The sequence below is a fragment of the Phyllostomus discolor genome, chromosome 4 (genome assembly GCF_004126475.2).
Source record: "Phyllostomus discolor isolate MPI-MPIP mPhyDis1 chromosome 4, mPhyDis1.pri.v3, whole genome shotgun sequence".
In the NCBI taxonomy this organism is placed as follows: domain Eukaryota; kingdom Metazoa; phylum Chordata; class Mammalia; order Chiroptera; family Phyllostomidae; genus Phyllostomus; species Phyllostomus discolor.
Genome location: NC_040906.2, coordinates 204,399,759 through 204,541,707, shown reverse-complemented (window position 1 = coordinate 204,541,707; position 141,949 = coordinate 204,399,759). Strand labels below are relative to the sequence as shown.

The window sequence follows — 141,949 nt, the reverse complement described above, 5'->3', positions numbered from 1 at the left end:
ACATATAAGTTCTGTGGCTTCTCCATTTCCTCCACTATTCTTTACCTCCCCCTGTCTAGTTTGTACCTACCATTTATTGATCTTATTCCCTGTGCCTTTTCTTCCATTCTCCTCCCTCCCCTTCCCCACTGATAACCCTTACTGTGATCTCCATTTCTGTGGTTCTGTTCCTGTTCTAGTTGTCTGCTTAGTTTGTTTTTGTTTTTGCTTTGTTTTGTTATGTTTTTAGGTTCGGTTATTAATAGTTGTGAGTTTGTTGTCATTTGCTGTTCATGTCTTTTACCTTTTTCTTAGGTAAGTCCCTTTAACATTTCATATAATAAGGGCTTGGTGATGATGAACTCCTTTAACTTGAACTTATCTTGGAAGCACTTTATCTGCCCTTCCATTCTAAATGATTGCTTTGCTGGATAGAGTCATCTTGGATGTGGGTCCTTGTCTTTTATGACTTGGAATACTTCTTTCCAGCCCCTTCTTGCCTATAGTTTCCTTTAGAGAAATCAGCTGATAGTCTAATGGGAACTCCTTTGTAGGTAACTGTCTCCTTTTCTCTTGCTGCTTTTAAGATTCTCTCCTTATCTTTAATCTTGGATAATGTGATTATGATGTGCCTTGGTGTGTTCCTCCTTGGGCCCAACTTCTTTGGGACTCTCTGAGCTTCCTGGACTCCCTGGAAGTCTATTTCCTTTGCCAGATTGGGGAAGTTCTCCTTCATTATGTTTTCAAATAAATTTTCAATTTCTTGCTCTTCTTTTCCTTCCAGCACCCCTATGATTTGGATGTTGAAACATTTGAAGTTGTCCCAGAGGTTCCTAAGCCTCTCCTCATATTTTTGAATTCTTATTTCTTCATACTGTTCTGGCTGAATGTTTCTTTTTTCCTGCTCCAAACCGTTGATTTGAGTCTCGGTTTCCTTCCCATCACTGTTGGTTCCCTATATATTTTCCTTTATTTCACTTTTCATAGCCTTCATTTTTTCCTCTATTTTGTGACCATATTCAGCCATTTCTGTGAGCATCCTGACTACTAGTGTTTTGAACACTGAATGTGATAGGTTGGCTGTTTCTTCATTGCTTAGTTGTATTTTTTCCGGAGCTTTGATCTGTTCTTTCATTTTTTTGTCTTAGCGCATCTGTTACATAGTAAGTGGCAGAGCCTTGGGTGTTCACTAGGGTGGGGCAATCCATGTTGCTGCATTGTGGCGCTGTGTGTTGGGGAGGGTCTGAGAGGGAACAGTGCTACTTGTTTAGCTCTCTGCTGGCTTTGAGTCACTTCCCCCACTTCCCACAAGCAAATTGGACCCTTCTGGTGCTGATTCCTGCGTGGGTGGGTTTGTGTACGTTCTAGGACCCTGTGGGTCTCTCCAATGAACTCTTCTGTGAGGCTGGGAGTCTCTCCCGCTGCTGCTGCAACCCCCACAGGTGTTTTCAGTCAGAGGCTTTGGGGTTTTATTTCCCCGTGCTGGAACCCTGGGTTGCATGCGTGGTCTGTCTCGCTCCCCAGTTTTTCCTCTCAGTTTATCCTCATGCGAATGTCGGACTGCCTGCTCTGCCAGCCGCCACCTCGCCTGGTCCTCCAGCCACTGCAGTGCCATGAGCCCTCTCTGCCCCGGCTGCCCGTCTCCGACCCTCCTACCGGTCTGTACAAATGTTTCTTCTTTAACTCTTTGGGGTCGGACTTCCATACAGTTCTATTTTCTGTCAGTTCTCGTTGGTTTTTGTTTTTAAATTTGTCGTTGTCCTTCTTTTAGTTGTGCGAGGAGGCACAGTGTGTCTGCCTACGCCTCCATCTTGGCTGGAAGTCCTCAAATATTTTATTAATAAGATGGACATTTTGTACGATGCAGCATCGGTGGCCTTTAATGCCTCTGCTTCAGTGGTTAAACCTGGGCTCTCCTGGGACAGCCTCATGAGCCAGCAACAGTTCAAGCTGGAACCTAATTAATGCAGTGACATCTTAAATGAGTCCAAGTGTAAAGAGCTCATAAGAAAGGTCCCATAAAGGATACGTGTTCATGCCACCAAGCGTATGTAAGCAAGGCTGCATCCCTAAGATACGTGGAAGGGAATGCCAGCTCTCTGTGGGTCATTCAGTTCATGCAGCAGGTGATTTTTCAGTGTCCAGTGTCCAGTACACTATTGTCGTCTGTTAAAATCAGCCAAGACTTTCAGCTCAGGCAGGATGTTCTAGACCACCTGCCCCTGAGGGGTATTTTGTCCCTGGGCCAAGGCAGAGCCCCTTCTGGGTGCTGGAGACTTGCTAGGGTAAGCCTGAGGCCGGGGTTCGGGGGGAGGGGTGTGTGTGTGGCCGACAAAGACCCTTCAAGGTGTGAGCTGGTGGGTAAGCTTGAGCTTTGGGGTCGGACCCACCTGGCTTACCGTCCGGACTCCGACTTCAGGCAGATTAACTCGGCCTCCCCAAAAGTAGTTTCCGCAGCTGCGGAATGTTGATCCTAATTGCATGGGCTTCTCAGAACCCGTGGGATGCCTCGAGGAGGTTATGCTGTTTGTAAGGTCCTGAGCTCAGGCCTTGAAGATGACAATGCCCAGTCACTGGGAGGTGGTGGTGTGCAGCTTGCACGTCCCGTGACTTCGTTGTAAGTCTGCACGTTGTTCCCAAATAAAGCCGAAGCGTGATGGTTTCTGCAGCGGAAGATGCCGGTGGCTCATAGGTTAGGTGTGCACAAGTCTCTCTCTCTCTCCCCCTCCCTCTCTCTCCCCCTCTCTCCCTCTCTCCCCCCCCCTTCTCCCTCTCTCTCCCTCTCTTTCTTTCTCTCTCTCTCTCCCCCCCTCCCCCCCATGCCTTCAGAAGATTCCTGCTCTCTGCAGCACCTGGGCTGCCTCACCTTCCTCCAGTGACTGGTTCGGTAGGATCTGTCAGTGTCATTTCATTGCAAAATGCTTGTGTTGTGGCATTAATCAGACATTACCACATGCTGTTTGGATAAAAGGAAGCACAGTTAATCCACGCTGGAGTTTGTGCTGGGTGGGCAAAGCTGTGTTAGGCTGTGAAGGAGGCATGCTCTCCACTGGGAAGCCCCCCGAGGCAGGAGCTGTCACTGAGAAGACCGTCCTGCTTAGCTGTTTCCATGGTGACTGGCCAGAGGATGCTCTCTGGAAGGTGGGATGCTGGGAAAGGCTGACTGTAACATTCAGAACTATTTTGCGTGCACGAACATAAAATCCAGGGACACTGACTTTTATTTTCAATTAACTGTTTAATTCATGAATTTAGTTTATGTAAAAACAACAAAAGTAGTTATATCTGCTGTCCAGCTTTGTAGCGCTGTGAAAATGGGGGAGGGGACTTCAGGGAGGTTGATTCTAAGGTCACAAAAAGTGACCCAGAGGAAGTGACGCGGTTTTACCTTTTGTCGGTTTTCCCAGTGGGTCTGAGCTGGATGCAGGGGAGAGTGGGGGGGGGGGGGTCATTGCCCTGGGGTCCCTCCTTTGCCCAGACATTCCCTGCTTCTCCCTTGTGCTGCCTTCCTCCAGGCGATAGTAGCCTCACTACCCTGGAAACACTCCCCCCACCAAATGGACTGTCCCTCTTTACTCCCCTTTCCCAAGCGTTGTCTGCCCTGTGGCCCGTTCCAGGCGTTTGGTTAGGTACCTGACCAGCTCATCCCTGACACGAGAAGCGTAGCGTGCCCTGTCCTGAAAACGCATCTGCATCTCAAGGGGGCTCGGAGAGAACCTTCCTCCACAGTAAAGACTACCCTTCCTTTGAAGGGGGGCACAGTGGTTTTTAGTGGGAGCACGGGTGGTGGCGGTAGCTCCGGGGTCCCTCTGATGGCACTGCGTGTTCAGCCATGTGCAGGGGTGACAGGGCAGCAGTGGGCATCCTGGTCCTAGGTCGGGAATCGGAACCGTCCCCCGCCACCTGAGCTTCAGCCGTGTGGCGGCCTCCGTGAGGGCTGCAGCCGCAGGGGCTGGGAGCCAGGAAGAAGAGTCCATGGCCTGGAGCGCTGGAGCAGGAGGAGTCCCGAGAGAGATGCTGTCCCTCCCCGTCTCCCTTGGGCTCAGCCCCATGGTGGCCCCGGCTCCAGCCTCGTGGCTGTGGGGGAGGCAGCCTGGTGTCCCTGAGTGTGCCGCTCCCCGGAGGAATGCTGGGTTGGGGACAGAAACTGCTGGAATGGCTCCCCGGCAGCCGCCTGGACGACTCCCTGCTACACAGCCCTCGGGGCTGCGTTTTCAGCGGCACCTTGGGGAGAGGCAGAGCGGGCCCGCCCCGCTCCCCGGCCTGCGGGCCTCAGTGGTGTGTGAGCGCGGCCAGTGGCTGGTCCTCAGAGCGTCCGCCCCGAGGTTTCCAGCCCTGAGCACCCAGGGGGGACCCACGGGGAGCGGGAAGGGTTCGAGGGGCCGGGTGCAGCTGCACGTAGCTGTCCAGGCCTGGGAGAGCCAGGTCCCTCCGCCTCGGTCACTCCTGGGAAAATAAGATACCGAGGCACCACATAGAAGCCGGCAGGGTTTTATTTCCAAACCGAGTGTTTCTGTGAAAGAGCAGCACCGCGGGCGGTTACTCTTGGGTAGAAGGGCCGCTAAAGCCGGGTCCGTTCCAGACGCCCTGTGCCATCTCTCCCTTAGGCACCTGTCACTTCCTCGGGTCGGGTCCTCAGGCCACCAGGTGTGCTTCCAGCCCCGCGCCGCCCTTCCCTGGGCAAGAGGACGCATTTCACTCCATGATGCCCTCTGACCTTGCTCTCTGCAACTGCTCTGCAGTCGCCTGCTGCCACCAAGAGTCACCGACTGTCCCTTTGCTCTCTCTGCTGAGGGCCTCTGATCCATCAGCACCCACACCCTGAGCCCCACCTGCAAGGTGAGAAAACCTTAAGCTGTCAGGTAGTGTGAGAGGTACAACATGATGCTCTTCGTAGAGTATTGTAGAAACTAGAGGAGGGCAATTTCAAAACTACTTTTTCTCACTCCTCCCCATGCGCCTGGGGATCAGGGGCAGGGCAGTGTGGCGGCAACAACACCTGGTAAATTACCACTCCGGTCGTGACGGGCTCCAAATGCTTGCGTCCCTTCTTAGGGGGACAGGCACTTGAGCCTGAAGCTGTGGTGAGAGCCGTCACCCCGTGGAAGAAAGGCTCTGACCTGGAGACTGGAGGGAAGCCAGGGCGGACCGCCCCCTCCAGCGTTCGCCTGCCTCCACGGCCCGCGCCCTGGAGCCCCCAAACCAGAGTGGTTTCGTGCAGACACGCTGGCACGTCTGAGGTGGCTTTTTAAGAGGACAAGCCATAGATGGCTCGGCAGTGTCTCACCTTCCCAAAGTGAAGGAGCTCTCTGAAGTGTGTCGATCAGAAGAAGTTTTTGTCGGGTCCAGAGACACGAACGAGAAGGCACAAGCAGCCCCTCCTGGGCTCTGCTGCCAGCCCGAACTGACTTGCGGGAGCCAAGAGGCCGACAGTGACCTCAGCCCCACGCCCCGACTCCCAGTGTCAGTCACGGGGCCTCGGGGCCTTGACCGCCACCAGACGCCGAGCCTCCCCCAAACCCAGGCCCCCAAACCACGAGGCTCCCACCCCAGCCTCTGAGGAGGTCAGAGGTGGAAAGTCTAGGACTGACTCACTGTGGGACTTTCCAGCTGGGGAGCCAGGGTCGTCTTCCTGTGCGTGTAGCACAGTCACGAAGAACAGTTACCCCTGCTGCCGTTGGGTTCCTGTACCAACCCCAGGCCCAGACATCTGCATTCACCTAAACTGCAGGGCCTTCCACGGAGGTTTTTCCACGGCTGCAAAGCTCTGCAAGAACCAGAGAACGGCCAGCAGCTGTTGCCCCCACGAAAACACGACAAGAATGAAAACGTTTCACATCTAAGCGGATTGGCTGATGGTGCGTATCCACACGGCCGACACGGAGAGCGGTTGTTTTTGGCTAATGCTGCAGAAATGAGTAATGAGCCACTATCTGGAGTGATGAAGATACGACGGCCTTTCATTCATCACACAGGGACTCGGAGGGAGGGGGAGAAAGTTTGGTCCTGGGCTGGACTGAGGAGATTGTATTCAAACTGAGAGGTGGCCTGGAAAGTGTGGAGCAGATGAGCAGCCCGGGTTCGGTTGGAGAGGACGTGTCACCGTCAAGAGTCTTGGAAAGGATCATGCTGTTGTTGAGCACCCCGTTTAGTGCTATGGAAAGTCAGCAGCTTTATCATTTCCTAATACTTGTTGTTGCAAGAAGTAGACGTGGCGGTCCTATCTTGGAGTAGAGCGCTTCATTAAAGGGGAAGTCAGTGGCCCTTTTGAGGAAGAGCACAGACTCGTGGCCTTGGAGGAAGGGTCTCTCTGCCTCTCTCACTCTGTGCACTTGGGCGTCCGCCGGCCGGTGTGTCCTGGGCAGAAGAGGTCTCTTAGCTGGTTCAGCCACCCCTCCCCTACCTCGGGCTTCTTCTATCTTTCCAGTTATCCTTTTCCTTCGTCCTTCGAGATTATTTAAGGGGCCACAAGAAAAGGGTTCTCTGGAGAGACAGAACCAGTGGGAGAACCACCTGCACCCAAGAGAGACACTTTCAGGGACGGCCTCCCATGATGACGCGGCTGGCAAGTCCGGAATAGGCAGGGTAGACCAGCAGGCTGGAAATCCAGGCAGAGCGTGTATGTTGCGGTCTGGAGGGAGAATTCCTTCATTTTCAGGAAGCCTCCGTGTTGGCCCTAGGACCTTCGACTGGTTACATGAAGCCCACCTGCCTTCTGGAGGGTAGGTACTCTTGAGTCACAGTCCACCAGTCAGAGGTGTGGACCACCTCCATTATGTGCCACCTCGGCTGGTCTGTGGCACCCAGTACTTTGGTCAAACGCTGGTCTCGAGGTCACGTGGCAGGCAGGTGTGTTGTGGCTGTAACTTTTCTTCACGCAGCGCCCCTCCTGGGGCGGGACACAGTCGAACTGACCAAGTGTGTCACACCGACAGGGACGTGAGAGGTAGAAAAAGCCATTCCCATCTCAGCCACTGATTTGTCCATGACAAGGTGACATATGGACGCAGAGAGAGGATGCGGACGGGCCTGAGGGAGGGAGCAGGACAGACATTCTGGAAGTTACTGAGATGTGCCTGCTGCAGTCTCTCGCCCTCTCCCTCCCTCCCTCCCTCTAACAACAAAAACTTCTATTTGGTAGAACCCTTAAAGGTATACTGTACATATGAGGAATGTAGGATTTATGTTTTCCCTCTAACCATGGACCGCTAAAGTCGTAAAATGGGATGCAGACTAGACCTTCGCTGAGCCAGGCTGTCGAAGAGTCGGCCCGCCCTGATGCTGCCCACACGGGCCCCAGAAACTCCAACCCCCAGCTGCCACGACCAGTGGTCAGGTCACCCCCAGCCCTCTGTTCTCCGAGCTCTGCCCCCAAACCTGTCCATTCTGTCCCTGATCGGCCAAGGTGTCGCAGGTGAGCCTCACCTGGCCGTTAGGGAAACTGAAGCGGTCTGAGGGTTGTGTCACTGAAGGAAAAGTGTGGCTCCAGACCGTCAGCATGTCCAGGTTGTCCCTAGCATGTCCCGTTTGTGGCATCAAAAGTGCTGTGTGCAGGGGAGGCATCTCTCTGCCGGGGCAAACTGGGACAGTTGGTCCCCGTGTGCCATCGACACTGGCCTGTGGAGCAGTCCCGCCACCACAGCTATGAGACCACATCTTTAACTGGCATGGATTCAACATTGGACGCTGTAATTTCTCCGATGAAAGTATGAGCGTAAAGCTTTTTAGGAGTTGCTACTTTTAGTCTTAAAAACTTTCCATTGTTTAAGTCTTTGGATACGTGTGAAATCTAAGTTCCTCAGAAGTCAGAGAGCATTTTTTTTTTTTTAGTGGGGAAAATGAGGTCTCAAGAGATTACGTCTCTCCAGCTAAAATCCCCACTTCTTGACCCTCACACCATGTTTCTCAAATCAGTGGCTCCACCCGTGCGCTTCTCTGACCCTGCCCGTTAGTGTTGCTCTCACAGCCGAGGGTGCGGCTGAAGAACGTGGGACCCGAGCTCTGCTCTTGCCACTGTCAGGCGTGGTCAGTCTAAATCTCTGTGAACTTCGACACCCGGAGGGAAAGCAGGGCGCACGGGGCAAGGAGGAAGTGGGCAGGAGAAAGCAAGTTCCCTAACTCTGGGCCATGAGCCAGAGGAACCTTGGAGCGGTGGGGAGCTGCTGGTGTGATGGGCCCCGGGTGCAGGGAGCTCGGGCATCCGGCCGCCACCGACCCGCAGTGTGCAGGGTGTTACTGCCCACGGACGCCATGGACGGTGTGGTCTGGCTGCCTCTGGTTTTTATTTTGTGTTTGGATGCTCCGGTAATTGGTACTTATTTCGAATTTGTCCTCTCAATACATGGCGGTGGCAGAGTAAAAAAGGTCGCAGCTTCACTGTGCCAGGGTGAGGCCAAATCCTAGCCGTGGCTAGTGCTCCCCAAGGCGTGCTGCCCGTCCACCTCCGATGTCATCACCCAACCTGTAGAGTTCAACGGCAGAATGAGGGCTTCCCCCACCTGTGAGAGTCACTCCACCCACCTGTCACCAAGCTAACTCAGTCATGTCTTCTTGTCTGTGTCGTATCTATGTGTGCATATGTACATGACATATACATACCTGTATATATAGATATAAATGACATAAAATATTTCTGGAACACAAGAGGTCTCAAAATGTTTGCTGGATTCAACTCTGTATCTTGGTTAATCAGAAATGCATAGCTGCTGTAACACTGTTCTTAGGAAAGTTTGGAAAAGAACGTGGCCAGCCGTTTCCTGGTCCACTGGACAGGTCCCGTTCTTCCCCCGTTGGCAGCGGTTTTGCAGAATTTCATTTTCTGAGCGGAGGAGAAAGGCTTTTGCTTCCAAAGTTAGTGATCGGATTAAACTCAGGTGAAAGGCAATGCCGGGCTATCAGAGTGAGCTATTTCCTGCTTTGCTGTCTGTAATATCCGTGTTTAGCTAAATCTCCTGGGTTTTTATAATACAGGCTACGACCCCAATCCAAATAGAGATGGAGTGGTGTCTTTAGAGAAAATGCAGAGCCCACTGCTCCCTTGCAGAGAGAGAAGTCCAGCGCGCACGGTCACGATGTAGTGCGTCATCCGGACAAACAACGGGGCGGTCTCCCCCAGCCCTAAACTCACCCCGTTCCCCTCGTTAGGGCTCCAAACTTTTCCTCTTCATTCCTAAACTTTGAGAGCAGTTTGTGGATTTCCAGGAACAAGGGCACATTTTCAAACATCCCCTAGGAAGGGTGTAGCCCTGCGTTCCTCATTTCTCCCCCACCCTCACATCAGAGACGTTTGCAAACCCAGGCTTTTTTTTTTTTTTTAAACCTCAGTTCATTCAAGGGTGAACCAGAGACAACAGCCCTCCCGGGCGATGGACGGGGAGCTGCAGGGAAGCAAGGGCCAGGCCAGGCGGCCTCACGGAAGAATGCGCGTGCTTAACAGGACGCTACTCCCCTATTTCTGTCCCTTCTCCAACACTATTTTATTTCTAATCCCTTTTTTTTTAAAGATTAGATTATGCATTTTTAGAGAGAGGGGAAGGGAGGGAGAAAGAGAGGGAGAGTAAACATCAATGTGAGAGAGAAACATCCATCGGTTTCCTCTTGCACTCACCTGGACCTGGGGCAGAACCCACAACCCGGGCATATGCCTGGACTGGGAATGGAACCAGCGACCTTTCGCTTTGTGGGATGACAGCCAACCCACTGAGCCACTCTGGTCAAGGCCGAATCCGTTTTCTTACACATTCGACTCCTCCGAAGCAGTCTTGCTTCTTCCCCAAGAACAGTCTGCAGGGGAGCAAGCTCCCCCAGCCCCGGCTGGCCGTGTGTTGTGCCGCGTGTGGGAGGCCACGGGCTGGCAGAAAGAGTGAACATACGGATTGGGCCTCCCCAGGCCCCGCGCCCCCACAGTGGCTTCCCCAGCTCGGAGACTCGCAGGCGGCTAAGGGACACGCTTGCTGGAAGCCGCTTCTCCCTGGGCCCCCGGGCTGCTCTGAAGTCATTCGTGCTCCTCTGGTTTCCGTCCAGACGCATGACATGAGCGTGCAGCGCTGGAGGCCATGACGGCGCTGGGCTCCAACACGGGCTGCTTGTCTTGGCTGCTCAGAGGGCTGGGGCGGCCGACTGGGAAACGGCCCCACTCCTAGCATTTACACAGCCGGAGGTCCAGGGTGCGGGCGGTGGGGGAGGGCACGGGGCAGGTCTGCCTGTGTTCACCGGGGACCCTGGTGACGTGGTGGGCCTGGGGATGTATCTAGTTGTCAAGGCAGTACCTCATTTCACTACAGTTACAGGTAGAAAGAAGTGCTTTACATCACCTTCACAACGTTACGGGAGGCCTAGGAAACACACTCGGAGGAACAGCGGTGTTAAATGGCAGAGGTGTCTGCACAGTGACACCAGGTAGTAGGATCTCCACCGTGTCCTGCCTCCAGTCCGCCCACGTGAAAATCGTGTGCTCAGGATGCACAGCTCCGGCATGGATCCCCTGGACCCTCTTCCAACCAGGGGCCCACCCCGGCCCTGGTATTCCCTATACCAAGAGTCCTCAGTGCTGCGAGCGGCGAGACAGTGGCCTTCAGGAATCTGTGTGTTAGTATCTGTAGCTGCGTAACAAGTGACCCCAGAACTCAGTGGCCAAAATGATGGTCACCCCTTGTTATTCCCCACAGTTTCTGGGCATCAGGATCAGCTTGGGCACAGCAGGGGTGGCCTGTCTCTGCAGCGTGACCCTGGCTCACAGGCTGGGGCTGGGGTCACGTGAAGGCTTATCACTGTCCTATCTGGTAGCTGCTGGTGGCTGTTAGCTGGGGTCCCAGTTGGGGCTGTGGTCCAGACAGCCACATGTGACATCTCTGAGTGTCTCAGGCTACTCACAATGTGGTGACTGGCTCCTCAGGATGGTCATTTGGGGACAGAGAGAGGGCCAAGCAGAGCCGTGCGCCTGCTGTGACCTAAATGTTAGGCATGCGGAGTCCCCCCGCCCTGTTCTACTGGCCCCCGGGGGAGGGAGCGGAGACTCCACCTCTCAGTACTCGCCCTGTGAGCAGGTAGGGGTGGGAAGCACATCGGCTCAGCCACCTCTGCCCAGTACCACCTACCGTCCAGTCCACGTGCACCGGATTGCCTGCGGGGGGCGTGGATTCACCACCGACATCCAATGGCAGAGGCACCTCCCGCACAGATACAGCGACGCCCGTCTCCCGTGGGACCTGCGGTGACCCCAGTCTCCTCCCGTGGGATGCAGCAGCGCTTCAGCACAGTGACAGCTCAGGAGAACTTGCCGGCCGGGAAGAGCCACCGAGAGCAGCCCCTCCGAGCTCCTGAGTGCGGTGTTTTCGTAAATACGACCCCTCCGACTTGCATGGTGACAGCTGGAGCCCTGGAGTTCATGTTCCAGTTGGAGGAGATGGACCGTGAACCACACAAAGTGACAAATGAGTAGGACAATACGAGCTGCCCTGACCGGCGTGGCTCAGTGGGTCGGGTGCTGTCCCACAAAGCAAAGGTCACCAGTTCAGTTCCTGGTCAGGGCACAGGGCTCACGCCTGGGTTGGGGGTTCCATCCCCGGTCAGGGTGTGTGCGAGAGGCAGCTGAGACGACCGAGTTAAAACTTATCTTTCTTTACAGAGTGAATGTGGTCATGGAAAGCTGGGTGTCAATACAATTCCTGTGGGTTACACTGCATTTTGAAGGCTCTCCGACATCAGGATGGGCAGAAGGTCGCTCGTCGCTGGATTGAGGGAAGGGTGCCTGGAGGCTCCCACCTGGTCCCTCTGTTTGGCGGTCGGCTGCCTCGGCCTGTCCCGCCTGGAGCGCCGTCCCTGCCCTCCCCTCCCCTCCCCTGCAGGAGCCGGAGAGCTGGGGACTCACAGATCCTGTTTACACATCTCTCCCCCGCATTTCCCAGGGGCTCTCTGAGTGTATACCATTGGTGCTCATTTAATGCCCGTAGAGGGAATGAATTTCACACTTAAGAAGTCCCTGTGCCGTGGGTGGAGGGCATTGAATGCGTGCGTTTGTTTCCTGCACCAGTGCCTGACCCGTGGGGGGGCTGCTCCAGGCCCGGGGCCCCGTGGGGGGCTGCCTGCCTGGAGCCGGGGGTATCCAGATTCTGGCCACCGTCCTGTGGGCTGACAGACGAGGCCAAGCACCTAGGAAGTGCTTGCCTTTCCTCTTCCCCTCGTCAACTCCAGATTCCCTGTGAGGCTGAATCCTGCTTCTCTGCCATTTCTCCAGAGCCCCGCCGGCCCTGAGGCCAAAGAGTCGCAGAGTGTCACCCTTCAGGAATGCGAAATGACTCTCGTCCCAACGCAGCTTTGCTTAATGATACACTCTCCAAATTCAGGGAGCTCCTTTGGGCAAAATACAGTTTTTGCTTTTCACGCATTTGCTGCTTTGTCCAAACAAACCCTGGGAAAGACTGCGGCGTCAGCAGTTGGACAGTTTGGAGCCGTCCGAGGGAGCCTCGAGTCTGGAAACTCCTGTCTGTTCTGATTGAAAAAAATGAAGGCCTTTGAAGTGAATAAATCTGGGCTTGGCAGGGCTCTCGCCTGGCATGGGCTCACGCTTCACAGACCGAGCTGGAGCGGGAAACGTTACCCCTCCGCCCTTCACTCCTGAGACTCCCTGCCCGCTCGCCCTGCCCACACCGCACGGGGCCCTCCCCCCACCGCCGACCACAGGCGTGAGTGCCCCAACCGGCCCCTCTCCCACTGCCTCACCCACAGTGGCGCGCACAGAACGCCACCCCCAGCCCCGGGCCGTCGGTGAAATACCTCCTGAAGCGTCGGAGGCTGAAAGACGGGGCCAGGAAGCCTCCTCTCTCTCTCCCTGGTGGCTCCGGCGTGGACCTGGGGTTGTCTGACGTTTCGGGGGAGAGGGCTGCTCCGGTCCCTGGGCGTGCCCCGTTCCCTCCACGGACCCTGCCCTCACGTCATGGGACGATGGCCGGTTGACGCGTCAGCTCCCCGTGGGACAGGTGCATGGTGACGGCTGTCCCAGAACGGCCAGGGACAGTGCCCCTTGAAGTGTGGGCTCACTCCGCTGGGGGTGCCGGAGGGCTGCTTTTTTGTGTAGAAAATGAGCTCGCTGCACCTGTGTCCCCCAGAGATGAACACGGCCAGGCCTCCTGAGTGTCCCCTCACCTGACACCCTGGGGACCTGTGAGAGGACCTGGGGGCGTCTGGACTTTGCGTTATTTTGAAGGTGGAAAGACTTTGGGTGCCAAAAAGGTGCACTGCCTTCCGAGGTAGAGGTTAGACTGTCTCCTAACTCGGCCTTTGGTCCTGGAAGAAGTACCCCACGGCCCAGGGGAAGCCCTGAACGCAGTGAAAGCGGCCCACATGGAACCGCTCTGGGCTGGGCTGCTGGGGCCAGTGATGTCGGCCGGGTATGCCCCTGGCCCTGTCCTCCTTGGGGCTGGGCTGTCCTGGGCCTTGCATGATCAGGGGTGTGCTTGGGAGTCTGGAAGCTAAAGACAAAGGCAGCAAGGACATCTGGCTGGCCTGCTCTTCTCCCGACCTTGGAGGGCAGAGGACAGAAAGGGACAGGAATGGCGTGGCTCACACTTGGGCTGGGCGCTGCTGTCCCCTGGCTGGAATAAGACGGAGTAGGTGGGACCGGCAGGCCTACGATGGGTGGCTTTGGAGTGTTTGATGGACTGGGGTCAGGACAAGGAGTCAAACCCGATGCTCTGGGTGGGAGGGGCTCATTTCAGTTGTGGGAGGAAAGGCGGGTGCTGGGGTAGGACAGCTGGGAAAGGAAGGCAACGGTGGGCAATGGAGAGCTGCAGCTTCTCTGGGCATGGGGGTGGGGGTGGTCCACGTGGCTGGGAGCTCTCTGGAAGGCTGCCCCTGCGGTCCGTGTGGGGACCTAGGAGCAGACCCCTCAGGAGCAGCTATGGGGTTCTCTGGACTGTGCTTCCCTGGTCCCACAGGCTCTTGGCAAAGTGTCATTTGGAGCAGAGCTATGACATCAGCACGGCGACCTCCCTAGCGCTCCTGGCAGCCACGGCAGCAGTGACAGCAGCAGCAGGGGCCGCCGGGGAGCCTTAGCAACTGATCCTGGGCAGTGAGGTGTAGAGGGCAGTTCCACCACGGCCGGGGACCCCGCGCTGGCAGTCACACTCCTCGAAACCCATCCCTTTGAGTGTGGGCACAAACCGTCACCTGCTTCTAACCCAGAGGGTGGGGCAAGGGTGATGGGACATCGCCTCTCTGGTAGGTTACATAGGGTCATGGCTTGGTCCTACTGTCAGACTCGATTGCTTTCTTTAAAAAAAATTTATTTTTCAATTAGAGTTGGCATAAACTATATTAGTTTCGGGTGTACACCAGTGACTAGACATTTATACGTCTTACGAAGTGATCACCCTGAGAAATGTAGCACCCAGGGGACACACGGTAGTTACTACAGTATCGCTGACTGCACGCCCTGCGCTGCACCGCACCTCCCCTCGGCTGTTTTCATAACCGGCAGTCAGTGCTTCTTAATCCATCCTTTCTCGCCCCGCCCCCCGCCCCGCCCATCTGGCAGCCATCCCTCTGTTCTCTGCGTCTGTGAGCTTGTTTCTGTTTTATTCATTTATTTTTGTTTCTTAGATTCCACATATAAATGAAGTGATATGGTATTTGTCTTTCTCTGTCTGACTTGTTTCACTTAGCACGATGCTCTCTAGGTCCACCCGTACTGTTGCAGATGGCTGAGTAATATCCATTGGAGATACACACCATACCTTCTTTGTCCACTCAGCTGTTGGTGGGCTGCTTAGGTTGCTTCCATATCTTGGCTGTTGTAAATAATGCTGCAGCAAACACATGCATGCATATGTCTTTCTGATTTAGTGTTTTTGGTTTCTTAGAATAAATGCCCAGAAGTGGATTTGCGAGGCCCTTCTTTGTCTCTTGTTATAGCGTTTGTTTTAAAGTATTTTTGTCTGATGTAAGTATCGCTACCCCAGCTTTTATTTTTTCCATTTCCTTTTGCAGAAAAGATCTTTTTCCATCTCTTTCAGTCCACGTGTGTCTTTCAGTCTGAGGTGGGCTTCTTGTACACAGCACACGGAAGGGTCCTGTCTTATTGGTTCAGCCACCCAAAAGCCTTAGGATTGGAGCATTTAATCCATTTACCTTTAAAGTAATTATTCACAGGTGTGTTGTTACTGCTATTTTATTATTCCTATTTTTGGTCTTTTTTTTTCTTCTTCCTAAAGAAGTCCCTTTGACATTTCTTGTGATACTGGTTTGCTGGTAATGAACTCCTTTAGTGTTTTTCTTGTCTGGGATCATCTATCGCCTTCTTTCCTGGCCCTCAAGAAGCCGTGCTGGAGAGGCCCACGTGGCAAGGCACTGAGCGGGGCCTCTAGCCAGCAGCCAGCAGGGAACAGAATCCTGCCAGTAACCACTTGAACTTGGGTGTGGCTCCTTCCCCAGGGGAGCCTTCAAAGGAGACCTCAGTCCTGCTGACAGTGTCACTGCCGCCTGTGAGACCCTGGAGCAGAGGACTCCGCTGAGCCACGCCCGGATTCCTGGCTCACAGCAGCTGTGAAAGAAGTGCTGTTTGAAACCTTTGATTTGCAATGATCTGTTGCGCAACGACAGATTACTGCTATAAGTAGTGCCTCAACACGCTAAAAAACATCTGCGGATATATGAAGTTGGGAGGTATTATCACTGACAACCAGGGCCCTAGGCAACGGTTGCTATAAAAACATGATATTAAAAAGAAGAGCAATTAATCCTGCAGTCACAGATTGATGAGGTTAGGAGAGCCTGGATATCTGAGAAGTTGCTTGTGAGTTATTTATTTCTCAAAATTGTGTGTCTCACCCTTTGCTCAAAACTGCCTCTCTCTTCCCTCGTCATTCTCCCATTGCCCCCTGGACACCGCTGTCCTGCCTTCCCTGTTGGGCCAGTGACGCCGGTGGACCCCGGGCCTGTCTTTCATTTTAGTTCCTTCAAAAGGCGTTGACTCCCCTCGGCTCCTTTCATGGCATCTGATGGTCAAGTGTAGCTGCCCAACCCCCCCTCCCACCACCCCATGCTCGGGCCTGGGTCTGGGGACTTCATATCCCAAGGGGAATCAGACCCTCCGGGCGCTCCTAGGTCCGGAGAGGGGGATTAGACATGGTACGCATGTGCTCAAGGAAGACTTGGAGCAACTGATGTTTAATCAACCCCAAAGGAGTGCACAATGGCAGCGATATTTAAGGGAATGTCATACAACTTCAACATCCGAAGCCTTGGAGGCCAGCCAGGCCCCCCTGCCCACCCACCCAGCCTGCACACTGGGGACACTGTTTCCGGTGGGATTCAGGATAGAACCCAGGGTGGAATACAGGCCAGCCCAGGCTGGCAGTGCCACTGCGGCCACACTGTGGTCCTTTCACCAGACGTGACCTGCGGTGTCCGTTCTGAACGGCAGCACCCCCAGCAAGGCCGTCCGCCGTGGAGCTGGGAGAAGGCCCGGGGGCTTCGATGTCCAGGAAGCGGCGACCTCCTCCCACCCCATCCGTCCCAGCGGTGCTCTGCCCGGTGGGGGTCGAGACCTCACCCCTCAATATGTTTTCTCCCGTCAAAGTCCAGTGGAAGTGGAGAACTTGCATATTTCGAAGTTTACAGTTGGATTTAGAGTATTCTTAATTCCTCCTCAGCCTTTCCAATTTCTCCCTCAGGTGTGGTGCCCCACGGCAGGCCTTTGCGATGCTGTGGGTAGTGCTGACATGCCTTCAGAGTTAGGTGAAATGCTGGGAAAAAGGTTTGCAATGAACAGAAGGCTGTGTTTGGGACATTACCCACACTGTGTTGTCAAAAATATTTTTTGTCTGATTCACTTGCTTTATATCAAAGTATTTAAATTAAGTTTACTTTAAAGATAAACTGTTTGGGAGGTTTTCTTTAATACAATAGCCATTTGCATCTCCTTATTTTGAAGACCAAAACAAAAACAAAAAATTCAATCACCACCTAGACATGAGGAAAGATAAAAGTGAAAGGATTCACATGTGCGGCCACTTACTTTCTCACGCCTGACCTTCACACAGGTGTCCGAGACAAAGGTCAAGTCGGTCGTGAGACCTGCAGAATAAACATTCACTTGCAAGTCTTTGCGTGTGGCATTCTCGGTCTCAGGAAACAGGTTGCTTTCCAGACCAGGAAGGAAGCCAGCTGGGTGACCCAGGGGTAGCCACAGGGTGGGTACCACAGGGTGCTGGGCATGCTACGGGCTGCACACTGGGCCAGACAACTCCCACTCTTCTATCCTGATACACTGATTGGCCAAACTCTGTCCTCCTGCCGCCATGGGGGCAGGCGCGCAGGGGCACCTCTGCAGCGTGGAGGCTGGAGGGTGGGTGTGCCCACCTGGGCAACATGGAAGTTCAGACCAAGGGCAAAAGCAAAACCGAGCATGTCCAAATTTCTTTCTCTCCTTGGTACTGGGTCTCCAGGGATCTGGCCTGGACCTGGGAGCTGGCCTCGCAGGGAGGAGTGATGGATTGGGCTGCAGACCTAGAGCTGAAGGTCAGCGTTCAGAATCGAACGGGCAGAGTAGGAAGAATAGGAGGGGACTGGGCAGAAAGGACGAGAAGGCCTGTAGCAGCCGTACGTGGGGGACAGCAGCACCAGTGAGGTCAAGGGCGCACAGAGGAGGGCGAGGAGCGGGAGAGCTGGGGGACTCTGCTCAGTTGCAGAGACCTCCGCAGGGCCCACTGGATTCTGTCTCTGGTGGAGAGGAAGCGGGAAGGCTGACCCAGCACAGCAGGTCCAGGGCTCCCGAGCCAGGCATGGAGCTCAGAGAGCTGCCAAGACAGGGGGAGGCTAGAAGCCGGTGTCAGATATAGAGTTACCAAGACAAGACCAAGTTCAAGTAAGGACCAAGAGCGAGGGGATGTGCAGGGTGTGGGGGAAACTTTGCCCAGTCCGGGAAACATATTTAGTCTCTGCTTGCATTACTAAATAAGCCGGCTCATGCCTTCCAGGTGGGTCAGGTGGGCCACCGAGGGGCAGGGCTGGAAGTGATGACGTGTGCTTCCTGTGGGCAGTCAGCACACGGGGAGCGCCACGGCTCAGGCTAATGTCACCCCCGGGAGGGGGAAGGGGACCCAGACCACAGCGCCTCTGCACCCTGGGTCTGCCGCCCCCCAGCGGTGCGTGGGGGCGGCCTCTGCCTGTGGGGGATGAGCCATCTTCAAGGACTAAAAGGTGGAGGCTGGATTTTTTGTTCTCCTGCCTGGCGCTCTGGGGGCCAGACTGAGGTCCTGCAGGGGAGAAGGCAGGTCAGGAATTGGGACGCTACTTGACCTTTCCTGGAAGCCTGTTTATTGCTGTGACCCTGGCGATGCTATTGATGCCGTAAGAGAAATCGCTGAGGGTGCAAATGCGTCAGCGAAGCATTCCTTCTTCTTTGCTGAACTTAGCGTTTTCAGATTTTCCTGCTTCGGTTATTTTGCTGTTAGGATTTTTTTTTTTACCTTACTTTTTCTCCTTTGCCAATAGGAAAATGTGTGCTTCACATTTTTCTTGAATGTCTTCTCTTTCCCCCGAGGACAAGGGCGGGTCTGGCTTTGTGGGGCCTGAAGCTTAACCAGCTGGGAGGGTCCACTTTGAAAAGAGAATATAAAAACGTTAACAGAAAATTAGCTACAAAATTGATCATATTCATTTGGAATGAGAAGCCACAGTATATTCCACATTTTGAAAAGCAGTCCAGTGTAAGACACCACAGGATCTAGAGAAATACCACGCACGGTTTTCATTAACCGGCTTCCTGACTATAATACCCCTTCCCTGCGTTTCTGACTGCGCGCTCTGGTCGCCTCTGCCCGTACCAACAATCTTACAGCATTTTCTACGGAGAAGAACAGAAGCTGGTCCGCCCTCCCTGGAGCACGGCTGCTCCACTATTGACGGTTTAGAAAGGTTCCTTGGGCTTTTCAACTCACTTTCCACACTGCGTCAAGGTTAGGAGGGTCATCAACCATGAGAATGTCTCCGTCCTTCTTCCTTCTCCGAGGGGCTGTTATGGATGTGCCTGGGGGGGCGGGGCACTGAGCACGCTTGTGCCCCCCCCGAACACAGGAGTTCTTGTCAAGTCTCCTTTGCACAATTCCTCTCAAAGAAGAGCAAAGCTGTGCAGCGCCTGTCTGATCCCACGTGCTGCCATTTCCACTCCCACGCGTTGCCTAGGGAGTAAGTTCAGGTTTGAATAGGCCTCTAGGAGATCTGAGTCCTCCACTTACGGTGTTCTCTCCTGACGTTGGAAGAACTGCCTGTGGACTAACTTCTCTGACTCTATACATTTCAAACCTTGTTTCTCCTCCACGTGCATCCTGGGTGTGTCCGGGGTCAGGCCCCAGGGGACACATTCCTGTGGCAGTGACTCCCTCGGGACCTCGTGTCTCTGTGCCTGACCTGAAGGAGCCGGCAGGTGGGCGGGAGAAGACACGTCCCTGTGTCAGGGGGCAGCTGGCAGTGGCTGTGAGGTCCAGACACACAGCCCCCTGAGCCCAGCCGAACCTCTCTTTAGAGAGACTCCCCTAATGCCCTGACTCTGCAATGGCACCTCTCGGGGTGTGGGGAGGTGGGGCAGAGGGGAAGCTGAAGTGCAGAGAGACGATACCCTTGACCGTGAGCAGCCGAAACATCTCACTTCATGTACTGTCCTGAACACGTGTCCTGTGACAAGTCGCCAGGGTCCCTGCCCACGGCCCTGGGAGGAGCTCGGGAAACGGGCAGCCCTGGGCCGCCGTGCTGGTCGCCGCCCAATCCAACCGCCCCTCAAACGAACTCGTTTCTCCAGAGGCCTGGTTTCAAGCTCCCGGATTTCATGTTTAGGCCTAGAGAGAGCCGTTTTTAAGGCCTCCTCTTTTTTTGCACATTTTCTCATGTCCCTCCTGATTGTCACTGGGGGCACTTAGCTGGCTTCCCCCATGGTGATGCCCAGTATGTAGGATTTTTGATGTAAGTTTATTGTTGTTATTTGAAAAGTGTGAGGTTATGAAATGTAAGCATCGTTAGGGTTGGTCCAGCGCAGGTGCACCGGGAGAGTGGGCGGCACCCTGTCTGCCCATGTGGGAGGGGGCTTTCCTTCCCAGTCAGCTCCTGGGGGTGGTGGGGGAGGGAATCCGGGGCTGCTGGGACAGTGCCGGCGCTCCGGTGCTCCCAGAGGAGGCTTAACACCCAGGAAGTTGACACATTTTAAATCACCGGACTAAAAAGAACACGGGAGAATGTGAACCTCCAGTATTTCTAAGTGTTGGCTATGTTAGAAACAAAACCAGAACAAAGCGGGATGCTGGCAAGTTACGGTTCCCCAGCTCCCTGCATTCTCCCTCCTGTCCAGTACCTGGGGCCCTGGGCTCGGTGATGGCTCAGCCCTGCACAGTGTCCTGACGAGCCTGGGTGCAGGGCTCGCCCTCCCACCGCCTGGCCACTGCCTGGCCGCAGCCTGGCCCCTTACAGACCCCAGCGCCAAGTCACGCCCCTGGGTGCCATCTGCTGCCTGTGCTATGAGGAGCGTGGACAGGGTTCATCGGGAGGTGGCCCAAAGGCCCTCCTGTTCGGTGGCTCCAGGGGTCCCCAGGCCTCTTTTGAAATTACGTCCCAGCGTTTCCATTCGAACAGTTTTGTTTTCTCTAACCTTCAGCGCCGCATGGAGGTCTTCTTCTGACCTCCGTAACCCCTTTTGCCGCAAGCAAGGGATGTTTTGCCAAAACGTTTGCTCCAATGAGAATGAGCTCAAGCAGCTGGTTCCTCGTTCTCCCTTGGGTGGGACCACAGCCCACACCCCAGAGAGAGAAGAAAACATGTCTCGTTTAAGACCCTCTGAACAAGAAGATTCCAGAATCCATTGTTCTTTCAGGCACGTCTTGGTCATCTAGTTAGCATTGACAGGTGCCTCAGGTGAGGTGCTGGGGTGGGGGCCGAGAGACAGCCTGTCTGGGGGGCCGGCGCAGCTGGGGGGCAGAAAGTGCTGGAAACTCAGCCAGAGGCTGATGGGGGAGCCCCAGGGCCGCACAGGGCCGTCCCAGGGCCAGCTCTGGCTCCCACGCCTTCTGTTTGGCCGCAACACCGTTGTGCTGCATTCTGTTTTTGAAGTGATGAGATAGTTGCCAACATTAAAAACTTGGAAAGTGTGTGCACACTTACTCCCTACACGTTTACGACCCGAGTCTCCACTGTCTCTCTAATAACCGAGGGGGGAGCCCGTGTCCCCACTAGCTGTGGGCACCTCCTTCGGTTTCCTGCGGCCCCACCCCCCACAGAAGTCACAGAGCGGCCCCCCGGGGCGCCGGCCAGCCTCTCTGGAGTCCTTCGGCCTGACGGCGCTAACAGACGCACGATGCGCGCCACAGGTGTGCGGAGCACAGGTAATGCACCGTTTCTAGCGGCCATGGTGTAAAACAGGAGACATAAACAAGTAAATTTTAATAATGTATGTTGTTCAACCCACTATGCCAAAACTAGGATGTAACCAATATAAAAATTATGAATGAGATATTTACATCATTCGAAGTAAATCCTCCAGGTCCAGCTTTACCCCTTCAGCATGGGACAAGCCCGGGACAACCCCGGCTTGCCCCACATCTGTGGGGCAGGTGGGGGCAGGTGGGTGCAGGCCAGCCCGGCCTGGGGGGGCACCTGGGACACCTCGGAGGGGTCAAGGGTGGGAGGCAGCGTTGCAGAGAGAGGCTGGGGCCCGTCGTGGGGGCTGTGAAGCCGGGGCTTCCTGCACCTCCTTCTAGCGACCGTGAATTCTGTTTGGGAGCTTCACCCCAGAGCTCTCAGAGTCCTTCATGGTACCCCACCTTCCTGCTCCCACACTTTAAACCCATTCACTCTTGGACTGTCTCAAATGGCTATGAGCAGGAGCTTCTAGAGGCTTCCAAACTGTTTCCTTTGGAGCACTGGGGTGCCAAGGAGGGGGCTCAGAGGAGCTGTGGGTGGGCGAGCGGGCCCAGGGCCCCACCCCAACCCTGGCGGGAGTGCGCCCTCAGCTCCACACGTGTGGGCTGTGCGAGGCTTTATTATAGAAGGAGCTTTACTGGTTTATGTTCATTCTTTTACTGTTTGAAAAACACTCTTTTACGATATAATCCGCCGGAATATGTAAAATAGCCTCTTCCGTGTTGGCTGTGTAAGGACCCGTGTGTTCTTCCTATTCCCTGCGTGTGTCTTTTACGATCCTTTATTCCCTTCGAACCCCTTTATTCTGGGTGGCCCAGTATAAATTGGGCCAAGCGTGGCCATATTATGCTAAAAGGGGCTTTAAAAGTCTGGCCACATACAATGCCTTGCTGACCTGAAGGGGTTATTCAGTTCCCATACAGCTTCACAAACTGCTGTTAACGAGCGACTGGGGGTCTGATTGTACAATTAGAAGCTTTCAAAAATCACTGTGAAGCTGCATTTGTTTAGTTAGATAAACCCGGGCAGCGGTCTTTTTTAGAAACCGGTTTTCTGCGAGGAGGAAATGGCCCGTGAGGAATAACACATCGGCTCCTGAACCCTCCAACCAAACCGGCCGCCCTCACCCACTCCTGCCCCAAACCCTGTTGTAAGTCGGTCTCTTAGCAAAAGAAGACAAGGCGCGTTTTTTCCATTTCCATGACTTCCGTGGAGCAGAGAACTTCTCTGCCTCGAGACTGCAACCGTCTCTGACCCGAGACCTGTGGCGACAGGGTGGAATTCACGGAGAAGGTTCTGGACGCGGGTAGACGGGTTTTCAGGGAGCGTTTATCTGCCTGCACTGCTGAGCTGTCCGGCCTCCTCCGCCGCTCGCAAGGCTTGCTTCGTATCTTGGTTGATAATTGATCGCTGCTCACGTGTCAACCAACTGCAGCATTCTGTGATGTTTGCAAACACAACTTTCTAGCACCCGATGGTTTCTCTTCACAGATTCTTTCAACATGAGCCTGCAGTGTCCGGCAGACTGGGGACGGAGACCCAGCGGGACCCAGGAGTGCTGGCCCAGGAATTCCCGAGGGTGTGCTCCGTGAGCCTCCTCAGAGCCCCTCGCCCCCTCCCAAAAGGGCAACCACAGAAGCCAGATGTGTCTGTGAAGTAACAGTGGCTGATGTGACAAGGGCTGGGGTGGGGAAAGCACGCTTGGGGACTTCGGGTGGGACAGAGGCGGCGCCCCAGCATGGTGTTCAGACATTCCGTCATTCCGTCACCCAGGGGTGGGCACATGGGGGCGTCCTCCAGAGAGGACCCAAGGCCAGGAGATCCGTTCCTGGGAGGAATGTGGGGGGGCGGGTGCCCACGAGCAAGTCCAGCCGGACGGCTCTGAACCCAGCCCTCTGCTCTCATACGAGAGCGTGTGGACGCACGCAAGGGGGAATGGTGCTGTTGTGGCCCTGGGTTTCAATCGGTTCTAACGCACAGAAAAAAGTAAACTGTTTGCAAACTTCGCTACTTGAATTTCAGGCTACCCCATTCCTTAGAAGTGATCCGTGCAACCATGTCTTTCAGTAACAAGTTCAAGGGCAAAACTGGCTCCAAGCATCCCAGCTGGAAAAGATGGCACATTAAACGAGGGTAATTAAGGAAAGTTTAATATTATGATTATTTGTAAAAATATGGATAAGCTTATAACAAACCAGCACGGAACAGCAGGGCCAACAGGGACCGGGGCGGGGGGGGGGGGGGGGGCGGGGGTTATCGCCTTCAGGCTGACGGGAGGGTGGGCGTGGTCAGCAGATCCCTGAGGATCTGGAGGGAGACTCTGGATGGGGGCTGCTGCCTTTGGGGAAACTGCCGACACCCTGCAGCTCAGCTCCTTCGGTCTTCTGGGTCCCGGCTTGTCCACATGCCGGGGGCCGGGGATGCTGTTGGGGCCACCCGCAGACCCCAGCCGCCTGGGGCACAGAGCAAGGTGCACAGAGGTCAGAGGGTCAGAGGGAGTATGCCCAGCTCGGGGATCATTCCCAGTCCCTACAGGACAGGGCTGTGCACCAGCCAGAGGCCCAGGGCGCCAGGGCCGCCCGTCCGCAGTCTGAGCTCCCAGCAGCCGAAGCGGAAGAGCGCACCTGCTCCCAGTCCTGACTTCGAGCACTCGCCGCTCTAGTGCACAACTCGCTCTGTGGTCTGTCTCACGTGCCAGATGCGCGCTCCCTGCGGTGAGCGAGCGCCTGCCTCTGGACTCAGTTTACCGCAGAGAGTCTGACGTGCGGTAGACGTTCAACGAGTGGCGGTGGACTGAGTCTGTGAATGTTCCGGGCCGCTCCTGGACCGAAGCTCTGTTCCTTTCAGCCCTCCGCCTGGGTCAGAATCGGTCCGTGAGATCAATGAAACGACGAGTTCGGGTTGTGGAAAGAGAAATAAAATGGACAAACCATCAGCTAGGTTTCCCAAGAACAGAGAGAGAGAGGACTCAGCTACGGTGACAGGTCAGCGAGGAGACATCGTAACTGGTGTCCCAGAAATACAAAGGATCGTAAGAGACTGTCGTGAGCAATTACACACCGACAATTAAACACGCCTGAAGGAGGGAGTAAACCCCTAGAGGCGTCCAACCCAGCACAGCTGAATCACGGGAAAACAGACAGTCCGTGCAGACCGATAACACGTACGAGCCTGAATCGGGAATCAAAAACCTCCCAACAAAGAGCAGCTCAGGACCAGACGGCTTGACACTTAAGTTCTACCAAGCCTTTAGAGAAACATTACTACCAGTTCTTTTCAAATTCTTCCAAAAAGTTGAAGAGGAGTGAACACTTCCAGACTCATTTTACAAGGCCCACATTTCTGTGATATCAGAGCCAGAGGAGGACTCTCCAAGAACAGAACACTGCAGGCCAGTGTCCCTGACGAACAGGGGTAGAGGCACAAATCCTCGACAAGAGACTACAAATGGATCCCGCGGCGCCGCCAAAGGACCGCGTGGCATGATCAGACAGGAAGCCAGGACGGTCCCACACACGCAAACCATTAGCGCGACATGTGACACCCGCAGAATGAGAGATAATCATGTCATCGTCTCAACAGATGCAGAAAGGCATCTGACACAATCCAACATCGTTCATGATAAGAACTCTCAGAAAAGTGGGTGTAGAAGGAACAAATCACACAGAATAAACCTCATGTATAACAACAAACCCACGGCTAAAACCGTACTCGGTGGATGTGACCCCGAAGCACCGGCAGCAAAAGCAACGCCAACAAGTGGGACATGTCGAGCTAAAAGCTCCGCACAGCAGGAAAATCAACAAAAAAATCAACAAAATGAAAAGTCAATGTCCAGAATGGGAGGAAATATTTACAAACCATACATCCGATAAAGGATAAACACCTAGAACATAAAAGAAATTCACAGAACTCAATAGCTAAAACCCCAAGTTACCTAACTTAAAAATGGCAAAGAACCTGTGTTGACGCGTTTCCGAAGCAGACACCCCAGTGGTCAACGAGCGCATGAACAGGGGTGTTCAGCGCCACCAGTCACCCGGGAGATGCCAATGAAAACCATAGTGAGAAGTCACTTGTCAGTCCTCTGGTTAGGACGGCCATCACCAAAACACCAGCGACAGCGAACGCTGGTGCACTGCCGGTGGGCATGCAGGTTGGTGCGACCGTTACTGCGCACACTGTGGAAGTTGTTCCAAAAATTAATAAACTAATTAGTAGAACTACCCTGTGATCTCCAGCCGTCCTACTCTGGGTTTTGTGTACGAAGGGAAAAGGCATTATCTTGGAGAGCAGTCTGCACCCACACCTTCAGTGCACCATTGTTCACAGGAGCCAGGATCTGGAAACAGCCGGAATGCTCGCTGACAGAGAACGGATAGAGAAAATGTGACACACACACACACACGCACACACACACACGCTGGAATACTCTTCAGCCACAAGAAAGAAGAGAATCCTGCCATTTGTGATGGACCTTGAAGGCATTTTGCTAGTAAAGTGAGTCAGACACAGAAAGAAACACATTGTATGACCTCACATGTGAAACATGAAAAAACCAAACTCACAGAAACAGCAGAACACAGGTGCCAGGTGCTGCGTGGTGGGGAAGCAGGATGCTGGCCAGAGGGCGGGGACTCCAGTTACGTCAGATACACGAGTCCAGGATGCGGCATGCAACGCGGCGACAGCGGTCATGGCATCACACTGTGTCCTGGAGAGCTGCTAAGAGACTAAACCTTAAATGTTCTCATCACTCTCACCACCATAAAAAAAATGGTACCTCTGCGAGGCGACAGATATGTTAGCAAACCTTACTGTGGTCATCGTTTTGTAACACAGAAGAGCATCAGATCGTCACAGTGCACGCTGAAACGTACACCACGTCGTCTGTCAGTTACGTCTCGCTACACCTGGGCGGTGGGGAGAGGGGCGTGGTGCTGACCTGCAGGTGTAACAGTTATCAGGGCTAGAGGCGTTTAAGGAGTTTGGGGGTGAGATGCTTATTGACGTGGCTGAAAGAGGGGGCAATAGCCCAGTCCCGAGGCACCACGGACCCAGAGGGCCGTATGGGAGGCTGGCGTGCGTAGGGCTGTCAGCGGGTCCCCCCGAGGGTTTGCTCCTCACAGCAGCAGGAGCACAAACAGGCCTCACTGTGGGCTCTGCTGTAATCCACACATCTCCGTGGAGGGCAAGTTCAAAGCCTGTTGATAGAGTCATGACACCAGTGCTGATGATAATAAATGGGGCAAGCCGAAGAACGAAGGCAAATAATTCTATGCCTGAACTTGAGAAGCAGACTCTGCATATATAAACATACAAAATACACATGTTTATAGGACTACACAAATGACAACAATGTATCCATTTTTCCTGAGGACGTAAGAAAATAAATTGGATCGTCTTTCAAGCTCATTGTTTTGGGTAAAGTGACCTAGATGTGCGTAGATAAATATACAAGTACTTGCAGCAATTTGAGGCTTGCCACAATAGTTTATCTCTGTAAAACTCATGGGGTTCTGCCTCGGGGGCACCGTATTTACCCTGAGATGGGGTCTCTGCAAAAACGCATTTGGTAGGGGGCCGTGTCCTTCGAGAGGAGGACCGCCACCCACTTGGCCCGGCCTAGGTGTGTCCCATCTTCCTGAATCTGGGGACACAGACCCCTGAAGTTCTCTTTCAGGGCACCAAGAGCCCGCACACATGTAACATTCTTAACAGTTACCATGTTTGGAGATGTCATTCAAGATAGTTATGATTTGCTGCCATATTTCCTTAGGGAAAAAGTAGAAGTCGTGAATAAAATTAACCACCTACACCCCCAAACCTTTTAGGACAATGAAAAGTGCCTTTAATAATAGAGAAAGCAGTAAGCTGTGAAATGAATTTATAGTGTGGTGGGCGAGCTATGGAAAATTGGGAACTGCACTCGAAGTCAGAGAAAAGGGGACTTGTTTTGATTTGCCCATCCTCTTCCTCTTGGAACCAAGGCCGCCCTGGGAAGCCTCCTCCACTCTGACAGAGGGTGTGGGTCCTCCCAGTGACACTGACCTGGAGAGAGGACTAGCTCTCTTTACCGAGCCAGAGTGTCTGTGGCTGACTCGGGCCCTTGGAGTACCCGGCCGACTCTGGCTGAAACAGGAGACCTCAGTCCACAGGCTTCGCTGAACAGCCACTGTCCTTAAGCACTCCCCGGGATTCAGTGTCCCTGGGGACACAGGACCTACAGCTTGTCAGTCTTTGCTTTTCAGATCCCCGAGCCTGCCCACTGCTCTGTGATGCGGCTCCCAAAGGACCACCAAGAAACGCTGACAGAGAGTCTGATGGGGCCGGTTCGATCCTGTCTTCCCACAGCAGTGGGCGAGTTCCTTGGGATTCCAGTGGTCCTGCAGAGGGTTGGTCCGTTCCTCTGTTGATTCACTTCGTTTTGCGGATGCATCTGGTATTTCACTTTCTCCCCTAAAACCTTAAAGAAGTTGTCCCTGGTTTTTATACTCCATCGGCATGTCCATTCCCAAGTTAGGTGAACCAAAATGAAGGGTCTGCGGTCAGCGTTATCCTGGAGTCTAGGATCTGACGGCACCAGTTGACAGGAAGGACCAGGGCCTGCACAGGAGGTGTGGTTTAACTGCCGGATTCCACCGCTGGAAGCATCGACCAAACCAGGCCTGGCCTGCCTGATGGCACGGGCCTGGGACTCCTGGCGTGGTCTGCGGGCGGCCCGAGTCAGGGACGAGGACTCCTGCACACGGAGGCAAGGACGGTTGGGATGCTCCCGGCTGTCTGCGAGCCGGAGCCCCAGCTCTGCAGGGAGGAAGCGGCCCAGGCATCCGGGCAGGTGCTCGGTGGTGTCGGGTGTGGGTGTGGTTCCGTCTATGTGCAGAGAAACGGAAGTTCGGATAAAGGGCGCTCACCCTCTGGAGAGGCCCAGAACCGCCTTGTCTGATGTCAGCCCTTTAAAGGAGTCACCGCTACAGCGATGATGGACGCACCCTGACCTGAACCTCGGATAGAAGGCTCCAGAATAAAGCCAGCCTTCACTAGGATCTCTCTTATGGAAGCTCTTCTCCCTGGTCCACTTACTTTTGCAAGATTTACTGTCCTCTCTGATTCTGTCCCTGCTGGTCCCCTGTCGCAACCTATGCTGGACACAGTGCCCTCCGTGGGCCAGCTCACCCAAGGTCACCTGGCTGGCCCGACCGGCTCTTTTGGATACTTACAACCCAACAGCTTCCGGGTCGGTCGGAGCCCACCCTTGCCTGGGAAGGTGCCTGTCATCGAGCCAACCAAAAGGAAGAGCTGAAACTTCATGTCCCCTTTCTAAGATCTCTCTCAAGGGCGAACACCGGTTTCTCTATCAGTTAACCTAAAAGATGTATTTTCCACACGACTAAGAAATCATTGTTCGTCATCCTATAAAGGAGAACCTGTAGACAGTTCACAATCCCGAAAATGCCTGCGTAAGGGCATGCCCAAGTGGATGGTGTCCAATGTGCCCCCTCGCTGGCTTCCTGGGCACCTGCGACGGGTCCTGCCGATGCGGTGAGACCTCGTTCCCGAGCAAACGCCTGTGCGGGGACTGTCTCTCGGTACCACATGCACCTTGACTTTGTTCTGCATGAACGCGGACGGACACCCACGGAGCGACGAGCTTTCGTCTGAGAGTTTCCCTTCAGTGAGCGAGAAAAAGCTTGGCGGCTGATCACTGCTACTCCGACTCCCTTGAGGTCTGTAGAAACCCACGCGCTCAAATGTCCTTCTTATCTCATGTGGTGTCTTGGTTCTGTTTTGATATAAAATGAAGATTTATGTTAATGAACTTCTTATCGTGGGAAAATTCCACGGAGAGTAGGAAGACAGAAGTGGCTTCGGTTCCCATGTTCTTCAGTAACCCCTGAGAGTTCGTGTTGACGAAGCCCCAGCCTGGTGGGGAAGAATGCAGTCCCCCCACACCCCCACGAGGGGTGCTGCCTCCTCCCTTCTGCAGGGCAGCAAACTGGGAGGCTCCGAGCTGATACATAAAGCCGAGGGGGTGGGCTAGCTGGCGAGCAGCAGCCACTGGGTTGGATTCCCAGTTGGTGCCAGACCCCAAAGCTTACTCTTTACCCGTCTACTGGTGGGTGGAAGCCATCCCTCCCCACAAGCAACCAGGAAGCAGCCCCCAAACCTCACAGCCCGCAGTGTCTTTGTGCCACGTGAGCAAGGATTAATGTAGCTAACAACTCCCGAAATGACGATGACCCCAAGCTAGGCCGCAGACGTGTTAAAGGCAGTGCATCGGCCCAGCTCCCAGCGGAGCCGCGCGGCTCCACGAAGGTTTTAACTGTGACTATTAGGGTTCCTGTTTGAAACCCAATACGCTCGACAAATGGCCCTGGCTTCAGGCCCCTCGCGGTTTCCACGTGGCTGGAGTTACTTACACTACAGTGACAATTGAGGGATTTGTCTTGTTCCAAGCGCATTTTACAGTGGAGCGTTTTTTGGGCCCTCCCCCAGCTCTGACCTATGGCCTCCCTCGTGGCCTTCAGCCCCTGGCCCAGGACACGGCTGCAGGAGTCCCCTGCCACCAGAGCGAAGCCGGCTGGGCCCAGGACTGTGCGAGAACCGGGGCACGGGGACCCGCCCGGCCAAGTCCAGGGGCACTGCGGGCTTCCTCAGCCCTGCACCTCACGCCCCTCATTCCCTGTCCTGGGGAGCACAGTTTACAAATGCAAGGATGGCCCGTTAAGTTTGGAAGCAGAGATAAAACCAAAGCTTGCGTATGCCAACCTGGGTCCCTTTTATAGCATCTGTGAAGAGAAAGTTCTGTTTGCTGAGGTTTTGGGTGAGAACGTGCCTTGAGGCTGATGTGCGGATTCTCTGGGAGATGCTAGAAGGATTTGCTTTCGTTGCTAAAACTTTACTTTGCTCTGAAACTCACGTGCATTTTGAAATTTCAGTGTGGAGTGTGTGTATTGACACAGAGCAAAGGCACGCAGGCCGACCCCCAACCCTCCGACGCCCGAAGTCCTCACTCCCACGCGGCCTCCGGTCAAGCCAATTTCGTCTCCGGGTGGGTGAGGTGCACGCTTTCTCACCGCGTCCTGTCAAAGCTGCCTGTGGTGCCCAACGACCGAAAACACAATGGAAGGAGAGAAGCGCGTTTAATGAACTTTTAGGTGGACCCAGTGCGGCACCAGGACCGAGGAGAACCGCATTCTCCCTTTGGCCCTGACACATCACCGAGTGCCTCTGGGCGAGTCATCTTCCCTGGGCCAAGACAACCAACTGCACACGGTCTCCTGACTTCATGGACTGACCACAAGGGTGCAGTGAGAAGCGGCCAGAGCAGGTACAGACTGCCCCGCGCACGATGTCGGTACCGTCTCTCGAATGAGGACTGCACGTCCCACGGAGTCCGTCCGGCTCACAGGGCTGTGGCTTTCCCAGCCTTTTCTGTCCGTGTCATCTTTCCGATGGGAGGGGAAGCAGGGTGAGCTTGAAAATATCAATGTCATGCCGACCTAGTTTCTCTCTAATGTACTGCTAATAAAAGCGCCGGTGCGAGTTTGTTTTGCTGCCCAGGAGGAAGCAAGATGTTAGACGTGATGATCTCAGTACAAAAGGTCGGTGTCTGTGGACTGTCCTGTGCCTTTCAGCAAGCTCCCTGCTGCCAGGTCACAGGAGCGACCCAGCACATCGGGGCCCAGCTGGTGACGGGAAGCTCAAAGCCCCCGCCCAGCAGTGGTGGCTGAAGAGTGGACTGTGTTGTTTCAGGGGGAAAAGGGCAGTCACCAGCCCCATGGGGATGCTGAGACCCTGATTCAATCACCGAGTCCGATGGCAGCAGCCCCCTGTGTGCCCTGAGTGGGTGCGCGGGACCAGAGGGCGGAGACCGCAGGCCTGCGGCTGCAGAGAGACCAGAGTGCTCGTCTGGGAGGAGGAGGCAGAGCCAAGGAAGTTTGTGTTGGAAGCTGGGATCGGAACACGTGTGTCTTGGCACAGAGCGGGCCCCACAGGGGGACGGGTGCACTGACCCAAGGCCGGCGGGAGCGGCAGAAGGTGAAGCTGAAGCAGCCGGCGGCTCCCAGGTTCCCGCCGCAGAGTCCGGTTTCCTGCTGTCGGAGCAGAGAGGGTCTGCGGCCCGCAGTTGGCAGGAACGCTGTTTCCCTGCTCCCGGCACGCGGTCTTAAGGGGGCAGTGGCCGGTGAGGGCTGCCCTTCTCGCCTGGACCCAGAGCGAGTTTCAGGAGAGGCTGGCAGGGAGCTGGGGCCCCAGCAGGGGAGCCCCGGAGCCCCGAGGCTCCCTGGAAACCAGCAGAACAATTTAATGCTCTGTTTATTCTGCCTAAAATCCTTTCTTCGTCTGGTTTGCACTCGGAAATGCTTTACCATTGTTAGAGGTGATGTCTAGTAAGGGAAGTCCCGCAGACCCACGCCCTGTCCTCCTGGTGGCCGCTGCGTCCTCGTGCTTGTCCTTGCGGACACTGCGCTGCTGTCGTGGGGAGAGACGTCCCCAGTGTGGTGTGGCGGGGCCGGGGGGGGGGGGGGCACAGAGTGGGCTCCGAGGGAACAGGAACACCGTGATGTTTGCCCTTACTCCCCGAACATTTGCCCATTTCCTCCGCCTGTGTTCAAACTGGGGAGCTTTGCAAACATGAGCACAAACTGTTCAAAACCCTTAATTAAAAGTTTAGACAGCAGACGAGGTCGGGCCGTTGATTTGGGCAGGGGCGCTTTGTCTCTGACAATGAGACAGATGCCATCTGCGCGGTGGAGGGCCACCCCGCAGGAGGCTGGTGGCGTGCAGGTCCTCGAGACCTGGCCCCGGGCCACGGAGCTGCAGAGGGCGGGGCACACCTGACGTCAGGTTCTCAGGCTGTTTCTTTTGGAGCGAGCTTTGGCAATTTATCTTTCAGGGGATTTGTCTATCTCATTTAAATCGTCAGAGTTAATCTATAGATCATATCTATAGATTAGACTTACCTATAAATATTGATAATATTCCCTAATCTTTTTAATATATGTAGATGCCATAGTAATATCACTTTCTAATTCCTGATAGTAGTGATTTCTCTCTCTGTCTCTCTCTCGGCAGGCTGGCTCGAAGTTCATCAATTTTATTGATCTTGTCAAGAAGAGGCTTTTCATTTCACTGATTTTTCATATAGCTTTTCTGGTTTTTATTTCATTGATTTCATCCCCGGTCTTAACCCTCTCTGACTTCTGCTTACTTTGAGTTTAATTTTCTCTTTTTTCTCCAGTTTCTCGAGGTAGAAGCTGAGATTGTTGATCTGAAGGCATTCTTCCTTTCTAACATAGACGTTCAATGCTATGGGTACTCTTCCAAGGGCTGCTTTTTCCTGCAGGCCCCCCAGGGTTTTTTTTTTATATATAGATTTTATTTATTTATTTATTTTAGAGAGGGTCAGGGGAGGGAGAACGAGAGGGAGGGAAACATCAATTAGTTGTCTCTCACAGTCCCCCTACTGTGGACCTGGCCCGCAACCCAGGTATGTACCCTGACTGGGAATCGAACCAGTGACCCTTTTGATTGGCAGGCTAGCACTCAGTCCATTGAGCCACGCCAGCCAGAGCATAATTTTTGATGTGATGTTTTTGTTCTTATCCAGTTAAAAATACTTTCTAATATTTCTTTTTTATTACTTCTTTAGCAACTGGTTCTTTAGAAGTTATTTGTTTTCCAAATAGATAATTTTCCAGATGGGTTTCTTTATTAATGTCTAATTCAATTCCATGTAGTCATAGAAATACTTTGTATGACTTCAGTCCTTTGAAAGTCATTGTGATTTGTTTTATAAGTGAAGAAATAGTCTACCCTGACAAGTGCCCTTGAAAAGAACATGCAGTCTGGTTTTGGGGTGTCACACCCCACAACCATCCATGTGGCTAGCAGGGTCGTCCCAGTTTCTACGGCCTTCCTGGTTTGCCCTCTGCTTGTTCTCCACGGTGGAGAGGGGTTTTGAAACCGCCGAGTGTAATCTTGGATCGTCTCTTTCTTCTCGTCATTCTGTTGGTTTCTGCTGCGTGTGTTTTGAAGCTCTCTTATTAAGTACAAAAACACGTAGGCTTTTTATATCGTCCCGATTATTTGACTCTGTACCATCATGAATTATCCTCTTGCCTCTGATATATTTTTCTTCTAAAAGGGACTCTGTTTAATATCGATGCAACCACCTCAGTTTTTTTCTGATTTGTGTAAGCTTAGTCTATCTTCTAGACTTTTACTTACAATGCAGTTGCGTCTTTATCATTTAAAGTAAGTTTCTTGTAAATGGCACATAGTCCAGCATTGCTACTTGCTATTTTTCTGGTCCTGACAGCCTCCGCTTTTGCACTGAAGCAAGGCCCCTCTGAGAACTCGTCCCACCTCCACCCAGCCCCGCCCCCTTCCCTCTGACCGACCCCACACTGCTGCCTGCGTCTGGGGGTCCTGCATCTCTGTTCTTTGGCCAATCCCTTGGCCTTCTTCCACCCAGTCCCTACCCTCCCCTCTCCTCTGACAGCTGTCAGTCTGTTCCACATGTCCGCGCCTCTGATTCTACTTTGTTTTTCAGTTTATTTTGTTCAGTAGATTCCACATATGAATGAGATTCTATTTGTCTTTCTCTGATTGGCTTATTTTGCTTAGCATAATAATCTCTAGGTCCGTCCCTGTTGCCGCAAGCTATTATTTCCAAAATGAGTCCAAAGTATAAATTGAATTAAGCTACTTAGTTATTAGCTATTTTCATCTTTTCTTAGACTCTGCATGCTCTGTGATTTCCTTTTCCTGTGGAATTTAAAGATATAAAATTATGGGAAGATAAATTATTTTTTTGCAACCCCCAACAAACTAACTAATACATAAAACCTCAAGAGTTTTGGGCAAACTTTGGGGCCCCTTCTGGGTGTAGATTTTCACTTTATAATCATGAGTCCAAAGCACTGCTTGTGGGGCGGCCGCCACCCCCACAACGGAACAAATCGCATCATACAGTTCCGAACTGAGGGATGTGACCCTGTGGTCAGTTTTCTCTATGCAGAAGGATTATCTCCAGGCAGAAAAAGTAGAAAGTTAAATCTTCCTGCAGGAACAATGAGAACTAGATCCGCCGCAGGTGCCCTCCTCTCCCTGGGGAAGGGGAGGAATGAAAAGGTGGCACAGTTTTGAAGGGACCCCAGCCACCAGCGTGTGCTCCTGGGGAAGGCAGTGGGTCTGTCTGGCTAGGGAGGGGCCTGGTTACAGACACTCGATGACCTTCCTGGAGAGGCCAGACGGATACTCCAGGGAGAGAATCAGGAAGATCGAGGGAGGAGGGGCCCAGGACATGGGAGATGAGGACAGTCTGTGTCGGCAGAAGGGACCGGGAACATGAAAAGACTGGCAGCTGTCGGAGACTGCAGGGCGTGTTGATGGCAGCGAGGACCAGACCTCCGCACGAGCTCCCTCCCGTTTCCTCTGTTGTTAGAAGTCAGACGTGTAAACACAGGGTCTCCAAGGGGGGTTTAACCGCTCAGAACATGTGGGTGATCTCATGAGGCACCGGGAGGCAGACATGTGCCAGCTCGGCCTTCCGGGGCGCACGATGTTCGCACATCCAGTTCAGACCATTCCTCTCCGATTGATCGGGACCCAGGGAAGATCAAACGGTGGGCGGGGCCTCGGGAGGGGGGGGGGGCCTCATCAGAGAGGGCAGGGCCGCTGTCCCAGCAGGAACTGACTTCCTGTTATCCTGCTGCGTGTCCGTGTCGTACCCCAGACAGCCCTCCTTCCCTGCCCATGGAGCACACCCAGGGCTCCACATCTGTGGAGGCCGGTCCTAGACACCCATGGAACAGAGTTTTGGAAGGATGCTTTACCTTTAATTAAAAAAAAGTGCAAGTGGCTGGAACATTAAAATGATCACATAATCACAGGGAATTAAAAACGAGAATCTGTGGGGGGTATATCTTCCACTGTGTCAGACTCCTGGAAAAGTGCTTTATCTTCCTGCCCCCCGGAAGGCGTGCTGGCAAAAGTGGTGTGTGCGCCTCATTCCCTCTGTCCCTGCTGCTGGGGACCCTGAGCTGCTCCGTGCCGGTGCCCGCACCTCCGGAAGGCTCCCTGGCACACCCTGTCCTGGCTCCACCCACCCCTCGTCTCCTCCGCCTGCTCCAGCTCCTGAAGGTCTGTGTCTGCAGATGCGGTTTGATCCACAGGCCACCACCCTCTTGACACTGCAGGCGAGGCTGGGCAGCAGCTCTCTGTGGAGGCGGCTCTCCATCGACTCACTGAGCTTGGGGCCAGAATCCTGCCCGAGAGTGTAACAGCGTGGCTCATCCATTGAACAAAGCTGAGCTGGTATCAGTAGGTGGAACTGCACGCTGAGGCGACTCCTAACCGATCTTCCTCCCTGACACCAGCCCACAATGCTGGTTTATGTGAGCGCTCCAGAGACGGCTTGACGTGGCTGCCAGGAGAAAGCATGGAAGAACATCGAGTGATTTCATCGAAATCAGACCCAGTGGAGACCTCACCGAAAAAGTCCTCCTTGGGGTGGTATTGAGAAATGTCGACATTTTGGGTGGTTTCAAAAACACTCTGATGATAAGAAGTAGGACGTGACTGGGGTTAAGCCCTTTATAGTAAATAAATAATGCCAAAGGAAAGACCCCCCAAAGTTCTAAAATTAGTAACAAACACCCCAAAGAACAGGGCACTTGATCTAAAGTAAAAGCTTTACTTTTGTGATTCCCAACTGTGCAGCACACCACACTTTCCCGGGTGTGACTCCCCACCCACCCTCTCCCCGATTATATTCTTGTACCCTTGGGGTCCGACAGGGGGCGCTGGCAAAAAGCAACACTTTGATTTATATTTTACTCCTCTTAACAGCATCTACATACATTTGGAAAATATTGCATGCCGTATTTATTGTCCATGTGGCTTTGCGGACCCCTTTGCCCTCTGCCTGCCTGTCAAGGAGCCACTGCTCAGAGTTTGGGGACCATGGGTCTATTTGGCACAATATTCATGATACCACAGGGTGAATTCTGGGAGCGCGTAAGCCGTTGAGATGCACTTAGCTGGTGTTTCTGTAACCGTTGGCCTACTGCTTAGGTTAGATCGCAAGAGGAACCCTCTCAGAGGTGCACGCTTTCATCCTTGATGAGCAGATTATCTTGGTTGACACCCTCCTGAAGTCCCCTTGGATCAAAAATAGCTGGGGAATTATAATCCCTTTGAGCTGTTAATAAGTACCACCTGGGTTTCTGGACAAACTATGAAGGAGATCACATTTCTAGAAGCACAGTAGGCAGTGAGGCAAGGGCAGAGCCGGAACGAGGGGTGGGGAGCAGAGGGTCGCCAGGTGCCTGGCGATGGGCAAAACCACAGGCCCTTGCACGACCTCCCCCTTAAGCGTTTAACCCCCGAAGAGGCGGCGTCTAGGCCTCAGCTGTGTTTCAGCTCCAGGCCCAGAAAAGCAGCGAAGTCAGAGAGAGCGATGCCGTGGCTGCATCAGGACCAGCTGCACTGACCAATGACCCCAGAGCCTGGCACCCACCGGTCAGTGGAGACCACGACGAATATTCTATGGGGATCCACCCCTGAGACCTCACGTGAAAACCCTCAGGATGGCACACCCAGCTGGCTTCCTCTACGGAGCACTCCCATGCCTTGCCTTTCCCCACCCTCCTTTCCCCAGGGTGCTACCCCCCCCCATCCATCCCCCCCCCCCCCAAGAACCTCTCCCCTCTGGTGTCTCTCAAGGTGCAAGATCCGTAACTCTCTCCACAAACCGCCCCCGCCGCCTCCCCGGCAGAGCTCCAAAAACCTTTCTTTTGCTGAAACTTGTTTCCTGAGTCCATTCCTTCCATGGCTCACCTCTTCTACCTCTACGATTTTCTAAATAAACTTTCCCTTATAATTGGAGTCCTGGTTCCGGATCCCCCTCTCAGCCAGAGCGCCAGGCTGGGGGTTGCTGGACCGAGGCTGAGGCCCGGTGCCGTTTTTCCACCGCTGACGGAAGGGCTCCGCTTTTTCCGAAGCTCGGCCGCTCCAAGTTTATATTTGTCTAGACAGCGCGAGGTGCTTGTGCCCGCGCTGCCAGCAATATCTTTGCATGTGCGCAGCTCTTACGAAATAGGCTCTGCCAATTATTAAAGTGTTTTCTAAAAGTCAAGACATTTGTTTTACTCCTTAAATTTCAATATCTCATTTTAATACGAAAACATATTTCACATGGAGCATCATTATTCAAATGCCCGGACGTCTACGTTTATGAAAAAGTCGAGGCGCAACTTGGTGGGGGTCGGTTTTACGGGTCTTGATAAGCTGAATGGAAACGTCCAGTGTCGGCAACCAGCTGCCCCGGGCGCTGCGGACGGATGAGGAACTTTCCTGCAGAGCCCACGACGGGAGCCAGTGCCCCCATCCACATTTGTCAGGAAAGCCACCCACACTGCCAGGCCACTCCCTCTGAGATCCCAGGGGGCACCGGGGACGGTGTCGGACCGTCTCGCCAGGTGCAGCTGCCTGGCCGGCCTCCAGGGGAGGGGAGCCTGGCTCCCGCAGCTGCCTTGGAAGGAAGTAGGGGCTCTCGGCGGGTATTAAGTGGCCGCATGCAGACATGATCTCCTTGGAAGCGTAGTGAGGGAGGCCCACTGTGCAGTGGAGGGGGGACCTGTCAATGTGTTTCCTCTCTACTTAGTCATGGTTTGGGAGGAGCAGGGAGGCAGTGGATGATGGAAAGGCAAGAACAGGCAGATAACTCTAGGGGAAGGGGATGACAGTGGGATCAAGGAAAGCTGGCCAGAGAGGAGGGGGAGCAGCAAGGATGGGGAGACCATGCCCACTCATGAGGGCCACCTGCAGCATCCCTGCCCGTGGGAAGAGGAGGCCGCCTGAGGCCTCCGAGGTTCTGTGGGAGCGGGAGGTGAGGACCCGGGCCAAAGCAGGGCCAGAGCCGATGGAAGGCGATGCCTGTGCTCACCCACCTCAGGGCCACACAGAAGTGGGGTGGCCTGCTGTGTCCCCACTGGCCTTCACCAGGCCCCACGCCCCTGGTGGAGATGACCAGGCTGAGCCCGGGAGCTGCAGAGCCTGATAGAGATGTGCTAGCGAGGCCGCATCAGCACGGCGGTGCCACGTAGTCCCGGGAGCTGCACACAACCATGCTGTCCCTAACGAACCAGTGACAGTGGCCTTTCCCGCTCGAGAGCTCAGGTGATAGGCACCTTCAGTCCACAGGGAACCCCACCAGGGTGCGCTGTGCCGGGTGGAGCCTGCCCAAGGGCGAGCAGACCCCTCAGCAACCCAGTCTCTTCCTCCCGCCCTCCCCAGGCTCTGGGCAGGAGAGGAAAAGCAAGGCGCACGGGTAAAGGAAGAATCCGGTGAAACGAGGGGGCACAGAGGCAATGATTTAAACAGTAACAGCCCTCGCCCTGGCCAGGTAGCTCATTTGGTCAGAATGTCATCCTGATACGCCAAGGTTGTGGGTTCAATCCTGGTCAGGGCACGTACGAGAGTCGACCAGTGAGTGCATGAATAAGTGGGATGACAAATCAGTGTTTCTCTCCCAAATCAATCAATAAACATTTTAAAAAGTAACTCAGTTTTTCCAAATCGTAGGATGCACTTCCCACCTCTGTTACATAAATGTCCCCTAACCTGGTGGTTGCCACAGGCACCAGGAGGGGACATGGCTCAGTCACCCCATGCGTGTGGACAAGAAAACACGGGAGATGCGTCCCCTGTGTGGAGAGGACCATAGGAGCGCTGCTTTGGAGCGCCACTCCGAGGCTCGCCGCCACCGCGGGGCTGACCTTTCACACGGGCAGGCGAGGATCGGGTGCATTTGTCTCCTTCTCCTCTATCTGTCCAGACAGGAGGTGGCTCCCGCTCACAAAACCACTGCAGCCTCTGCCCCTGGAAAGTCCAGCCAGTGGTCTAGGGTCTCACCTTCCCGTCCCCACGTAGCACCCAGTGTCTTCCCCTTCCTTGGCCCGGTGGGTGTCCCCTGTGTGCTCCACTGCCCAGCAGTGGGCTCAGGGGCAGCTCCCTGCATTGGAGCACGTGCTCTGGGCTTCCCTGCCCCACGCCGCTTTCCACCAGCAGCCGGCCAGGCCGGCCAGCGAGCAGGGCGGTGGCAAGTCAGCTGACGAGTGGAGGACTTCCAACACAAATTTCCCTCTCTCACCGCGATTTTACATTATACAGAACTTTGCAAAGACGCACATCAGCACTCCTGCAAGCCGGGCTCTCTTCCGAAAAGAACCTAGCCCGCTGGAGCTCTGGATTGCATGCTGTTATGGGTAGCGGCTTGATCAATCACCCAGCACGCGATGCTCCCGTCACCCCGTCCTAAGCCATGGGAAGAGGGTCGAATACATGCCAGGGTTTCCGAAAAGTGCACTGGCCACATCAGCCAGAGTTTTATGGAACCCACCTCCTGTTCAGGGCCTCACTCACTCAGTGTACTTTCTCCTGCGTTCCCAGATCGTGGCCTCTTTCTTTTGTCCTGACATCGCATTGCTGGTATTTTACTGCACTGGAGTAGGTTTACGTGCTGACTATACAAGGCAGCGTGTCCATGAAACGTCTTCCCAGCCTCTGTTCCTAAGTGGATCTCCAGCAGCGAGGGCTGCCTGCTCAGGCTGCCGGTGGTCCTGCAGGGGAGGACGAAAGTGAGGGTTACTAGCAGAACTACAGGCCCCCCCCCCCATAAAAGTGCGTCAGGTTCTAGCAAATTCCAGAAGCGTTTTAGAGGCTGCTGACCTCATTGTGCTCCCTGTGGCTTACTGGGCAATCACTTAACTTCTCTGTGTTTCTCAGACAAGAACTCAGAGCTCTCGAGTGGGAAAGGCAGTTTCCTTGTCATAACCATTACCCCTCCAAGTGAATCAGAGCTCGTGAGTGGCAACAGCACGTTTCAGAATCAATGCTGGGGTTTCCCTTAAAGGGTAATGTTTTCTCCCGTCGGTGCCAAAGCAAAAAGTTGGCGGGGAGTTATTTTGGTTTAGAGGTTCGACTGGTCACATGCAGCGTGACCTCTGTGGTGGCAAACTGGTGCATAATTGTCCTTCTGTCTGGACGCCTCGGGAAGTGCTTTTTGTAACGTGGTGGGGTCTGACACTAGGGCCCAGTGGCCTCCCAGCCCCCGCGAGGCGCCTGGCCTGGGCTTGCACAGCTGCCACCTGGCCTCTCCCTCTGCCAGGGCGACACCTGCTTGCCTCCCAGGACCCCCCTTTTCCAGAGTCTTCCGTAAGCCCCTTCCATGCCCTGCCCCCTCCCGGCCACCTGGCAGTAGATTCAGTCATCCTGTCCACTGAGTCCCCACTGCCTCCTGTACAATCTTGACACCACAATGTACCTAAACGTCATTGTATGTGCAGTTTGACACCCAGATTTCACTTTCTCAGCCGGGGTCTCTCAGCCTCAGTACTACTGACCTCGTCGTGGGCCTGGTAACTCTTTGGTGTGGGAGCTGTCCCGTACATTGTGGGATAATCGTCCTGGCCTCCACCCATGAGATGCCACTGGCACCCCTCCCCCAGTAGTGACAACCATGTGTTGTCAGACGGATGTCCCTTGGGAGGCAAAGTCACCCCTCTTGAGAACCATTGTTCCAGACTCTGAGGTCAGAGGGGGATGAGAGTGTCGCGTTTATCTTTAAATTTCTGGCACCTGGCAGAATCCCTGTTCTATCCTGGGCATTTGGTACGTCCTTACTGAATTTTGAGAATCGACTGAACCAGAACATGTTAAAATTAATATTCAATAACTGCAACCATCCTGCTGTTCCCCGGAACTGCAGCCATCTCGGCTCCTGTGAGGAGTCACGCCTATTTCACAACTACGTGGTGAGGGCTGTGTGGTGCGGGCACCTAGCACCCGGGGTGCAGCGCTGGTTGACTCTGAACTCGGGCTGGCCTCTGACAGGGGTCATGATCCTTGAAACGCTGGCTTCCTGCTGATGGGAAGTCCTGGCTTCTGGACGCGTAGTGCTTGACCTCAGGGGCTGGACCTCGCTCCTGGCTTCCGACGGCCACCCTGGCCCGGTTCTCCGGCCTGCAGGTCGCTTGCCCCTCCTGACGTCCGGAAGGACGGGCCCCACGCCCACTGTCAGCCTGCCCCACCACCTGTTCCTTCTCAGCCTAGCTGCGCCTGACAAGTTAGCCCGTGTCCCCCCAAAAGGTGGCTCCGTTGCCATTGTCTGGGCCCTACAAGTAGGTTCCTTTAAAACTGTGCAAAATCTGCGAGAATCCAGCTGAAGACAGCCAGCTGCAAAGTAACCAGTCCTGTTCAGCAATTGAGCTCGGAACTCTGGACCAGGTACAACAACATCCTGACCGATACTTTCAGCATCCAGCGGCTTTGGTGCTTTGTAAAGCTCACTCGTGACAGACTTCAGTAAGTCATACATGACCAAAAGGGGTGGCCTGATGGACTGTTGCCACATGATGAAGTTGTTGCCACAGAACCCTCAGTAACTCAGGTTCCTGTGGGCCTGGGCCACGGCCTGGGTGACACCATCCGTGACATCGTCCTCCTACATCGGGTTGGCAAAGTGACAACGTGATCCCTGCACAGGGTACACGTTGACCCCTTTCTCTGCCTCCTAGCGTGATAACACACCTTCCACACTGGGGGGCACGTGTGAGCAGATGTCACAAGAGCTGACCTGTCAACAGGACTCTCACCCCCAAAGACATTTCCCGCACCTGGCTGCTCACGATCCCACGCCATCCACCCGCCCATCCACCCCCCCCACTTGTTCGCTCGTTCAGCAGGTATCGTGCACAGTGCCCACGGGGCGCCCGGTGCCGTGTGTGCGGAGACCTGGCACTGAGGGCTCAGCGAGAGTGACGCGGCCGCTGCTGTCGTCGTAGAGTCGTGGTCGAGTGGGGAAGACAGATAACAACAGATAACCGTGCAAATAAATCTCAACCGGCGCTGCAGTCAATTCTGTAGCAGAGTCAGGGAGGGCTTCCCGGAGGAGGCGACGCTTAAGCTACATTCTGAAGGACAAGTGAGCGTTCCCTGAGCAAAGTGTCGGAACCACAGGGGCGGCTTAAAGCACTTCTTCCCTCCAGGAGCGGCCTTCAGAAATTCTCATTCAGGAGGTCCGAGGGGGCTCAGGGGTGCGTTTCCTAAAAGCAAGCTGGGAACTGCCTTAGGCTGCGCATCTCCTCGGGGGGAGGCCCCTCATAAGACAAGACCATCGGCAAGACCATTCCCGGGGCCGGAGGACCGCAAGCGTGTCCGTGTGGACACCAGACAAAGGGAATGCAGGCCAGGGAAGGTCTGATCTGTGTCCCCGCTCCAAACCCCCTTCCCGATCTGGGCCCCAACATGCTAGGATTCTCTCAGACTCTGCTCCATTCAAAGATAATTCCCATTTAAACCATTTTCTAATGCTCACCACCTCCAGTCCGCTCTGGTCGCAGTCCTGTTGGGTGTTGGCTAAGCTTGTTTGTCCTTATGTCCTTTGTGCTGCTTACTAGTGTCTGCGTGAAGTCCTAGACCCCCTGAGAGATCCAGGTTCTGCAGAAAGCTGGAGCCTGCAAAATTAGCTCTGCAAGTGTGTCCCCGGAGGGAGGCTCCAGAGGTCTCTTCCACCATTCGTGGGTGAGCAATCAAGAAGCAGGTTTAGTTCGCCTTCTTTCCTGGTGTGAGTTTAACTTCCGCTCCGGCAGGACTGAGTCCGTGCACGGGAAGGGGCTGGGAAGCTGGGAAGGCTCTCCCGCCTAACCCCCACCCGGGTCAAGGCCTGTACCACTCCAGACCCTGGAATGCGAGAGCCAGGTCACCAGACACCTATTGTGCTACCATGACAGTGCCAACAGTCATAAAACTGTCTTATTCATATGTACGTATCAGACTCAAAGAAGGGAGCCGCACAGTGAGTTTCAGAGGCCCCGACTCTGACCCGGATGGCCCGCCGAAGGGCAGGATCCAGGGAGTCTGTCTGCGGGGTAATAAATACGGCCCTTGGAAGGCCTCTTAATGTGCTGTTGAACTGGTGTCCAGAAGAAAATGTCAAAATACTAAAAACAGACTGAAGTTAAGAAGCTGGCCCCCGGTCCATTAGAAGTTTATTCATTCCTCTGACTTTATGCACACAGAGGTGACCTCACCCTGTCATGTGCAGCAGGAGCGGAATAACATGGAAACAATCAGATGGGTTACACAGAAGTCCCCACAGCAGGACCTCGTGAGTGAGGGCGGGGGGTTGGGGGGGGTGGGGGGCAGCCCTCCGAGAGAAGCCAGGGCCCACTCTCTGAGGTCCCTCTGCTCCAGCCGCTCCCACCCCCATACCCTGAGCTCCGTCAGTGCCCGGCCCAGCTGTGCTGGGTCACATCTAGCTGGTTTACCTCCATTACCATGTGCGGAGTTGGGAGAGTATGTAAGGGGTCTCTTGTTTAGTTTTCAAAATTTATTCTCCAATTGCTAACGTTCCTTGCAGAAATTCCAGAGATATCTTAAGATGCAGTGGCGGGGCGGGGAGGGGGGCCAGGGCCCAGCCTCCTTCTCAGCCAGACACATCACGTTTTTATCTGCTATTTATATTGGGGTGCTGAATTCAGATCATTTTTAAAAAATGCTTTAAAAACCTGACACTCCCTAACCCCTGGTGAAGCTCAGCTGTCCAGACGGGTGGGGAGTTGCCCAAGATCGCAAAAGGAATTACTGGAAAAGTATCATGGGGCCTGGCTCCTCTGTCTCAACACGCTTTGCGGGCTTGGAAGTTTCAATGTCAATTTCAGATTTCAAAACTCACCGATTAATCCCTCCAATGCTTCTTTGCAGTCGCGTATAAATTCACGCGGTGAGTCGACTGGAAAAAATTCCGTGAAGATTTATTTTGTTTTAATTTGTTCTCCACCAACAGATCCTTGTAATTACCAATCTACTTTATTTTCTTAAGCACAAAGCCTATAGGCACGGGCCCAAATAAAATTCTCCAGTTTGGAATCCATGGGAGCATTTATGTAATTTATTCCGGGGATGGAGGAGCCGCTTGGTTCACGTGCTGATGCTGATGGATTGGTGGCGACTGACGGAGAAGGCTCCGGGGTGGTCACTGGCCACGGAGAGGGCCCAGCGGTGATGGGCGGTGCCTGCCGTGGATGTGGGTGGGACTGCGGTAGGACTGCTCACCTCCGTGGGCCCTGGCTTTCCCCAAGGACCATGCTTTGCCGACACATTATCTCAGAATTATCCCCGTTTCCCAATTAAATGATGAGTTTTCAAATTTAGGGGCTGGGACCGAAATGCCTAGCACGTGGCTGTATGTCAATGCAGGTATTAATAAATAGTAATAAGCGTGAGAGAGCTGAGCTGAGTTGAACTGAATCAAACCAAATGAACTCCAGTGGAATTAAATGGTTTAGCGCCAAAGGAACATCAAAGGAAGGCCTCATAGGGAACGCACATCGACTCAGAGGCCAAAAGTATTTGCGGTAATACTTAAAAACATTCTGGATTGTGTTTGAGACGATCCCCCAGCACGTTCGTTTACACTGGCACAGGGTTTCCATAAAATTTTTGTCTGTAGGGTATCGAAGCAAAGGGTCTCGGAGCAAAATGAAACTTAAACAAAACTAGATGTGCTTTGTAACCGTGCCGCGCCTGGCTGCCGAGTTATCGGTAGTCATGAGAGCCCGGGAATGCAGATAACAGGAAGCCGAATCTCACACGACCCTGAAACAATAATTAGAAACAGGAATGAATTAGGTCACAGAACGGGGCTAACGCCACAGAGATCCGTGCGCATCACGAGGATGGGGTTTGTCTTCCCGAGATGCTATTTTTGAGTTCGCTGTCTCTTCCCAGAGCCCTGTGCCCTCAGCTCTCCGCAAGAGCTTCCCATTCCCCGCACAAAGCAGCACATAGCGCGTGTCTGGGTCCGCGCAGACCGCTCAGACGGAGGAGCACCGTGGAACGGCGAGGTGTTGGGGGAGTGGGGGCTGCTCCAACAACAGACCTCGTCTCCCCCAGCTCTGGAGGCTGACGTCTAAGCTCAGGGGGCTGGCGCGGTCGGGTCCTGGTGAGAGACCCTGGTCCTGGCCGTGGCCTCACAGGGCAGGGGAGGGAGAGAGCAAGCCCTCTGGCATCTCTTCTCGTTACTAGGAGGCCTCCACCCTCATGGCTGCATCACCTTCCAAAGGCCCTGTCTCCTGACACCATCACCTCGGGACGAGGGCTCTCCAACGCGTTGGTTTTGGGGCCACGCCCACTTCCAGTCTGTCGCAGAGTGCCAAGATGCGTTGTCTTACTTTGACTTTCAGGCCTGCTGGATTCACTCCGCTGCCTTTCCACATGGGCTTCTGGTACAGATGGTCTCTAGGAGGAAATGGTGTTTGTGCCTGTTAAGCACACATCCAGTCCACCCTGTGACAAACATGTAAACTGGATTTTCAGCCTCGCTGCCCTGACTCCGCTGGGTGGCAAAAACGGAGTGCCAGTTCATTTTTTTGGGGTGGTAGCTAAATTCTATGGGGCGCACAGTAAACCATGACATTGTGCGTGTGGGAGGGGACAGGGACACGCTGGCCTCTATGTTGTCTGTCCAAGCAGGTGTGTGCTGAGCTCGCTCTCCTCCCACCGGGCAGCGGATATCCATCCACCCTGGTCCTGTCGACTGGCCCCCTGCAGACCCAGGGGCTCAGCTCTTCCTCCTGTCCCTCCACTGGGTACAGGGACAGTTTTGCTCCTGGCTTGGGGACTTGGATGAGACTCATCCCACCTGCCTGGATTTGCTGGTCCCTCCCCAAGGTCTAGCCACATGGGCAGGGCTCTAGAGGGGCCACTCCATAGCTCCCAATTTTTCTGGTCTACTCCAGGCTTTTTTGCCTTGCCAGGAGGCGGGACTCGGGGTCACTGTGTGGGGGAAGGAGGAAGAAGAAGTCCAGCCCTACTTTTCTTGGCGCTTGAGCCATCCCCCATCCTGTGGATGCTTGGGTTCTCCAACTCCCCATAGAGATGCTGGAGAGAAAGCCAGAAGAGGCTGCGGGCTGCGCTGCTCACAGCCTGACCTTGAGAGCTGAGATCTGTGTGAGGCGCGGAGCCCAAGGAGTATTTATGAAATGAATCCATACCTGATTGCACGAATGTCTGCCCTTCACCCCTCCCGAGAGAGGGGGCCCAGAGGAACCAACCCCGATGGTGGAGCAGAAAAAAGGAAGAACGAAATCTCGTGGGGGGTGGGGGCGGTAGAGGACCTAGGTTAATATTTCTGAAATATTATTCCGCCGCATGTGCTTTGAACTGAATTGGTAAGGAATTAAAAAATAAGTCTCTGTAGCTTAAGATTACACTTATAAAATAAATTAGATCTTGCCTGAAAAACAGTTCCTTGTTGACTAGGATTCATGGTTAGCTGAGCTGGGCGCTAACCTGTTACGTGGTGAATGTATTAAATATCGGAGATCGGGTGAAAAGACCTTTATTCCCCACCAGCTGTGCGAGCTCCTCGGGCTCGCTCTCCTCATTGGTACGGAAGAGGTTGGACTTTTCCTTTGTTCAGTCAACAAACGTCGGTGTCCGCTGAGAGCAGCTGGTGTGCACCGGGTACACAGATGCTGGCTCCCAACCGAGTGTGAGTAGCAGCTGCGAACCCAACGCCTAGTCACAGATTATGCTGAAAAGCGATGAAGAAACACCGAGGACTCTGAGGAACCAAGGTCCCGCCCAGCTCCACAATTCTGTGGCTCCACTGCGACCTCTGTCATTCCCCACCCTGGGGTCCCCGCGGTCTCACAGCGGGCACTTTTCAGGGCGTGGGAGGCGCCATTCTGGGCATGAAGACACACTGGGACCCAGTGGCCTGCTGGGTTCCCCCAAGGGCACGTCTCCCAAGGTCGTCTCATCCAGGCCTTTTCTCTGAAGCCGTAAAAGGAAGGTGACCGTCAGTTGAATTTAAAATATTCTCTTGGATGAGAACGAAGCATTTCTCAGAAAAAGCTTTCACCACTGAATTCTTCCTTTGCGCTAATCTGAATCTGTCCAGTCACATCATAAAGCCATCTGTGGACGCTCGTCCCTCCGGAGGTGGAGGACACCTGCTCTCGTCACCCACCGGCTCCTCAAGGCCAGTCTCTGTGTGCCCCCTGCACCTGCGCCTTGCGGAGGGCTCCCCATTTCTGAGAAACCCACTCTAGACACCCTCCACCACCCTGGATTCCTTCCAGGTCTCTGCCACCAGGACAGCATCAGAACCAGGCCTAAATCTTCAGAAAGGCTTCCACCAAGAAAATAAAGAGTATTAATGCTTAACTCCCTTTTCTGCTCTTTTTCTCTTGTTCAGTTCTGAGCAACAGCACCTCTTGATCTTACTGCATCTCAGATAGCAATTACACCGGTTAGATTGTCATTCCTTGACTGGCGTGTGACCTCCTAAGCACTAGCATCCTAAGCCCAGGATGTCAGAATAAGATGGCAACGTAATGATGACCGCCATGCTGTCAGCCATGGTGGTGCCGGCTTGGGGAGCAGGTGGCGCTTTGGCAAGGTTGACGTTCGATTTCTGAGATAATTAGCGCGTGAGTTAGTTGTCATCTGTCCGTACTGTGAACTAAATTTGGCTTCCAGAAATTTATCCAAACCCGTTCGGACAACAAAAACAAGGGAACTTTGCTCGGCATTGATTTCATGGTGAGGTTCAGCACACACATTTTCTAAAGGGAATCACCGGATAAAACAGGACCTTTTTCTCAGCCTGCTGTTTACAATAAAATTACACTGGGAACTTTGATATTTCTGTAGTCTCCTATTAGTCCTGTTCTAATTGGATTTTATCATTTTTCTAAGAATATTAATACTGGGCAAACAAAGTTTGTAGAGATTTTCGAAGATTTCTTAAGTCAAAATAAATGTTATAAATAGAGGGATTACAATTGAGGAGAAAGAAAGTATTCCACTGTAAGCAGCCCTACTGTGCTACACAAAGAGATGCACGAGACTTAGAAACAGAGAGCCCGAAGTGGCTGGAAACAGCAACATAAGGTTCAAGGGGCTGAGTTGAAAACCTACCATACTCCTGGCTGGTGTAGCTCAGTGGATTGAGCACAAGCTGGGAACCAAAGTGTCCCAGGTTCGATTCCCAGTCAGGGCACATGCTTGGGTTGCAGGCCATGACCCCCAGCAACCGCACATTGATGTTTCTCTCTCTCTCTCTCCCCCTTCCCTCTCTAGAAATAAATAAATAAATAAAATCTTTAAAAAAAAATCTTAAAAAAACCCACCGCACTTAAAAAGGACTTCCTTCCTGTCCCGCATCTCTTGAATGACACAAATGATCTGAATACAAGGTCTTGGACTATAGAGTCATTCACGAAAGTCCTCCTTGCCTCTCAGCCCTCCCGGCGTCGTGGCTCACGAATTCAGCCCGTAAGACTCTGGATCCATTGCGATCCCACGTCGCTCAGCCCATTCTGCTGCCGTCCACACTCATCTCTCCTGATTTGTACTTAAGAACTGTCTTGGGGGAGCCCAAGGGACAGGGGAGCCTGGGACTTCTCCCCTGGTTCGAGGCTTCCCTAAGAGTATTCGTCCGGACTGTTTCAGTTTCCCGTCTCAAGCCCCGGCTGAGATGGAGGCGGGCACAGAAGCCAGGCTACTGCCGGTTTAACTGGGACGTTCCAGGGGGGATTTTTTTAGCCACAGCTGGATCCGGGCGCTCAGACTGCATCGCATCTCCAGGAATCCACTCCTCTTTCTCTCTTTGCTCCTTCTGTGCCGGCTTTGACGTATGTCAGGCTCTCAGTGCCAGGTGGTGGCGATGCGGCCACAAGCAGAATTAGACTCGAATCCTTGCAACCTTGACACCCGTGGAGAGATGCTCATTAGCCTTCCTGGACCGTGGGCAGTCTGGATCCTGAAGGATAGATAGTACGATCTCACGGCCTGGCTCTTCTCCCTTACCCATTCCGGGAGCCAGAGGACGGGCAGCTCAACCCAGGTCACATGGACAGGTGGTGGGACGCTGGTGGTCCTCTTTGAGGGGAACAACAGGGCGTTTCTCCGAATAATAGGAACTGGATGCTGGAGAAGCCAGAACAGCAGGTGGTAGTCAGGATGGGCTGGGTGAAGTGTGGTAACCGATAACCTCCCAATCCCAGGAGGAACAGCGGAGGGCGGTCCCTTGCTCCGGCCACATATGCAATGTGCGTCAGTGGGAAGATCTGATCACCGTGGCCCCCAGCGACCGGGGTGGCTGTGGATTTGTGGTACTACGGTTGCCCTCACGGTGCCCAAAGCAGGGAGAGGGGCTGGAGACCTCACATGGACGGCGAAGTGCTTCTGCCCGGGGGTGATGCCTGTCACGGTTGCTGGAAGGACAGGTGCTTGGACGGAGGAGAACTAGAGCATTTGGGAAGAGCCCCAGTGACAATGTCTGTCCATTTACTGTGAAGACAATGACGTCTGTGATGGGGAAGAGCCTCGGGCCCCGTGGACACCACCTGCAGTGGCCACACCAGCCTCACCTCCACTCTATTGACAGGCCCAGGGGGATGCCTATAGCCACACCCCAACTCAGACCCAACTCAACTCAGCAGCCCACCCCCTCTGCCTCTCTCTCCTTCCTCGCCTCATTTCATCTGCAGCCTCTCCTGCCTCTACAAAGATTCTCCTCCCTCCAAAAGAGAAAAGAAACTTCGGAGTTGGTGAGGTTGGAGATTTTCCTCACCCCATCTCCATTTGGAAGGGCCCCGGGTCCCACCTGGCTCTCTGGCCGATGGAGCCCGGTGTCTGGCTTAGCTCTCTGGGCAGCACAGGAGATCCGAGCACACGAGGTTCGGGGCATTTGAGTGACTCGGCACCTTTAGTGAGCAAAGGGCGTTGTGTCGTCCAGTATAAGTGAAAGTCACTGTTCATTTGTGTTTCAAATTTGGCAACAGATTGGGGTTATTTGAAATATGAGGAAGCTAATATAAAGCAGAGACTGAGTTCCTGAAAATCCTCTTTTTAAACAGGTCTTTGCACACGCCTGCTCTGCGTGCATACGTGTGCACTGTGACGTGCACCATCAGAGCAGTGAAGTCCATGGGCCCCGAGACAGTTTTTACAGACACCCTCATGCGGCCATCATTAAATACAGGTGCTTAGAACGTTCTCCCAGTGCTCAGGCCTGGCTACATGCTGTGTTTACAATGTCAAAAACATTATAGAAGCAGCTCACTCAGAGCTTTCCTCCAAAAAACACTCTAAAATGAAGTTGATCTTCCTGTGGACACGGGCATAGATCACCTTATAATTCCTATCTTGCATGCATATATTTAATTTCCACATTTAAGAAATCATTTATGAGGGTGGCAAAATTCAGGTGGTTTTCTTTAAGGAGGTTCATCAGCAATCTCCAATAAAACATTCAGAGTGGTCTTAGAGTGCTTTGGTGGCTTTTGAGGGGAATGTTTGTTTTGTACCGATTATTATAGCAGAAGCAAAGGAAGAATGAATCTTTTATAAACCGAGAGCTGCCCATATTGGCCCAGAGCTGAAGCCACTAAAAATTAGTGAGTTTAGGATTTCAGACTGAATTTAGATTTTTGTTATTCCTCAGTTGCAAAAATGTGGCTTTTGCTTTTTTTTTTCCACAGGCAAAGACAGTCTTTCTGGTTCCAAATGAATAGAACTTCAGTCAATGAGATGTAGATGGATCGTCAACAAAGGAATCAAGTTTCTATTAATAGGTGGGTGGAATTCAAGTTGCAGACAGAGGCTGCGTAAATGCACTTGAATTTTAATCAAACCCCAAACATACGAACCATGGTTCTGAGCGATTAGAATCATCACTATAACGATCTAAGGGGTTCGCTCACCGTAACGTGGCGAGTGACCCAGGAAACCACAAGCATTTATGAACATGTGGCCGGCTCTCTGAGACCAGGGCGCTGGGGGGAGACTGTTGTTCATCAGATAATAGTTGCAATGTATTGACTGCTGACGACTGACTGCATGCAAGGCACTGTCCAAGCACGTGAAACACATTTTCTTACTCTGTCCTCACAATGGTCTTCTGAGCAAGCATCTCAGTTGCACCCCTTCCTACTGCGCAGCTCTGGGAAGGGACTCGGCCTCTCAGGCCTTGGGTTAGGTGCATGCGGACGGCCTCACGCTGCGTCCGGTGCTCACTCACCCGTCTGCCAGACGCTGCCCGGGCGCTGGGGGGCACACCGCACATCCCTGACCTCTCGGAGTCCTGTGTATGACGGTGAATTTTACATGTCAACATGACCAGGCTGTTGGCTGACGTCACACTTAGTGGTGAAAGAGTGAGCGCGTTCCTCCTAGAATGAGGGACACGGCAAAGGTGTCTTCTGTCACCACTTCCACTCACCATTGCCCAGGACGTCCTAGCCAGCGCGACAGGCTAGAAAAAGACATGAGGTGCACAGAGATGGGAATGGAAGAAATAGACGTTCACATGACGTTCTGGACAAGGCAAGGTTGCAGGGACAGAAGGCAGCTCAGCTGGTGACGGGGCTGGAGTGGGGACGGGGACTGTAGGGGCCGAGGGGACTGTTGTTTGTTTTCATTGCAGCAATGCTTACAGGGCTCTGAGTTTGTTAAAATTGAGGAGTGTGCACTAGACTTTTCTAAAAGTGAACAAAAACATGTGGATACACACACGGTGGCATATCATTCAGCCTTTAAAAAGGAAGACAATCCTGTCGATTGTGACAGCATGGCCGGGCCCAGAGGGCGTTATGCTAAGGAAAATGAACCGGCACCGAAGGGCAAACGTTGCATGATTTGACTTCTCTGTGGAGCCTCAAATAAGCCCGGAAGCGGAGAGCGGGGTGGTGGTTGGCGGGGGAGGGGCGGGGAAACAGGGTGGGATTAGCCGGAGGTCCAGAGTCTCGGTTCCAATGCTGGTGCGAGGTGAGCGGGTCCTAGGCACCTACTGCACGGCGCGGCGCCTTTCGTTAGGTATACGATGCAGCACGGTAGTATATGCTTACATTTTGCCGAAAGCAGAGATCTTACGTTAAGAGTTCTCGTCACACACACAAAATAATAGTAGAGAGGGTGGGAGGGAACCTTCCCAGGTGATGGGTCTGTTCATGGTTCAGATGGCGGCGAGGGTGTCACAGGTGTGCACTTACCTTCACACTCATCGAGGTGTGCACGTTAATGACATAGGGCTTTTCATATGCCAGCCACGCCTCCATAAAATGGTTTTTAAAAAAATAAATTAAGCCCTGGCTGGCATAGCTCAGTGGATTGAGCGCGGGCTGCGAACCAAAGCATCGTAGGTTCGATTCCCAGTCAGGGCACATGCCTGGGTTGCAGGCCACGGCCCCCAGCAACCGCACATTGATGTTTCTCTCTCTCTCTCTTTCTCCCTCCCTTCCCTCTCTAAAGAATAAATAAATAAATAAATAAATAAATAAATAAATAAATAAATAAATAAAATCTTAAAAATATATATTAAAAAAACCCAGAAAGTCTGAATCCGAACTTGGAAGGGCCCTGGCACTAGGAAAGGGCTCGCTACAGCTGTCTGGGATGGCCGTATACACGGCGCTTTAACGATGGTTACCGTGTACAGGAACTGCGATAAGGCCATCTCCCACTCAACGATCACAGACTACTTCGGTCACCCCGACTGCAGAGAAAGCCGACGAGTCAACAAGCTTTGTGCCTCTCAGACCAGCATCTGTTTCTCATTAACGAGAACATTCTCCAAGGACAAACGGCCTCAAACCCAGAAGGGAGCTGCGGTCACCAAACACATATTTCCGATGCAACGAGGCAGCGCAGAAATGCAGTGAATGGGGTTCAGACGGTCTCAGAGCCGCCGGGCCTCGCGGGGCTAGAGCAGGAGAGGCGGCTGCACACCCGGCAACCACTGAGCACGCAATGCCCCTCGGCTGCGTGTGACTTCCCCGACTTCCCCGTGAGCCCAGCCTCTCCCGCACGGTTTCAGGTTGGACCATGAACTCGGATGGGCGAGCCCTGCCCGAGTGTGGATCACCTGAGCTCGCTCCCTGCCACACGTGGCCCCTGAGAGTCCGTTGAACTAAAGAAAGGATGGATAAATACTGAGCCACGAAGAGGGCCCGGCGCTGCTTCTGAATGTCATTGCCAGCTGGGCTGCATCCGCTCCCCCAGCGCCCCCCTAAGTGTGAAGCGGGAACCCTCGGGGTGCTGAGCCAGGCTAGGTGTGCGGTGCTGGAGAGCTCTGGCCTCCAGCACACCCCCATCCCCGGGGGGGGGGGGGGGGGGCCCCAGTGTTCTCTAGAGCAGGGCCTGTTCCCTCCAGAGCCTTCAGGCCCCGCTGCACTCCCCCACCCCGTCATCCCGAGGCACATCCGTCCATCTCCAAGGCTCCCCAGGAGGTGGGGGGGGGCAGTTACTAGGGTCTCATGGGGCAGGCGCTGGCCAGTAAGCCCTGCCTGCCCAGGGCCCATGGGGATGGCAGGGAGAAGAGCATGCCTGGCTCCCACCGAGGCAGGGACGGGGTCGAGGGGAGGTCACTCGAGGCGGCAGCAGGGCATGGCAGGGGCCACGACCCTGTGGTCAGGAAGGAGAGGCACCTGAGCGAACTCGGAGGCTAGCAAACACACGCTCTCGGGCTCTCCCCTTGGCCTCAGCAGCAGGGAGCGCAGTGCTGGTGCGGACCAGCGGCTTAACAATCCCTGGTCAGTCGAACTACAAGGGAACCTGGTGCCGAAGGAACCCAGGACTGCCACCCGCACGGAAACTGGGTTCCACCGGGCGGAGAACTCGGGTTTAGTTCAGGCCGTCCTTTCTCCCCTGTGCTGAGCACGTAGCAGCGCGGGGCCCTGGGAGGGGAGGCGGCGAGGAGGCTTGAACTTTGCGCCATTCACCGGAGAGGTCAAGGCCGGCGGTGGGGCTCTTGCCTAATCAGATTCCGCAGGAAACCCCCTCCCTGAGGAGCGACCACACCCGTGCACGCCCGTCCTCCCTGTGGGTGGGGTGCTCGGGGTCCGAAACAAGATGCAGGCCTGGCGGGTTATGTTGGATTTTGGGGTTGTTTCCTTAATTATCAGATGACTCACCTAAATGCCCTTTAAAGCCTCCACCTGCTCCGGGAAGAAAAGGGCCTTTGAAGGCCCTTCCTCTGCAATGGGCTCTCTGAAAACGGCCCTTAGCTCCGGCTTGCCCTTGCTGTCCACCTGCTGTGCTGAGGGCAGCGGGGAGTCGTGAAAAGGCGCTGTCGCTCCCCCGAGGTGGCGGGTGGCCCTCCAGATCCACTCTTTTCCTTCCTTCGCCCGGCTCTCTGCCCCGGGGCCGGCCTGCTTCCCGCCCCTCACCTGGCTCCCACGGAGGTGTGGGCGGTGGGGCCCACCTGCAGGGAAGAGGAGGGAAGGCAGGGGAAGGGAAAGGAGGGAGGGGCGAGGGGAGGAGGGGGAAGCCGGGCCCCTGCTGCCGTGGTTTCCTGGGTGAGGTCGTCGCTTCTCTGCACTGGATGCGGCTGAGGCTCTCCCGATCCTGCCACCCGCTCCTTCCTCTGGCCCTCAGGGCCCGGGGTTGGTGGAGGCTGTTCCAGATGAGGTGGGGGCGGGGTGGCGAGTGCTGTGGGGGGCCTTGCGGAGTTTGGGAAGACATGGGAGGGGCAGTGCAGAGAAGATATGGTGCCCGAGACGGGCGGGTGCTAGTTGGGGTCCCACAGGAGCGGGGCCCCGCAGGCCCCCAGGGATGTGTGAGGAAAACTGGGGTGAGCCAACAAGGCTGGACCTGGGCACTTGGAGGCTCCCCACTCACCCGAACCTGAGCCCCACCCCGCCCTGACGTGGCCTGGAGCAATAGGGTGTTCGCCTTCAGGGGGCCCAGAGGCTTGGGCCTTGGGCACAGCACGAGTGACGAGTGACGAGTCACCCCTCCCCTCCTTCACTCAGAAAATGTCAACTGAATCCAAAATACGTGCCAGGCACTGTTCTCGATGCTGTGGCTTCAGGGTGACCCAGGCACCCCCACTGCCTGCCCGCAGGGAGCGGCTGCGCCGCTGTGTCCGGGCTCTTGAAAGGAAAGCCGGGAGGGTGTTGCCTTCAGGCCTGTCCCTGAAACACCAAAGCCCCTTCAGGGAGGCTTGAGAAGGCTTGGCTCCCACCCGGGGGCTGCGAGGGGACACTCAGGCGGGACAAGGGTCCAAGGAGCCTGAGTTGGACACACTGTCAAGTGCTGCCCAAGGTCAAACAGAAAAAGGCTGACCTGTGTCTGCTGGGTTCAGCTGCCAGGAGAGATGGGGCCTGGGGAGCCGAGTGTAACAGGGTGCAGGTGTGGGGGCGTGGGAGACGCTGGGGGGCATGGGAGACGCTGGGGGCCGAGGGGGAGGGCGGGAGAATGGAGCGGAGGTGACCCATTTGGGAGCTCAGTTTGAAGGAAAGTGTGATGGGAATAGTTGAAAGGGGACCTGGGTGATGCAAACACATTTTTAAATTTAAATGAAAGATAATTTGTTCTAAGACGGGGAAGACTAGAGTATGTCTGGATACTGGGGAAGAACCCCTCAAGCGGGAGACAGGGCCGTTGCAGGACAGGAGTCTCTGAGCTGTGCGGGGAGCCGGACACTGGTCGCCCCAGGTCCCAGCCGCCCCTCCCACATGTCACTTCCTGTCCTGGGATGGCGAGGCCAACCTTACTAAACCCTTCCTGACCCCTGCGGCATTTCTAGTCTTGGCCAACAAGCAACTTCTGCTTGAGAGAGCATGGCTTTCCCAAGTTGGACCAAGAATTGCGTGTGCGTGTGTGTGTGTGTGTGTGTGCGTGTTGAATTTATCACCTTCCATTTCTATATTAATTTTATGTCACTTTTGCCATCAATCCTTCAGTGCTTAGCTCTCGCTATGGTTTTTACATTGTGTACATTAATAATCCTACAACTAAGATTTAAAACCACACCCCCGTCATGACAAGCGCACTCCGGGTTTCCATACAACTTCCAGGGGCTGAGCCTGATGTGAGCACGGGGCAGAGGCAGGGTTGGGAAGGTATCCTACTTTTTAAACTCCCTTCTCACCTCCAACGGAGAAGGAGCTGCATCTCAGAGAGATGGGTTTAAGGCATCTACAACATGTAAGATGCTACAGGAACATGGGCTGACTTTGTGGGTGGAATTGTTTCACGTGCGTGTGTCGTGAGTGAGACCCGTGTCCCCATGCCGAGAGACGCAAGCCTGTTCTAACCCCATGCGCCAGCACACTCAGATCCCCCACTCTCTCGGACCACCGAGACGTGTGGCCTGAACAGGTCAAAAGGGAAAAAAGGAGGCAAAACTCTGGTGAGGCCTGGAAATCATGTTTTCACCAAATGGCGACATTAAATGTGCAGGCAGCCGCCTGAGCAGCACAGAGACCCTGAGACCACCGTGCAAGCGAAGGGCCTGCCCCATGCGAACTGGGACTTCAGGACCCAACCTCTCCACACGGAGTCCAGTGTCACTGGTCAGGAAACAAATTAACTCAAGTAAGAGAAAAGCAGACAAACATCACCGAGGAGGAGGTGATAGTTGAGACTTTGCTTCTCCCTCCTTCCAGCGTCAGGAGAACTCGAACCCACGGCTGTGCAAACTTTTCCTTAAGAGGTAAGACAGTAGACAGTTCCGGCCCTATGAGCCACACACGCTTCTGTAGAGTGTTGCTGGGGTTCTGCTGGTCTGTCTGTTTGGTTTCCAACCCTTTACATTCATGGACATCCCTCTGAGCCCACAGGCCACGTGAAACCAGGCTGGGGGCCTCCTGATGGCGAGTTCAGACTTTCTGGGTCCGTCACAGGCTTTTCAGGGACGGACACCTCACCGTTTTCCGAGGAGGCTCATGGGGCTGAACGAAAACTCTCCATCCCATTGAGTCATTTTCTTCCCCTTTAGTTCCCACTTACAGCTATGTCTGACCCCACTTACATCTACATCTGACCTCTAGACTTGGCCAACTCTCTTCTTCTTCAGAAACTTCGAAGCAGAGGGACACTTTTTTAGGAAGGCAGTCCCGTGACTGTCCTCCTAAGTGGACACGAAACGGCGCTCAGGCCCACGGCGTTCCTACACCCTGGCCTCCTGACCTCACGCGGCACTGGCGCCTGGCCGTGACCAGCGAGGACTCCTGTGGGACGTAGCCGCACTGGGACAGGATGTCAGTGACGATACCACCGATGCTCGGGGTCCGTGTTTCTGTTTGGGCTGCCCTGTCATCTGGGTTTGTAATGACTTCCATCAAAACCTGCAAACTCTTCTTTTTAATAAAAGTTCAGGCTTCTATAATGAAATACGGTCTAAGATCGCGGGTGGGGCTCGAACATCCCTGCATGAGTGAACGCCAGTGAGTTCTCTGTATCTCTGTGAAGCGAGTCTGAGATCCCTCAGAGGGAGCGTGTCCTTTTGTCTCCGGAATGAGCACGGGATGCGCCGTCTAGCCAGGAAAGGTGTGAGTCGCGAAGGAGAGAGCACACCTGTTCCTCTGCCCTGGCCCGACCCCATCTCTTCCAAAGGAGGCCCAGGGCCAAGGGGGCTTGCGACTCAGACCAAAAGACTCTCCTCGTGCACACGCTAGAACACCGAGACTCGTTTGGGAAATTGCACCCTGCTGGCCTCTCCCTCTCTTCTCTCTGATGGCCAGCACGTGGATACTTGAAACCAGAGGGAAGTTTGGAGGAGCAGGTGGGAGAACTAAAGGAAGTTAGTTATGTGCTTATTAGGAAAGTTCATTTATATTTGAAGATCTTATCTTTGGCTTGGCATTGTAAAGCATATGAGTGCTAATAGAGTGAAAAACAAAGTGTTCTTTAGACATCCTTCTTTTTTAAAGTGTATTTTATTGATTATGCTATTACAGTTGTCCCATTTTCCCCCTGTGTACTCTCTCCCACCCACATTCTCCCCTTTAGTTCATGTCCATGTGTCATACTTATAAGTTCTTTAGCTTCTACATTTCCCATACTATTCTTGCCCTCCCCCTGTCTATTTTCTACCTACCGTCTATGCTTCTTATTCCCTGTACCTTTTCCCCCTCTCTCCTCCTCCCGCTCCCCTGTTGCTATCCCTCCATGTGATCTTCATTTCTGTTCCTGTTCTAGTTGTTTGCTTAGTTTGTTTTTGTTTTGTTTTAGGTGTGGTTGTTAATAACTGTGAGTTTTCTGTCATTTTATTGTACATGTTTTTTATCTTCTTTTTCTTAGATAAGTCCCTTTAACATTTCATATAATAAGAGCTTAGTGATGATGAACTCCTTTAATTTGATCTTATCTGAGAAGCACTTTATCTGCCCTCCCATTCTAAATGAAAGCTTTGCTGGATTGAGCAATCTGGGATGTAGGTCCTTGCCTTTCGTGAGTTGGAAGACTTCTTTCCAGCCCCTTCTTGCCTGCAAGGACTCTTTTGAGAAATCAGCTGACAGCCTGATGGGAATTCCTTTGTACTTGACTGTCTCCTTATCTCTTGCTGCTTCTAGGATTCTCTCCTTCATTTTAATCTTGGCTAATGTAATTATGATGTGCCTTGGTGTGTTCCTCCTTGGGTCCAACTTCTTTGGGACTCTCTGAGCTTCCTGGATTTCCTGGAAGTCTATTTCCTTTGCCAGATTGGGGAAGTTCTCCTTTATTATTTGTTCAAATAACTTTTCCACTTATTGCTCTTCTTCTTCTCCCCTATTGCTCTTCTGGTACCCCTATAATTAAGATGTTAGAATGTTTAAAGATGTCCTGGAAGTTCCTAAGCCTCCTCATTTTTTTTTTGAATTCTTATATCTTCATTCTTTTCTGTTTGGTTGTTTCTTTCTTCCTTCTGTTCCACTCCATTGATTTGAGTCCCAGTTTCCTTCCCATCACTATTGATTCCCTGTACATTTTCCTTCATTTCACTTAGCGTAGCCTTCATTTTTTCATCTAATTTGCAACCAAATTCAACCAATTCTGTGAGCACCTTGATCACCAGTGCTTTGAACTGTGCATCTGATAGGTTGGCTATCTCTTCATCACTTAGTTTTATTTTTTTCTGGAGCTTTGATCTGTCCTTTCATTTGGGCCATTTTTTTTTTTTGTCTCTGCAGCCTGTTATGTATGAGGGGTGGAGCCTTAGGTGTTCACCAGGGCGGGGCAACCCAGTCTCTGGGTTGTGATGCTGTATGTGGGGCAGGGGTCCGAGAGGGAACAGTGGTGCTTGCTCTGCTCTCTGCTGGATTTCAGTCATTTCCCCCGCTTCCCTCAGGCAAACTGGGCCCTTCTGGTGCTGATTCCCATGTGGGTGGGCTTTGTATGTTTAGGACCCTGTGGATCTCTCTGACAAACTCTCCTGTGAGGCTGGGAGTCTCTCCCTGCACCTGAACCCCCATAGGTGTTTTCAATTGGTGTTTTGAGGCTTTATTTCCCTGTGCTGGGACCCTGGGCTGCATGGTCCATCTTGCTTCCCAGTTTTGCCTGGTTTATCTGCCCTGAATGTGGGAGCACCCGGTGGCCAGCCGCCTTGTGTGCCGTGCCCCTCCACCAGCTGCCGCCTTGCTGGGTCTGCCTGCTGCTACCTTGTGTGCCCAGGGCCCACCAGCTGCTGCTTTTTTTTCCCCCACGACCCCTCTCTACCCAGCTGCCTGACTCCACCCCTCCTACTGGTCTGGATGAATGTGTCTACTTTAACTCCTTGGTTGTCAGACTTCCATACAGTTCAATTTTCTGTCAGTTCTGGTTGTTTTTTTGTTTCTAAATTAGATATCCTTCTTTTTTTAAAAAAAAATAATTCATGTACAAAAGCTCCAAAAACTGCTTAAAGATTCCTGTCCTATTTTGCAAATGAACGTTTGAGTGGCATGTGAATGGACCTGTGCCCCTCAGGGACCCTCGTGTTCTCCCAGGTTGTCAGAAGCTCACCTGGTCTTTACTGTTGTCCCTGCACAAAGGCTGTGGCAGAGGCTGAGGGACCTGCGAGCTCTCACAGCTGCATCACAAAGACCTGCAACGTGGTCACTCACTTCCCTGTAAGTTTCACCCCCAGGCCTACAGGATGCGTCGGGTCTCACCTCCACGACACAACATAGCATCGGCCCAACAACAGCTGACCCCAGGAGCCGGGACTGCGCTCTGCTGTGACTTCCTTTCCGTGAGTGGCGAAGCCAGGGGAGCCCAGGAAAGCCTCTGCCTCCAACCCACTCCCACCCCTGCTTCTCTTGTGTGGAGCTCTGTGTGAGAGAAGACTGACCTTCCTCCACAGAGCTGATGGCACAGTGGAGCCATGCACGTGGAACGGACACCATCCTGCATCTATTTTAAGGAGTAGATACTGAGATAGGTGGGAAAGGAAAAAGGAGTTTGCTTGTTTTTCAAGACTGGATTTTCAAATCATGTGGGACTTACAATCTATAATTAGTTTGAAGTCACATGGGTCACGTCCCCATAGAGGCAAGTAGCACCTTTTCCGCACAGGTGTGCAAAGAGGGAAGGCACTGGATCTGCCCCTGGTTTGTCATCCATGCAGCAGAGCCCCCTGCACCCCACAGTTGGCGGCACGCACAGGAAGAAGGCGGGACTTCCCGTGGCTGTCTGAGCACCTGAGAAAATGCATGCTGTGGACCCTTCGGAAAGATGTTAATACACAGCCCCTCTGCTCCAAAAAGTCCCACACACACGTAAATGGTGAACAGGTACAAATTTAGTGACTTTAATCAACGTTCTTGCAGAGAAGTGTGGATATGTATATGCATATATACATATATATATATATCAAAATGAGAATTTACAAAGAAGAGTTGATACATTTGGTCTAGCAGTGGGTAAGTCCCTGGGATAAACCTTAAGTAGGATATATTTCTCTTGGTGGTGATCTTAGTCATTCAGTTCTGCTGCGTAGAAAGACACCCGAAGCTTACAGTGAGCTAGGCTGGGCGGAGTCCAGTGAGAAAAGAGAAAGCGTGTAGCACTCCATGAGGCCAGCTTCAGCTGTCCCCAGGAGCTGCGAGGGGTCTGAACGTTGTGCCTAAGGAGTGTGGAATGCCCTGACTCGGCGGGCCTCCCCTGTGGCCCCGGGGTTCAGCCGTCTCTGAGAGGTGCTATCACAAGCACAACGTGTGGAGACACAAAGTGAACAGCAACGTCGAACCCTGTGTGTGGTCCAGGCCGGGAAGTGGGGCTGAGGTCCAGACCGAAGATGCCCCAAATATCCAGTGTCCATCTCATGGCCTGTTGACACCGGGGCAGAGGGGCCTGGGTCACCGTCTTCCTTCTCTCGTTCACGGCCCCTAGTTCAGGTTCATCGAGGGGGTGGGGCAGGGCGAGCTTCCAGGGTGCTCGGCCTGTGGTTACCACTTCCCCGGGATGGAGACCCCACACTCGTACCAGCCCACGTAGTAATAGGGGGTCCCAAAGCCAATTTTGCCGAAGCTGACGGGCTCCTGGCGGTACTGGCGATGGTAGCCTGGAAGGATAAAAGGAAAGAGAGAGAGAAAAAATGCATCTGTGATATTGTGATTTATAATAATAAACAGGTATTTAGTCTTCATCCCTGTTCCTGGCAGAGAGCTCCTCAAATCCTTGGGATTTCCTAAGTGATAAGATCAATCCATAAAGGTGTGCTGATATTCGTAACAAACCCCTTTCAACCTCACCTGAGTTGATGTTCAGTGACTCTCAGAAAGCACCTCGGCATGGGGGCTGGTCACCAGAAGAACTAACCATGTGATAAGAGAGGGCTGGAGCTTTCAGCCTTACCCCCCGTCCCCGAACTCTGGGGAGGGGAGGGGAAGCAGGGATGAGTTCAGTCGTCAGTGACCAGTGATTTCATCCGTCATGCCTATGTAACCAAACCTCCATAAACCCCAAAGGGCAGGGCTCAGGGAGCTCCAGGCTGGTGACCACGTGGAGATCTGGGGAGAGCGGCACCTGGAGAGGCCTGTGAGCTCCATGCCCTTTCCCGCAGACCTCACCCTGGGCGTCTCTTCCCTCTGCCTGTTCCCGAGTGACAGTCTTTTAGCATAGACTGGTTTTCTCATAAGTGCAAATTCCCTGCGTTCTGTGAGCCAATCTAGCAAGTTAATGAAACCCAAAGAGGAGGTTGTGGGAACCTCGGACCGATAGCCGTTGGTGAGAAGCACAAGGGAGAAGCCGGACCCGTGAGTGTCTGGCGAGGGTGAGGAGAGGCACTCTCGGGGACTGAGCCCTTAACCATGGGGTCTGACGCTGCTCCAGGTGACAGTGTCAGCGTGAGTTGAATTGTATGTAGGACACCCCGCTGGCATCGAAGAACTGCTTGGTGGCGTGTGGTGGGAGGACTGATACTTGGAACTGGTACTGGGATCATGCCATCAAAAGTGCCCAAACCAACAGGAAAAATCCTCATCCTTACAACCTGATTCAGACAGGAGGCCTCTGATGATTTGGTGTTTAAAAATGTGACTTCCAAACAAACACCACCATTTTGGGGCAGGGTCACAGTAGCCTCTGAGGCTTGTCCCAAGCATGATTTGTGGGGATAATCCAGGCCCCACACATGTGGGACACAGGTAGGAAAGTGTTCATCGACACGCTCTCTCTTTCTCTCTCTCCACAAAAGAAGGCAGTCTCGCCATCTGTATGAGCACTCGCCACAGGGCACGATAGACCTCGTAGTCCTCGGGGCCTCATGGCTGCCCCCAGCCTCAAGGCTACAAGGGGTACTTCGGGGAGTCTCTGGTGGACTCTTAGATCTTGCCGGTACCCCTTCTCGAAGGAAAGAGTGCTGTGGCATTTCTGACCACCGATCCCTTGACGCATAGGTGATGGCCCAGCCTCCTCAAAAAACTATTTTTAGTGACTCAATCACAGCCCACCCTTTGGCCCTGTCTACTCCTGCCGGAGGAGAGATGACCTGCCATCCCACCAGCGGGTGTACCAACTAGCCAGCACCTGTCTTCGGAGCCGACCCTTGACTGCAGTTGGAGAAACACACTAAAATGGATTCCTCTTCCCCTTCTAGTGAGGGGAAGTAGGGGTAAGGTCTTCACTCCATTGTACCCCTACTTTCCTGGGCTCACCCCAATACCAGCCCATGGGAGGAAGATTTTTTGATATTTTTATTTTCATGACCTGAAGTGCCCCGCCCACACCTGCCTTCAGGTAAAGCAGAGGTTGGCCACAGTGAGTTTTCTCCTGGCACCAGCCCTCCCCACCCCCCGGAGAAAGGTGCCAGGTCTTTGTTCGCGTTACCTTGAATGGGAGGGAGGGCTTCTATGTAGGACTGAGGCCCTGTTCTTCCGTCCAGGTGTGAATCCACAAACTGGCAGTGGTCCTCACCTCTCCCCCAGCTGTCCCCAATGCTGTAGAATGTGTCTTCGTGGAGGAAGAGGACAAGTCAGTGACTGCTCAAGAAAGGCCACCGCTAGTTTAGGAGTTCGCACAGGCCTTGGGGACTATTTGAATTGGGCGCACTCCTTAAACTCTGTGTCCCACTTTCCACGTTTGAAAAATGGTGATGACGGCACCAAACTATACATGTTCATGGGGCGTCAAAGACGTCACGCGTGCTAAATACTGCACAGGTGTTCATAAATGGAAACTATTGTATTAACATTACCGGCAGTGTCTGCCCGTGAGTGGTAGAACTTCCTATTCCTTGGTTTAAAACAGGGGTGTCAAACTCATTTTCACCGGAGGCCACATCAGCCTCGAGGTGGCCTTCAAAGGGCTGAATGTAACTTTAGGACCGTGCAAGTGTACCTGCCCCTTAACAGTTAAGCAAGAACTCGGTGCTGCCACCAGGTAGAAACAAGGTGCTGGGCTGGATAAAACAGGGTGGAGGGTGGGATTTGGCCCTTGGGCCTTGTGTTTGCCACCTGTGTTTTTTTAAAAAAAAGAATAGACGAACCTAAGCTCATCAGAGAATGCATTGTGAAGTAATTATGAAAGGTGTGAAGATCTGTAAAAATGGAGGAACCTATTTTCACGTGTAACTAGTAGCGCCCCGTGGCAAGAGACACTGTCCGTGGTGCTGAACCACAGCTGCACAGTAGGGCAAAGTGGTCATTCTGGGCCCCAGGAGGCGGGAGATGGCTGGGCAACCTCTCCCAGGAACTCCCAGTCCCAGCAGAGCAAGGGCAGCGGTGGGAGGGAACAGGAAGAGCAGAGAGAAACACACAGGCGGTGGGTGTTGGGAGAGGCAGAGACACCGAGAAATTGCCGGAGTGCGGGGTATGGAGGGAGATTTGTTCTGGCATCATCTTAAAACGATACCGCTAGCATGAAAAAAGCAAAACACCACCACCACCAAGAAAACCCATAACAAAGTATATATAGGCCAGCTGGGGGCCAGCTAAAAATATGTATGTACTAAAAAAATCAAAAGTTGTGCAAATTTTGAAATAAAACCAGATTTGTGTGGGTGGGCGAGTCAAAGCCAGGTGGGTCAAAATGGCATTCTGAAATGTTAGTAATTCAAAGCGTGTGTATTATTCTTTGTTTAAATCCCCACCCATGAGAAAACCATGTAATTTTTATTTGGGGCACAGGACAAAGAGTATTGCTGATGTATGTTTCATCATCTACATTTTTTTTCCCTGCAAAGTGGTGCCAACGGCAGGGAATGAAGGGAACATTCTTTTCCTCAATGCTTCCAAGTTATACTCAGACCTGTTATTACTGAGTTATCAGCAAAAATTGTCCATTAAGTTTGTAACACAATTTTGGATTTCATTGCTAAAATCTAGTAGTTTAAAAAAAAAATGTGTATCCCCGGCTGGCATAGCTCAGTGGATTGAGCATGGGCTGCAAACCAAAGCATCGCAGGTTCGATTCCCAGTCAAGGCACATGCCTGGGTTGCAGGCCATGACCCCCAGCAACTGCATGTTGATGTTTCTCTCTCTCTCTTTCTCCCTCCCTTCCCTCTCTAAAAATAAATAAAATCTTGAATAAATAAATAAGTTATACACACACACACACACACACACACACATATTTCTGGCTCCCAATGTAAAACCCAGTCACCCTAAAAGAGAGCCTGCAAGACTGGTGTGTATTTGAGCCAGACGTAAATATACTCTTATACCCCTGCTATGTCACGTTAGTCCCTCAGAGAATCAAATCATTTCATCCCCTCCCACAGCCAACCACCCTCAAAGACCTACCTTTCAAGTTGTCACTGAGGTAGATCTTGTACCGCAGAGAGTTACAAAGAACGACCCCCACAAACTTTTTATACCAAGTCCGCTTCACGTACTGCCGGCCGTGGCAGTCCGTGTAGTCGGGGTCGTGTTTAAAAGCAAATGGGATCCAGATGGGCTCACCACCTTGACAACGAAAAACATACCCAGTGTTCATTCTCGCACGGAGTCCCCGAAAACTTGACCTATTCGCTGGGCCTTCCTCTTTTCTTGGGGGCATCTCTGAGCATAGTTTTCCCACCTCCCAATGGGCGCCCTCTTTCTCTTTCCTCTTCTTTCTTAGTACTGAAACGCAATTGGGGAGCTCCTTTTACTGGAGCATAGTTAAGGGGATCGCAGAGTAAGAAAAAGGCTCCAAGCTCAAGGGAAATAAGCTGTAATGGCAAATCAGACCCTGCAGGGTGTGCTGTCCTAACCTCCCCCCTGCCCCGCCCACACACGCACAGAGTCCCTCAGTATCGGCTCCTGCTGTTCTCTTCACAGACAAGACCTTTCCTCAACTCCAGCAACAGAGCTTTCTCGGGTTTTTCTAAAGTAAAATTTTGTAGTGCAATTCATGTATTTTGCTACCCTTTCAGCAATTTAGAATATTCAAAGGGGGTTGAGTGCAAATAAACGTATGTGTTCTCATTACTGGCCACCCATAATGGTTGTTATGGATATTGGCCGCTGTGGCCATGTTAAAACATTCCCAGATCATTCTCTTCCCTGGGCTGGGATGAAGGGTGCAAAGAAACTATACAAGTTGTCATAAAATTATTAAAATGCAAAAACGATCCAACGTGTCTACTTGTGAGTAATTGTAATGAATCCAAGTTGAATTTTAGTGATTCGACTTGATTCCTAAAATATCAAGTTTATCAAGAAGAAAACTTACCCGGCGGCCTCACAACAAGCAGAGGATTGTCTGTAGAATAAAGAGAAATAATTGACTTCATTACCATATTCCACAATCATGCAGTTGTTGAAATGTTTATTCTAATTGAAAGGCCTAAGCAAACTGGAATAGGTAAAGAAAAACGTAAGATTTATTTGAGAGAGGATAACATTTTCCCTTAGTTTTTATTTTCTAAGTCTTTCCTCTTGAGAAATACTTCCTTATTTATATAGATGCCATAGGTGTCTGAATATAGTATTTTGACACTGGATACTACAAAATAATTGAACACTCATTATGTTTTAAAATGTGTCTCTCTTGAGAAAACCATTTAGTGGTTTCTGAAAAAGGTAAACATACATCAACTATACAGTCCACCCACTGTACTCTTGAATGTTTATCCAAAAGAAAATAAAACATGTCCATACAGACACTTACACATGAATGTTCATACCAGTTTTCTTTTTCATTCTCAAAAACAATCCAATGTCAATCAACAGGTGAGCGGATAAACTAATTGAGGCACCACCGTGGAATGCTGCTAATCAAAGAGAATGAACTGTATTTGAATCTTCCTACTCTCAGATACATTTTGGATTTCTGTTTCTTGGTAGATGCTTAAATCTTAGTTATTTGGTTTTCTTCCTATAGATCTTTATCACATTAATCTGAGAGTTGCCAAAAGTCCATTTTATTTTAGGAAATGCAGCCAAAACACAGGCACATTCCTTGATTTAGCTCATTGACCACGGGTAATGGTTTTCTCTTACTCCTTCATTACTACTCGCAAACACACCTCTTAGATGAAATGGGTGAAAACACTTTTGAGGGGCTTTGCCTACATTTCCAATACAAAGCATATTCTCACAGAAGATTTACTTTTGTTCCCGACATTTGATTCAGTAGATTTCAAGTCACCACACTGAAAAATATCTTCTAATGGCCCATGCTTTGCGATCAAGCTACATGTAGGAAATAATATAACCAAACAGAAGCTCGAGTTTGTACTCCAGTGTGGAGCTGGCTCAGCTGGGCTCCTGAAGGTGGCCTGGCTCCGAGCCTCAGCTCCCTACCCCCGCTGGCCTCCCCTGTGGGGGGGCCACTCACCCGGGCACTCCCTCGTGGCCAGCTCCGCGTGCACTGCTTCGGACCGCGCTCACAGGCGCGTGTTCGTACAGGGCTGCGGAGCGCTGCACACCAGCACACAGATGGCAGGTGCTGTGGCTTGTAGGAGACGGCATAGTATTTGCATTAAACTCTCCACAGTCAGGAAAGATGCCTGCATCTCCCAGCAAAAGCAGCATCTTAGGGACTTCACTGATTGCTAGAAGCAACTGCTTCTCAGGCCTTTTCTGCCCTTCAGCTATTTGCAATGACAGAAATGATCTCTGCAGCTAACTCTTCCGCAGATAGATTCCAGGTTATCCTTCCCACGCGGCTGAAGATTGGATTGTTTCCCCTCCCACTGGAATGTGACCTCGCCATTGACGGAGACCGATTCTGATGTCGTTTTCCGAGTTTTAACCCAGCAGAAAGAAGATCATGTTTATTTTATAAAGCAATACCCAATATGGATTCGTGAAATTGAAAAGTTAGGGATTTACTTCTTCGGTTCTTATTCTATTGTCGTCATCATTCCAAACAATTTGTTTCTGAGAAGAGGAGAGGAAGTGAGCGGGGAAGGCAACCGTACCTGACTCCGTAACGAACGAGACGGAAGGGCTGACGGGTCCGTACCCATGTGGGTTTTTGGCTTGGACTTTAAAGTAGTACCTGGAATTGGAGGAAAACACGTTCTGAGAGAGAAGCTTGTTCAAGCTCTGCGTAGTAAGACAGGTTCCCAAACCCCTGAGCACCTACTCTGTGGCAGCTGGATTCTTCTTTCTTTTTTTTTTTTTTTTTTTACTAATGCATACATCACTACTATTTCTTCATGTTTTTTTCTGAACTTTCTCATTTTCTAACAACTTTTCAAAATAATAGCATTAGCAGCACAGACACGTGGCTAATGGGAGCAGAAGGAGCGTATTGGGCAAATAAGTCACTTGGAGTGTGTTCCTTAGGGTGTCACAGGTTGTTCTGCCCCCTGAGACACGTCCCTGGGTGGAAGTCTCCTCCCGTGTCCTGCCCGTGTCCTGCCCTTGTCCTGCCCGTGTCCCAGCTCGAGAGGGAGGAGCTGCGGCAGTAAAACACACACAGCAGAATTCACACGTTAACCCAATGCTCTCCCTGGCCTGCGTGGGAAGAAGCAGGCGGTGTGGCCCGGGAGTGCTCGTGGGCAGAGAGAGGGTGAACTGACCCAGAGGGCGGGTGTCCTCAGTGAAGCAACATGGGCATTGTGGGTGTGTCACTTGGGCTGTGGTTGGCTCTGGGGCTTTAAATGCATTTCGAGTGTCTACGCCTCTAGAAAAGAGAAGCAAGTGCAGGGAGGGACGCGGACAGGGCCTGAGGAGCTGTGCTGGAGGACCGGTCTTTGTCTTGGAAAGGAGAATGTGCTCAAGGCACGTGGTCTGGATCAGTGAGCTGCTCTAGAGAGAGGCTGAGGAGCTGACTGGGCCGGGAGTCCTGAAACCTCTCGCTTTTCCCCGGAGGAGGAGCTGCGGGGCGAAAAGCGGTGGTTGGGCAGCACTGGAGACCAGCGCCACAGCTGTGGCCACTGCTTCTCTGCGATGCTCTGGGTGTCCCCCCTCCTGCGCTTCCAGCCCCCGGCTACTTCCAGGCGCAGAAACGGGAGGTGAATCCTGAGCGTGCGGCTCTTCGCCATGCTGCAGAGCCCACGATTGGCCTTTCCCCGTGGCTCTGGCCAGCAGGGGTTGCACTTCAAGTTTGCAGAATGGTTTGTCAGGCACACAGATTATATTCACTCACTACAATGCACAGCCCTGACTGGCGTGGCTCAGTGGGTGGGCATCATCCTGCAAACCACTGGCATCCCAGCCCAGGGACCCTGGGGTGCGGGCCGGGTCCCTGCTTGGAGTGCGTGTGAGAGGCAACCAATTGCTGTTTCTCTTGCATATTGACGCTTCTCTCCTTCTCTTTCTCCCTCCCTTCCCCTCTCTCTAAAAATAAATAACATCTTTTTTTAAATGCACTCATTCTTTAAAAGGCGAACGATGGGCCATGAGAGAGCAGAGGGCCACGTGTGTGGCTGTGCTGTCCGGGCACGAGGCTCGGAGCGTCTGGGGGCCTGTGGGGGCCTGTGGCCTGTGGGGGCCTGTGGCCTCAGCTCCACAGGGATGGGACGAGGAGCTGCGTCTGGCTGCACGGAGAGCTGGCCGAAATGGTTAGGATAATGAAGCCGTTTGGTAAAATTAGACTTCTTGTAAGCCTTTCAAGAAAGTGATTCATGTCTCATTCAGGAGAGAATCCTTTTTAAAACTTCGTTTAAGAAAACAAGATGGGCACAATTAAGAACATATGAGTTTCCAAATCTCCAGTCACTCGGCCGCTCATGTTTTCCCAATTACACAGACTTCCATGCGGCGGCCGCCGCGGTGGAGTTATTTGAGGCAAAGCTCTGCAGGCAGCTCAAGCGGTGGGTTTGGCGTGTGTTAACGATCCTGGTTAAACTTTACAGATACTTTCTTTTTCTTTAAAAAAAGAAAAAGAAATCAAAGCCTGAAGAATGACACTTGTATTCCAGGGCTACATGCTCGTGCTGCCCCCGGGGAGCTCCTTGGCCCTCTCCCCGGAGCTCCCAGTTAAGGAGCGGGCAGGAGGGTGGCCCGTCGAGGAAGCGGAGCTGTTCCAGCTTCTTTGCCGTAACAACGCGTCTCACCGCCGAAACCTAAGAGCTCCCGGAGCCCACCTTCCCCGGCCGCGCAATTATTCTGTCCTCCGCAAAGCCCGCGTGGCCCACTTCCAAAGACATATTTCCACTTGAACTTCACCTAATGTGTCAAAGTGAATTTAAATATGCTGAGTGGAAAAGCAGCATGGAATTATGAAAAAAGAGTAAAGTTCCCATTTTCAAAAACCACATGAAGCTCTTTTTAATGAACGAAAATATATACATTTCATTCTCTGAGTAGTCCCCGCCTCATCCAAGTAACGGGAGCGGCCCACGCCTTGCCTCCTTATATAAGCTTTTGGCCCCGTCCTTCGAGCGCGCTGCGCGGAGACAGATCCCTGCGCTCTTCGGATTAGGGCGCGCAGGCTCCGGACAGCGCGCGGGGGGTGGGGGGGGGGGTGGCTGAGGGGGGCGAGTAATGCCCGTGAGAAGTCAAGAACAAGCTTGGACTGTGAAGACCCGCGGCTGGCTTTGCACCACGGCTCCACGTGGGGCCGTGGACTTCTCATGCTCCCTGGGCAAGGGACTCGGAAGTCGGTTCCCGAGAAGCCCTGGGGTCTGGGACGATAGCGGGAAAACAGACTCCGTGGAAGAGGTCCGTGGAAGGGAGCCCACCGGAGACATTCTGCACTAGGGCCAGGCAGGGGGAACGAGCACCCTCACGTCGTGGTGACCCCTTCCTCGGAGCTGCTCCGAGGGGGGGTTGGAAGAAATCTGTGCGGGGTTGGGGGGCAGGCCTGTGCTCGCACCCCAGCCAGCACACCCCATCAGGGGAGGCATCCTGGGGGAGGGGGCCACAGCAGCTGCTGTTCCCAGTCTGTCCACCAGGGGGCCGACCGTGGGTGGAGGGTGGGACAGAAGCCCCAGGCACTGTGCAGTCCTCCTCCAGGTAATAGTGGCTGATCTGACCGCCCCTCGGTCCCCACACTCATAAAACAGTCCCCTGTCGTACACTCATGGCACCGTACTGACCGGTGAAAGTCTGTGTTTCTGTTGTTTTGCGTTTACAGTCCTGCCAGACGGTGGACAGGACCATGGTGTGGGTTGCCGCCCCTCCCCCCACCCCCATCCCCCTTCCCCCTTCCACCCTCAGAGCGCGCACATCGTGGTGCCTGGCGCGGAGCAGGCAGTAAGTCCTGACTCAATGAGTCCCGGCCCGTCCATAGCTGTGGGCAGTATGAACAAACCCTCATGCTGCATAACCATCTCTTCGTGTTATCCAAAACTCAACGTCAGTCTGGAGGCAGAAGCTATGGAGAGAACACTGGCAGAGGGGGTGGGGCACCCCCCCTCCCCCCAAGACTGGCTCTGGCTCTGCGGCAGGGGCACTGGGCGGACACCACACAGGCCCCCTGCCCTGTTGGGACATGGCGGCTCTGCTGAAAAAGCCTTGTCACGTGGCACACACCAAGTTGGGTGTCGCCCTGTTTCCCTTTTTTGTTTGTTTCCTCTAATTAGTTCATCTTTCATCACTGTTAGGGAAAAGTAAAGTGTTTTCTCCGTGTCTTGTGTTGCTACGTGCATTTTTTTATCTGCCAAATCCTGACGTTCATAATAGTTTATAAGAGCTCAGTTCCCGAGAACCCACGTGGCACCTTAAAAAGGCCCCGAGGAAAGATCCCGGCTACCCCGGAGGTCTCTCGGTGCCTGTGGCCGTGGTCCAGTTCCCACTCCCTCTTTAGTATGTTTCTGTCTGAGAACAGCATTTTCTGTAACCTTCTCCGTGGCCCTCTGGCTGGTACAGAAAGCGGGAGACCTCGGTCCCAGTCCCGCCACTCAGCGCTCTTTGCCGCGTAAATGTGGTGGCTTCGTGTGACAGTGTGTGCTGGAGCCACGTGTACGGGCTTGAGCGAGCGGATCGTCCAATGTTTAGGAATTCTGAACGCTCACCGGCAGCTCGGAACTGGCTGTGGCAGGAGTATTCACACCAAGGAGCTTGGCAAACGCCTGAACCCAGGGAATTCTGCTTTTTCCCCAAAGAACTGGTTTCTGAGCACATCAGCACTCGACCGTGGCACACTTGGCACTCTGCCCACGCTCGCCCACCGGGGAAGCTTTCCTGATGGCCATTACGGCCGAAAGCAGACAGCATGAAAGTGGAAATGCCCACTCCCCAGCTCTGCACCCTTGGGAACAACTTAAGCGTTTTTCCCACCGAGGGCTGTGACCTGTGGCTCCCAGAGGACCCTCTGGCCAGCCGGCCACTTGCCCAGCTTAGGAAGGTGTGGGTGTAGCCTATGTTAACGTGTAAAATGCATCTTTCTCGAATGAGCCAACCTTCTACATCACGGAGTTCGAGTGCCAGCTAATTAGAATGTTCAGCGATCGCTGCTCCCGTAACTCGAGCTGTGAAGGCTGTGCTGTCTACCACCACCACCACGCGGGCGACTAGAAAGGGACCGATTCCTTTTCAACACCCAGCGCAGCCTTCCTCACCCCGGTGGTAGGCAGTGTTTAGTCTCTGGAAACTAGGGAACGAAACATCCGCCCGCTAGGCTAACCGTCACAGTCCAAATAGTCCGTTCTTCCAAGAAAAACACATGTCACGTGGCGAGTGCTCATTGACGGTCTCCGAGGACTAGAGGGAGAATGCCGAGGAAGTCATAAAACCATTGCGACTGAGCCTTTCCTCCTCAGCCCCAGGATGTCCGTCCCCAGGGACACGGGTCTCAGATTTCGGTTTTTCAGGGACAGACACATCGTACCTTGTGTTTGGCTTCAGGTTCTCGATGGGCAGATGAGTCACGGAGGAAGCCTGAGTGGACCACTTGTTCCGGATGAAGTCCTCGTAGGACGCGCTGTACACCAAGTAACCTGCCCGTGGAGAGAGGGAAGGACCCGTGAGCGGCCAGGAACCACGTCACGCCAGAGGTGCAACCCCGTGGAGGGGGGCACAGGGCAGCCCCAGGAGGAGCCAGCCGCGTGTCGGGTGAGGGCGGGCGACAACGTTGGGACCCTCTGCTGCATCCAGATGCAGGTAACACCACTGCAAGTACTTCCTGGGACTTGCTGGTTCCCTGCTCTGTTGCTTCTCCTCGTCTCCCCCACCCCCTGGCCTGCACTGCTCCTCAGAAGGAGTCACCCCTCAGCGAGACTGTGCAGAGGGAAAGCGGAGAAGAGCAGTGACCGTCACACAAGTGTTTAAGAATCTCCTGGTAGAGACATCTACAACCGGCCTTCACACGAAACACAGAGACCGTGAAACCGTGTCTGGGTGGCTGAAAGGGCCCTGACTTGTGGGGGTCTCCTCACCCATTGGGTGAGGGCCGTCCTTGGATTTCTCGTGGCTGAATACCTGTGCTTGCCCTTGACCTGGATGTGTAATGACAGCCATGAGGCAGCTCTTCTTTCTGCCTTACCTGCTTGCACAAACCTCAGGGGGTGGCCCTCAGCCCTGACACCTGCGCAGGCTGCCTCCGAAGGCCTAGTGGAGTTCACGCCTCGGTGGCGTGCCTCCCTCCCTCCGGCCACCCACGTACCCACTCACCCCTCACCTGTCCATCCGCTCCTACCTGTGTCTCCCACCTACATGCCAATGGGGACGCTGCGCATCTGCCTGGCTAGACGTACCTGTCACCACGTCTCCCGGGGTGGCTTTGTCCCAGTCCACGATGACAAAGGAGTGGCAGCCCTCCATAGCGACAATGGTGATATTGCGGGGGGCGTGCTGCGGGGGCCGGTCACTCTTCCTCATGTCGCTTGGGATGATTTCATCCAGGCTCTCCACTTGGAAGTGATCCAGCGCGTCGGTCAGGGAGCAGGGGGCTGCTGGGTCCTTGCTGAGGTACGTCACGTACGGGGCTGCGGGAGGACAGAGACGCCCCTCCGGCTGCTGACGGCGCTCTCTGGAGGCAGACCCACGACGTCTGCTCCAGGGAGCCGACCAACCATTCGGTCTCTCCCCGCCAGACGGGTGGCCAAGGCCGCCAGGCCTGGCTCCAAGTTCAGAAGCACATCCCTAGCTCTCCTTAATGGAGCCACGCAGTTACACCCATCACCTGTGGTTTCAAAAGACCCTATTGCCCCGTGAACATGGATGGCTTTGGCCTCAAAGCGACTGTGATAGATCCCCAGGCTGCAGTCAATGTAACGTGAGTTGGGGCTGTGCTGTCTCACCATTCCAAAGCCCAGACGTTTGGGAAAGTGTGGATCGGGCCCAGCTGGGGCTCTCTCAACACAGCTCACGGCCTAGACTGTGTTGGGACCGGAAAGAAACACACGTGGATCAAGATAAAGAACCTCTAGCCTCAGTCCTGGGAGGCCCTCCCTGGGGCTGCAGAGACCCTCAGAACCACCATCTGGAATGTCTTCCAAGGCCAGGCCTGACCAGCCTTCTACAACATTTCTGCCCGGTGCAATAATAGCTACTCATCCCTATGAACAGGTTCGAGCTTTTTCCACACACGTCATCCCAGCGGGTGTGAGGGCCCCGGGAGGGAGGGAGGCAGGCCCAGGCAGATGTCCTGGGTCCCAGCGGAGTCCGTGGCCACTGAGCGGGGGCCCGTGGAACAAGGGCCAACCGGGAGACGCTCCCTGTGGCCCATGGGTCTTTCTGGGACACGCGCTGTGTGGGAAGTTACAGAGGCCAGGGAATAGGAGTTGGGGTTTGTCCACGCAGGGCTCCATGTGCTCTCGTGTAATGACTTTCTAATACTTTCTAAACGTTCCACTGAGGCTTCGGCTCAGGTTTCCATTCTCAGGGACCATGACAATGACAAGCAATTTTTAGCTCCCGCACTTTCCAATAACTTGTATAAAATTAGGCCCTGGGGGTTTGTCCATGGACCTCATCAGGACCTCGTCTACGGTGCTTTATAGAGTTGTAGACATATTAAAAATAGCCAGGCACTCGTAAGCCTCTCAGCCTTCTGAAGAGTTCTTCGGAATAGCTGATAATAGTGCTAAAAGGATTTCAGACCCTGTCGTGGAACTACAGAGAGAAAGTCAGGTTGGGTGAAGGCAGCCAGGCTGTCGACTGCCACGGGCCAGCCTTAGCACTGGCCGCAGGCATGCGACCTCACCCTGATTATTACCCTTATCCTTCCAGTGCGCGTAGGCTGGGCGCTCGGCACGGCGTGCTGGCTGGCGGAGCTGCCCTCTGCTCGTGGCAGAGCATTTGTTTTGGAGACAAAATGCGTGACATTAGTTTAAGCTGTTGCCAGTCCTACTTCATCAGATATTATTTTTTCCCCATTTAGTAATATATTAACCCGTCTCATTAGTGAAGTTCGTTAAGGGCATGGAAAAGAAGACTCCCAAAGGGCAGGAAACACAATGTAGTGAAACGTTAATTCGTCTCCAAATTGCGTTCATGACGGACAAAAAAGAGGAAAGTGAATTTCTAGACCCCAGGTCCTTGAGGCCAATGACAACGATGGGAAATAACCGGGAGAACAGCCCCTGCGGCTCTGTCGCCCGCTCACCGTTGAGGAGGAACTTGACAACGTGCAGGCAAAGCCCGGAAGGCGTCTTGTCCACAGCCGTGGGCTGGAGCCCACGGTTCCTAAGTGTCCCTTCCTCTGAGGTGACAGCAGGCAGCCCTCTCTACTCTCCACTCTGTCCAGTCCCCAGCCACCCCTGCAGGCCCCCGGCCCCTAGTGATGCAGGAAGCGCGTTCCATGCTGCTAAGTGGGAACGACTCCCCGAATCGCCCCGAGTGGAAACTTCACTCTGAGAAAGCTCTGCTCCCGGTGGGCCTCCCTGGCCGGGCCAAGGGGTTGGCTATGCTCTTCTTCAAAGAATGAACGTCAAATACCCATGTTGCTCTGATGAGAAAAGCGCTATTTACCAACAAATCGCTTCTTTCCAGCCAGGTCGAATTCCTCTTCAGGAAAAGAACCGATGGTGCCTTCGGGCAGGATGACTCCCAGGTTCGGTGCCACAGCCGCAGGGGTGGCGGGCATGGTGGTGGCTGGGGACCTGGAGGTCTCGAGGGCGTAATCTGAAACAATGGTAAGGTTTGGTGCCTGGGCACTTCCAGAAAAGGAGCACTGTTTGCAGTCAAAAGATCCTTTCCTGAGACCCAACTCTAGATTAAAGCATGCACACACACACACACCCCAAACGCAAGTGCCCAAATGTAATTTTTTTCCAGCAAAACCACATTTCTCCTCCTTTCAGTCTCCTCAGAAGAGCAGCTGCAGAGAAAAGAAAGGAAAGGAAAAAAGACACACATGTGACCAGGGAAATGAGGTTTCAGGATCCCCGCTGGAGCAAGCCTTTGACTCCATCCAGTTTAGCACATTCCCGTCCCTGGTCCAAGGTCATTCTCGACCTGAATACTTTTCCCTCTTAGAGCCAGGAAAGATTCACATCAGAAATGGAACTTGATTTTTTCTTTCATTTATCATGTGGGGCTTTTATTTTCTCAGGAGAAGTTGAGATGAATTCTGCTAAGAGAATTCTTTAACATTTATGTTTTTATTGTTGTTCTACTAGAGTTGTCCCAATATTCCCCCATTGCTGAGTTCTTTTTTTTAAAGATTTTATTTATTTATTTTTATAGAGGGAAGGGAGGGAAAAAGAGAGAGAGAGAGAGAAACATCAATGTAGGGTTGCTGGGGGCCATGGCCCGCAACCCAGACATGTGCCCTGACTAGGAATCGAACCTGCGATGCTTTGGTTCGCAGCCTGTGCTCAATCCACTGAGCTACACCAGCCAGAGCTCCATTGCCGAATTCTTTAACATTTAAAAAAGAAAATAAAACTCTGCTCCCTTTTCAACAGCTCAAAGACAGTGAGAAAGACGCACAGTATTTTTAAAGGTCCCAAGAAATCTTCTAGTGCTTTCTGACACGCAATGTTTTTCTCAGTCCGTTTTTGTTTGAAAGATTAAACCACTCCATCAAACTGGAGTTACACCACATCAAATGGTGTGATCTGCTTTGATTGTACACCACAATCAAAGCGGATTACACCCTTGATGTCATCATAATACATTGGTGATTTAAGACGATTGGAGCGGCGGATAATTACCAGGAAGAGGACACGCAAAAATGAGGACCTTCTGAGTGCCAAAGCCTGGCACCAGGGTGGGGGCAAGACACCTACATGAAGTTCTCCAACTGTGGAGGCAACTTATAAAACACACAGGAGAGTCAGAGGGTCACACACATGCCGCCACTGCCGGTCACCACTCACTGGGCAACTGCCCGAACAGGTGTCAGTGTTCTTGACCTTATAAGCCCTACCTGCACTTGAAAACAGTCTATGATTAAAAAAGTTCTGCCCTGGCTGGCGTAACTCAGTGGATTGAGCACGGGCTGCGAACCAAAGTGTCGCAGGTTCAACTCCCAGTCAGGGCACATGCCTGGGTTGCAGACCACGGCCCCCAGCAACCGCACATTGATGTTTCTCTCTCTCTCTTTCTCCCCCCCTTCCCTCTCTGAAAATAAATAAATAAAATATTTTTTAAAAAAGTTCTACACATCTGTAGCATTGCATTTTTTTTTAATCCTCACCTGAGGATATGTTTTTACTGATTTTGGAGAGAGAGGAAGGGGGTGGGGGAGAGAGGGAGAGGGAGGGAGAGGGAGCCAGGGAGGGGGAGAGAGAGAGAAAGAGAGAGAAACATCGATGTGAGAACAGCAGTGGCTGCCTCCTGTACACGCCCTGACCAGGGATTGAACCCATCTGAGGTCTGTGCCCTGACTCGGGACTGCGCCCACAACCTTTTTGGTGTACAGGACGATGCTCCAACCCATCAAGCCCCCTGGCCAAGGCATTGCATTTTTTCATGTAATTAGAGAATAAGAACAGGGAAGAATGAGAAGAGCCCGGAGACGAAGCTGAGACGTTGGTGTTACAAAGCTCTGTGGGCGGTGGGGGCGGGGCCGGGGGGGGGGTGGCGGCAGACCTGACGGCTCCAGGATTTCCGGAGGAAGGAGGGGCCGGAAGGGAGAGACGGGAAGCACAGAGCACCTGTTTGGAGGCTGACTTTTCAACCAAGCCCACTGTTTCTTTGATCACAGATGAACTGGGAGTAACTTACAAGCTTGGGGTACACCCACCCTTCCCTAAGCATGGCCACCCAGCCCAGAGTTCGGAAGGAAACTGCAATTCAGATCATCCACTTAGTGATTAAAAATAAGATCCTCCCAGCAGGAAAGAGATTATCCAAAGAGTGTGCTTCACATCAGTGAGTACCTTCATCGTAGACCATGTAGGGCTCCTCCGTGGGTGCTGCCGTGTCGGTCTCCAGTCCTGAGAAGTCATCTAGGGAGGAAGGAGGGGACAGAGGCATCAATGCCCCGGGCTCTCTCCCCGGGCTGCTCAGAATCCTGTCCAGGGCGGGAGGCTCCTCCCCCGTGGCCGTTTCAGGGGAGTAAGTCCTTCAAGCCAGGCCCCCTGTGCTTGTCCGGCAGGAACAGCATCAGCGCCGAGAGGGGCCGGACCCCCTCTCCTTCGAGCCCAGAGTGGGGCCCTCAGATGCCCTCCCGCAGGCAGAGGGAAAGCCCTGCTCAGTCCTGGCCTCCAGCACAGTGAGCTCTTTCTGGCCTCCCTCCTGGCCGCTCAGCACCCCGCACCCTGCCTGCTGCGGGGAGGTCCCCAGACCCATTCTGTCACAGGCCCACGGACAGGCGTGCTCGGGAATCTGCAAGGAGCCTGGGGAGAGAGCGGGCGGCTGGTTCTCAGGGCGGGGACAGGAATCCGCCACCCGAGGGCTCATGCGTGGCACCTTCCTTCTCTCCAGCCCACGGCCTATCGCGTGTTCTAGAAGCAAAGTAGTTTTCTGCCTCCCTGACGGTCTAACTTTGCAAAACATACCGACGTGGGTCTCCTGGGCCTTGCGTGTCCCTCCCACCTTCACTCTGCGTCCCCACTCAGGAGATAAATCCGCGCTAATCGGGCGTCTTTTTCTGCAGATGGAGTTTGGAAATGACATTCCAGTGACTGCAGATTTCTCTTTACCAACAGGTCGGGCTTTCCTTACAAGACCACCGGGTCTATTATGCCGGCAGAATTGTCCCTTCAGTGCAATTTATACAACTTCATGTGACCTTTTTCTGACTCTTCCAGGAAGCCCTGATTATAAGAACCATTATTAAAGTGACTGTATTAACGATGGAACTGATTATGACCATGAATAACAATGTGGTTAAACAAGGTGAGTGATTTAAGCAAAAACAAACAAACAAACAAAAACACCCACAAAGCAAAACGCATTTTTGCCACCATTATCTGGGTATTTTGCACATAAGTCTTTTTTGAGAAAATGCAAGAAAATCTATGTATTTCTCTACTTAGGGGACAGCAGGTGCACAGTGAAAAGCAGAATGTTTCTCTGTAGCTGATAAAATCGTGAGGCAAAAAATTTTCTAGTGCAAAACAATTCAGAGGCATCTCTTCCCCTCTTTGGACCTGCAGCCCACCGTGATTACACGGAACTCTGGATTCAGTGCCCCCTTAAAAGGCACTGGGGGAGGGGCTGGCGGGAAGAAATAACTACAATTTATCAGATGCCTCTGGGCACCGGGCACTTTCAACGCTATGTTATTGGAGTTAATCCTCACATAAGACTCTTAAGGTCCAGGCCTGGACTTCTACCCACTTTGCAGCCACGGACATCAAGGATTTACGACATGCCCGGAGTCACAGCTGGTGAAGGACAGAGCTAAAACTGAACTTGGACTTCAAGCCCTCTGGCTCCATAGACTGTGTACTTTACCCTTCATAAAACTGCCTCCACTTCTTAAAAAGCTAAACTAAACAATGAAACTGCTTGTAAACCTTAAGGTGCTCTATTAGAATCCTCATTCCACAGCATAATAAAGGGGAAATTGAAGTAGAAAGTGTATAAGTCCCCTTTGCTAAAAAATTATAGGTACCAATTGGAATTTTTTATTGTTAGAAAATCATTGATCACTCCCCAGAAATATTCCAGTCGAAGCATTCCACTGGCCTGTTTGGAGCCCGGGTTGGGTGACATCACGAATGTAATGGCGCCAAAGCCAACCCCACCAGTGGGGGACGTTGGCGACCTCACACTGCCACCCAGCCCTGCCGAGGAACAGAGTGCGGAGCCCGAAGCCACGGGAGGCCTGGGAGGTGCCCAGCACCCACGTCACCATCGTGATGGCAACACTGGACGAGATCCCAGGGGGGTCAGTGAATGGCCACAAGAGAGAGCCGGTCAATGATCCACCCTCTAGGGTCACAACAGTCATTTCATGAAAAACTATGAAACACCGTTTTTCCTGCTGTCATTCCAATGTCAACACGCCTGGATCCAAGAAGAATCGCTGCTGGGCTGGTTCAGATCAGGCAGTGTCAAGTTCACCGCCCCTGACGTTTGGGGTCATCCTGCCATTGTTCCCTGGAACACCATTTTCGTTCCCTCGTCAGCTTAACTCTTAAGGACACAGCCTTGTTTTGCCTCATTATCTGTTCAGATCCATTTCTTTTCACTGTTGTTTTTGGCCAGGTCAAAAATGAATACATTGTACAATTTTTTGCATCTCAGAGTGAACAAGAAAGGGGAAAAGTCCGGGTTTCCTTCGTGGGCTCTGGGGCCAAGTGTAATTCCTGGAAGTGCTGAAATACTCCCGGGCGGCAGCAGGTCACAGAAACGACACCTTTTACCTGCAGACGGGGATCGCTTCTTGAGGTGAGAGGCAGTGAAGCCTTCTGGCATAAGCAAACATCGCCCTGAGTCATCCAGCGCTCCTTCTTCTTTCAAAGACCAAATAAAACCAGGCATATTCTTCTATGATAGCACCACCTGGATTCCAAGTAGAAGTCACTTCCAAGATGTAATGATGCATCCTTACATTCGTTTTTTTAAAAAGCTGACCATCAGAATTTGCCCCACCCGAGTGCCTTTTACACCACGTGGAACTACGTAACACTGGCTGTTTTAGAAGTCAACCGCACATCAATGTCAAAGTTTCCACTCCTTCATACAAAAGTAACTGCCAGCCACCGACCACGGTGGTATGGTTTATTCTCTTAGGTGCAAAATATCAGCCCCCCCAAATATTAGGGCCTTAGGTCCAGACATATTTTTTAAAACTATATGAAATATTCTCAGAAGTTTAGAGAGGAGGTGAGAGACAGCCATCTGAAACCTGAGGATATCTGCAACATGTACGGCTGGTGCAGGCCGGGTGAACTTTTAATCATTCCCTTCGCATTTTCCGTCGTGAGAGCGAGCCTCGGTGGGAGGGGCCGTTCCATAGTGACTGCTGAGTTCCCAACGCAGGCCCCATCACGTCCCAGACTGCTGAAGATGGTCCGCTGGTGCATCACGTTTCCAAACACGCACGATCTCCTCAGACCCGAGGCAGAAATGGAACCTGAAAGGCAAGGACCACTGGCTTTTACCTCTCGGTGAGAAAACGGAGCACGCCCAGAGCTGAAAGTATTCTCTAGGAAACCTGAAGACGGAGGATTAGGTGCCGTGAAGAAGGAGACACTCTGTCTCCTGCAAGGACTTCACCGTCTAACGGGATGTCAGAGCCAGCAGAGCGTGTCCAGGGGCGCATGAACGCACATGTGTGCAGCGAGAGGGAGGAGGGGGAGGAGTGGAAGCAAGGACGCACTGGGAACAAGCACGTCACATGCATCTAGGCCCCAGGAAGAGGCACACAGCATGGCATCCGTAACTAACGCAGAAGGACGTGAACGCACTTGAATTACTGGAATGACTGAAGAAGTCAAGCTTATTCCTGGAACGTTATTCTAAAGCAGCATTTTCCAGGAAAAGGGGTTCATGCTTTATACAGGGGAGCCTAGACTGTGAGATCCAAAAAGATGATTTTAACACTGGGGGGCTGGAAACAAAATTTTAGGACTTTGCCAATGGCATCTAATGACAAATGTCCACAGGATGAGGGTTTGGGGGAGGGGAGGGGCTTAGAAGAACAGACATTCAGTCACGGATCACTAAGGCTGGTTCTAAATCAGGATAACTACAACAATAACCATTTCAGGCTACCAGGCTGCAAAGTGCCATGGCCAGTGTCACTTGCTAAACACTGGCAGTGCACACGTGGACCCCAGACCTTGGGAGTGTGCACCGTGGACTATGCTTCATGCACCAGAAGGGAGGGGCGGAGAGAAAACAGGCTGGCGAGTATAGGGAGAGGCCGGGAGCTATGGTGCAGGTGGCTCTGTAGACTATGGTTGGGGGAGACCTAGGACTGTCCTCTACTGCCATCAGAGCCTCCTCCTGGTCGCCTCTCCCTGCCTGAGTGTCACTATGGCGTTTACAGAACATGTTAGCACATCAAGGCCACCACAGGGTGTTCAACCAGGAAATGGCAAGGTATTGTATTTTACAGACGATGCACAGGGTTTTCGGGAGTAAATTTGACTCAGATTTTCACATTGCAGTTGACTTTGAACAATGCAGGGGTTAGGGTCATCAACCGCCCATGCAGCCAAAAATCTGAGTATAACTTTTGACTCCCCAGAACTTAACTACTAATAGCCTACTGTTGACCAGAAACCATTGATAACATAAATAGTCAATTAACACATATTTTGTATGTTATGTATGTTATATACTGATTCTTATGGTAAAGTAAGCTGCAGGAAAGATGTTATTAAGAAAACCATAAGAAAAATACATTTACAATTTTTATTGAAAAAAAAATCTGCGTGTAAGTGGACCTGTGTGTTCAAACCCTTGTTATTCAAGGGCCGACTGTATTTTAAAAATAATGAATCATAGTACATTATAAAATTGTTTAAAAGGACACACTTTTTCCTTTAAATTTAATTTCTTCCCAGGACCTTGTGCTGATTTGTACTTATTTTGAAAATGCGGCCTAGAGGCAAGTTATTATTAATACTTGGACGTTAGGGAATCAGAAGGTGGGAGGTGGGTGAAGAAAAAAATATACACACAGGAGGGTAACAGTGGGTCTGCAGCTGTAGTGCAAGTAAATAAGACAGGAATCAATAATGACACAGGAATAAACTCTGTTTCGTGAACTCACAACTGTAAACCTACTTTTGCCCACCTTGTATACATGTCGTGATTTGCAAGGAGAAGAAGAAACAAAATGCCAAGAAAAATATTCACTTTTGTGCCAAACAAAAGGCCAAAAATACAAAGTACATGAAAGAACACCTACAAAGCCTATATAAACGCAGACAAAAGAAAATGCAAAATGTTCGTAATAAGAGCAATTAAAGTGAAATCCAAAATAGTCACTCTTCTGTTTACAGACAATTGTTAAGAACATGGCTATTCTAATCCCAGTTCCATTTTTAAAGATAAACAGGTTTACGTGTGCAGAAGAGGTCAAGCAAAGTACATAATATGTCCTACCAGAAATCCAAAGGTGAAATGTAATTCCTGCCCAGTGGGAGAATTCTTCCCATGCCTCTCTTCCTCAGTATGCTTCCTGTTCTCTGGTGTTCGTTTTTCAGATGTGTCAAACATTCCTCTTTGCTTGGAACTTTCTCGTGCAACGACTGACTTCCAACAGCGTTCCCGTCTCGGATGTGCATTCAAGTTCACATCGATTGGGCTGATGACGGTCAGCGACGCTGGGTAAGGATTCTGGGCGTGTGAGCGGTTGCTGAAATGAAGGGTCCTCACTCCTCATTAGCCTAAAACACACAAGCCTTACCGCCGACGCCAACTCACTTCACCCCGAGGGGAAGAAGGTGAATTTGCCTCCGCCAAGCCCGAGGCAAGTGCAGGGCAACCTCTTCCAAAGTTGCGTGAACAGGGACTCAGCAGCAAAGATGGTGCCATTCCAGCTGCACCAGGACCAGACCGAAAGTGTCCCAGTTCTGCTCTTTAGGGGAAGCTGGCTGTTCTCAGGAGGGGCAGGGGGCAGCCTGGGTGCCCCAAAGCAGGGAAATGGTGCAGTGTCCACTGCCCCACGGAAAGCCCCTGCTGCTGATCCAAAAAGTGTTCCGCTGCCAAATGTGCTGTAGAAACACAGCTGCTCTTGGAAATGCACAACAGGGTTATTCCATGGTCCGAGTGATCCAACAGTCAGAAGTCCACTTAACTTTGTTTAAAGCACACAGCCAATCACAGAACCGTTTCTGTATGCAGTATACATCTCTACCTCTGTCCGTCTGTCTGTCTGTCTGTCTAGTAAGTACTAACCTACTAAGACCCAGTGGGACACACTTGGGAAATGCTAGTCCAAACTAATAATGTCCCATGTTTTAGCTAATTTTTTTACCTGCATTGCGGAAAGGGTTGCCAGCTAGAACATAGGATGCCCAGAATTTTAAGTAAGGAGCCAATGCTTTATCGTGTAAGCGTGTCCTGCGCATTATTCCGATTTGCTAAATCTGACAACGCTGGCTGCGACACGGTCCTGTCGAGCACACCTGCTGGGACTAGACATGCCCCAGGTTTCCGTTCCGTCACGCACCCTACTTCCCGGCAGCCTCTGGGACCCTCCCCTGACAGGCAGCGCACCCGTTATGCGGGCTGCCATGAGAATGAAGACGTTACCTTCTTCAGGGTAGCATGCCGGGGCCCCCCTGGAGCCCATTAGCAGGTTGCCATCTTCATCATGCCGCTCCACGGTCCCCGGGGGACAGGTGGGGGTGGGGGTGGTGGGCTCGAGGGTAGTGGTGGTGGCGGTGGTGGTGGTCTGCGTAGTGGTTCGGACGGTAGTTACCGGGCGCATGGTGGTGGTGGTCTGGCGGGTGGTGGTTCTGGGCCTCGGGGTTGTCGTGGTGGGCCGAGGGGTGGTGGTGGGTCTCACGGTGGTGGTGGGGGCACGAGTGGTTGTTTTGATGACCTCCAAGCCCACCAGGGGCTTCCCTCCAAGACTCAAAATGGGCTTGTCCTGGGCACTGGCCAGGGGTTTGCCGTAGCGCCCCTGCCCAAAGAGGGGGAGCCCGTCGGGGCTCACCACGGGGGTCCCTCCCAGATCTGAAACAAGACCAAACACAGTCTGTGCAGCGAGGGGACACAATCAGGGGAGCAACAAGCAAGAGGAAAGTGTCTTCTCCAAGCTCACATGCTCTTATCTTTTAAGGAGTAAAAAGGCAAGGGAATAATTAAAAGGATATCAGCCGAGGCAGCGGTATCTGCTGTTGACACGGAAAGTGTTAGACTGACTCTATTGCCCATCACTCTGTACTCTCTTACGTAAATTAATGAACATGTCATCAGCATACCCTGTAATCCTTTCCTCTTTCTCATTGCTACATCTAAGGGGGAAAAGTGTTACTTTGGACCAGGGGTGGCAAATGTTTTCTGTAAAAAGCCAGAGGCTAAACATTGTTCATTCTTATGGGCCAGTGTCGGTTATAACTGCCCCGCCTTCTGCCACTGTGGGGCACGAAGCCGCAAACAGCACACGAACAAGCGGGTGTTTCTATGTTCCAACACGTATTTGTGCGTGAACACTGAAGTGTGGATTCCATATAATGTTCACATGTCACAACCGCAGTGGCACCTCGGTATTCATCATTACTTCATTCCGGAACTCACAGCCAGTGCTGGGACCGACGAGCCCTGAGCATGCCATGGCCGATGAACCATTTCCTCTTGTGGGGCAATGGCATGACTCATGCGAGCACCGAGCGAGCACCGAGTGCTGACGCATTTTTTTTTTCTCATCAAAATTCGGCAAGGACAGGGTTTGAGACCTTCTGAAGACGATGAGTACCGAGGTACGACTGTATTATTATTCTTTGATTTTTTTTTTTGGCAATCACTTAAAAATGAGAAAAGGCTTTTGAGCCCACAGGTCATAGAAAGCAGGCAGCAGCCAGGGTCCGGCCTGCGGGTGGAAGCGTGCTGACCCCCTCACGAGGCTGCCCACTTCCAGGACAGGGGTGAGGGCCACCTGTTCTAGGAGGGCAGAGTCTGCTGGGAGAATAACTCATGTCTGTGTCAGGGGAAAGCACGTGGCCAAAGTCACCAGTCCAGGGGAACCCGTTCAACATGGGGGGGGAGGGGAGGAAGCTGCTACAGCTAGGCCGGGCACTTCCGTCCCTTCCACGCCGGTCTCACTTACCCACGATGGTCCGGCCGTCCCCTCCCAGTTTAACCCGCAGAGGGTTGCCGTGAGAGTCCTGCAGGTGCCTCCCTTCCGCATTCAGCACTAACCCACGGTCCAGATCCACGACCTACACCCACAACACAGGTTAAAGGCTTTATCGGACATTTCAAGACGTTCGCACTAACCTCACGCCACGGATACATGCATGAGACTTGCACCGAAGGAAACCCTACAGTGAGCAGTAGAAGATACCGTTTTCGTTGGCCTCCTTCATAAAGTGTAAAAAGAAAAAGGTGCACAACAGTTGTAGTTCACATTACAGTTTCTTACCCACGCAGGATGTGAATGGTTGCAAGTCTCTCAAATATACAAAAGATGTCCAAAATGATTTTGCCATTTAGTGCGTTGTGTGTGATGCTCGAAAGCAGGAAGAACCTAAGTGCCCCTTGGCGGAGGGCAGAGGTTAAATACACTTGGCGCGTCCACGTGGTGGAATACTATGCAGCCCATGAAGAGGATTTAGAAATTCTACGTGTATTTGGCACATACAGATGTGAACTCAGATCAAAGGGCTGATTACTTTTCCAAAATAAAAATATATTCTTTTTTGTCTATAAGCTTAAAACTGCAGAGAAAAAAAAATCTAGAAAGTTATATCCCAAAGTGTTAACAGGGGTTATCTTTGAAAAGCGGCTTGGAATGCTTAGTATCTTTTTCACGTATTTCTGAATTGTTTTCACCTCTTGCGATGAACATGTATTGTTCGTGTATTAAAAACATGCAATGTTGCCATTTGACTGTTAATGTTCAAAATCAAAGTTGCAATAACAAAAACAACTTGATTTGTAATCACATTGCCCAGTATAGTATGTATTCAAAAAGTTTATGTTCAAAGGAATCACAAAACTTGAAATAATAAGGCATTGTTATCTCTGTTCAAGAACAAACTCATGGTCCGCACTGGCGGCTCTCAAAGTACGGTCCCAGCCCTGCAGGCCCAGAGTCACCTGGGAATTATGCAAATTACCTGGCCCTTCGCCAGGTGATTCGGAAGCCCACAATGAACTTGAGAGCCACGGCTCTGTGGGCCCAGGCCCGGGAAGGAGCCCTGCAGCAGGCCGCTGGGTTGGGTCCTGTCCCAGAATTTAAATAAGACTCATTGATATAAACCCTACTTTTGAAATCTGCCCATATGGTTCAGTTCAAAATTGTTCGCCTGACTTTCGCTTTAATATATATTCTTCGTATAATAAATTTCTGTTCCTTTAAGAAATGATAAGAGGCATCTTTAGCTAACCTGTGACTGAACATCTCATGAAATCCCTCAAGACGTTTTCTGAAATCGTATGGGAAGTGTTGACTGGGAATTAATGCCACCATGAATACTTTTTCAATTCTTTGAAAACAATACTTTTACCCTCAACCCATCAAAAATCCCTAACCATTTATCTTAAATCCAAGAAGCTGGTTTTTTAGCTTAAATGTGCTTACAATACTAATACTCATTTTTTATTTTGGACAAACAACCATTACGGGAAGATTCCAAAGGTGATCTGATAAAAACTGCCTACTGGATCCAGGGTTTTCTTGTTTGTGCATTTATTTCTACCCTGCTTCCTTTTACACAGGGTTTGAGACAATTTACAGAAAGTTTGTGTACCAGTTAATCAAACGATAACCAAGAAGTAAACTGGAACCACAGAAGTTCATTGGTGAGGCCCTGTACCAAGTTTCAGGCCCCTGCTGTGGTTAGGCCACACCCTTGTCTGAGCTCCCCAGCCGGGCAAAGCGAAGGAGAGACAATGGCCTGTGCCTCATCAGCTGTGAGAAGAAAAACTAGCTACCTAGGAGCATCGAAGATTTTTCTGATCGCCGGAAGAAATGTACAGAGTATAGCACATTGAACAGATGAGGGGTTAAAACTGGAGAAAAGGGGGAAAAGACCGCTTCATTATTGCTACACAGCGCCCAGCCCTTTCCTCCTCCCCGCGGCGCGAGGACGACCGAGAGGCGTAAAGAAGTTCACCCTACCCACTTGGTTCCTTGAGGGCCATTGATCACTCTTTGCCCGCTCGGCTTCCCGTGACCGTCAGGCAGCACCTGCCCTTCCACGCTCGGCCTGCCGTTAGAACCTGCACGGTGCGAAAGAGAGGGAGAACCCGGTCAACTCAACGCTCCTGGGGAGCCGGCTTCACACCCACCGATGAGCAGGTGCCCGTCGTTTCCAACAGGAACACCGAACAGAATTTTAGAGCAATAGCTCATCTATATGACACAATGACACTGTGACGTCCATGTGACAACTATGAATGTCAGTCGAGAGTCAGGTCACCGTTTTCTGGCCGTATCGGAGGAATGGGAGTGTTCAGCATGAATCCGTTATCTGGGTGAAGAGGGGAGGCCTTGGTAGCTGTGGCGTTATTTTAACCAGCTGCAAGGTGTGGGGAGAGGGGGCTGGAAGGGTGGGGAAACCTGTCTCCACGACGTTCTAGCTGCTGTCCCGGTCCTCTTGGCAGACTCACTAAACGTGATGACCATTTCCCACAGACTCAGGCCACCACCCTCACTGCCAAGTGCAGATGCACCGTGCTGACTCAGAGCTCGCCGTGCCCTGTGGCACTGCTCGGGAAGCTGCGCTCAGAGAGGGAGTTCGAGGCCCAGTTGGCGGCCCTTTCGGTTGCTGTTTCTGCCCGTTCCTACCTCCTGCCCTTCCTCTCCTACGGTCTCTCAGCAGCTGTCTGTGGCAGGCTCTGCTGGGAGGAGTCTGTGGCCCAGCCCCTCCTTGGGATAAAGTGCTTGGGCTTTGTGACAATGATGTGAGGGCAGAGACTTATTTCTCTTGCTCAAGTAGTTAAAGAGAATTAAACATTTACTGGGTGCTCTGTACAAGGGCATGTGAGGTTTACCCTTATTGTTAGGGCCTTGGGCTTGCTTAAAATTGTCGCTGTTAAAGGAACACGGACCCCCACGTGAGGCCTGTGTTCTGTGCACATTGGACTAAACTAACAAGACGTTGCACAGATGAACAAATACCAATACGTTCGTTCAGAAATGTTCCAGTAAGCCCTGATTCCCTGCGAGGAGAGTACAAGGAATGCAGACTTAGGGGAAAGACCTCGGGTCCTGCTCTGAGGTCCCTGTGAACCCTGGGTCACAGCTCAGAGCTGTCTACTTCCTTCCGTCCTCAGTGTAAGTCACACGCCTGCCCGTTACAGCTCTGTGTGGCACTCATCTGTAACGTGTGTTTTCTGCAGGTGTTGAACAGCATCCACCGAGTGCGGCGTCTCAGCCACGCACCCCCGAGACACCGGAGTGTGCTCTGTGGGGCGGTCCGTGGAGAGATGCGTGTGCAGAGTCGGCAAGAACATGGTCCAGGCACACAGGAAGTACCCAACCTCCTATTTCAATCCCTGAGACGTACCTGTCACGGGAACAACCGAAAAGGACCCAAATACGGGAGACTGAGTTTGGCATCGTGGCTGTGACCCATTTTCACAGGCAAAGGGCATATGCCAAGGAACATGAGGGGCTCTGCAGGATAGTGGGGTGACCCCGGCTGCGGAACTCGGTTTCCGAACCAGGGTTGCAGCTCAGCCGGGACTGCCTAGCTGTCCCACCCGGGGCGAGCCGCTCAGAGCCCCCAGCCCCAGCTTCCCCGTCGGAAAACCGGGAGACGCCCTGCACACCCTACCAGAGAGCTAAGAGGGTGCCATCACGTCCCACCTGCAAGGCCGCTAATGCTGTCCGTGGGCATAGCAGAGGCTTGGTAAAATAGGAGCGTCTCAGGAGTTGCTGTGAGCACCGCTGAAAACAGTAAGGACAATGCGAGAAAAAGTCAAGTACCTTGTCTGAAAGTGGGCCTCCCGGGCTGGCGCGAGAAGGGGTTCCGGAACCTGGAGTTCATCATGCGTTGTCGCAGGGACAGCATGGGGGTGGTGGAGGTGTAGGCCGGAGGGGCGCGGGTGGTGTACCTCGGCCTGGCAGGGGTGCCTGTGGGGGCTCTGGGGATGCCGGAGCTGCGGGCAGGGAGTCTGGGGGGGAGGTGCGAGGCTCTTGGGGAGCTGCCTGGAGGAGGGGGGTGCTGCACCAGAGTGGGGTTCTCATCCTCGGGGGAGCTCCCCCTGGGGGACGTGGGCACAAGGGCAGACTCTGTCTCAGCGCTGTTCCCATCTGCATATTTGCTGTCCCCAGGGCCCGAGGAGGAGGGCCACTTTGAGACAGAGGAAAGCAGCGGGTCCTCATCCTTTCCTCCATTGAAAAACCCCATGTCCTCATCCTCCTCGTCCTCGGCCGAGACAGACTGCGGAGACTTAGCCATCAGGGGCTCCTTCTTGGATGGCGTGGCCTGGGCCACCCCATCCTTCTTGCCCACCGCCTGGGGCCCTGCCCGGCCAGGGGCCCGGGGGCGGGCGTTGGCATAGGGCCTTCCGAGCCTCAGGAAGGAGCCTGGGGGTCTGCGGAGGTGGCTGTCCCTCGTGCTTCCCGCCGGAGCCTCCACCTGGCGGTGCTTGGGAATGGTGGGGGTGGCGTCCTTGGCCCCGGCCGAATGGGCGGCCGCCCGCACTCCTGGGGTCTCTGCTTCTGTGCTGTCCTCATGGTTCCCACCGTATCTGCTCTCGGAATCCTCGTTCTGATTCAGGGGGGATGAAGGAGGCACCCCCTGGGGGCTCGCCGGGAGGGACGGCTGACTGCTTCTGGACGGGTACGCATAAGGGTCTGAGGAAGTGCTTTCCTGGGACACAGGGTGGGGACGCCCAGCCTGGGGGAACGTGTGCTTCCTTCGGGGCGCGCTAGAGCCCGGGCGGTGCTGTGGCCGCGCCGAGGGCGGCCGAGCAGGGGACGGCTGTGTTCTGGGAGCCTCCCTCTCCTCACTCGAATCTGTGCTCTGTCCCACATCCTGAGCCTTAGAAGGCTGAGATTTGTCCCAGCTCCCAGCGGATTTGGGGTTCTCTGCCAGGGCTCCCTTCCGCTGAAGGCTCAGCCCTCTCTGGGGACCTCTGCTTGGGTGGTCCCTGCCCTGGGAGGTAGGCCGCTGGGAGGAAGAAGGCAGGTGGTCATTCACCACCGTGGCAGGAAGTGGCTTTTCCTCTTCTGTTTCGCTCTCCTCATCATGGATACCCGAGCCGTGCCTAACGTTGGAAGCTGGGTGAGAATTCCCCCTCGTGTGAACTCGGGGGGACACGGTGGACGGTGGGGAGCTGGAGGGCTGTAGTCGGGGTCCTCGGCCGTAGCCAAACCTGTTTGGGTATCTGCTGTGGACGGCAAAGGGCTTGTTCCTGTGCAAGCCGGAATGACCAGAGACAGGGGCGCCTGCGGGTGGCCGGGCCCGGACCGTCTGGGTGGTAACCTCAGCCCGCCTCCCCTCTTCCTCTGCGTCATTGTCACCGTCGCCGTCAGAGGCATCCACCCTCTCAGGGACCTGTGTCCGTGAGCTGAGGCGTGAAGAAGCCGGGGAAGACTTGGTAGGGTGTGCGGGTGCATTGTCGGACTTTGCAGGTGGGACATTGTGTCCGTCCTTCCCGTGTGTGTTGGTGGGCAGTAGCCGAGACGATCCTCCGAGGGGTGGAGAAAGTCTGGAGGGGGGCGCCGAAGCCCTGGAATTTTCCTCCCCAGCCTCAGAATGGGGGGCTCTCCGCGCTGGCAAGGCCGGCCTGGCACCGTGGTGTGTGGGGCCTCTGTCGCGCAGGGCGCCGCCGGAGGCCGCCTGGCGGCTGGGCCACAGGGCCGGCCGTGCGGGGGCCGCACTCTTGGGCTGCAGAGGCTCCGAGGAGGCGTCTTTGAAGTGGGGGGAGCCTGCGGCCGGGCCTTCCTCCTCTCCGTCCAGGGAGTCGTTGTCTGCAGAGCTGGAAGGCCGGTGGGCAGGGCGGCCGGGGCTGCCCTCAGCGGATGTGTGGGCCGCAGAAGAGGCCCCCAAACGAGGGTGGGAGGGCGGCGAGGAGCCAGCCTTATCCACACCTTCCTTTCGGGGCAGCACCGGTCCCCGAACTCTCCCTGGAGTCCTTCCAGAAGCAAGGGCCGGGTGGACAGGTCGGCTTGGTGGCCGCTGCTGCCGAGTCTGGTCCCGGGTCTCCGCGGGCAATGTTGGCAGGTCCCCTGGGGCATCCAGCTCCTCCTCCTCTGTGAGTTCTGTCGACTGAGGTTTCCTGGGCACCCCACCGTTGGCCAGTATCTTGTTCTTCAAGTCGGGAATGGGGTTCTTGACATTTCTCCCTTGGGGAGAGGCCGGCAGGTGGCTGTGTTTGGAGGAAGCTGGGGCTTTGGGAGAAGAGGAGGAAGGCTTGGGGCGTTCGGATTTCCAGTCGTCCTCAGCGTCCGTTTTCTGCTGAACTTCAGACTCGCCGGTCCTGGCTGGAAGAGACGTTAAAGAATTCACCATCAGAGAAGAAGCCCGAAATCTGTGCGGCAAAAAGTGAGTCTAAAAGGCGGTGGGGGAGGTGCTCAACATTGGTCATTCTACTGACAACTCCTCACTCTGTAGAACATTGGACACGTTTTCTCAATTATAGCGATCTCTTTTAGAGTTTTCTTTTGCTTGAAGTAATAGACATAGTTTGAGAAAATACGTGTGAACTGCATTTCTATAAATTGAATGAGGTCATGTTACAGCTTATTTTTGGAAGGAATTCTCAAAGGAGTGCTTTGAAGTAATCCATTGATTTTGCAAAAGCAAGATCTTACCTAGGATTTTTTTAATGAAACTAACTTTCATAAGGTACAGATGTGTCCTAGCCGCTCTTGACAATGTAGGCAAGCAATCACTTAAAATGTTGAACGGTCTCTACTCCAATGATGTGGGGATGTGCTTGCTGTGTGTGACTGGCAAGTGACGTGGGTGGGTGGCAAACCCGTCGTTTTTGAAGCGTGGCAACGAGTCCCCTACTCCCCTTAACATGTCCTTACTCGCTTTCTCCTTCTCCATGAAAATCTCGGTAATCATGGATACATGTGTAATCCCAAAACAGGGCCAAAAGGACAAAGACTCTTGAGGTAGGCAAAACATCCAGCGCACACTACAGTGCACCCTTTCGTGACAGCACAACTGAATGGGGAGAGGGGCGCTGTGAGGAGGGGCATTTGTGTAGCAAAGGGGGACCCAGAGGGAGCAAACTTCGTCTCCCTCCAGGGACCGCGCTGGGCGGTGTGGTGCCACGTGGGGATGCTGGCAGTGTGACGAGGGAGAGCGCCACCTGTGTCTGCTGGGAATGTGGGGACGCGGGGAGGGAATCTCTCCGTTTTGGGATTTCATTGACCTGCTTGGTTCTGATACTGACCAGACGAATAGGGCAACGGAAGCTGTTCTGAGTAACGCAGCACTCCAGCCACCACGGGATACAAACTAAGCATTTCACACGCGATTCAGAAACTACAGAGAGCTAACAACTAGAAATGTCACATGGCACTTGAAAAATGTCCTCTCCCTGTCCTCATAAACCCCAAATGACAGTGTTTGTCGTATTTTTGTAATAACACAATAGTAATTCATGTTATTAGCCATCAGTAACATTTTAGTCTTTGGTGAGACTAACTTCTAAAGGGACTATAAAAATATTTTAGAAATCAGTGTACAAACTTAGCCTCCAAAATCACCAGTGGAGCCATTCTAAGCCCAGGAACCATGATTCAAGGGCACACACCACAATTAGCACAAAGAGAGGGAAGGAAGACACACACACACACACACACACACACACAATGCTTACTTGTTGGCATAGCGACAATGAAGGCTTTGGAGTGAGGCCCCATTCCTCTCCTGTTCGCCGCCCGGATTTTGAAAAGATAGCGTTCCCCCGGCTGCAGACCGTCCACCAGGGCAGAAGTGGTGTCTCCAGGATAGGTGAGGGACTTTGCTCCAAATGGTTTGAGAGCCGGGGCGTATGAAAGAATGTATTCTGAAACGATTTGGCAGGCAGCACGGTCGGGAGGAGGGAACTGAGAGCCGTCCTGTGCCCCGCAGACAGACTGTGTGAGCAGGACCCGTCAGAACGTGCGCTCCCAGGCTCCGCAGCCTAGCGATGCACGCTGAGGCGGCGGCCGGAGCCTACACACACGCGTGCACCTGGGCTATGGACAGAGCCACCTAATTGATTAGCTAGCAATTGTCTATTCTCAGAAAATTCAACATATGGGGCCCTCGCTCAGCAGCTCAGCTTGTTAGTGTTGTCCCAGTATGCCAGGGCTGTGGGTTCAGTCCCCAGTCAGGGCACATACAAGAATCAACCACTGAAGGCATAAATGGATAGAGAAACAAATAGATGTTTTTCTCTCTCTCTAATAAATAAGTAATTTTTTCATAGTTAACATATGAAACCTGAGAGGACAGTCTTCATGCAGTTTACCAAAGATATTTATACTGTGTTTGGGTTTTTTTCTTCATTGTAGTTATATTGATAGTATTATTATTATATTTTTATTGTTGTTCAAGTACAGTTGTTTCCATTTTCCCCCGACCATGCCCCCTCACCCCCCAACCCTGCCTCCCACCCTCGTGCCTACCCCCTTTGGCTTTGTCCGTGTGTCCTTTACACATGTTCCTTGGTGGACCTTCCCCTATTTTCCCCATTATTCCTTTCCCCTCTCCCCTCCGGTTACTGTCAGTTTGTTCTTTATTTCAATGACTCTGGTTCTATTTTGCTTGCTTGTTTGTTTTGTTGATTAGATTCCACTTATAGGTGAGATCATATGGTATTTGTCTTTCACCCCCTGGTTTATTTCACTTAGCATAATGCTTTCCAGATCCATCCATGCTGTCACGAAGGGTAGGAGCTCCTTCTTTCTTTCTGCTGCATAGAATTCCAATGTGTAAATGTACCATCATTTTTTTATCCACCCATTTACTGATGAGCACCTAGGTTGCTTCCAGCACTTGGCTATTTTATAAATTGTGCTGCTATGAACATTGGGGTGCATAGGTTCTTTTGAATTGGTGTTTCAGGATTCTTGGGGTATAATCCCAGCAGTGGAATTGCTGAGTCAAAAGGCAGTTCCAATTTTATTTTTTTGAGGAAATTCCATACTGTTTTCCACAGGGGCTGCACCAGTCTGCCTTCCCATCAACAGTGCACTAGGGTTCCCCTTTCTCCACAACCTCGCCAGCACTTGTTTGTTGATATGTTTATGATGGCCATTCTGACCAGTGTGAAGTGGTATCTCATTATGGTTTTCATTTGCAACCCTTATTATTTCTGGTACTATTGAATTGACTACCAGGGAGCTTCTTTCACCAAAGGGAGGTAAATACAAATTAAGAAGTGGAAGAAGGAAAGAAAATAAGTAAAGTGGTAATAATGTCACTAAAGGAGCAATAATTGATTTTTTTAACTAAAAAGAGGAGCCGGCCAAAAGCTATCTTTATTCATTTTTCAGATGCCTTTGAAGCACCACAATACTTACTTCAGAAGGAGCCAATGTTTAGCTTTTTATAAAAAGAGTTACTAAAAGGGCCCAGCTAAGTGTTTCTTCTCTTCATTTGTTCCTAATTTATTCCACTGGAGGGAAAATTAGCAAGAATAGCACAATATATTCTTCTTAGAAAACTGGGAAGTGAGAAAGCGTTAAGTTTAGAAAAGTCTATCTCGTGCCTACCTTCCTTCTACTGTCCCTTACAGGCCAACAACAAAGATAACTCACAGTTGAATACAAAAGACAACACCCTTTTTTTTTATTAAGAAATTCTCAGAAGAGATCAGTGGTAATTTTCTGGATGTCTTCAAGCTTACAGAAATTTTTCATGGCTTCTGGACACTAAGTTTCATAATTTCTTTTTTTAAAGATTTGATTTATTTATTTTTAGAGAAAAGGAGGGAGAAAGAGAGGGAGAGAAACACCACTGTGTGGTTGCCTCTCACACACCCCTCACTGGGGACCTGGCCCGCAACCCAGGCATGTGCCCTGACTGGGAATTGATCTGGTGACCCTTTGGATCACAGGCTAGCACCCAATCCACTGAGCCACACCAGCCGGGGCCAAGTTTCATAGTTTCTGAAGACAAAAGTTGTCTTCCAAAACTCTGTAAAAATAAAAAGTGCCCTTAGGGTCCATTTGTACAAAGTGATGTCAAAAAAACACAACTCCATATGCCCCTTTAAAGTATCGCCAACAGACTTGAGAGCTCTTCAGAGTTTTTACAGTCAAAAGAAAAGAGTTGTGCTTTTATTTAGTATTCTCAACAGAGTTTTTAAAATGTAACTATTCGTGACTACTTCATTCTATTTTTAAATCTACAGTATTGTTATCTTAAGGTCAAATTTCCCTCAACTCCCCAAAAGTAACTAAAAAGGCTGACAAGTAGGAAAAAATCCATTTTCCACTTGATTATCTCACTTGAGTTTGCAGTCCCATTAAAAATGTTTTTGGTCCCATTCAAGACGCTTATGTTCCCGTGGGGTACCACTCACTGCTACAGGCTGTGGCGTTACCGGCACAATGAAAAGACGCACACCATGAAAAACAAGGTGTCTTGAATGTACAGGTAAAGGGTTAGGGTATTGCACCCGCACAATTAAAAATAAACAACACCCCTCCTGATGGCAGCGCCCAAATCCTTGCGTATGTACGGAAGGCAAGGGCATCTCCGTGACTACCTGGATGTTACCGACCATGGAAAAACCAACCCTGCACACAACCGCCTTGCCTGCTGGGCTAGCGCCTCACAGCCGTGTGCTGCTTCCCTGTTTCCTGTGCCGCCACCAGAGCCTGGATCGGAGCCTGTGTTAATCAGAGTCCAGACACACGGGCCCACCGGGGGTTTCGCTCCCACGTGCACCTCATACTTTAAGTAACGAGCTTCTTACCTTTCACTTTGCCCTCAGTCTCCGGCAGTGCGTCCCAGGCTACAGTGACAGCCGTGGTTTTGCCATTGACTGGCTGGACGTTTAAGTTCTCGGGAGCTGTCGTAGGAGCTACAAAAGGAAGGTCAAGGTACAAGCTTTAAAAATGCCCTTGGGCACACTCTAAAAGTAAACGATGGACAGTCCTATGTGCATGGCTTTATGGGAGAGTTACTGGGTTAACGTGTATTGTCACGAGGAAAAATTCTACATTCGCTCCCGTGTGACATGATTTCTATTGGTTCCACCGAGTCATAGAGTGAGCTTGGATGTACCCCGAGAAATGCTTTGAGAAATCAGGAGTTGTCTCACGGCTGAATATTGAAATAGACAAGATTAAAATCCAGGCTTTTAAAAATAAAGACATGGTCCAAAAGAAAACAACTTTAACTTTGGATACAGAGCAGAATTCTCCCCCCGAATCAAATACAACCTCAGCCTAAGGAAAGAAGTCTCCCCTAACCCCCAGAGCTGTGGCAGCCCCACGCATGCACACGGCGATGATTCATGGATGCTCGCATCGGGATTTAATGTGCTGCGCGTGTCAGCGTAACACACTAAAGGAATGGGCCGTTGGTAGGTAACACAGATGGAAGGAAGTAGTTCCTTAACTTGTTGTGTTCGTGCATAGACACACCACCAAGACTTAGGGTTAATGCTACTTTAAAAAAGCCTTTATCACGACTGGCTTCTTAAACTTTTCACCTCATTTGGGGGGTATCCCCAAACCGACCAGCCAAGGGCCGCTCGCAGTACAGACCGGACTCGGGGGTTCTCTGGAAGACGGACGTGCTCCACTTGCCGTCCCTGTCCCCCTGGGAAATGCGGACTGCGAACTCGTACATGGTGTCTGGGATCAGGCTCTCGACCAGCACGCGCCTGTTGGACACCTGCTTGTAGTCCCACCGTGCCAGTTCCCCCTTCTCTCGGTAGCGCACGGTGTACTGTCTGTAAGGGGACACAAGGTGACAAGGCACCCGGGTGCCAGTTTGCTGCAGCTGATCACTGACATTCTTCCTTCCTCAGAAGTGATGCCTTTGGGAGGTAAACCGGGGAACCAGAGAGGAGAAAAACCTACACTTTCGACTATGTTATTGGCTCAAAGAATCTACTTAAGTGACAGGCAAAGGTGTCAGAGGGAGGCCAGGAAAGATGACTTTCCAAGGCTGAAAGTCTCACTGGTCCAAAGCTGGATTCAGGAGGGAATGCAAGCAGGGATTCAGGAGGGGCTCGAGGAGGGCTCTTTGATGAGGCAGGCGCCTTTGCAGGGGTGTGTACGTGCATGTGTGTGTTTGTGCGTATGTGGAGGGTGGGGGGTAGAAAGGACCATGTTAAGGGTCAGAACTGGCCCAAGGTACCTTGGCTTTCCTGAAAAAAAAGACAAAACGACCCGTTTGATGCCAGGTCAGGCGTGTGTCCTAGAGGCTCAAGGGGAAGGCAGCACGTGGCTTTGAGTAGACTTATTACCGTGAGAAGGAGCAACAATGTGTAACCAATGGCAGGACAGGGGAGCTGATGAAAAGAACCCGGGTGTGAGAGTATCAAGGAGAAAACACAGCGGGACCGAACATGGCGGCCTTCCACAGTCCCGGGCGGAAGACGGCCTCGACACCCCAAGCTCAGCGGATGGCATCTGCCGGGTTCCTTTGCCAAGTAATTGCCTCCATGGACACTTTGCAGGAGAGAGCATTTGATGCATTAACAACGTGCTGTGCGAGATGACATTTACTGAGTCAGGACAAGGCTTCAGTTGCAGGCACGGCACACCAACCAACTACAAGCGCTCTGAGAAAACTCAAGCCTGCCTTTGTTTGCATTTAGATGCTGGAATCAAAGTCCACGGGCAATCAGGAGCGCTCACAATGAGGCATCTGGGGAGGGAATCACCGTGAACCTCCTGAGGCCTTGCAAAGGAGGCAGATGCCTTTCCGTGCCGGCGGACAGTGGCAGAAACTGTGCCTACGTCAAATAACAGGATCAATGCTACGTGTATATATAACAGATATTTCTCAGTGCTGCAGTTCACTCATTTTCTAAAGCACATTCACTTTTCCTGGTGGCAGATAGTTTCGAAAATGAATACGTCATGAGTAGGCCACCAAATCTGTGGCCGTCTCTTGCCTATATAAAGTACTAAGTCACTTATCACAAAATGTTCATGACTCTTCTAATCTGCCAGTCAAAATGATGTTCGTCAGTGGCCTTTTTAACACAAAAATTATTTTAACTTTATGATTGGTCTTTTTCTTCTCTTGCTATTGCAAACTAATATAAAAACCAGACTAGCACAAGGCCATGGCCTTAGAAAAAGTACGATTCATTTGTCATGCACGAAGAGCTATACAGGAAGCAGTCCGGTGCCTGAGCAGTGTCTGGAGGGGACCTACTGTGTGCCAGGCATCAGAGGAAGGCCACCACTCTGCACGAGGGCCTTCCCACGGGCAGCTTCTGGGCCCACACAAGGCAAGATAAGGCCCCTTCTCAGCTGGCCACTGTCCTCCACATGCACATAGAGTGTTAGTGAGGCCAAGCAATCGCAAGGAGGGGTGAGAAAAGAAATGGGATCGAGGACAGGAGGCAAGACTGAGCAAGTGAGGTGCGAGGTCCCGCCGTGGCATCCCGAGCCAGGCCCTGGGAGTATCTGGCTTGTGTGACTGCGCTCGGGAGTGGCTAGGTTGCCGCCAATAGTCTATCGTTCAGCTACCGAAGAGACCAGCATTCACACAAGTCAGAGACTAAAATCATTCCAATAAATACAGGTCTCTTCGGAGCCAGAAAAACCACACCTCTCATATGTAAAAGGAAGGCGAAGAAGTAAGAAAAGTACCTTGAGGCGACAGCTTTCTTCTGTTTTTCCACCATAGGGTCCACCCAGGCTACCAGCACGGACTGCGATGACATAACCCGGACAGTGATGTCCTCCGGCACGTCCAGCTCATCCTCCTCTGCAATGACAGGGGGGCGTGTGGAGGGGCTGTCCCAAAGGACAGGCTCTGGCCTAATTGCTCAGGCCCCCACAGTTTATTAGGCACCCAGATACCTTTACACTACTCACACTCAATGTAGATGAAATGAAATAAAGGGAAAGGTAAGCCCATTGTTTGACTGGTCCGTAGAAAAACCCAACTCTCCACTCGCGCCCTCACCAAGCCCGGTCAGAAAGCACAGTCTGAAAGGGAGGCTTTGCCTTGGTCAGAGCTGCTCTGAGTATCTCAGTGCTTTCTCGATATTTGCTGTAAGTTTCTGGGGAAATAACAATTTATTTTTGCAGGAAGCAAAACTCTGGGGGAAGAGAAGCCTAAGCCACGATGGTCCTTGGCAATCATGACATGAAATGAAAATGCAAACAGCGCGAGTCATGGCGGGCCCAACATCCTCACGCTGGAGAGCAGGGGATTCCCAGACAAAGCAACAGTTATCTTCTGCACGAAAGGGAATCCCATTTGCCGATTTTCAGCGGAGCACACCACGCACACGAAGCTTGCGTGTTTTGTTCAGTCTCTATCATCAACTTACAAGATGTCCTCAGTTTCACTTCTGAGTCTCTTGGCCCTTTTTGTCTGTCTGTTTTGTTTGTTTTCTTTTTTTTTGTAAGATTTTATTTATTTATTTTTAGAGAGGGAAGGGAGGGAGAAAGAGAGAGAGAAACATCAATGTGCGGTTGCTGGGGGTCATGGCCTGCAACCCAGGCATGTGCCCTGACTGGGAATCGAACCTGCGACACTTTGGTTTGCAGCCCGAGCTCAATCCACTGAGCTACGCCAGCCAGGTTGTTTGTTTTCTTTTCAACTTTCAAGGACCGTGTTTGTGGCTTCAAGTACAAACGGGAGAGGTGGAAATACTTAGCCCGTTAGAAAAGCGATATAGGAGCTTCTTCTAGAGCAGCAATGAACAATGAATAAAAGTGAAACATCGTGTATGCAAGCCTCCTGTCGATGTAAAAATTATAACCATAAATATATAATTATAATGTGTTATATAGTACTATAACAATATGTAATATAAAATTATAATTGACAAGCAAGTTGTAAGTTCATGAAAATAATTATGCTGGAGGTTGCCTCTTCAAGGCACATGATCCAGAAAGGGTATATGTAATTTGTTGACACATGAGTACTTTAAAAAGTGTCTGTGAGTGGATGTGGAAAAAGTGTCCCTTAGCACGCACGTGACCAGTGATCAGGCTGCCAGCAAGTTGCTGCTACATCTTTTCTCACTCTTCCCAGGGCCATTTTACTCGGTTGCAGCAGAAACAAAGTTTGACTGTGGTCTTGCAGGCCACGCCGTCCTCTCTCACTCTGTTCGGCCTGTCACGGGCGGAAGTTTCTGCGGGGAGCACACTGTGCGCTTAAACGGGATCAGTGTTCAGCTGCTCTTACCACGGCACATCTACGGCATCGTGAAGACATTCAAACCACACAGAGACGCGTGTTTCATCACGAGCACACTCGAGCCTCGGAGTATGAAAGAAACACGCTCGTGTCCAGAAGGTGGCCAAGGCCACCCGGCTCTTTCCTTTTCGCTGGAGAAAGCCCACGGGCTTCGTCACCCCACCAGATCCTTTGGAAGCAACTCTGAGGTCTCCCTGGCCCGTGGTTGCCTGATGCGCGCGCAGGCACGTACCTGAAATCTTGCGCTTGGTGAGCGCCGCCCTGTAGACCGGCTGGCTCCGCCCCCGGGAGTTCAGGGACTGCAGCGAGACCACGTACACCGACTCCGAGGCTGCGGAGCGAGGGGCAGGTGGTGAGGCTCTGCGGCAGCTTCCCAGAGAGCACGTCTCCCTGTCCCGGGGCCCCTCCCACGCCCTCCTTCCCAGCTCATCTTTCTGGGGCATTCCCTCTTCCTCCGGACAGCGGGCCTGATCTGCAGGCTTCCTCGGCCGGGACCCATGGTCCGGGGTCCTTGGATCCCAGACAAAGCTTAGAGAACAAAACGGGGACAGCAGAGCCACAATGCAAAATGCATTAGCTCCTGTCCTGTCCAGACACAAGGCCCAACTCAAAGGACCCATGCTGTCGGGCCAGGGAGCAGCTGACTGGGGCAGGGGAGGCGGCTTGGTCCTGCTGCTACGGGAAGGTCAAAGGACGGAGGCACAGAGGGAGGGCAGAACAGAGAACGCCATTCCGAATCATTACAATACCTGCAAAATCAACGTGGCGACCAAACACGCAGGAGCCGCCACGTACCGACATGACGGGGAGGGCCAGCAGATCCTGGACGGCAGTTAGCGTGACTCACCCAGCTTTTTAATTTCGTGCGTGCGCTCGTCTCGCGTCAGTGGGACATAGTTCATCTTCCGGCCACTTTCCCCGTAGCCCAGAAGAAAGCCCCGTGATCTGCGTGGACTCTTGGCTCCAGACAGGCGTGGCGCCTTCCAGGCCACGGACAGCCGGTCGTCTGAGGGTCGGACTCGGACACGCAAGGGCTTGTTTGGCACTTCCTTTTCTTAAAGGGGACACGACACAGAAACTGTTAAACAGGACATCCTTGGAGTCCGCCGGCGAGTACGGGAAGTCTCTGCCCAAAGGCTGAGCCGCAGCTGGGCTCAAAACACCCACTTTGGTAACTGATCCCAGTGAGAACATTCTCTCCCCAAGCACGTCACCCCAGTGCCCATGTCCCTCCTGGGTGGTTTCAGACCAAGACGTCTCAAGACTTACAATGAGCACGTACCATGAGTGACACGGCCAGCCAGAAATCTTGAGTGTTTTACAAATGCTTGTTGTCACCTACTTCCTTCTGTCCCCTTAAGTCCAAAACCATATATTCTCTGGTGAGAGCTAAAGGTCAGCGTCAAAATACAGCAGACACATGTGACGTGTTATTATTCGTAACTGCCCTCCGGGCTGATTTTTCACGGTAAAGCTGCAAAGACGGGCTCTCCTGGCCTTCGTGGGGAATGACTGGGGCTAAGGAGTCACTGACTTCTTAGTCTGGCTGCCGCGTCTGAGTCTGCCCCTCCAGAAAGACGCCGGCCCCGCCCCGCCGTCGCTGCTCTCCTGACTCGTGTTTCCTCCTGGCTACATCAGTCCGTTTCGAGAAACCCTGTTGCTATGAAGATCAATCTCGAGAAAGGCTCTCATTGTTAGCTTTCTCAAAGCAGGGCCTTCCGGAGGCCAGGACTCAGTGTTTCAAATTTTGCTTTTACATCCGTGAAGGGCTGATCAGTTGGGGGACAAGTAGACCTTGTGCCGACTACATCGTCCATTTCTGACAGGGGAGCACATCCTCACCGTTATTTGGGGACCCCATTGGCTAGTGAGCGTCTCTAGTTCCATAAGCCAGCGACTTTCTGGCATTCTTCCTCCGCTCTGCTCATTAACCCCATGGCTGATGCTGACCCATTTTGTTAGACCGAAAAATCCCCAGCTAGGCTAAGGCATAAAAACACAATCCAATGTCATGAGCTAGTACGAATTTCAATGGTGCAGTAAATAAATAAATAGCCATGGGAGGTGGTTGTTCTGAAAGCCAGGTACCTGGTGCAAGTGCTGACCCTCACCAAAAGGAACGCCCATTTTCCCACGTACCGCAGCTACTAACACGTTATCGGGCAGCCCTCTCCCCAAGGCTGCCAGAGACGACCGTGCAGTGGTCCGGCAAGTACTTCCCCCCGTGCAAGGCAGTACTCAGTGAGGTTTCTTGCCTGGACTTCAATAGAGCAGCCAATGGACTAACTACGCACAACTTCTCCTCGCGCCTGGGGTTGTGAGTGTATTGGGGTCATCCTGAACTGATCTCCGTTTTGCTCCAGGTTACTAGGTGAGTTCTCGATGTCAAGGTCTGGCCTCTATAAAAATCGAGGACCACCCTGTGATTATGGAAATGACAGATATGCTAAGTCACATAGTGCAAGAGAAAACAAGTGTCCCGAAGTGTTCGGTGCTAATAGTCTGACTCACTGATGGCACCGCATTGATTCAACAGAGGGTGCCCATGAGGTCCTATGACTTGATATGTCCTGTGGGTTCCAGTATTAATCCTATAAGTTGATTGTTCTATGAGGTCCCGTGGGGGTCACTTGCTCCATACTCTTAACCATGCGATGTCCACGCAGCCACATCTTAAGTGTTTCAGTCATCCGTGAGTGACTGTGGCACAGTGTGTGCCACTGCTAAACAGACCTTGTGTGACACTAGGGTAAGAATAGTTTTTTTAAAAAATCCTGACTAGTGTGGTTCAGTGGGCTGGACATCATCCCACAAACCACAAGGTCACTGGTTTGATTCCCAGTCAGGGCACATGCCTGGGTTGTGGGTTCAGTTCCCAGTCGGGGGCATGCGAGAGGCAACCGATTGATGTTTCTCTCCCTCTCTTTCTCCCTCCCTTCCCCTCTCTCTAAAAAATAAATAAAATATTTTTAAAAAAAATTCCTGGGGAAAATATATCAACTATTTATGAAAAGCAAAATCCAGACAAGAAGCAGCAGTCTCATTTACCCACCAGGAAGCTTGGGTTTGTTTTTTAAAGCTAGCAGATTCTTGTTCATGGGAACAGAATACATAAACGAGTTTAATTCATCAGGAATACTGCTCGTGTCATTTTAAATTTATGCAACATGATGAAACTGGCTTTATGGGAGCTGTGAGCATGGGAATAGCAGTTGAGAAAAAATTTTATTTATTTTTAAGATTTTATTTATTTATTTTTAGAAAGGGAAGGGAGGAAGAAAGAGAGAGAGAGAAACATCAATGTGCAGTTGCTGAGGGCCGTGGCATGCAACCCAGGCATGTGCCCTGACTGGGAATCGAACCTGCGACACTTTGGTTCGCAGCCCACGCTCAATCCACTCAGCTACGCCAGCCAGGGCTCAAGAAAAAATTTTAAAGGAAGCAAAAGATTGTGCTTCGTTCTCTTTGCGTCTCCTAGGCCATTTCCCGTCTATGTGTCTCCCATACAAACTCTCGCACATTAAAAAACAACTCAGTTTTAACAGAAACCTCCTCACGAGTGACATCACAGGCTGCTAGCCGTGGCTCTGAGGGTGGACCTGAGGGGGAGGTCTGCTTTCATGGGGCGCGCATTTGGGGGCAGGGGTTGGGCTATATTTTTAAATATTCTATAATGTGAAAATGATCTCTGAGAATAATGTGTGATGTTTATTTTACTTTGTGGAAAGCTCAGACCACCAGAGAGTCTCCGTGATGTGGGGCTGAGACGTGACGTCTGCACACTCGGCCACAGGCCCGCACGTGGCTTGTTCCCACGTAGGACAGGCAGAGTCGCCAGCCGGGCAGCACCGTGGCCCAGGTCTCTTCCCTGAGGGGCAGCAGCGGTAAGTGGGACAGATGTCCACGGGGCCACCCCCGACACTGCTCGGTCTAAAGCCGTCTGCACCCCAACAACACCTCCTCTGCTGCTGAAAGAGCCCATCAGTGTGGTGGCTCTGGGGTGACCTCTAGCAAAACGGGCAAATGTACCAATCACAGGCACATGGGTCTCACAGGAATCAGCTACAAAATCAATGATTGACAGGAGCGGCATTCTCTGCCCGAGGCTCGGCCCCGGTCCTGGGAGCCTCCGGCCGTGGCCCTGAGGAGCGCTGCAGGGCCCTGCTCCAGTGTCCCCTGACACTCAACAGTGAAATTGAGCAGTCATAAGGAACAGACCGCCTAACGTGAGGGGTCTCTGAGGGGGAGGGAGGACTGAGGTTCCAAGGACAGGAGCTCGGCCCCAGACGGCACAAGCGCTTGTCTGAGGTGTCTAGCCTGCAGCTCCGTGCTGACGCAGGCCGGGCCTACCACCCATCAGCCACGCCGCCCAGACGCAGGGACGGAGCCCTGTGGGGGGCTTCCCCACCGGCCCCCGCCTGCTGTCGAACCCCTCCACATGAGGGTTCCAAGGGAGCCAGTCCTGCTGAGCCCTCTGTGGGAGCAGGGCCAGGGCTAGCCCTGTCAACCGGCCACCGTGCCTGCTTGACACAGAGCCTTACACCTTGTCCCCAGCACTCCAGTGGTTTATTTTAACTGCCCTTAAACAGCCCCCAGGTACGTGCGGTAGCTGTCATAATCCCCGGGAGAAACCAAGGCTCAAAGCAGTGAGGGGACCGACCCAAGGCCACGTGGCCTCTAAGTGCCCAGCAGGGACCTGAATCCAACCCCTCTGGTGCCCAGTCCCACTCTCGTCTAACTAGTCCCATTAATTTATGCCTGCTCGTCACCACGGGTGCCACCCCGCAGCCCCCCAACTCTTCTGCTGACGAAGGCAGAACAAGGACTCTGAGCTGGGTGGGCCCCATTCCGAGGGTAGGCCCCGTTCCGAGTGCAGGTGCGGTGCCTTGCACGAGGGGCGTTGAGTGTGCACGTGTGTGTGCTGAGCAGACAGTGTGCTCAGCAGGGAGCCAGGGAGCCGGAGCAGACCTGTCACCGACAACTGCCCCGGAGCTCTGGTCCCAGACTGCACGGCGGTCACTGACCCTGAGAGCCAGAGTGAGGCGACAACGCCATCCCTCTAAATGTCGTCCTCTATCTCTCAAGTATTTAAAAAAATGTCTTTTCTTTGCCATTCTGGGTGACACGTCTTTTATAGATGTTTTCTAGATACTCTGGTAATCCTCTTTGAAGCTGATGCTCACACTAGGAAACCTACCCAGATGGTTCAAATTCACTTGCAATGAAATGTTTAAGTGTTTCTCTAAGCCACACGGGATGGCCTCGCAGAATCATTCTGCAATTTTTCTAGTAAATCCCCATAACTCTTTTACCTTGAGAGCAGGAGGTCACGTTCACATCCCCCAGGGCCGAGTGCATCACAACTGGGCGGGTGCGTCGGCACCCCGCTTGCTCTCGGCATGTCCTCCGGTAGCTCTTAGAGCCAGTGGTAACACTACCCACACACCGTCCACCTGGCAGGTCGGCTGGGGGAGACAGTTCCCGCCTAGGTCCGACTTCAGAGAGCCAGACCGGCATGCCTCCTGAGCTGTAGCATCAGCTCCCCAAAGTGGCGAATATCCTAAAATCGTACGGAATCAGAACCTGTTCTTTTCACAAAGAAAAAAGTCCCAGATGCAACATGCTGCTTCGTCCACGTACAACTCGGTGCTAGTTCAACGTGGCGGCCTCTGCCGTGGGCTTCTGCGGGCTCTGGAGTCCCTGGCACAGGGGCTCAGGGGCTCAGGGGCTCGCACCGACCCCCCTTTTCCCTCCTCTGCACAGTGGTATGTGGGGGGGGGCACATTGGGTTTTGTAACATAAGCCACGGAAAGCGCCAGGACCGTACCTGGCGGACATGACGCACCCGAGAGTTGCTAATTGTGTTTGTGGTTGTGGTAGAAACACAACCCCTCACCAGACTCACCGGATGGGTGGGCAGCCCCCTCCAGAATGGAACCCAAGTTCCCAGGACAGATTTGACCACAATGCCCTGCACACAGGGGGCACTAAAAACATACATTTCAAAGAAGCAGGCATGAGAGAAATAAACAGACCTGCTGCCACAGGTTTTTACGTGAAAGCCCGTCTCAGAGAGGTGGCTATCTGTACCCAGCAGACCTGCGTGCACCCCACTCCGAAAGCACTGTCCGTGGTCTCCATCAGCACCTGCAGCCGCCCCTCACTCCGAGCGAGTCCCTCCTCTTCATTGGCGTAAAAGACGGCATGGCCATCTTCTCCTTGGTGTGGTCTCAGCTAGCAGGACAAGCTCATTCTCCAGCAGAGCGTGAGGTCTCACTCAGTCTACAGCTCTGAGGAGTGACTGGCTTGTCCCTCTGATGCCCCTGACCCCCCAGGGCCTTGGCCTGCCCCCAAGCTCCGCAAAGGTGGCTTTGATCTTTGTCCCCTGAAAAGGCAGGTGCACGTGCTCACTGCCTTCCGCTTGCCCGTCCACAGCCCCGGGCAGCACCCCCACCATCTGCAAACATCAAGTCTCAGGGCGGCCTCAGCAGTGGTCGTCAGAGTCACCTGGAGGACTCCCACCTGTACTGGGCCAGGTGAGATTCCAGAGCTCAGGGGCACGTTGGCTGAGGAACCATGATAAGGAAGGGGGGAATGTGAGTTGGAGAGGAGTGAAGGTGAGCTGTCACAGCCAGAACACAGACAGGGCGTGTGCTTTGCTGGCCCCGCTCTGAGTCTGCCTTCCCTGCTCCCGACACAGGCCACTCAGACCAGCGGTGGAGTGACCAGCGGCCACGGCGGGTTAGCCAGCGCCTCCCCAGCCTCCGTCTGCCAAGGGCTCCTTCCCGGGTGAGTTCTGACACCTAGTCCTCCTGAGACCTTGTGAACCGGTCACAGCCCCTCCCTCCCACACACCGACATCTGCAGTACGCACTCCAACACGTTTCTTGAACACCGCATTTCCCTCTCCGGTAAACGGCCCGATGCTCTCAATGGTTCACTGAGTTCTTGTGCGACCTCCCACAGTAAGGAGGAAGAGAGCCATTTCTTTATTTTGGAGCAGTGTCTGTCAGAATGGCACCAACCTTCGTGATTTGTTGGAGCCCTGCCAGCTGTAAGGCATTTGACAAGCATCCTCGTGGCGACACAGTAACACCCGTTTGCAGACAAAGAAAGGGGAGCCCGGAGAGGCTGCTACAGAGTCTGCAAGTAGGCAGGTGGGCGCTACGCTGGCCCTGGGGCCGGCTCGGCGGCCCTGGCTCCCTCCACGCCGCTCGCGCTCGGAGGCTCAGGCTGGCTGCAGAGCTGGCGTCACCTGCCACCACGCTATGGCGGGAGCACGTGCCTGCTGTGGACGACGGGCCCGTGGAACCTCACCCTCACCTCTGGTGAAGGATCTGGTCTGTCGCCCCTGGAATCACTGTCCAAGGCTTCTGTGCCACGGGTCACTCACTGAGAGAAAATGTGACCCAAGGGCCTGGTGCTCTTCAGGGTCCCTGAAGACCTACCCAACGCACTCTTCCCCAACACGTGTCGTGCGTGGGTCTCTGAGGAAGGGTCACCTGGGGAAGGGCCGGGGGCCCCACTGATAGCCTGGCTGGCCAACTTCGGAGAGCAAGGGCAGAGGGGCTGTGGGGGCCCCTTGGACCAGCCCAGGTGGAGTCGCTGGCGGCCATGATAGTCATGTCAAGTGCTCCGTCAAGGCTGAGGTCATGGGGTGTAAAGGGAACGCCTTTAGGAGGGACCAGAAGGCCCAAAACTACAAGTCTGGACACTCGGATAAGGACTCCTTCCGGACACTGACGTGAGGGGCCCCACCCCTGTGGGCTGTAAGAACTCTGAGCTCCCGACGCCCGAGCTGGGCAGCACCGTGGGTCCCACTCCAGGCCCTGCCTGACTCCACTCCACCGGATGCATATGACACTGCAGCCACCTGGCTGGAGACCCCCACACACTTCTCCACCTGAGGACGCTGCCAACAACCAGGACTTCACGCCCACGGCTCGCTCTGCTCACTTCTGTCGCATAAGCTCCCCCTCTGTCTGTCTGAGACCTGCATGTGACTCCGTTGGCTTATGGGGGAGGTGTCCCCTAACACACCTGGTGTTGCGGAGAGACACAAAGGTGATGCTAATGACAATGACTCACGCTGCTGGGACACTGAGGAGAAATTAGTGTGACATCTCACCGTCCTTCAGAGACACCAGGACAGCACCCTAAGCCATCGCCGGGAGTCGGCAAGTCCTTGCTGCCTTTTCAGGGACTGGGAGAAGAGAGGCGGTCTTAAAAGGAAAAGGGGAAAAAAAGGAAAGGAAAAAAGAACCTTGACCTCCCCCATGCTAATCAAAGCCATTTGCTAAAAATGTTACAGGTCGTGGAAGCCTTTGCAAAGCATTTAAAACTTCCTTGTAAAACAAGTAAGCCTAAGGGCCTTCCGTCCAAACTGCTGCTCGCTGGACCTGGCCAGTACTGTCTAGGGACACGAGTCCATGCTGTCACGAGACAGGAAGCCCCAGGGACTGCTACTCCAGGGGCGTGGAGCCCAGACAGGGACGGTGAGGTCAGCGGCCGGCCCCGTGGGCGGGCACAGGGCAGCCAGCTGTTGTACCCGAACCCGGTTATCGAAAGCCAACAGGCCTGTCTCCGGAACAAAGCAAATACTCAAGCTGTCCTGTGACCACTTGATTTCAACCACATGGTTCTGTTTCTCTGTTTGTTCCACAAAAGTGCTGAGTCACTTTCTCACTGAACAGGGCTCCCCAAACTCTCCCACAAAGGTGGTCTCAGAGGCCGAGAGAAGGCCCCTGACCCCCGGGGGCCTGAAGCTCAGCGGTTCGGTCACAACCACAGTTGCACTTGGATTTTGTGGACTGCTCCATAATATTCTGGTGTTTGTTTTAAAGTAAAAAAAAAAACATTTTAAATGACCGGTCATCCAGAAAACAGCCCCCCATCGGGTGTGGCCAGTGCCCCTGCAGACCCCGCTTGAGAAAGGCTGGGAACAGCTTCCCGTCAGCAGCCCCTGGAGGTCCTCCAAAGTGTCCACAGCAGCCGCCTCTGACCCCAGCAGTGACACGAAGACCAGTGACAACTACCTCGTGCCCTTGATTCCACCCACAGGGCTCGGGCTGTGTGTGGCTGCGCACGGCCGCGTCCCAGCAGACAGCGGTCAGCGCTGCTATGTCAGTGACCCTGGAGGACCCAGCGCAGGTGGGCAGTGAAGCCCCGGCCACAGCGAGGACGAAGGGGTCCTGCAGCCACTTGCATGGATGTTTGCAGGGCAGAAGCCTCCCATGGCCCCACTCCCACCCCCTCCCTAGAATCCACTGAAGGGAAAACCACTGAGCTGATGTTTATGGTCATCAGTGCAGAGGAACCTCAACAACAAACTGTTGGCTCGGGCGCTGGCGCCCAGGGGGACTGCTCACGGCTGTCACCCTGAGAGGCGGCTGATGGCTCTGGCATCCCTTCCGCCCATCTCCGCTGGGCTGCAGCTCCTGAGCTCTCTGCTCCCGCCCAGACCACGTGCGGCTCAACGGAGCTCCGCACGCCAGCCTCCACTCTTCGGGCTTAAAGAGTGCAGTGCGCTCGAAGCTGGTGCAGTCCAGCTGTGTGCTCATGCGAGCGGCAGCTTTGCAACGGGCTCTCAGACACAGAGATGGGAGCCCTGGGAAGAAGGTGCCTGCTGCCAGGGAGGGAGGGTGCCCCCCTCACAGCAGACAGATCTGACTGGATGCACCCTATCCTCCGAGCCCAGCCAGCCTGGAGGAATTCCAACCTGCAAAGGCCTTCCTCAGCCAGGCCCCTCCAGGTAACTGGAGGCGAGAATTAGGATCTCTGTTAACAGCTGCACCCCTCTTGCTGCGACCCATAAGCTGGCCTGCCGGGGATCCCCTCCCGAAGTCAGCTGCTGGACTAGACAGGTAACGCTGGCCTTCCGATGGACAACCCCACATCACTCAGTGCCCAGCTCTGGTCAGCACTCACTTCCGCCTCCGAATGCACTTTCACTGAACACGTATCGAACACAGGCCACGTGCTCGTCCCAGGCTCTGGGGAGACGGAGACGAGGAAATCTAAGTGACCCGCCCTCGAGGGGCTCAGCCACCAGGGCCATGAACCAGAAACTGAGTTTTGCCCTGAAAAATGTGCACACTGCATAAAACTTAAAACTGCATGAGAAAATAATGCCCCAGGCACGAATTTCCCATTGGCCGATCATGTTAATGAACCTACTATGTGAAAAAAGGACGGTCTCTAATTCATCAGTTGGCACACAGCACCCCACGGTCTGGCCCCAGCGTGAGCTGGGGATGCCAAGAGGCAGCATGATGGACACGGCACAGGACCCCGCCCAGGGCCCAAACGCCCCAGATGAAGAGCTGGGCGAAAGCAGGTGAACTGCAGGGTTGGGCCTCAGTCTGGTCTGTCGTTGTCCTGACCCCCAAGGCCTGTCCTTGTGCATGACAGCTAAGCCCAGACCCGGGACACAAAAAAGGCTGGGACAGCTTCAGACAAGAAGTCTGCAGGAAAGGCACGTAATGGGATTCTGCTCTATGAAAGGGCCTGGGACGTCTCTGCTGCGGGGACAGAACAGAGGGGTGCAGATTTACACATGGACAGGAGAGACTGTACATGTACATGCAAAGAAGGCTTTCCAACTAAAAGACACTGAGATGAGCCCCCCAATGAGGAAGCCAGAGTCTGCTGTGCAGTTTTCATGTTCACTGAGCCCCATCTGAGTCCTGAGAGTTTTCACACTTGGACAAGTGGCCAGCCTGAGACTCACTCAAGGCCTCCGGCCTCCAGGACTCCCAGCATGCTTTTCGTCTCCTCACACGGCCTTGCGTCACTGCTGGGTCCTCACATGGCCCGGTGCTGCTCTCTTACCAGGCCTCTGGGCTCCCCCTTCCCAGCTGTATATTACAGAGCTGCCTGCTTTTCAAAGAATTTATGATTATGTAAAAGCCGAATTTTGCCCACCCCCAAAATTGATACGTTGAAGTCCTAGCCCTGTTAGTTCAGCACGTGACTATTTGGAGACCGAGCATTTGAAGAGGTGATTAAGTTAAATGAGGCCCTTAGGGTGGGCCCTGATCCAACCTGACAGATGTTCTCACGAGAAGAGGAAGTTTGGACACAAAGAGACACGAAGGGATGTGTGCCCAGGAGGACAGGCCACGTGAGGACACAGAAGGAGGGAGGCGTCTGCAGGGCCGGCAGAGAGAGAGAGAGCGAGAGCCCCGGAGAAATCAAACCCACTGACACCTCAATCTTGGACTTTCAGCTTCCGAACTGGGCAAACATGAGTTTCTATGATTGAAGTCACCTAGTCTGCAGTACTTGGCCCTTGCAAACTAATAGAGGTGACACACACGACCTCTTGTTCCCTTGCTCACTGCCTTTCTTGCACACAGAATACAGTCTTCCTTAAGGCAAGCCCTCGAGCATCTTGTCACTGGTGTCTCTCTAGCACCAAGGCCTGTGCTTGGAAAACTGTGGGTGCTGAGGGAGTGAATTAAACAACTCCAGTGCTGCATTTAAGTGAAGACGAGAAGGTCAAGAGAGTCTCAGCCAGCAAAAGGAGGTCTTCCGGAACGTGACCTGAAACCACTGTTTCAGAAAGGATTTCCCTCTAGTTTCAAATAAGACCCTGGAAGAAAGTGAGGTGTTAACAGTCAAAGCACTAAAGCAAACCCTCAGGGCTCGCAGCAGGTACTGTAGGCAAAGTCCCCATTTCAGGACAAACCTCCCCGCATCCCTCACCCCTGTAAATGAAGTTACATGGAATGAAGGATCCTTTTCTTGTTTGGCAGCGTAATCATAGAGTAAGCATTTCTCACAACAATAGCAACACATGTTGTCCAAGAGACATAAAAAATATAGATGCATGTTGGTCACAAATTGATCATTTCTCATACATTATTCTTATTTTTTAATTAACAATTAAATGTAATTTTTTTCTGGAGCCCTGTAACCAAGTCTATGCATTTTTAAAATCTGCTTTATATCATGTGCTGCAAATGGTTTCAGCTAGCAATTTCTTCCAGTATCTTTTTTTTATCATAATGTATGACAAATGTAGTGTCATGTATCTTTGGTGACCAGGACATACAAAGGCCCCTGCAGAGAGAGATTAAATGCTTTCATGGTACATACAACCACACTGAGTTGGAACATGACGGTTTCTGGTCCCCAGTTCCCAGGGTTTCTGTAACACGTGCTCACTCAGAGGGGTCACACACATGTACACCCACTTATTTCTATTAAAGAAGACATACAAAATTAATTACTTAAGAAAAAGCAGGAAAATTACTTGTTCCAAAACTATTTGTCATTCAAACAAAATATCAGGATGATTATAACGATGAAATAGTCATTTAAAATACAAATCACAAGATTCAAACGCAAGGCCCAGGACATGTGTCAGTAAAAGGTTAATGCGTCTTTGTGAACATTTACACGTGTGTGTCTTCAGGAACAGGCCACCCCTGAAGCAAACCCCTTGTGCTCTTCTGCACACTGCCTAGGTGCGCTCCCTTCTTGCTTATTTTACTGTCGGTGGCTGCCAGGGTTTGCCCCTCCCCTTCTGCGCATCTCCCGTAGTTCCTGCCCTCTCCTGCACTCTCTCCACGTCAGCTCTCACTCCACAGCGTGACTCCTGAACCCACATCTGCCTCCGCCTTCTCTCGTCCAACTTCTGTTCTCTCTTCTCCGGTCACCCACAGGCATGTCCATCACCACCCCCCACGGCCACCTGAAGTCCAGCGTATCTGAACAAGCACACATCACCTTTCCTCCAAAGCCGGCTTCCTTTCCTGATGGTTTCGTCCGCCCATCCCTTTTCCTATAACAGGACTTTGACCTCTGCCTACACCCATCAGATCTGATCTGCTTCTCAGATCAGAGTCCTTGGTTGCCACATACTCACCTTCCTCTCCACAAGAACACAAGATTGATGTATTTAAAAACACGGTTCACGAAAACAGAACACAGCCCCTCTCCCATTGTCTTGGGATAGCAGCCAGCAGACTCTAACGTAGCTGCATTCATTTGGCATTGTTTTTTCACCATTAATTAAATACATTCGAGGAACACACAGAAATGTCAACACTTCTCTCAACACGTAAAATAACGTGATCAGACAACATCAACGTCCCACTGATAAAACACACATATACACAAACATGGGGTGGAGATGGAAGGCAGGCCATCGAACATAGCACTGAATACCCCGGGGATTTGGAAAAAGGAAGACTCAACGCAGCACATGAGCCAATAAAAGCCACCGGTCGGTGGGCCCCACGAGTTTACACCACCCACAGGTGAAAGAGCCGCCCATGTCATCATCAGGCCAGGACTCCATCTCAGCCACCATATTTGCCTGTTCACAACGCAACATGATGCCCAGATGGAGACAAGACACTTCCCCAGCCCAGGAGGTGAGAGAACAGTGAGAAGTGAGCAACACCGGCTGCAGCCCCGTCCACCAGGCGCGCAGCAGATTGGCCGACACCGGGGGCGTGTGTGTTAGTGTAGCGATGGGGATGGAATGAGGGTGGTGAGCGCATGGGTGTAACAGAAGCACAACTCTCTCGCGAGACGGTGCTTCCATGAGGACATGAACCAAGTGAGCAAATAGTACCTGTGACGGTTTCATTAAATGGTCCTGGACCCTTAATGGGAAAACCATCAATCTTGATCCATTCACCTCCTGAATTAGGAAAATGCAACCTGGTAGTTAGAAACGAGGACCAGAGGGGTTTCCACATTTCAGAGCATCCCTAACACATCGCTAAGTGGTCTTTTCAACAAGCTTCCAAGGGACCAATCAGCTCAGGCCACACTAGTGACTCAGCACTAAGCTTTATGGACAACGCACCTTTCTAGTCTCCTGCACACGGCTTACTCTGGTGAGAGCTCAAAAATTAAAGACAAAACACTAACACCCTCCATTCAATGGCTTTAAACACAGAGATAAATCTCTCCTCGTTTTCAGTCTCTCAGCTTGCTCTACAAGTCTAAACATTTGTGTTCAGGAGCTCTTTAATGACTGTGAACTTGCATGACCTCGGAAAGCAAGGAGGGTGTCTCTCCCAGAGTCTAAGGAACAAACACACAGCCTCCGATTCCAGGTGACACTTACCGGGCAGGCTCTCAGCTCTGTAAACGGGGCGGCTCACTCCACTGTGGTTCTCTGCAGTAACCAGCACAAAGTACACTACCCCCGGCTCTGAAACACACGGTTCGTATCAAGCCACCATTTCAAATGTCCAAGAACGACAGTTTGATTTGCTTAACGACCTCCCTCATACCAGTTACAACCAAATATAAACATTTGAATCAAGTGACAAGTCTAGCTATAGCTTTCTCTCGCGCTCTCTTTTTTTTAATCAAAATACTAACATTCCTCTCCTGCAACAGAAATACATCTGACCAGAGAACACAAAATGTATTTAGAACAAAGTACATGGATTCATGGATAGTCAACAGAGAAACCTTTTAAGCTTTTTTTATGTGAAATCAATGTAGGAAATAGGAATGCACTATAGGAATGTGTCTGCTAAATAAATGTTTTAAGCTACAATATCTATGACTACCAATAATATTTCCCCAGGAAAGCTCCAAATGGAAATCTCCAAAAATAATGAGAAAATGTGAACCTTCATGAAACATTCTCCTTTTCGCAATAAAATGTTCACCTTATTATGTTTGCATGTTGTCTTTGACTATTTCAGCAAATATCTAGAAAAGTATTTCCTGGAGTCTTGGAAAACACTTATCTTGAAATAACTGGGCTTCGCTTTCTGACTTGAACCTCAGGGTCAAGGTCAAATAGCAGTGGTCTCTCTGGCCGAGCTCCGGAAGCTGTAGGGATGCTAAAGGAAACCAGGACGCCAGGGTAGGACCTGAGCGTGCCCTGACCTCGCTGCTTGGAAAAGCAAAACTCTAGAGGTGCCTGATTGTCCTCAGAATGAATTATCATCGTAGGAAAGGTTCAGCGAAGTGGCCAGTCCCTTGAAGAGAGGAGAGCTGGCGGGCGTTTCGGGGGGCAGATGCTTGGAGGGGTTGGAGTCAGTTCTGTCGAAGGCCGGGGTGGGGAGCACATTCCTCACAGCGAGGAGCGTTCCCGTCACGGACTTCAGTTCTCGATCCAGAGGCCCAGGAACGCGGGGACAGCGCCAGTCCCATCTGGGACACCTGCTGTGCTCAAGACGGGGGCGGGGGAGGGGGTGTCTGCTGACGGACTGCGGCAGGGCCTGGCGGCACCGAGGCTTTGGCGCGACCGGCCAGCCCAGTTGGGGAAATGCTTCAGGTTCGGGTAGAATGCAGAACTCTGCTCGGCCAGGTCCCTTCTCCCTTCCTCCTGAGCCTACTTGCCTTTCAAAGAAGTGTAACCCCCGTGTCTCTGATTCCCGTGACCTCATCAGAGTTGCTGGGGAGACGCTGCTTTTCAGCGAGTTCTCGGGCTCTCCTTTTGCCCGTTTCTCTTCTCTGCAGCGATCCTTACAACCCGAGCTTCGAGCTGGCACATGGGCCCCCGCTCAGGCCTTTGGTCCAGCAGAAGCACCCTGTCACCCTGCAGCTGGACCCTGGGACCACTGGGATGTGAAGGGGGTTCAGAGAAACGTGGGCCCAGCCGGAACCATGAGGGAGGGAACCTGGCCCCTTGTCTCCCGTCTGCACACCCTCCGCCTTGATATCCTGAATGCCTGACGTGACGGCTCAGAGACGGGGAAGGAATGTGCAGTAGGCCGTGGCCGGGAAGCCGAGGAGCCCTGTGGGTGCGGACCTGCTGGAGGGAGGCAGCAGCATGTTGGCCGGGCCCAGGGAGGCCTGATACCACACCCGCTGACTGCCGTGGCTTCCCCGTGATCCACCGGGAGGTGGGACTGTGAGATAAGTGAAGAGTAAGGGGGGTTTCCAGCTCCTGGGACCCAAAGGGCAGAAGACGGGGTGCCCACAGGAGACCATCCAAAGCCTAAGTCAGTTCAAAACCATCTACACCTGCTCTTATAAAACAATATATTTGGGCAAAAGGTAGAATGCTCCGAACTCCCAGAGTGAGCTTGCCTGGGGAGAACTGTTACACCTTTGAAGGAGACATGGCTGAGCACACGCACCGTGGGTGCATTTACAGGCCCGTGCTCCTGGGCAATCCCCAATAACAAAGTCACTCACCCGGGAGAGGCCCTCAGATCAGACGACCAAGTCGCCCAGGTGTCTCGTTTCCACGAGACAAAACAGCACGCCCGGAAACTAAAAGTGGTTTCCGACATCCCTTTGGAGAGAGATCCAGAGCAGTGGGGTTCAAGGGAGGGACGGGAAGGCCCACCGGCAGGATGAAGGCTGCTGAGCCACAGATCCGTGACCGTGGCTCCCCGTTCCCAAGCCACCACGTGAGCCTGGACACTCTCTGTCTCACCAACAGGCACGGCCTAAGAACGGCACCGAGCACGCGGGTGCACAGCCGGTGCCGACTGCGAACAGGACCGGAGCGTCACTTACCCACATCCTCAACAAGGTAGGACCGTGTCTCCGCGTTCACTTTGATGTACTTAAGACTTTTCAGTGACTTCCCGTAGGCAATGTTGTAATACTCCACGGGCCTACTGGTGGCATCTTTGGGCGGGTCCCACGTGACTTTCAGGCCCATTTTAGTGGACAGCAGTCTCACGTGCCTTGGCTTCAGTGGGTGGTCAGCTATGCAAACAGCGCAACTATCAACTTACGGGAAGGGCAGGCTGGGAGAACGAATTTTTTTCCGACGCGCTCTGACATGGTTAGCAAACAAGCAAGTGGCTGTTAATCTGTCTGATCCCGAAGACGTTAGGCACAGTCGGGTGTGGACATCGTCGCAGAGTGACGGCAAAACAAACACCCCGAACCCGCAAGCTTTCATCTGCTCTGGGCAGCTGTGGGTGGTCAGTGTGCACTCAGAGCGAAACAAATCAAAGCAAACTCCAGGCTTTCTCCGGCTGGATCACGTTGCCTCACTAGGGCAAGAACAACGAACTGGTAATTTGACATATTCTCCGGAGGCAGCCGTATACTAAATAAGTTCTTAGTGCTTTGCCTGGGACAGTTAGACAACCTTGAGATGACCTCTGAGAAGAATAACATAAAACTCTCATGATCGGGAAGAATACCCACCGTACCCAAAACGAGAGAGCAGAAGCGTTTGTTTCCACAAAGACAACAAACCAGAACCTTCCACACCTTAAAAGGCAGGTGAACCTCCGGTTTTATCTGCAGGTAGCTCATTTAAATACACGTTTCTCTATTTTTGTCACAGAAGAAGAAAAACAAGTTATTAAGAAGCACAATTACATTTTTATCTTCAGTTATGAGGTTCTAAAAAATATCCTTAATGTTCAAAAATAACCAACGTGAACCATAGCATGTAACTGATATTGCAATGTAACATAATATAAAGATATGCAAAATACTCACACAAAGGTCAAATTTGGGGCATACTGGGATCTGTAACTGATTGTTCAAGGGCACAAGGTATTCTCAGGGGTGGGGAAGGAGTAAAAGAAACAAAACTACCCAGAATCCTTTAAACCGAGTGACAGCGAGGAAGATGAATGTGGGCGCTCATGGCAGAAGGAAGGGCAGGGAGAGCATTTCGTGACAACACACAGATGGGTTAGTACGCAATTTCAGTACCGAACGAAATTTCGCTCGGGAGAAGTAACGAGTGAGTCTCACTAACACATCACGGATCCTTCCCCAACTGCCCAACTGCCTCTGGAGTAAAACAGGTGAAAGCAGAGAGAACTTCTTTGATCCTGCTAGAGAAATTCGAGGAACTGAAAAAAAGAGTATGAACATGATGGTTTCAAAGCATTAGGGACAGACAGTCCATCTGGAGACAGAAGCGTGACGTCAGCCTGTGGGCGTGGATGGGAACCACAAAGGTCCCCTCTGCGGGGCGGGGCTGAGGTTCCCGTAAGCGCCGGTGGGCGGGGCCACAAGCTAGAGGCCCCCGGGGCCAGCGGGGTGTGTGGTTCCGGGGACTGCGGAGACGGCAGGACGGTGGGCTGCTCGGCCTGCGCAGTGGGCAGTCGCCGCTGCCTGGCGGTGGCAGTTCCCCATCACCCCTTCTCGCCCGCGAGGAGCACCGGGATCTTCTTGGGCTGAGGCCTGGGAGTCCCCTCCTCGGTTCCCTTTGCTTCTCCCAAGGCTTCCCTGCACACACCTCGCCTCCCTCTCTGCCACCGGTCAGCTGACTTGTTCCAGCTGCAACCCCTATTTCCCGCACGGCGGCGGCGGGAACCGTCCCGGGGGTCCCCTGCTTCCCACCCACCCAAAGACCCAAAGACAGCGGAGCCAACGCCGAGTGTCAGAAACCACGATGGGAAACACACGGCCGGGGGATTCTCCAGAAGAGGACTGACGAACAGATGCGTGAACGACGCTCTTCTTGGTGGTTCCTGCCCAAAGCTCCCTCGGAAAAGTGGGGCCTCGAACCCGTGGCTCCCTCACGTTTCCCACCGGGCACTTGTGACTCGGTCCCCAGCTGCGTGGGCCTGAAACCACTCACCCTAATCGCTGACGTCTGAGAAGAAGAATGCCAGGCACATACCGACAATACTTCATATCTATCACATCGACCCTCGGACACGACACAGAGTGGTTTGTAACTCACGCGAGAACCCACACTCCAGCGGTCACGTCAGCCCAGCGCAAGGAGAGACCTGCAAAACCTTCGAGGAGCTGCGGCAAGATGGACAGGGGAAAGAAGGGCAAGGAGCGGACGCGGCCCGGTGGCCAAAACCTGACCCCTGTCAGTGCACTCTGCTCGCCCGCCAGATCTCCACGCGTGTTCATGCGTGAGTGTGTGTGTTCTCCTCTTGCCAGCCATCAGGTACCATGAAGCAGCGTCTCCACTCAACACCTGCCTGCACCGGCATTTGTACGTTATGAAAAAGAAGTCAGATGGCGTCAAACTGCCCTGTGTAAATGGAGAGGAAAGTGGATAGGAAAGGGGGGCTTACGGAGGGTCTACCATCTGCCACCCACTCCTGGGAGCGCTTAACCTCCCGCTGCAGAGGTGCGCATAACACAGGCACCGGGGAGGCGCGGCCGACTCCGCCCACACCCGCGTGGGGAAAGCCAGCCCGGAGCGGAGAGGTTAGCGAGCGGAGCTGCCCGGAGCTACACAGCCGCACGGGTCGGGGCCCAAGGCCAGGGCCGCTTTGTCAGCCCTAAAGCCGGGTCTTCCCGCAGCTCACGGACCTGCAGACCTGTCCCTGCTCATAAAGGACCGGTGACTGCATTCACTGAAAACTAATTAATCCAGGAAGCCACCACTACACTAAAGCAAACAGTGAAACCTCCGCCCTTGTGATGTTTCCTCTACCCTCCACCCCACCTTCCCGTGCCATCTTCCTGTGGGCAGGGGCACTCCTGTCCCCGCCCACAGGCCCCTCCCCTGTGCCGGGTGTCCTCGCTGCCCTCCTCTCGGAGAGAAACGGACTAAGTGACAAATATGCTCTCTCAGGGAGGCCTGCATTCTGTGACAAAACCTGACACAGAGGAATGACTTTCCAGTAGTGGCACTTCAGGCCTTACAGAGTGACTGAAGGAAGGTCAATTTTGAGCACAAAGACCTTTGGGGGACCCTGAAACCATACTTTCAACGCCACCTTAGGGTCAATCTGCTTGGAAGACCAGTTCTGAATTTCAGGTTCTCTAACGGCCTCCGGCCAACACACCCCTACTTCTGCCCTACCCCCAGCACACGCAGAGGGGGCCAGCCACTCGGGCAGGTGTGGCTGGATTCCCATGGATTCCCTGGATTCCCATCAACTTTGGTAGTTAAGGTGGATGTCCCGTTTGGTGAACGCCACCCATGCCTCGCTGAGGAAGAACTGGACGAGGGGAGGAAGGCCAGAGAGAAGGCACCCTGGTCCGTTGTCCAGTACCCCACCCCAGACCCTCAGGGCCTGGGTTCTGAGTGCATTCATCAAACCAGCATCCATCCAAGCAACAACCGATCCAGGCAGGCACAGGTCCATGTGCATGAACTTGGACTAGAAAGCTTATTCTTGGGGGTTGATCACATTGTATAGGTCTCACGACTTCACACCTTCAGTGTGACGTGAAGGCACGAGGAACGTGGAGTCGGGTCCAGGGTCTGCAGGCTGCGTTCTGGGCCCTCGGCTCCAGGCTCCACATTCTGGAAGCTGAAGATGAGCTATGACAACGTGGGTCCTGGTTTAGGTGTACGTGTCCTTACGGACTTACTACAGACCAGGCCCTCTGCTCGGTAAATGAAGCCCGTGGCCTTCTGTGAGAGTGTCGGCACTCTCATCTGATGAAGATGATAGTGGGCACGTTCTTCCAAGCTCTACGTCCCATGAACTGCCTCTCTAAGGGGAAATGGGACAAACCCAAGGTCCACACAACAGGAGTTAAGTGGCCCAAGGCAGGAAACATTGAGAGGTTCCTCACAGCGTGCCGGGCGGGGTGGGACCACCTCAGGCTGCGCCCTCTCCTCTGAGGGACACAAACGAGGTAAGGAGTGGCAGCTGCAGCCTCCGGGACGGCGGGTGAAGTAAATGAACTCCCTGCCTGTGTCCTTCCCACCTGTCCCCAGCCAAGGCTGCCCTCGCATGGAGACAGAGGCCGGGGCGTGCCAGACGGGAGGAGGAAACCAACAAGGCCGCCCTGACTCCAGCCGTTTCACGCCACAACAAAGTCGTGTCTGTGCTTCCTACCAGGGACCTTTATCCAGATTCAAGCGGATGCTGCCAGATCCCGAGTGGTAAAATGATATTCTGGTGACCTTTCCGGAACCGGGCAGCTGCCAGGCTAGACAGCTCCGTGCCATTGGTCCCAGGAGACCTCTCCTGGTCTGCCCTGGAATGGGACATTCGGGCACAGTTGGCTCCTCGAGTTTTCCCTGGGACCTAGCTCCAAACGCAGGTCTGATCCAAGCAGGCCAGTTTGGTTCAAGGGACAAAGTAGGGGTCTGCATCTACTCAGGTTTGGAAACCAAGATGCCGACGGTTCTGTGACGTCTGTGTTCAGAGGGTCTTTGGCTTCTGCAGCGTGGCCTCAAGGGGTTCTCCAGGGCTGACAATCACCCTCAGAAGCCTGAGTGCAGCAGAGCTGGGGCCCCAGGCCAGCCTGGCTGAGCAATATCTTCACAGCCGTTCACCGTGGTAGACAGGGGCACAGTCCCTCCCCACCCCTCCCTCGTCTTCCCACTCTGGCATCTCTCTTGGCACCTGGCGCGACCGTATGCCCGGTACTCACTTAAAATGCTAGTGGATTCAAGAAAAACAGGGTAGGAGGATTTAGACGAAGGAGGTCAACCAACAGTCTCCAAACCAAACACCTCCAAGAACCGGGTATTCCCTGATGCCTCTAGGCATGACCATGAACCTGACGCCAACGTGCAGCCTCCCTTCAGGGTGAGGATCAGGACCCCCTGCCCTGCCTTCTGGACCCCCTCCGTCCTGGCACTAATCACTGACCCGCCATGGACCCTCCTGGGGTTGTAGGTAGGGACTTCCCTCCCCACTCCCGGTCTCTGAAAGGCTCTGAAACGAGGAAGACTCATTCTTTAGCCAACTCCAAAGCCAAGTTGGCCTCCAGTCTGGGTTGACCTCCAGGCCTTTCCTGGTCTGTCCAACTCCAGTCCCAAATGTCGCCCTGCCCACGCCGACCACAGCAGCCCCCCAGGGTCTCAGCAAGGCAGCGAGACCACAGCGCAGCGATAGCCTGATATCATCCCAACCACACAAAGGTGGCCCGGCGTCCATAGAAGTCGCTCCCCTACAAAATTCCCAGGGGAAACTGGAGTCAGAGCAAGGACTTCGTGGTCTTATGGCTTAATGTCAATGTAAAGAAATTAAAGTCCACGTTTGTTGCCCCTCCAACCGACTGTGTTTCGCCTCAGCCAGAGCAGACCCACTGAGGCGCGGGGACGGGCTCAGGGCGCCGTCGGCGAGGGCCGTCTCTGCCGCCCTCTGCTGGAGGTGGCCTAGACCCTTGAGGACGCCCCGAAGGAAAAAGAATGGACTCCAGTCTCCCACTCGCCTCAGTTCCCACAGCCCCGAGAGGCTGAAGTCTCTACAAGGCAGCGAATCCGAAACGAGCTGTGTCCGGACACACACTCCTTTTGTCTGCCTGGTGGAGCCCTGGTTCCAGGCTTTCCCGGGGCCGGCTCAACCCCCCACTTTCCCCACACGCCGCTGCGCACACCAAGGAGTCCCGAGGTGTGGATTGCCGTGTTTTGCCGTGGATAATGCACTCCCGTGTATAACGTGCACCCGCATTTTTTTGCCCAAACCTCCAGGGAAAAAAATCTTTCATTTTTATTTTTTAATTAAATTTTTATTTGTTTGTATGTAGAAACAAAACCGATTATCCTATTCCAGGGTATTATTTTGCATACAGATATTGTTACTGCTTCCTAGAGGTATACTTTTAATGCATAAGCATAAATAAAAGAATTAAAACCATTTTATATAGATATGGAATTAGTACTGCCCATGCATAATGTGTGCCTTTGCTTTTCCCTCAAAAATTTGCACAGAAAGGCATGCATTACACACGGCAAAATACGGTAGTTCAAGTTGGGTTTTTGCCGCTCGCAGCCAGCCCCCGATGGGCAAAGAGACTATTATCAAGATCTTCTACGAAAGTCAGAAATAACGCTTTGAAGCCACCGATACACTTGGTCACAAAAGGCTGCCAGTGCAGACACGCCCAAAGGCACTAGGGCACATTCCAGCCGGGGGCGGCTGCCGCTCGAGCTAAGTGCCCGCGCCGCCCAGCCTGGCAGCCGGCACGGGAAGAGGGAGAGGACAGCCCGGGGCGAGGAGAAAACCCCCAAAGGAATGGTAACGGCTTTGGAAATAAGCTAGACCCTGGAAACCCCAAAAATGCAAAAATTATTTCTTAAGTAGAGCGAGGATTGCTCTCTAGTGCAACAAACGCTCGTGTTTATGTGAGTCTGCCCGCTCCCTCTTTGTTTGAAACTTGAGTTTGACTTTCCACGGGGCACCGCCAAATACTCCGCAGACCCCGAGATGAAGAAAACACAGCTCCCGGTGAGACGACGACGAGCCAGAAAGGGGTTAGCGCGCACTAACCCTGCTGCAGCATCGCTTGGGGACAGGGATCGGCGTGACACGCGGCTTTGAGACGACGATTCCCAGGAAAGGTGGGAGAACTCAGCTATTGCCCCTGAGACAGACGCCAGGTAGCCCAGGAATCTTCCAAAACGCAGAAACATCCGGACGGTTGGCAACATGTGGGCAAAACACGGAAAGGATGGAGTTTTAAACAATGTTTCAAATGGATGTTGGGATGGTATGCGCCAGATAATGATGACCCTTCCATCCAAAAAAAAAAAAGAACAGAGAAAGTAGGTAGAGGTTGTTCTGCAGCCTTGTGAGATGAAAGTGATACTAGTGCACTTCCCAGATGGTCGGTGGCCTTTCCCACCCGGAGGGAAGGCTGGGCGGAGCAGACGCAGGCTGAGTGTGTAAATAACGGGCCGGCTCCTCTCCTGACCTTTCCCAGTGTGCGTGGGCCCAGTCACACTTGTGCACACTCGGTGTGGTTCTCTGCGATGACAGTACAGAACATGACACCGACACCCAGGTCTTTGGAGTCTTTACACCTAAAAAGCACTCCGAGGGGTGTGCTCTTGCCACTGCCAGGAAGGCACTTTATAAAGGGGTCAGGATCTGCGGTCCTGTGCTTTTGGCCTTTTGCATCTTCTCCATTTCCCCCTCTGGGGTGTCAGCACGACACCTAGAGATGCCGCAGTCGTCTCGGGACAGGAGGTGACCAGCCTGAGAATGACGGCCAGGCCTTGGATGGGGGAGCGGAACATGGAAAGGCCCTGGGTGCCTGGGTCCCTGCCCCCAGGTTTATTGGGGAGAGAAGCAATTCCCTTCCAGACGTCACCACTGGCGTTCAGATACCGCGTTCTCAGCAGCACAGCCCATCTCTGCCTGGTGTCGTCATTTCCGGACCCGTACGTGGGAGCTGCTTTGTTTTAACTTTAATTTCTTCCCGTGTGTTCTTCTTAAGCGATCCCCCCTGATTGGGGGGGGCTTAGTTTTGACAATGTCAGTGCTGTCTTTGCCGGAAGCCGTGGACTTGGGGCTGCACATCTGCCCAGACAAGGATGAAGCCGGGAAGGAGAGCAAAGGTCCCCAGCACAGCCGGCAGAATTCGATCACTAGGATTTAAGGTTTTAAGCTGTTGACCGTTTTCTTCAGGAACCAATGTAAGCAAAAGCTACCGTTCCAGTGGGGGGGCGGGGGGGGAAACAAGAATGTTTCCCCTCTAGGCCATGGGCTTCCCGGAATGGTTTAGGGAAATGAACTTGGAGGAACTCCACAGACACAGCTATGTGTAACAACAATAAGGAAACACGGGACCTAAAGAGAAAATGCCGATGACACGAAGGGGACACAGGGCTCCTGTCTGCTGTCGAGCCCGTCAGAGACCCTGCCAGGGCCCCGAACTTTCCAGGTTTTTGTGGAGGCCTTTTGCACATTCTTCAGATTCAATTCGCAACTGAGAAATAGCTGCTTAAGGGCACATTGTTTGCCGGTCCAGCCTCGACTCAGCCTACTTATAAACTGCTTGACACGCCTGCCACAAAACTCCCTGCAAAATTCATTCCTCTGCCCAGAATGTGAAAGTCATTGTCTAACTATGTTAAACACCCGGGCATTACTGTCGCGAAAAACACCACCCGTCTTACTCAGAAAGCTCCCGGAAAAATACCCTTAGGAGGCGGGCCAAGCAAGTGTCGTGGCGAGGTCGGTAGGAGACGGCGTAAATGAAGGAGACAAGACCGAAAGCCAGCCACCCCAGGGACCCCGTGACAGCTCAGATGCCTGACAAATACCGCCTTCTTAAATGTTTCAGGAAATCACTGCGTGCCTATGAACGGGCACAGGAAAATAATCCATTAATGAAGAGGAAGAATGCACAACACACCTAATGTAGCCAAGAGTTTGTTTTGCAGCAGGGCCACGTGTAATAAAAAAAAAATAGAGAAGTAAAGGAGAAGACTGGGCACGTGTTGTGACCTACTGAGTGCCAGCCACTTGGTTTACTTTGCAACAGATATTACTGAGTCCCTACTGTATGTCAGCCTCTGCACTGGGCGCTGGGGGTCCAGAGGTGGCTGAAAGGAGTTCCCCCTTACTGCGACAATTAGCTGTGGAATCCCCGACCCTGAGTCCTCTGCTGGGTGTTCTAGAAGTGGGCACTCGGCGTCTTAGAGAGTTCGGTGACTTGCCCTGGAAGGTAAACATCTATGAATGTGTCACCCACGTGGGTGTCACAGAGCTACTAGCACAAGCCAGGTCATCACAGACACAGCGGGAAGGCAATGGCCGCCAGTCTTCCCTCCATGAGGGAAGCAGTCTGTGGGCACAGGCCAAGAAGAGGGAGGGTATCGGCGCTACCAGCTGAGCGCTACAGCAGGAGACATTATCGGGACCAATGGCGGTGGGGGGTGGGGAGTGGGAAGGGCAGTCCCCCTCCAGCTCGGCTGACCCGAAAGCATGGCCCTGGCGGGGTTCTAGGAGGAGCACTGCTGTCCTCAGCTCGAACTCGAAAAGAACGCTCACTCCAGCCCTCTCCGTGCCCCTGGCCCAGTCTGCCCCCCCACCCCAATGCTCCGACTTGCTTCCGGTTGTGAAAATTTATCCCACTCTCAGAGCATCAGCAGACTTCGTGGACTCGCCCCAGAGACCCCCAGTCAAAGCCCCCACGTGCTGTAAGAGAGACACACAGCCATCTGCTCAGACAGCAGCCGCGTCCCGCCGCCTGGACCCTTCCCGCCCAGGCGTGAGAGTCCCAGCAGACTCACGACAGACGTAGCCGTGACAGAGGTCAGCTCGGGTCTCAGGGAAGTCGAAGAGCTTTGTTTTCCCTGCCCCTCCTTTCTCTTCCCTTTGGCTGTGGTCTGCTCGGACTCTGAGAGTCAATAACCACAAGAAGATGCTTGAATTCTACCATCAATCAGCAAGTGATGGAAGGAAATTGTTGGGTGGGGCAGAAAATAATCTTTCAACCCGAGCAGGGCCAGGACATCTGTTAGAGCAGAAGAGAACGTGGCAGCTTCCCACGACGTAAGAATGTTCAGGAGCGCAGACGTTCGGTGGGAAAACAAGGCTGCCTCATCTCATCACAGAGGAGTCGCACCAAAAAAATAAAATTGGCCCTGGCTGGTGTGGCTCAGTGGATTGAGCAACGGCCTGCAAACCAAAGGGTCACAGGTTCAATTCCCAGTCAGGGCACATGCCTGGGTTGCGGGCCAGGTCCCCAGTAGGGGGCGCATGAGAGGCAACCACACATGGATGTTTCTCTCCCTCTCTTTCTTCCTTCCCCTCTGTCAAAATATAAATAAATAAAACCTTTAAAAATAAAAAATTAAATCTATATAGAAGAAAAACGTTTTACTGAAAAGGAAAAAAAATGTAGACTGAGTCAACATGCAAGTGTGCCCTCCAAGCAAAGCCCTCAGACGCATCGTGCAAATTCTCTTGCTGCTGTTATCCTTCTCTGCACGTCGGTGTGAAAGCGTTCAGAGCTGAGCACGGTGACTGGCCGGGAGAAGCTCATTACAACAGAAGTACCAGAGGACCCATGCTGCTACACTGACCACGGTCAAAGCCACTATTTCTCGCCACACTGGTCCCGGCTCCTCTATTATTAAATGTTCGTGCCCTGTGCCTCAGAGCCTAGCAGCCCAGTTGCTGGCCCACAGAAGCTCTGGGCTAATTACTTAATTACTTCCTTCATGAATGAAGGCTCTAGCCAGGCTTGAGCTGTGAGTGAAGCCCACGGCATGTGCGTAGGACTTGGGCACTCCGCGGCGACAGTGCGGCACACACAATACACCCAGTGACTCACGTCCTCCCACAGCTCAGCTGGGGCCCAGTGCTGGAAGCTGCGTGAATTCTTTCACCTACTCAAGAGGAATTGTGTCGGTCAGCATACCGTAGGTTGTGGGTTGCATTGTGTCCGCCCCCCGAAAGATAGGCTGCCCAGGACCCGGGAATGGGGTTTGGAAACAGGATTTTTGCAGGTGTAACCAAGTGAAGTAACATCGTGCTTGATTGGGGTTGGCCTTAACCCGGTACGACCGGGACCCTTAAGGAAGACTCGAGGAGAACGCTCAGACCAGAGGGACGCGTCCAAGACTGGGGAACATGCAGAGTTGCTGGCAGCCTCGGCAAGAAGCCGAGAAGAGACCGGGGAGGCTTCTTCTCCAGAGCCTTCAGGGAGAACGTGAGCCGGCCACACAGATTTCATGTTTCCGACCTCCATAATTACAGGCTAGTGAGTGCATGCCTGCTGTCTCAAACCACCCGGCCTGCAGTCCTCGCTTATGGCGGCCTCAGGACACTCGTGACCCGCGTAAACACAATCCTTCACTCCCACTGCAGACGGGACCTCCAGCTGCAGCCAGCGCCCTGCACAACTCACGTGCTCACCCCACGGGGCCAGGGTGACAGGGATGCGGGGGACCGTCCCACACTCGTCACCCCCACACAGCCTGCTGGCGTCACGCCCACCTACATAAATATGTTTCGTGCCCATCCCACGGAATGAGTGCCAAAGAAGGTGCATCCGGGCATCCCTCGGGGACGCTGTTTGCAGGGAGCTCTGTGGGCACCGAGGAGACTTCAGTGGACAGAACCCACAGAATGTCCTGCCCTCCCGGAAGTTCCATCCCAGTGGGGGAAGGTGGCGGTGGTCAAGTGCAACTGGACCCTCAGGGGTGATCCATGAAGCCCGAATAAGAAGAGCCGGGGGTAGGTGTCAGAGGACACCGTTAAATGAGGAGATGATGTCGCACACAGCACCCAAAGACAGCGAGGGCCGGCACATACAGAGGCTTAAGGAAACTGGCTCAGGCAAGGGGAGCAGCGAGTGCAAAGGCCCTGGGGCTGGAAGACACTGGCACATTAGGGAGCCAGCCAGAAGGCCGGGGGCTGGAGCTGAGAGTGGTGCCAAAGACGACCGCGGGCAGCCCTGGAAATTCCGTTTGTATCTGAGAGAGATGGGGAGCATCTGGAAGGTTCTGTGACTTCGTGCATGAGGAGAGTCCCCGCGGCTTCTGGTGTGAGAACAGAGTGGAGGGGAGAGGGCAGAGGCAGGGAGACCGGTGAGGAGGGCCCTGCCATCACCCAGGTGAGGGGGCTCGGACCTGGGCAGGACCAGGGTTTCCCTGCTGCGCCGAATCCTGAGCCAGGAGACCCCGGTGCGTACAAAATGACGTGCCAACCAACTGTCCTGACCTCCGGCAGAGGGGGCAAAAAGAAACACTCCTTAAAAATAGGCTCTCACCGATCTCAAAAGGTTACATATTGTGCAGTTATAGTTACATGACCTCCGTGAAGTGATGAAACCACAGAGATGGAGAGCAGGGTCACCAGCGCCCAGGGTCTCGGAGGAGAGGAAGGGGAGGGGGTGTGGTTGGAAGAGGAACTAACGAGGGACCCTCTGCTGGAAGCTGGTGTCTTGACTGTGTGGCCACACCATCCGCACCCAGGACAAAGTTGCACAGAAACACACACACACACACACACACACGCAGGCTGGGCTGCACCAGCGTCCGCTTCCTGGTGGTGCGAAATGCGGTACTTCGCACCGCACCACCGCTGGGGACTGTGTTGGCTCGGGGAGGAGCCCGTGGAAGGCACGTGGGATCTCTGCTCTGTGTCTTACAACTGCATGTGAGTCTTCAGCCATTTCAAAATAAAAACATTTCAAACCATTTTTAAAATAGTCTTTGACACCTTTGAGGACGTTTAAAGCCCCGACCCTGTGCCTGGGAGAAACAAACCCGCCCCAGGGGACACCTGATGAGCCGTCCCTTCAAGCATGCTTGGCCACCGAACCGCAGCTAACACAGCAAACCACCAGCTTCTGTGAAAGGCACGCACCTGCGTCCCCCCTCTGCGTGGGGGCGTCAGTGGACGACCCTCAGCTGCATGTTGCCGGCGGGACAGGCTGAACGCACTTCATAAAACACGTGAGGATGCGGCGGTGGTGCCCACACAAAACCGTGCCACGGGGCGGCTTCCCCTCTGTCACCCCAGAGGACCTGCCCATTGTCACCGGCAGCCCCGGCCCGGTCCTTCAGAATGCAGCTCACAGGGGCCCGCCTGCCCCGCTGCCCACGCCTCACCTAGAGGAGGTCGCTTCTGCCGCGCTCCTGGAAGGCTACCCCTGACCGTTCGGGGTCTCTGGCCTCTTCACCCCGCCAGGCCCTGGGGTGCTGGCCACAGGTGACTGTCGGTGGGATTCCTCTCCAGGCCAGTTTGGCATCATCTCAGACTAGGAGCCATGGACACGGGCCTGGTCACGCTGTGGACTAGGATGCCGACCAGTCCAGGCCCACAGGGGACTCACTGCCCACCTTCCTCCAAGAGCAGCACAGCTCACCCCGGCCTGGTCTGCGGGCTCAATCATCTGTCCATGATGACATCTGTCCGTGACGAAATGGCTTCTGAACCTGAGTCAAATTTTTAGCTGTGCTTCCAGGTGGGCCGTCACTATCTAGACCAAAAATCTACATAAATTATATCCACTGATTTCCTCCTTAATCCAAGTGACTTACCATTTGGAGTTTCAGTGACTCCTAAAATTACTCACACGGAGTAATTTTCCCCTTAGAAACCACACTGAATTCTGTCCACAGGCCCGGAAGTCTTGGAACCTTTCTGTGCTCTTGAGCCCCGAAGTCTGCCAGTCTGCCCACGTGCGAGCGTGTGAGACCCAGCACCCTGGAACCCATTCCAAAATGGGACTTTGCTAGAACATAGGAGCCATCTCAGACAGGACTGAAGGTGAAGACAGCGTGGTCTACATTGTAACGAAGAACCCGCTGACCCCAGATGAGTAAGCAGATAGAAGAGAAGTCCCAAGCGCAAGGACCGGAGGCGTCATCTGCCCCGCCGCCCCCCCCCCTGACGCCAGCGTCGCCCTCCGCTCCGTGGCCCCCGCCTTCCCCCGACGCCGTGGTGCGCCACACTGTGGACACTCCTTCTGTGGCCACGGCTGCTTTGGATTGTGGTCAAACTCCAGGAGCTTCCTGTGCTGGCTGCTGCTGACCCCCTAACCCCAAATGTCACTGCCACCCGAGGGGGCCACTCTGCAGGGGCCACCCGGAACACACGGGTGTCCTCAAACACATCCAGCAGCTCCTGGCTGCTGGGCTCGCGGCATGGTCTGTGCCTTCCCCTGAAACGTCCTTCCTTGTCTTCCACGGTCAAAGTCCAGTCCAAGCATGGCTGTCCCGGACCTTCCCGCCTGACCCTCCCCCACCCCAGCCTGGGACTGTCCTCACAGGTGCCACTCTGTCTGCGTCCCCTCCCCCACCCCCTGCCCCTGATTTAGGTGGTCTGCCACAAACGGCTTGAATTCGGGGACCCTTCTGGTTCAAATGCAAGGCTGGCACGCCCGGAGTTGGGAATTCCATGACGGGATCAAACAATCACCGGGAATCACTGTACGAGATGTTGACCGGCTGCGGTCAGGAGCTGCGCCCCGGGCACTGTCCAAGGGCCCATTGTCCCTGCACCCACTAAGCAAAGGGCACTTGCCCCAGCGCGGATCTTACTTATATCCAAATCCCAACTGTACCGTATAACAGGGAGTAGGGTGGACGGCTACGTCACCCGAGGTGAAGCCCTCCTTGAGATGGACACGCTTCTGGGTGGGATACAGCGGTGCTCTGCAGCCAGCGGCCACGGGAGGGGCATGCGCAGTAGAAGCGCATCCCGAGCAAATCAGAGGCGGCGGTGCCCCGCGCCCCACCCTAAAGAAGGAAAAGCCGGGAAAGACAGGCCACACCCAAACAAATGGTGGCCAACCAGAGCCAGGAGCGTCTGCAGGAGGAGCATGGGGTTTGGGTTCAAGACACTGGGGTCCAAATCCTGAGGCTGCCACACGCCGGATGACTGACAACCCCCCCGCCCCGGCCACAGCCCCTCCCGACCGAGGACACTACCGGCTTCACAAGGTTGCCGTGAAAATTCGGTGAGTGACATGCAGGGAAATGGAAAGCGCGGTGGCACTTCCAACTGCTGGCTGTTATTAACAAGAAATTAAAAGGCACACCTGAGAACTCGTAAAAATAAAGACAGAATTAAGTGGCTGGCACTTTGTAGATCATGATGGCGTTATAATTTAATCACTTTCCGCGCACACAGGGGCCCCAGTAGGGAAATGAGGCAGCGACAGGAACAGCTCCCCGGGGATTCCGTTGCGCTCACAAACCTGCCTTCGAGTTAGCCTCCCTCTCCGTGACACAAAGTCCACTGAAGGGGGTGGGGGTGGGGGACTTAGACCGATTGCTCAGACTCACTCAGCACTGACAACCGGTGCTCAGGAGGCAGATGCCCCCCGCCCCCACCGTCCCGTGTCCCTGCAGGGTCCCCCAGCTGCTGCGGCTTTGGCAGGACCTGCTACAGGGCTGCTGACCCAGCTTTAGGTTTAGGCTTCGGATTCTTTCTCACCAGCGAGCAGTTAAAAATTACTAACAAGTAGCAAAGTTGGGGAAGAAAAAAAAAAAGACAAACGGTAAGGGAAAACCAAAGCAGATAAGTGAGCGAGTGTCCTAATTCTCTTAGCTCCAGGGGTCCGCGCGCCCTGGCAGCGCCGCCGGAAGGCCAGGAGCGCCCTCTAAGGGCCGCGGGGTGCAAGCACCGTCGCCAGCCGGGGTCAGAGCGGAAAAAGAAGGCCCGGAGAAAATCTGGGAGAAAAATCTGTCCTCCACATGACATCACCTAATACTCAGCGCCACAAACATCCCATAGTCACAGTTTCTAAATCTTAACCATCTGGCCCATGCTGGAGAATTCTTCTTCATTAGATAGTAGTAACATAATTCCCCAAAGTTGAATTAATTCATGCTCTTTCTAAGACAAGGAGAACCTCTCGAAGGAAGGAAAAGAGGGTATTTGCTCATACGTATAACGGATACCTCCCTCATTCCAAACGCCCCAGCGTCTGGCTACCAAACTGATAAGAGAAATAATGAAACTATTTGCCTTCCCCTCCCCCGCCCCCAGCTACCCAGTTCTCCTCAAAGGAATCCAAGGCTTCGGTTTCTGATCTACCCAAACAAAACCATCTATAGATTAACAGGTGGAAACATATATATTCTTCTACCTCCTTGATTTTGACACTTTGAAACACTCATCTCTATATGCTCTAACTGACATAAAAGCTCCTGAAAAGAGGTTTAATTGTAATTCAAGAAACCCCCAATTCCACAAGGAACAGTGAAAAGAAGTCTGGTCCCTGACCAGCAAAGCGAGATGGGGCTTCCCCCTGAAACCCACCCTCACCCTGCAGAACAGTGAACCCCCAAGACGTGCAGGTCCTAATCTCTGTGACCTGTGAGTATGTGACCTCCCGTGGCACAAGGGGCTTTGCAGCTGTGATTACATTAAGGGTCCGGAGACGGGGAGATTGCCCCGTGGGTCCAGTGTAATCACAAGGGTCCCCGTCCGTGACAAGAGCAGACAGGAAGGTCGGAGTCGGAGAAGGTGACAGGTGCACAGAGGTGGAGGATCCCTGATAGGGGCCATGAGCCAGGGAACCCGGGCCCCTCTAGAAGCAGGAAGGGGTGAGGCTGGATTCTCCCCTGGAGCCTGCAGAAGGAACCCAGCCCCAATGGCAGCCCACTGAGCCCCGTTTCAATCTCTGACCTCCTGGACTCTAAGATAATACATTTGTTTGGCTTCAAGCCACTCAGCTCGTGGTAACGTGTTACAGCAGCAATGGGAAACGGAGCCATCCTGACAATGCCCTGCAACTGCCTGGTGGTATCTTTCCAGGGACATGAATCGTCTCTGCCATTCTGTGACCGCGTCTCCTGCCACAGTAATGAGCTGTATGCTCAGCTGAGGGATCGAATCGTGCTTTCGTCTGGGTGGGCTCCAACACCCACAGCACAGGGCGAGGCATGTTCATGCCCTGCTCTCAAAGAGACGAGCAGTAGGAGGGACACACGGCAGGGCTGGAGGCGGGCTGGGCCACAGGGGGTTCTGAGGGGTTGCTACACTGAAAGGAAGCTGCCCTTTCTCTTGCTCCAGTGTTTTCAGAAACATGTCTCCATCATGGGGGGTGGGGGGGGTCACTTGCTTATTTTGTTTCATGTTTTAACTGACCGAGTTGAAGGGTTTATTTAGATCTCCACTATGCCCTGCAAATCACCTGTATTTTAAGGAAAACCCCTCTGAGCTGTGTTGATCTGCCACTGTTCATGTGGCTCTCTGTGGTTGGTTTCCTTACCGGGATTCTGGCCCCAAGGGTGTGGGCGGCAGGGGTGGGCCTGACTCCGGCCGCCTGCTGGGCGCAGGCGGAACTGCAGCCGGAGAGGCTGCCCCGGCCTGGCTGTCAGACCCGGAGCACAGACGGGAAGCCTTCTGGAGGAGCAGACGAAACAAACCGTGTGCCCCACGATCTGCGTCGCAGCTTCTGCAGGTCCCGTCTGTGTCTCCCCCCTGCTATTTCACTTAAGTGCAGTAAATACCCATTTCGAAATGTGCGGGTCCTCCTTTGTCCGTTTCTAGTTCGGCCATCATTCCACCCGGGCCACAGACTAGAGAGAGGCGCCGGCGGAGTTGCAGCGCCAGCATTTCGCGGCGCAGGAGCGCAGCGCAGCGCCGCAGGCCGGACGAGGTGCCGCAGGCAAACCCGACCTCCCACACGCTCGCGGGGAACCCGAGGCAGGTGGCGGGGGAAGCTAACAGGAGTGAAGTGGCAACCGTCATGAAGCCAGTCTGGCCCATGGGTTCTATTCCAGTCCGTCTTCTAAACCAAAAATGCTTTTAACATTCAGAAAATTTTAATTTAGGGGGAAAATATGCCATGGGTTGTAGGTGGGGAGGTCAAAAAGCTTTAAAATAGTTTTATTCTTGTTAAATACTATACAAAATGTTGGGTGACGCCTTTCCTAGAGATTGCTAACAGAGAGGAAAACGAAACCTGAGACGAACACTGTCTTTGATGGGGAGGGGGAGTGGCATGTGGCACCCCCGCACTCAGTGTGACCCGAAGCAGGCACTGTGCCCCGGGCGCCCACAAAAAGAATCACAAGGCGATGGGACCCCTGATTTCCCCCTTCCCCTTGTAGTGAGAGGGCAACAGAGACACAGAAAAAAATGGCCCCCATTGGAATCGCGTCTGAATTTTTATAGCTCATCTGGGAGGGAACTGTACTGACAAAAATGTCAACTTCTTGGATTCCTGCAAACTGATGACATGAACAAAAGCCACACAGTTTTGAGTGTGAAAATGCCTGCACAGGAAGTGAGAACCAGGGCCACCAGAGGCTTGGGGATTAAAAAAAAAAAAAAAAAAGGAGAGAGAAACCCACAATCTTGTCTGGCACAAGAAATCTGACAACAGCACGCTGGCATGTTCTGAAAAGTGCCACTCGCCTTTCAGCCCCCAAAGAAAACATCCAGCCCCAGCTTTGGAGGGGAGGGTGAGCTTCCCCCCAAACGACTATCTCAATTCCCTCTCCCTCCTCCCTCCGCTCAGGACAAATGTCATCTCGCAGCTCCCAAGTCCCCACCGGGAGGTGCGGCCTCCACATCGTGAGGCTTTCCTGGGACGCCACGGTGCCAACCTTCTCCCCCCACGCGCTGCTGGAACAGTCCTGCCTGCCTGCCTGCGACCTGCAGGCCTCCCAGCCTCGGGGGCAGGTGAACTGGGGTGGGGAAGAAGGATGTCGCGGGGAAATTCCGGGTGAAGGAAAGCAGCACCCCACCCCGCCGCAGCGCCAAGAAGTCGCTTTCCTCCCCGACCCCACCGTTGCCTGAATCTCCCCAGGAAGTTAGACGGCTCAGGTCTCCCGATGCCCCGGCGTTCGCCGTCAAAGTTGAAACCGAGAGCACTGAGCTCCCCTGGCACGGACGGTGTCCCTGCTCCCTCCTCCAGCGCGCAGGGCTCTGCGCGCCCAGGCTCCGCGCCCTCGGCCGCCCCTCGGCGCCCTGACTCGCGAGCGATGAGGACGCACAGGTTAGTGACACGACACGCAGCCAGCACAGAGCGGGGCGGCGGTCCCCGGAGCGACAGACGGGGTGGGTGTGCATGGAGGCGGACAGAGAAGTGGTGAGGAGGCGCGGGGAGCCGGGCAGCCCAGCCCGGGCTGCGCGTACCTGGAGCCCCCGCAGAGGAGACGACGGGCAGCAGCGCTGCCAGGAGCAGCAGCGCCGCCCAGGGCAGCAGGCGCCGCGCGCGCGGGGGCGCCCTGGCCTCGGGCGCCATCGGGACCCCGAGGTGCGCGGCGGGCTGGGCGGGGGGGCTGGGCGCTGGGCCTGAGTCGGGAGTGCTGAGGCGCCGCCGTCGGGTCCCCGCCGTCCGTGTAGGTGTGTGCGCCCTGCGCTCTGCCCTCCGCGCCCCGGCCCCGCGCGAATCTCTCCCTGCCCGCGTACCAGCCGCCGAGCTCTGCACTGAGGCAGGCAGCCACCGGCCGCGCCTTTTAGTCGCGCGCGGGCGCCCCCTGCCGGCAGCGGGGCGGTGGGGAGGTGGGGTGGCGGGGGTGGCTGGGACCGTGGCCCGGGCTCGGGGTGCCGATCGCCCCGGAACCCCGCTTGGTGTTTCTGAAATGATTGGTGTGTGGGGCAAAGCGGCTGGGAAAGTTCCTCCCATCGTCTAACCTCTCTGGTTTTCTGGCTCGGAAAATGGCCCCAGGCGTCCGGTCGCTGCCAAGCCCCCGAATGCCCCATGTGCCCTTAAATAAATATCTCTGGTCTCAACGTCAGGGACAGGGGCCAGGCCCCCGCACGTCCATCCGCACTTGGCGGTCTTGTCTTCGGCTCACTCCGGCCGGCCTTCCCCTCACCCCGCGCACCCAGGAGAGGGGTTTCCTGTGCTTAGACGCTGCGGCTCCCGCTGTCTCAGCGGCGGAGCGCACCCACTGGGTTGAAAGGCAGCCGTCCCGAACTAAGCAGGCGAGGAGTCCCGGCCAAGGACTTGATCGGCCTCGCTTCCTCCGATTCCCACAATGCTAACACTGCCCAGAGCTTCCCTGTTCCGGAATCCCACACGTTAGCGGTCGGCTCCCGGCCTTGGAAGCCTCCGGCGCGTCCACCTGGCCTGGAGCGCCCCCGGAGGCGACCCGGACGCCTGCGCCAGACGGGTCCCCCGGGGGCTGGGCGCCGAGCGCTCTCATCCGCCCAGCGTGTCCTCGCAAATTTACCCGCCTGAGGCTGACGACCTAAAAACCTTGAGCAGATGTGTATCATTTTGCAGAGAGGAAAAGATCGTTAAATACACTGTAGGCTGATGAAACAGAGAAACGCAGCCTCTCTTTTCTGGAACAAAACGACAGCATACCCAGGCCAGTGAGCACCGGCTGGTGCTGGTGCCTCTGGCCCAAGAGCATCCCCGGAAGGCAGCGCCCTGCAGCCTTCCTTTCCGGGAAACCCTCTCCTGGGTCCCCGTGAGGTTCTTCTCCCATTGTCTGGTACGCTCCCCGAGCAGCCCTTGGAGTTCGAGAGCGTGTCAGTGTTCAAACACACGCCTTCTTCCATCCCTCCCTTCTGTGTGTGCCCACATGCCATTTATGGAACTATGGCTTTTGGCTGCCCGGCACCCTCCCCACCCTGCCCTTCTTTCCAGAATAGTAGTCCTGCCCCCCACTCCCACCAAGTGACCCTAGGGTGCCTCCCTAACACCCTTCGCCCCCACCCCCACCCCAGCAATTGCTTCAAGGATCCCCAGTGGCCTGGGACTAGTGGGTCCGAGTCAGGACTTTTGTAACTGCAACTGGTAGAAAGCCTCTTCTTTCTCCCAGTCATGGGTGCGGATGGGTGGTGGCTGTGGCAGGCCAAAGTATGGCCCCCCCAAAAGATGCACGTCCTGATCCCTGGAACCCTGAATGTCACCATCTATGGGGGAGCAGGGAGAGTCCTTGCAGATGTGATTAGGTTAAGAATCCTGAGATGGAGAGATTCCCCTGCATCTTCTGGCGGGTCTAAGCGCCGTCGCCTGCATCCTTCTAAGGAGGCGGAGGAGGACATGGGGCATACTCTGAAGACAGGGACGGGAGTGACTGACGCAGCCACAAGCCAAGGCGGCCCGCAGCCTCGAGAAGCGGGAGGAGACGAGGCCCGAGAGGCCCTTCCCTGGAGCCGGCGGAGGGAGCCCGCGGAGGGAGCCCAGTCCTGCCAGCACGTCGGTGCCCGCCCAGTGGAACTAATGTTGAGGTTTTGGCCTCCAGACCTGTGAGAGAATAAATTCCTGTGGTTTCACACCCGCAAACTGGCCGTCGTGACAGTGGCCACAGGAAACTGACACAGCAGCCAACACGGGCCCGGTGTCCCGCTGAAGCGTTGAGGGGCACCACCCGGGGAGAACGAGGCCAGCACGTGGAAGGCGCTGAGCAGGGAGCAAGGGTGGAGCAGGTGGCGTCCAGCGCCAGCCGCGAGCTTCCTGCAGATCGGTTCTTGGAGACGAAGTTCCACTTGGCTCCGGTGGGGGGCGCTTTCTGCCCCATGTAACCAGTGAGCCCTGACCAGTACACTCTCCCGTCCTGAAGGTGCGGATCAAGCTCTACCTGTACTGCCGATCTGCCTCCCAAGGAGGCCATCACCGCACCACGCACAGGTGACTTCCAGGAGGCACTTCGAGGTTCTCTGCTACTCACTCGCTCATTCAGCAGGTACTTAGTGTGGATCTAGTGTGTCCCCGGCACCGCCCTAGACACGGGGGAGCTGACCAAAAGCATTAGTGATTAAAGCTTGGCAGCAGGTAAGTGAAGGCAGCTGAGGGAAGGGGTGGCTAGGGCCTTCCAGGCCACTGGAAGGATTCAGGCTTTTCCTCGGAGAGGGTGGGGGAGGCACGGGAGGATTCGGCTAGGAGGAGAGACAGGACAGTGTGTGCAGCTGAGCTGGGGGCGCGCGGAGACCGGTGAGCAGGCTGTTACCACCCAGCTGAGTGAAGAGGGCGCCTGGGCCCGAGGGATGGCCACGGCGGGAGTGAGGGCTGGTGAGGCCCTGGGCCCAGCCTGAAGGTGCCAGTAGGTGGTTATCTGACTAACTGGGTGCAGGGAGGGGGAAGAGAAGGAGAATTGGCAATAGACAGAGTCACGCCGTTCCTACCCTGGCCATTCCCTCTCCATCAGGAGTCTGATATCAGGAGCTCACTCTTGAATGTTGTTTTAATCGAGTTAACACAGGACACGGTCTGCAGAAGCTCACAGTGAGGGCTCCTGCAGGGGCGTTTCGGTCCTTCCCCGTGAAGTGCGTGTGCGCTCACCTCCCTCACCTCCCAGCAGGTTACAGATTGGAGCGACGTTCTCACACGGGCATTTCAGGGCGACGTAAGGTGCGAAATTACCCCAACTCCAGAGTTTTGATGTCTAGACCAGAACCATCCATGACATTAGATGTGGATTGACATCGGTAACATTTACAAGTCTGGATTCTGGTCTAATTAAACATTTGACTATAATCAAATTCCATTTAAAAAGTCCTAAAAGCAAGTTCAAAGGAATCTGACCTAAAAGTCACAGTCATCCGTCTCGAACATGACCATCTCGCAAACATAAGGCTTCTGAAGTTTCCTTCCTTCTAGTCAATTTTTAGTCCACTCTATTGTCATCATTGTCCTCATAGACATTACTATTTCCACAGTTCTTTAATTTTTTAATATATTTTATTGATTAAGCTATTACAGTTGTCCCATCCCCCCCCTTTATTCCCCTCCGCCCTGCACACACCTTCCCACCCACATTCTCCCCTTCAGTTCATGTCCATGTGTCATACATATAAGTTCTTTAATTTCTACATTTCCCATACTATTCTCACCTCCCCCTGTCTATCTTCTACCTACCATCTATGCTACTTATTCCCTGTACCTTTTCCCCCTCTCTCCTCCTCCCACTCCCCTGTTGCTAACCCTCCATGTGATCTCCATTTCTGTGGTTCTGTTCCTGTTCTAGTTGTTTGCTTAGTTTGTTTTTGTTTTTGTTTTTGTTTTGTTTTTTTAGGTGTGGTTGTTAATAATTGTGAGTTTTCTGTCATTTTATTGTACATGTTTTTTATCTTCTTTTCCTTAGATAAGTCCCTCTAACATTTCATATAATAAGGGCTTAGTGATGATGAACTCCTTTAACTTGACCTTATCTGGGAAGCACTTTATCTGCCCTCCCATTCTAAATGAAAGCTTTGCTGGATAGAACAATCTGGGATGTAGGTCCTTGCCTTTCATGACTTGGAATACTTCTTTCCAGCCCCTTCTTGCCTGCAAGGTCTCTTTTGAGAAATCAGCTGACAGCCTGATGGGAACTCCTTTGTAGGTGACTGTCTCCTTATCTCTTGCTGCTTCTAGGATTCTCTCCTTCATTTTAATCTTGGCTAATGTAATTATGATGTGCCTTGGTGTGTTCCTCCCTGAGTCCAACTTCTTTGGGACTCTCTGAGCTTCCTGGACTTCCTGCAAGTCTATTTCCTTTGCCAGATTGGGGAAGTTCTAGTTTATTATTTGTTCCAATAACTTTTTCATTTGTTGCTCTTCCTCTTCTCCTTCTGGCACCCCTATGATTCAGATGTTGGAATGTTTAAACATGTCCTGGAGGTTCCTAAGCCTTTCCTCATTTTTTTGAATTCTTGCTTCTTCATTCTGTTCTGGTTGAATGTTTCTTTCTTCTTTCTGCTCCAAACCATTGATTTGAGTCTCAGTTTCCTTCCCATCACTGTTGGTTCCCTGTACAGTTTTCTTTATTTCACTTAGCATAGTCTTCATTTTTTCATCTAATTTGCGACCAAATTCAACCAATTCTGTGAGCACCCTGATCACCAGTGCTTTGAACTGTGCACCTGATAGGTTGGCTATCTCTTCATCACTTAGTTGTATTATTTCTGGAGCTTTACTTTGTTCTTTCATTTGGGCCTTTTTTTTTTTTTTTGTCTCACTGCACTTGTTACATAGTGAGGGGCGGATCCTTAGGTGTTCACCAGGGCAGGGCAGGCCACGTCTCTGCATTGTGACGCTATATGTGGGGGAGGGGTCGGGGAGGGAATAATGGAGCTTACTCCACTCTTGGGAGGCTGTCAGTCACTTTCCCCACTACTCACAAGCAAATTGGACCCTTCTGGTGCTGATTCACAGGTGGGCAGTTTGTGTACATTCTAGGACCCTGTGGGTCTCTCCAACGAACTCTCCTGTGAGGCTGGGAGTTTCTCCTGCTGCCGCCTCAACCCCCACAGGTGTTTTCAGTCAGAGGTTTGAGGCTTTATTTCCCTGCACTGAGGCCCTGGGTTGTATGGTCTGTCTCGTCGCCCAGTTGTTCCTCCCGGTTTATCTGTGTGTGAATGTGGGATCACCCTGTCCTCCAGCTGCCACCCTGGCACGAGTCCTCTCTTCCTGGCTGCCCATCTCTGCTCCTCCTACCAGTCTGGGTGAGTGTTTCTTCTTTAACTCCTTGGTTGTCAGACTTCCATACAGTTCAATCTTCTGGCAGTTCTGGTTGATTTTTGTTTTGAAATTCGCTGTTGTCCTTCTTTTGGTTGTGCGAGGAGGCACGGTGTATCATCCTATGCCTCCATCTTGGCCGGAAGTCTCCACATCGTTTCTTAAGCTCCTGGTTGTCGCTTCTATTTTGTTTATCCAGACCACACCGAGTGGGTGTCATCGGCTATTTCACTGTGGTCCTTTACTGACCTGCCTACAGATCATCTCCAGCTTTGCCTGCCAGTCTGGGTGCACACACAGTGTGTCTGCTTCTCGTGATGTTCAAA

General features: G+C 53.2%; 1 protein-coding gene across 2 annotated transcripts; it reads right to left on the bottom strand.

Annotated features, from left to right (window-relative positions):
• Positions 1-60,931: 60,931 nt before the first annotated feature.
• FNDC1 (fibronectin type III domain containing 1) lies at positions 60,932-136,697 on the bottom strand. Of its 2 annotated transcripts, XM_028510260.2 has the most exons (23): positions 136,364-136,697; positions 117,690-117,884; positions 115,327-115,413; positions 114,826-114,894; positions 102,088-102,294; positions 101,473-101,571; positions 99,677-99,794; positions 97,610-97,797; positions 96,814-96,921; positions 93,724-93,912; positions 89,867-92,371; positions 88,055-88,155; positions 86,039-86,150; positions 84,520-84,945; positions 78,237-78,305; positions 75,880-76,032; positions 73,662-73,892; positions 72,797-72,905; positions 67,995-68,074; positions 66,302-66,331; positions 65,389-65,550; positions 63,475-63,597; positions 60,932-61,708 (listed from the first exon to the last, which is right to left on the bottom strand). In XM_028510260.2, exons 1-23 carry the CDS (start codon positions 136,470-136,472, stop codon positions 61,593-61,595), a joined length of 5,586 nt encoding a protein of 1,861 aa, XP_028366061.1. In that variant the 5' UTR covers positions 136,473-136,697; the 3' UTR covers positions 60,932-61,592. The 2 variants fall into 2 exon arrangements, with proteins under 2 accessions (XP_028366061.1, XP_035880843.1); XM_036024950.1 differs by lacking the exons at positions 114,826-114,894; positions 115,327-115,413; positions 117,690-117,884 and having other exon boundaries at positions 136,364-136,695.
• Between the last annotated feature and the right edge of the window lie 5,252 nt (positions 136,698-141,949).

What these genes read in the sequence shown, in the direction of transcription:
- FNDC1 (XM_028510260.2), bottom strand. Translation starts at nt 136,472, where the DNA reads ATGGCGCCCGAGGCCAGGGCGCCCCCGCGCGCGCGGCGCCTGCTGCCC. An exon ending in CTACATGGTCTACGATGAAG is followed by an intron (nt 76,033 to 78,236) that starts GTACTCACTGAT and finishes CCATTGTTTCAG; the next exon opens with ATTACGCCCTCGAGACCTCC. An exon ending in CTCGTTCGTTACGGAGTCAG is followed by an intron (nt 66,332 to 67,994) that starts GTACGGTTGCCT and finishes TTTATTCTACAG; the next exon opens with ACAATCCTCTGCTTGTTGTG.